Source organism: Argopecten irradians, chromosome 9, assembly GCF_041381155.1.
Source record: "Argopecten irradians isolate NY chromosome 9, Ai_NY, whole genome shotgun sequence".
Taxonomy (NCBI): domain Eukaryota; kingdom Metazoa; phylum Mollusca; class Bivalvia; order Pectinida; family Pectinidae; genus Argopecten; species Argopecten irradians.
In genome coordinates this window covers 20,333,566-20,477,744 of record NC_091142.1, presented here as the reverse complement: position 1 = coordinate 20,477,744, position 144,179 = coordinate 20,333,566, and the positions used below count along the sequence as shown (strand labels likewise).

General features: G+C 35.5%; 10 protein-coding genes and 1 pseudogene across 14 annotated transcripts in view; 7 read left to right on the top strand and 4 right to left on the bottom strand.

Annotated features, from left to right (window-relative positions):
• LOC138330612 (collagen alpha-3(VI) chain-like) overlaps positions 1–3,648 on the top strand; it is a 38,209-nt gene extending 34,561 nt beyond the window's left edge. The window contains exons 28-34 of the mRNA XM_069278171.1: positions 1–108; positions 559–781; positions 891–1,022; positions 1,421–1,447; positions 1,912–2,337; positions 2,662–2,790; positions 3,202–3,648. The exon at positions 1–108 is cut by the window's left edge and continues 104 nt beyond it. Of these exons, the coding sequence (XP_069134272.1) occupies positions 1–108; positions 559–781; positions 891–1,022; positions 1,421–1,447; positions 1,912–2,337; positions 2,662–2,790; positions 3,202–3,323 (1,167 nt within the window). The 3' untranslated portion in view covers positions 3,324–3,648. The remainder of the gene's footprint in view (positions 109–558; positions 782–890; positions 1,023–1,420; positions 1,448–1,911; positions 2,338–2,661; positions 2,791–3,201) is intronic.
• Positions 3,649–20,435: 16,787 nt separating this feature from the next.
• On the top strand, positions 20,436–34,047 carry LOC138331743 (cartilage matrix protein-like). The gene is made up of 12 exons (XM_069279503.1): positions 20,436–20,578; positions 24,843–24,858; positions 26,315–26,932; positions 27,740–27,778; positions 28,424–28,459; positions 28,762–28,973; positions 29,221–29,443; positions 30,181–30,312; positions 30,839–30,862; positions 31,169–31,594; positions 32,139–32,267; positions 33,507–34,047. Exons 1-12 carry the CDS (start codon positions 20,540–20,542, stop codon positions 33,632–33,634), a joined length of 2,022 nt encoding a protein of 673 aa, XP_069135604.1. The 5' UTR covers positions 20,436–20,539; the 3' UTR covers positions 33,635–34,047.
• A 4,804-nt stretch (positions 34,048–38,851) lies between these two features.
• LOC138331742 (sulfotransferase 1B1-like) lies at positions 38,852–47,997 on the top strand. 2 transcript variants are annotated; one of them, XM_069279502.1, is made up of 6 exons: positions 38,852–39,016; positions 41,286–41,559; positions 43,412–43,732; positions 44,078–44,181; positions 45,488–45,659; positions 46,532–47,997. In XM_069279502.1, exons 2-6 carry the CDS (start codon positions 41,385–41,387, stop codon positions 46,642–46,644), a joined length of 885 nt encoding a protein of 294 aa, XP_069135603.1. In that variant the 5' UTR covers positions 38,852–39,016; positions 41,286–41,384; the 3' UTR covers positions 46,645–47,997. The 2 variants fall into 2 exon arrangements, with proteins under 2 accessions (XP_069135603.1, XP_069135602.1); XM_069279501.1 differs by having other exon boundaries at positions 38,853–39,016; positions 41,300–41,559.
• Positions 47,998–49,115: 1,118 nt separating this feature from the next.
• LOC138331741 (C-type lectin lectoxin-Lio3-like) lies at positions 49,116–57,196 on the top strand. Of its 4 annotated transcripts, none has more exons than XM_069279499.1 (6): positions 49,165–49,231; positions 51,711–51,830; positions 53,533–53,630; positions 54,556–54,637; positions 56,009–56,297; positions 57,100–57,196. In XM_069279499.1, the coding sequence occupies exons 2-6, from the start codon at positions 51,773–51,775 to the stop codon at positions 57,122–57,124; spliced, it is 552 nt and encodes a 183-aa protein (XP_069135600.1). In that variant the 5' UTR covers positions 49,165–49,231; positions 51,711–51,772; the 3' UTR covers positions 57,125–57,196. The 4 variants fall into 4 exon arrangements, with proteins under 4 accessions (XP_069135601.1, XP_069135600.1, XP_069135599.1 ...); XM_069279498.1 differs by lacking the exon at positions 49,165–49,231 and adding an exon at positions 49,238–51,399; XM_069279500.1 differs by lacking the exon at positions 51,711–51,830 and having other exon boundaries at positions 49,116–49,231.
• A 9,029-nt stretch (positions 57,197–66,225) lies between these two features.
• Positions 66,226–75,540, bottom strand: LOC138331740 (universal stress protein Slr1101-like). Its single transcript, XM_069279496.1, has 4 exons — positions 74,740–75,540; positions 72,869–72,949; positions 69,313–69,419; positions 66,226–68,572 (listed from the first exon to the last, which is right to left on the bottom strand). Exons 1-4 carry the CDS (start codon positions 74,831–74,833, stop codon positions 68,375–68,377), a joined length of 480 nt encoding a protein of 159 aa, XP_069135597.1. The 5' UTR covers positions 74,834–75,540; the 3' UTR covers positions 66,226–68,374.
• A 2,795-nt stretch (positions 75,541–78,335) lies between these two features.
• LOC138331739 (noelin-2-like) lies at positions 78,336–86,002 on the top strand. The gene is made up of 2 exons (XM_069279494.1): positions 78,336–79,551; positions 84,124–86,002. The coding sequence occupies exons 1-2, from the start codon at positions 78,840–78,842 to the stop codon at positions 84,909–84,911; spliced, it is 1,500 nt and encodes a 499-aa protein (XP_069135595.1). The 5' UTR covers positions 78,336–78,839; the 3' UTR covers positions 84,912–86,002.
• A 7,073-nt stretch (positions 86,003–93,075) lies between these two features.
• LOC138330865 (uncharacterized) lies at positions 93,076–94,945 on the top strand. The gene is made up of 4 exons (XM_069278367.1): positions 93,076–93,205; positions 93,503–93,667; positions 93,789–94,158; positions 94,272–94,945. The coding sequence occupies exons 2-4, from the start codon at positions 93,506–93,508 to the stop codon at positions 94,700–94,702; spliced, it is 963 nt and encodes a 320-aa protein (XP_069134468.1). The 5' UTR covers positions 93,076–93,205; positions 93,503–93,505; the 3' UTR covers positions 94,703–94,945.
• A 5,212-nt stretch (positions 94,946–100,157) lies between these two features.
• Positions 100,158–102,407, bottom strand: LOC138331737 (uncharacterized). Its single transcript, XM_069279493.1, has 4 exons — positions 102,165–102,407; positions 101,579–101,768; positions 101,028–101,397; positions 100,158–100,913 (listed from the first exon to the last, which is right to left on the bottom strand). Exons 2-4 carry the CDS (start codon positions 101,753–101,755, stop codon positions 100,483–100,485), a joined length of 978 nt encoding a protein of 325 aa, XP_069135594.1. The 5' UTR covers positions 101,756–101,768; positions 102,165–102,407; the 3' UTR covers positions 100,158–100,482.
• Positions 102,408–107,016: 4,609 nt separating this feature from the next.
• LOC138331738 (uncharacterized) lies at positions 107,017–109,142 on the top strand (annotated as a pseudogene).
• A 3,497-nt stretch (positions 109,143–112,639) lies between these two features.
• On the bottom strand, positions 112,640–114,814 carry LOC138330864 (uncharacterized). The gene is made up of 4 exons (XM_069278366.1): positions 114,771–114,814; positions 114,254–114,444; positions 113,766–114,135; positions 112,640–113,579 (listed from the first exon to the last, which is right to left on the bottom strand). Exons 2-4 carry the CDS (start codon positions 114,428–114,430, stop codon positions 112,930–112,932), a joined length of 1,197 nt encoding a protein of 398 aa, XP_069134467.1. The 5' UTR covers positions 114,431–114,444; positions 114,771–114,814; the 3' UTR covers positions 112,640–112,929.
• A 6,384-nt stretch (positions 114,815–121,198) lies between these two features.
• LOC138331735 (WSCD family member AAEL009094-like) lies at positions 121,199–141,547 on the bottom strand. Its single transcript, XM_069279492.1, has 4 exons — positions 141,292–141,547; positions 128,386–128,723; positions 127,660–127,899; positions 121,199–124,656 (listed from the first exon to the last, which is right to left on the bottom strand). The coding sequence occupies exons 2-4, from the start codon at positions 128,675–128,677 to the stop codon at positions 124,319–124,321; spliced, it is 870 nt and encodes a 289-aa protein (XP_069135593.1). The 5' UTR covers positions 128,678–128,723; positions 141,292–141,547; the 3' UTR covers positions 121,199–124,318.
• Between the last annotated feature and the right edge of the window lie 2,632 nt (positions 141,548–144,179).

Here is a 144,179-nt window from a genome sequence, read left to right as displayed (position 1 = left end):
ATCGACTACTTAGACGTAGGAAAAGATGTTACACGTGTTGGGGTCATGACCTTTAGTGATAGTGCTACAATGCGCTTCCCACTTAACCAGTACAATAGTAAAGATGAGGTGAGTAAGCATAAGTGAGGATGTCTTTAAGAATTTATATTTCATTTTAAAAAAATTTTTCTCTCAGTTTTTCGATTGTGTGATTTATAGCATCGTAATTATCTGTTTTAATGTGTTTATTTGTTTTTAAGACTAATACTCAAATAATATTTCATTACTTTACGCATTTGAAATTATAATATTAATAATAAAACAGCATAAGTAAATTGAAAATTAACAAATTTGAATTTAAACAATTCGAATATTAAGACAAATATCGCAAAAGTTTACAACAAATGCATGACGCTATGACTTTTGTTGGATTTCTAATCTGTCTACGCATATTTATATATTAAGGCTAAAGTTCAGTTAAAGCAGTCGTAAAGTCGAATATGATGCAGTATGACATAATCTTAAAGGTTAAAGATGTACAGGAAGCTAGAAAGCCTAATGCTATTTCCTTATGTGAAGGTTCAAACAGCCGTAAGGGCTATAGATTGGAGAGGAGGAAACACCTTCACTGATAAAGCCCTCAAAATGCTCCTGGACGAGGGGTTTACCGTGGAAATGGGAGCTCGGAAGGGCGTAGCACAAATAGGAATTATCGTCACAGACGGAAATTCTACAAACCCTTACAGCACGCGTACTGAAGCTGCCCTGGTCCACAACAAAGGCATATATATGTTTGCGATCGGTGAGGCATTTAACTTTTGTTCGTTTAAATATTATTTCTTTCACTTAATTGAAGCTAACGAAAGAATTTCTAAATTGCTTTACTGAATATAAGTCGCATTTTCTTGAAGGTGTGGGAGCCGTTTACAGACCTGAATTAGACATACTTGCATCAGATCCGAATTCTGACTTCGTTTTCACTGTCGACAACCTTGGAGCTCTCAACACAATCAAAGATATTTTGGCCTACAGGGTCTGCAAAGGTAATATGTCAACTACAGGTATCATTAATATAATTTTAACAAAATTGCAACTTTTGAAGTTTGTCTAAATTTCCATAGCAGTATTATCGATTAGAACCTTAAACTAGGCCCAGTCTGTCTAGATCATAAATGAGAGTTTATATTCGAATGACCTTTATGACTACAAAATTATGTTTTTAGTCCATACGGAGGTTTCGTGATCCCAAAATGTGGCGGTAAAGCACGATTTACCGTCGAGTAGTCCTATCTGCCGTGGATTGTTACGGCTTCTTTTGACGTAAGGTTTAATCAATGTGAGATTTGGATTAAGATTACACGAAACTTTTACTGAGAAAACATGTTATTACCTATACATAGCTAATTTTTAAGTTTTAAGGTTTTTCTTTCTCATTTTTCAGAGGACCAGAATGACAGTCCACAGGAAAGTAAGTAGCAAAGCATATCTTTACTGCTTCGTTTCTCTGGTCCATGTCCATTGGTCTGAATTAATATACATTTTTCAATGTCTGACTACATTTGGCATTGACAATTTTTAAAAATTATTAATTCTATCGAATGCTCGTCGAATACAACAATGTGTGATTCATTCTCATATTCACGTACATTGCTAAATGTGACACTGGTGAGGATCTGCTCTTTGTGTAAAAGGACAAGGTTGTTGACGATAACGTGATATAAATGTTTAACCAATATACAAACTCTGTCTGTTTTGTTAATATGAAAAGCTTTAGTCTTAGACTATATATAGAACACAATTGAATTTATTTACGTATAATTAATTTTTCTTTGTTTTCATACCAAATCTGGCTATATAAACAAATTAATTTGTTTACCAAATTCATAATATGTTTTGTTGATAACTTGTATTCTTAATATGATTTATTCTTAGTTTGTAGAAGACAGGTTGCAGACATTGCATTCATCGCCGATGCTTCTACTAGTATCGGACAGGCAGACTTTAATAAACTCATCAATTTTATCAAGGAAGTTGTCGATGAGTTTGACATCGGTGTTGATTCCACCCGAGTTGGCCTCATATCCTTCGCTAATACGTCACAGATTGAGTTCGGTCTCTCTACCTACACGTCCTCAGCGGAGGTAGAAAAGGCTCTCTCAAGGGTCGAATGGAGGAGAGGACTAACGTATACTGCCGAGGCTTTACAAATGATGTACGATGGGTTGTTCGCAGACGCACGAGGCGGAGATGTTCCGAAAATAGGGATAATAATCACAGATGGAAACTCACGAGAACCAAAGAAAACATACGCTATGGCGGCAGAGGCAAAGAAGCGTGGAATACGCATGTTTGCGATAGGTAAATTGTGATTATATATAAAATAGGATTATAAGCTTCTAGCTCTATACTTATGATAAGTATGAAAGTGAATTGAATACATATCAACCAATTAAGTCGTAGGATGGAGAGGAGGATCAGTGTGATACTGTATATGGAATATTTATGTGAAGTCATTATTTATGATATTTAACAAATTTATAATTAGGAATCTTTTAAGGACGCATTGTTTTTTTTGTCTATTGAGGATTCGCATAATATCTTGTAATATTCAATATCTATTTTGTGACTGTAACAAGAATTATGTATTTTTATCATATTCAAAATTATTTTTTTATATTTCAGGCGTTGGGCAGTACATTGTTGAGGATGAACTGAGAGTGATGTCTTCAGATCTGGATAGTTACTTCATGGTCGAGGACTTCTCTTCATTAAACTCCATTCGTCAAGCTCTAACTACGAAAGCCTGTAAAAGTACGTTACTCTTTCAACTACAACAAAGTTTGTACTTCTTTCAGATTTGATCCATTACTGTTTAATAATATTTAGATGTACATGCTAGCATTGCTGTGCTCAGTTATATGTAGTAATTAGAATAAGTTTACATTATATCCGTCTACATATTAAGACTTCTCAATGCAGTGTATCATTTCATATTGATATTATTTTTATCCAAGCAAATATGTATAAATACAAAACGTGGTTCTCGTTCGTGTTGAAACAGTATTAGACCTTGCGAAATAAGCTTTTCGAATCAGTACCAAACTAAGCTTTTCAGAAATAATGTCGAAGGTTGTAACTCATTACGTATTGAGCATGCGATCCTGCACCAATGCATTGGTATTCTTTGGGTATAGTCAAGTATCTTTTTAAATTATATTGCAGGAGGGAAGAAATCGAAGGGAAAGCGAACTTCCGAAATCTGGGGAGAGAAGGCAGCAATGGACAACTTGAACTATCGGGAAATAGAGTCACTCATTGACATCCTGAAGGGGCGACAACTTTGAACTGAAAATAATGAGAGACAATGTACAGCTTTCACTTCCAGCCGAGCCTGTGTACTAAACTGTGATATGAATACAGCAAGAAATCGCGTTCAGATAGAACGAAATTCACATTGAACTGACTTTTGTTAAAGTTACAACTTATCCGTTTTAGATAGCTTGTAGGCGATGATGCTTTCTGAGTCGGATTATGCTAACAATAACAACGTACTCACAGATTAGTCAAGAATGTGTTTTCATCTTTCCTTGACAAAACGTGACGACAAACACAAGGTGCAGTATTGTGTAAATAGCATTGTAAATATAAGCAATAAAGAATAAGTCTTAAGTTTTGCTTGATATTGTTTTAATTAATTTGATTTGCATTTGTAAAATACATTGTATTGCATTAAGGTCGCTAATTTCTTTTAATACCGTCCCTGTCTAATTATTGTTAAATATTTACAATTTTCCTATCAAAACGATCCTCTTATTTAGTTGTGTCGATGATAACTTATGAATTATTTAAAAAAAAAACTTTTAAAACTTCCATTATTACTGTGGATTCATTCCTTTCAAAACTTTTCTGAGATAGTTCAGCATTATATGTGTAATAAACAAACAGTACTACAGAGTTTTTTGGGAATGTATACAGGTATACTTTGTTATCTGTTTAGCATCGACGACTCAGTGTTTCCATCACAATTTATTCAAGGTTAAATTCCTAACATTTAAAGGTAAAATATTCGACAAACATTTCATAAAACATGTGCATTTACTTACCGCAAATGTATGTCATTAACAAATAGGATACGGACGATTAACATCAGATTTACTCGTGTTTTATGTTAATTCAAATAACTGTTAACAAAACCCATGACATTATCATAGAAAATATTTTGATTGTGTGTACCGTAAGAGTAATTTAAAAGATGCTATCAATCCATGTCTAACATGTGTATCTTTATGGAGTCGTGGACACGTTTACCTGCTTCCAGATACATTTGTATATCCAGACATTTTTTGGACCGTAAATATATTGTAAACTCTACACTAACACATCACTTTAGATCATGCCAACTCGTGTAGACTTCAGTTCCCCTTCAGTTTTCAATACGGATCTTATTACTCACTACGTACGGGGGGGGGGGGGGGGGGGGTCCTCGTACATGATGTGTTTCTCCATATCGTTTACACAGGGTGTATTCCGGATATGTAATGAAATATGGCCCGAAGTTAAAAAAAAACAACCTAGAATGCGTTAACAAGAAATGACATGTTACGTTGATATTAATATGTACATATATATTTATATCAACAAATAAAAATCTCCTCAACACTTTGTGCAATTTGTGCAAAAAAACAGCCACTGATAACGTGATCATAAGGACTTCGTTGTACCTTTTGAATAGTCCTTGTCAGCATGGCTTCATATATGATATTGTAAGAATGCTTCGTAAAAAAAAAATTTTATTTATATTTTGCAGTTTATTTCTGACGGTAGTTAGATTCATCTTTTTTCGCCCATATATATGGCATTAATATCAGCTGTTGTTGCCATGATAAGTATACTGAAAGATACAGAATAGCATAACAATGTACAGATCGTGCAATATTACTTTACTTATAAAATAAATCCGGTCTTTGTTTTTATTATCTCATTTTTAATAATTTAATAAAAGTAATATCCAATCATGGAACTTATAATTACGGTACACATGCCTAATCGAATTAGCAATACGTACGCGCACGCAAAGAATAATCTTTAAATAGATGAAATGCACGCTGGGTTTTTAAGGAAGTGAAAGCCAATTTCATTTTGAGATGTCCCCCGCTATAGTTCTCATTCACTACTCACTCTCACATTCGCATAGTTGATGGAAATATCTAATAACACGATATACCAACATATTATTGGAAGGTTGAGTTATAGCATCGTGGCAGGTTAGCATGGATCTCGTCGTAATAAACCAAGGCTTTTTTTAAGATCTAAGTCGACTTTCAAGCATAAATATCTGAACAAATAGTGTTTTAACTCGACAAGTTGATATAATAATCTCGGCAAAGTCGAGTTTCCGTAACGCGACCTAAGATAACACGATGGCGGAAATATGCCACTATGGATATATAGAGGTTGCGCAGTGGTTGCTGTATATGGAATTTATTACATACAAATGAGTTATTTTTTTCAAAATTAACAAAAGACACGAATTTAGTAGTTCATGTCAAAGTTTAAAATCTCGACCAATTAAAAGAACGGAAGGTGTTTTTAAACCAGACTAGTGGAATATCAATTTCTTTCATACATACGGGTGTAATACTGGCTGGTCTAGGGCAATACACTCATGTCGCCTGAGGCTGTATTGCATGGCTACCCATGCAATAAAGCCTCGTGACATCACGACGTCAACAAAATCTCTATTTCCTCTGTAAATTTTACATTTTTTCACAAATATGACTGGTTTTACTATAAAAGATGCAAACAACGGAATTTGTGTTGAAATATCCCATAATTTTTCATGCATGGAAAATTGACTTCCAGTCGAGAATTTCTTCGAATTTATTTCAAAATGGCGGAATATCATAGTTGTAGAATTGCAATAAAATGTCGGGGTATGAAAGAAAAATACTCTTTCATAAGTGGATATGAGGGATCACAAAATGTTGTAAAACCCTCGGCAAGCCTCGGGTTTTACTACATTTTGTGACCCTCGGGTAGAATATCCCTATCCTTCATATCCACATATGAAAGAGTCCTATAATATTTATCCAACACCCAGTACATTTATGCAATGGCCTCAGAGTGGAATAACATGACGCATTGTGGTAGAAATAGGCATAAAATATCACTACTTTAAACAGGTTATTAAAATGTCGATTTCAATGCTTCGTACTTTTATGATTAGAAATAAGGAAATTCGACGAGTAAAAGAAATCTTTACTTACGATAACGCATATAGGAACACCTAGGAACAGCAAATTGGTTACTTTGGATTTGTTGGCAAGAAGCCAAATCTGGTATTTTGTACATGTTTTAATCGATCGAGACTTATAACTCAAACAGCTGTAAAATGGTATTGTCCCGGTATGTTATAGCAAACCCTACACCTCTGAATTGCGAATTTGAATTCCAGGTAGGGCAACCGTAGCTGTAAAACAAAGTGCATAGCATGTACCTATAAAACTAGTTTATGTATTAATATTAAACTTTGTAACAGTTCTAAACATCATGTTTAATAATGTACATGATCAAAAGAAGTTTTTGATCTCCGTAATGTGTTCGATTGTATTTCAGAAATTAGTATGAGGAATGCTAAAAAATAGGATTCCCACTGAAATATAAATGTTCATTGATTATTATAATTGTATCTCATACCATGGAAAATGTGAGGTTGATAAAAACCATAAGAAGGCTCTGAACTCTTCTGGACACACCTTAGTCTATAAAAAAGAACTATTTTCGGTTCCTGTTTAGCGCACAGCGTAAGGGAGTGGGACGACTAGTTTTTAGATTCAGTAGGATAGCATTATAAAAAAGGACAGACGTTCCATTCAACATACTGCAGCTATAGTATCTCCTTTATCTGTGAATTATCGTGATACCGTTTACAAGCTGTAAAACTACAGAAAGAAATAAAATGTTGTTCTAGATACAATTTTATTTGACAAGGTTCTTTTTCCTCTTTCGGCGAGTTGAAAAAATCATCCCAACTTATTTCCGAGCATTTTTAAATTGTTACCGTTGATTGTAAGACGGCGTACTCGCCAGAGTGAAGATTCGACATTGTATCTCGAAATATGCAGAACACCTGACCTAGAAATAATTAATGTATTTCATAGTTTCAGTAAGCGGTAAGGTCAAATGTATGTATGTTCAATCAAATTGATAAAATCCACTCTAACAGTATTTAAATTAATGTAAAAAAGTATCATGTGTCCTACATAGTGAACTTCGACAAATTCCTAATAATAAATAAAAAAACATATTATAAATACCAAGGGAGCCGAGAACACACACACTCTGATCAACATACTCAAATATTCATAACATGAATAAGTTTATCATTATTTCCAAAATTTGGAAATAATTTCGACGGAAGTCGCGGTCTGGTACAATTTTAAACTGCGAAGCCCGAGAGAAAATAATTTTTTTCCAGGGAGACAATTCTAGATGTATCCCAACACATAGGGACATAATTATTTTATTATACCGAACAAAATTAAAAGAAAAAAAATCTCTGTTAAAAGAACCCATGAAGATATTTCCCGACAACACGTTGCTAAATCCGTTTGGCTACAAAAAAAGCAACAGCGTTTCCATTGTTGGTTGACGTTGCAGATGACATCAACTTCCGGTCACGTGCGGAGCTTCCAAGGGGTTATTTCCTTGGGGTTATTTCCCTTGCCTTCCAATTTCGGGGAATCATTTAACTTATTCACTGTCATGTGATCAAGTTTAATCCAATCAGAACATTATAAATTAAAGTGAGGTATAATAATATGGTTTGTGATTGCGATCATCAGTTGTACGATGGATCATCGATTGAAGTAGGTGCACATTGTGTGTGATTTTATACTTGACAAAGAGGACATGGCCGTTTACTTGAAGTAGATAAATGCACAATGTGCAACTACAAATGTATCGAGAGTAAACGGTCATGTAGATTTTGTCAAGTTATAAATGCACAATGTGCAACTACTTAGAGTAATAGGTCATGTAATTAGTATATATCTTGTCAAGATATGAATGTTTGATGTACAACTACTTAAAGTAATAGATCATGTATACTTTGTTAAGTTATAAATGTATACCTACTTCAATTGGGTAGTTGTAATTTGACGACTCAACCAGGTCATCGTACATTTATGTTTTACCTGTGCATGATTTAAAGTTATGCAATGATACCCTTTATATAAAAATGGGAGAAGGCACCTTGAAAAGGTCCGAACACACCTTGAAATTCCTTCATGAATACCATTCTTTATATGTGACCGTGTGTTTGTCATATGTATGCAAAATGAATCCTTTCTATATTTTTAAAGTATGTGTAGTTAGTTATATCATATATCCCATTTGATGTGATTTTAAATTAATGCTTATTTAAACAGCTACTTCTTCATAGAAATTATTACTTTTATAAAAATGCCATTCAAATCACATAACTCAGGGATGTGATTCAGATATTTTTTTTACAAATTGTTTTTGTGTTTTTAACTTCAGGTACATCAGTTTGGACTACACATGAAACATGTATATGGACAGCAGTGTTTGTCTATTACATATTAAATAATTAAATAATTAGATAATCTACTGTTAACAGATGTCACTTTAGATAATCTACTATAAACAGATGCTGCTTTAGATAATCTACGGTAAACATATGTTGCTTTAGATAATTTACTGTAAACATATGTTGCTTTAGATAATTTACTGTAAACATATGTTGCTTTAGATAATCTACGGTAAACACAAGTTTTTTAAGATAATCTGTGGTAACAGATGTGTGTAAATAGATAATCTACGGTAAACATATGTTGCTTCAGATAATCTACAGTAAAAAATGTTGTTTTAGATAATCTACGGTAAACAAATGTTGTTTTAGATAATCTACCGTAAACAGATGTGTATAAATAGATAATCTGGTGTAAGTTTCAATGTGCATAAATCATTCGTTGTGAAAAAGATCAACATTCAAAATTGACGGATTGAAACTCTCGACACAAAAGACGAAATAATGCAAAGTCAAGGGTTTAGTGTCCCGTTTTCTACTTCGTTAAGACGTCGTGTGTTTTATATATGCATATAACCACATGAAAGGGACAATTATACGTGACATGATCGTTAAGTGATGGCTTTGTCGCATAAAGAATTAATGATGTAAGATGTTTCTACGTAACCTATTGGGGAGTGAGTGTTTTCCGCCAAGGTAAAACAATTTGGTAACACTGAAAGCGAAGCGCTCAGAATCCTTTTACTGACCGAATGACTTCAACAGTTGCAAGTAACCTGTGAAAGTACTTCCTATAAGATATCACTAAAATCAGACATAGTATATATGTTACAGTGAGATAACGCTATAACGACTCCTTGTATGGCAGTATGTTCCAATAAGAAAATTAGTTATTAGTTTTGAAAACGCGAAATTAAGTAATCGTGTTAATATTTTTTTTATCTGGCACAGGTTAATTATTTCGTCATATTTTCTGGCGAATTACTAACCTAATCTGTTTTGCTTCTTACATTATAATACAATTAAGATTTTTTTCCAATTTCAGGTAAAAGCAAGTGCTGGTAAGCCATATTTAAATATAGACAAAAAAGCATTTTAAATAATTTGAGCTAATACAAAATTATGTATACAATATTCATAATATATTATGGAGACAGTACAATAGGAGTAGGAAATACAAAACAGAGTTATTCATGGGGATTTAAAAAAATTGCCACAGAAGGAAAATCTGTCATTTACAGTGAAATGTGCTGTAATGAATTACTTTCGACGATGGAATTGTCTTCGTTATAAGCCCAAGTATGGCAGTATGTTCTAGTTAGATATCGATATAGAGAGTCCTAATGTGGCAGTATGTTCCAGTTAGATAACGCTATAGAGAGTCCTAGTGTGGCAGTATGTTACAGTAAGAAAACGCTATAGAGAGACCTAGTGTGGCAGTATGTTCCAGTTAGATATCGATATAGAGAGACCAAGTATGGCAGTATGTTCCAGTTAGATAACGCTACAGGGAGACCTAATTTGGCAGTATGTTCCAGTTAGATAACGCTATAGAGAGACCTAGTGTGGCAGTATGTTCCAGTTAGATAACACTATAGAGAGACCAAGTGTGGCAGTATGTTCCAGTTAGATAACGCTATAGAGAGACATAGTGTGGCAGTATGTTCCAGTTAGATAACTCTATAGAGAGACCTAGTATAGCAGTATGTTCCAGTTAGATAACGCTATAGAGAGACCGAATGTGGCAGTATGTTCCAGTTAGATAACGCTATAGAGAGACCTAGTGTGGCAGTATGTTCCAGTTAGATAACGCTATAGAGAGACCTAGTGTGGCAGTATATTCCAGTTAGATAACCTATAGAGAGACCTAGTGTGCGTAGTAGAGTAACCTAGAGAGACCATGTGGCAGTATGTGCCAGTTAGATAACGCTATAGAGAGACCAAGTGTGGCAGTATGTTCCAGTTAGATAACGCTATAGAGAGACCTAGTGTGGCAGTATGTTCCAGTTAGATAACACTATAGAGAGACCAAGTGTGGCAGTATATTCCAGTTAGATAACGCTATAGAGGACTAGTATGTTCCAGTTAGATAACGCTATAGAGAGACCTAGTGTGGCAGTATGTTCCAGTTAGATAACGCTATAGAGAGACCTAGTGTGGCAGTATGTTCCAGTTAGATAACGCTATAGAGAGACCTAGGAATGTGGCAGTATGTTCCAGTTAGATAACGCTATAGAGAGACCTAGTGTGGCAGTATGTTCCAGTTAGATAACGCTATAGAGAGACCTAGTGTGGCAGTATGTTCCAGTTAGATAACGCTATAGAGAGACCTAGTGTGGCAGTATGTTCCAGTTAGATAACGCTATAGAGAGACCTAGTGTGGCAGTATGTTCCAGTTAGATAACGCTATAGAGAGACCTAGTGTGGCAGTATGTTCCAGTTAGATAACACTATAGAGAGACCAAGTGTGGCAGTATGTTCCAGTTAGATAACACTATAGAGAGACATAGTGTGGCAGTATGTTCCAGTTAGATAACTCTATAGAGAGACCTAGTATAGCAGTATGTTCCAGTTAGATAACGCTATAGAGAGACCGAATGTGGCAGTATGGTCCAGTTAGATAACGCTATAGAGAGCCCTAGTGTGGCAGTATGTTCAGTTAGATAACGCTATAGAGAGACCTAGTGTGGCGGTGTGCAATGTGAGATAACGCCTTGAACGAAACTACTTTGTTATAAGTGTGCTATATACTTGGTTATAACGACGATTTCTTTGCAAAACATTGCTTGGTGTGTACGATACAGCTAAGAAATTGTGCTATTCGTCTCAATCGGGTCATACACCTTACAATTTGACATAACATGTTGTTGTAGCTAAATGTAGATAACCGATATTATGTTTTCTTTCATTATTGGAAGCTCGGTAAACTCTTTCAGTTATTTATCCCAAGAGATATAATCTATTCTAACAAGCGGATACCGCATTGGTATTTATATAAAGACAAGTTTCTGTTGCTGTCAATTGTTATGCAAGCAAAATATCGTCATGTCAATTAAAGTTAATTTCATATATTTACATATGCCCCTACATAGTCAACGGGAGGGGAGTTGCGTCCAAATTAGCGTAAACGCAACGACGCATGAATACAAACCCAGAGTAGGATCAGACTACTTCTAGTACACGCTTCGGTAAGATTTTGCGTCATATGATAATCTAAATAAGTTAATAACGCGCTACATTGAATATGTCTGTATCCCATTGCGTTCATACCACCTTGAACGCAATCAAAACACTGTTCAATCTCTATGTGAAAATATCAAATTCTCCTAAAAAAGAGCCAACACAAGTCATTAATTTAATTGAAGTTTACATCAATTTCGGGACATTTTCAGGTAATTGTTTTCATTAAAAATATTGGTTTCGTTATTGTTTTCTAGGTGCTGATGAAGATAAGTTTGAGTGCAAGGCTGATATCGCGCTTGTTTTGTTATTGACTCGACCAGAAGTATATCGAAAGAAAAATTCGACATCAAGATAAAATTCATCGAAGATTTGGTTAAAAATTTTAAAGTTGGCCCTGAGAATATCAAATTTGCTGCTTTGTCCTACAGTTCAGATGTCCAACTCGCATTTAGCTTCAACACTAGTTCGACTGAAGCGAGTGTCCTCAATCATGTCAAGAATATCAATTATACCGCTGGGGATGCCACGCTAACATACATGGCCATCAAACAAATGCAGGGTCTCTTTACTGCTTCAAAAGGGTCGCGTGATAATGTGACGAAAGTGGGTATTATCCTGACGGACGGGACAACAAAACCCGGAGTTGACATCCATCTTACTCTCAAACAAGCTAAGGCCTTAACCCAAAAGAACGCTCAATTGGCAAGGGACCAAGGTATATATTTGTTTGCTGTTGGAATCGGGACGAAAATCAATGACACTGAACTTAACGGGATAGCGTCAGATCCAGACAGTAACTATATGATCCGATTGGTCAATTATAAAGAACTGAACACAGAGTAAGAGAAGAACTATCCTCTAAAGCTTGTGAGTGTGGGTAAACCATGACAGTTCTTCAGTTCCATCATATTTTATAGACAGTTTTATTTTAGGGGAATTATATTATGTACAGCCTATATAACATGCAGTACGGATTCGTCCGAATTGCTTACAAATAATGTTAACGCCGTGTATCAGATAATCCAATTATGTGTTTTCACTACTGGAGACGGTTTTATTATAATTGTTTAACATTTGTGTCCATATCATATTCAATCCATTAAAATTCTAATTCATGATGTATTGGTGTATTTGTATCATGAGATGAATGAAATAAAGTTTATATCAAATATTGTTATGCTATTGTTATTTCTATAAACAGTCAATAACCTCAGACAATCCATGTTGTGATGTGCTAAAAGACACTTGTGGATCTGGATCGACATCAGTTTAATTAATATGGTACTAAAATAACGGTTGAATGCTAACAAAAGTCTAGAAAGTTGAATAATTATTTGTATAGAATTCAAATTCAAAATGGGAGGATTTTTTTGTTATTTTTTTCTAAAATGACCCAAAACGATTCTCAAAATTGTAGTAAAATATTGTTTTTAACAATTTTGTAACTTCCACAATCAATGCTGAATTAAAAAGGAAGTGCTTTACCAGTGCCCGCTTTCGCTAGGACAGTGCTCGGGATTCCCCAAAGAGGAAATTACACTAGACTCAATGGACAAAGGGAAGTAACCATTACATAACAGGTATACAGAAATCAAATTATGAACCTAACAATTTCTGTTTAGTTGGTCAACTACCCAAAATTCCAAATGAACGCTTTTATCAATATTCTGAGAAATCAATGCAAAGACAAACAAATTCGTCAACTGACCAAATTCTGTATCAAACAATTTACAAGGGAAATCAAAATAGGTGGTCTTTCTTCAATAACTCCCTCTACTCCATAACAATGAATGGTAATGTTCAAGTTGTGTCATTTTGGTTGGTATAGTACTACCTGACTGAAGAATACCACCAACTACACCAGCCAGCACACCCCACCGAGTCACTTTATATCGACCATGGTCATCAAAGTCTGCTGAACGTTACGCAGGAGCAAAAACAACTTCTTTTGTAGAGAGACCGCAGAACCAAATGATTTTCAACACACGACAGTGTTAAAGTGAATAATCGCGTAAAGATAAAATGCGTTCATTGGATTTCCAAAAGTCTTTTCATATCAAAACAACTGTCCAGTTCTGTTTAAGTAGTCCAGTTTTTACCATTGAAATTAAAGAAAATCGCCTTGTAAATTTAACACATTACTAAAATTAACTCTTTGAAAGCGAGGCTGAGTGGAAATGTCAACACGGATATAGCCAGCCGGGGGACATGTTAGGATTCCAATATTTTAATTAAATTTTTTTTCCATACAAAGGGAATTTGACAGAAAATTTTATTTTTCTATTTTATGAGGAATTATATTGGGTATATATTAACACCATGTTTACCGACTTTAGCCTTTTGCCCGAGTATTCACTTTAACGTTTGCTAATGTCACGGTTAAGTGGAATTTTCATCACTAATTATGGTCATCTCACACAACTGTGAATAAAAAATTTCAAAGATGTGGAGGCTCTAATTTTTGTTGAATTCCACACTAAAATTTGACCAAAATTTTCATAAAATTCCTCTTTTGATTATCTCCCCTGTCAGAAACACATTTAAAAGAATTCTTAACTTTCTATACATATTTGACATCTGCATATATTTGTCCTGCCCACACATTAAACATGTCAAACTAATGCGCCATTAAAAGTCAATCAGCAGGCTTCGAAATATTCACCTTTACGAAATCTTGATTTTGAGAAGTCTATTTTTGGTTTAAATCTGCAGCCCCTATAGCATTTTACAGATTTTCTAAACATACCATTTTTGAAAAGCTTAATGTTCAAAATGGAAGTTTGCTCGTTGAATGTACTGGTAGCTACTGCTACTTCAGTTCTCATATCGAATATGGAGATTCCTGCAAGAAATTTGAGAGAAGAGAATTGAACCAATTTTGAAATGTTAATTTAAATATCTCAATATAAATCTGATTCTAGACTTTTGGCTTCTACTTATAAACAAAGTATATGTATAATAATTGGACTACAGGGAGATATGAACAAATGAAATAAACCTGAAGATCAGAGGTAGATAGCTCAAATACCCTACTCGCCATACCACATTTTTGGATTTTTTTTTTTTTTTTTGAACCAGAACTGAGTAATAAAGCAAATATTTTTTAGAACTGACACAGCACTATAGAATAATAACTTAGTACACAAAAATACCAGAATTCCATTATTATACCATAATTCCATTATTATAACATATTATGTAGTAATATATCTGGTAAATTTAGAGAAACTACAGTACAACTAATAAAGCGACCAAAAACCAGCTCCAAAATCTCAAATTTGTCCTCAATATTATTTATATTGATATATATATATCAATTGATGTAAAAGAGGAAACAATTGAACTATGATAGATTTCAAGGACAGATAAGATCACATTTGGAGCAAAATGGAACCCGAAAAGCCGGAGAAAGCAAACAAACTTACTTATTATAAGGAATTTTTCTAAAGATAGCGTCACACATTCAAATGTTCGTGTAAACTAGTCAATAAAATGCTCTGGCTGTGAAGGATTGTACAATTCCTATCTTAATCTACAACATCTGACTGCTATATGACCCCTCACCAGAGACCTACAGACGGTGTAAGGGAGACAAGTCGAATTTGGCTTGACTCACTGATTAATGTAAAATCATATATTATGATAGGGAAAACGAATTACATTCAGCTATTACAGTGTAATACTCAGATCATTATGGAAAAGCAACTCTGTCTAGTATTTTCATGAAATGACTTATCTCCTCTTGATGGTATCTCCATGTTGAAATAACATTGTTAAACTTGTCGGACCAAAAAGTTACAATTATGGAAGCACGGCTGAAATAATGTAAATAAATGATTAGTTAATAGTTAATTGATTAAAATTTAATTTAAAATGAATGAAGTAGCTGATAAATGTACATACAAACAGAAAGGTGGATTATTATATTAATCTAAAACACAGCGTAATTCCTTTTGTTCTTGTAATGTTATATTTCATGGAATGTACAGGATTTTTCCATAACTTGTCTATAAGTGACATGTAGCCGATTAATATTAAGATTTCTAAACCAGCTAAAGGTAAATCCTGTGCACAGCTCGAAGTTTCAAGGAATAATAAAAACAATTTCAGAAGAGTTTCAGTTTACGGCTTATCTCCTATCTTTTTAGCTAGGATATCTAGCCCCAGTGTCATATTTGCACCTAACATACTATTTTCTGTATCCATCACTGTTTGATATATTTAAAATATGTGTGTGCTAGCAAAGCTTTGCTCAGTAATATGTAGTGATTAAAATAATTATTTTTATCACTTAACTGGCCCGTCCAGCCATGTCATAAATATCGTAAGCCACACACGTAATAACACTATTGTGACGTCACAGGTAGTTTTGACGTCATGATTTATATACGACGTAGCATGATTGTCTCATCAGACAGAAACGTCACATCCGACAGCCGGATTTTGACTGTTTTATGTAGAGACGACATTAAATGTTCTACTAACATCTCTGTTAAAATAAGCAATGTGACAAATAAAATCTTATACTCGCGATCGTGACTATGTAATATGAAATTGATTAAACTTGCCTACAGTCTCGCAGCATATCAAAGTATTGAACTCGTTCGATTTCATATTACATAGTCACTCATGTAATATCCTCTATTTATATTATATCCGTGTAAACATTGAGTGAGTTTTTTCAATGTAGTTTATCATTTCTTTTTTTTATTAATATTTCTTTCAGTCAATTACAATCAATTTAAAAATGTTTTATGTATCGATACGTTGATATAAAAAAAAATTTAAAAAAAAACCACCAAGCTTTTCAGTTATAGTTTTGGATGTTAAAGTTAACTAATTGTTGCCAGAGACCCGCACAAAAACATTAAATTTTGTATTATTTAGGCATATTTCAGGAGGACAGAAATCAAAGGGAAAGCGAACTGCTGAGATCTTTATTTATGTCCTGAAAGGGACGACAACTGTGAACTAAAATGAAACCAATGCCTGCCAAGTATCTAAACTGTGATATTAATACAGTACGAAATCGCGTTCAGACAAAATTTAATTCACATTGAAATGACTTTTGTAACTTATGAGTCAATTTCAATAGCTTGCGGGCGATAATTCTTTCTACATCGGATTATGCTAACAGTAACAGCGTTTTCCCAGAGTAGTCAAGAAAATATTCTCATCTCCATATACTAAACGTCAAAGGTGACGAGAAAACACAAAACGTAATTTTGTGTAAAAAGATTATAAGCAATAAAGAATAAGTCTTACTAGATTTTTGGTTTTGTTTGAATTCAAAAATTAGAATTATTTGTATTTGCAATGTATTAAGTTGTCGATAATTAACCTTATACCTTGATACAGCTCCTCTGTCTAGTTATTATAAATTTCCAATTACAACAATCAAATAATGTTGTTGTATCGTTTATAATGTGTGTATTTTAAAACTTCAAATATTACTATGGATTAATTTCAAAACTTTCTTGAGAAAGTTCAGCATCAGGTGTTTCATAAACAATAAAACTATCATAATCATATTTTACCTATGCTAATGCTTAGTTAATGTAACAAATTTGTGAAGTATAGATCTCATGAAACAGTTATCAGGACCCAGTTTCTTAAACATTCTTTAACTTTAATGAACAGAGAATTCTCCAAATGCAAACATTATAAATTTTAAGGAAAGCTCCTTAACTTAAGCATTTTTTGTTAATGTCTGTTAATGCTTTCCAATGGGGAATGTTAAATTATCTTAAAGTTTAGGAATATTCTAATAACAGACTAGGACAAAATTAGTTCGTTATGTGGCATACAATATATTTTGAATATTTTCCTTATTTTTTTTTTAAATAACTATAACCAGTACTACAGATTTATTGAAAATTACGTTACATGCTAGGAATGTATCGGGTATTATTCGTTGATTATTTAGCGTCAACGAACCGCGTTTCCCTTTCACTAAATACAGTTTCTTTAACTTCCTTACATGTAACTGTAGGCTATCCGACACATGTTTCATAAGAAATGTGCATTTCTTTATCTCGAAATCATGTCATCAACAGAAATGATGCAGACACATCATACCACTCATATATATTAATTCAAATAACTGTTAACAACACCCGCGACATTATCATAGAAAATATTTTGATTGAGTGTACGGTAAAAGTAATTTTAAAAGATGCTATCAATCCATGTAGAACATGTATATCTTTATGGAGTCGTGGACACGGTAACCTACCTCTAGATATAGCCATATCCGGACATCTATAGGATCGTCTTATTGTAAACTCGTATCTGCACTAACACATCACTTGAGATCGTGCCGAGTGGTGTAGATTTCAGTTCCGCTTTAGATTTCAATAAAGAGCTTATTACTCACTACCTACGGGTGGTCTCGTTCTTCATAATGTGTTTCTCTATGTCGTTTACACTTTGTTTGCTGGTGTGAAATGAAAAAAAATGATCCGGCGTAGAAAATGTACCCTGGTGTGTCAATCAGAAATGGCATATTTTTGTCACTTCAATATTGAACATGCAATCTCTCAAGTAATAGATTTATTGTGATATTTCTTTAGTAAACACGTCAAGTTTATTTTCTTTTTATCCTTCATCTTAGGCTCTGCCATGTGAACGTCAGTTTATCTATACATGTACCTTGCCGTTAAAAGGATATATTTCACCTCATGAAAAAACAGGCAAATCACACCTTAAGGATGTCAAGAAGCGAAAGCAAATATTTATCAGATATTGATATGTAACTGATATATACAAAAAATACCCCATAATGATCATTACTGTGATTCCAATGCTATTTGCTTAGCATTTTATGTTGTGCAACATTATATTCCACTAACTCATAATAAATTTCTTAAATTTCTTTTTATAGTGATATTGAAATGGAAACAACGTAGGGTGAAATTCAACGTGTAAAAGAGGTCTGAATCAAGTCTCTACTTACGATAAGGAATCTAGGGACAGCAGGCAACAATTGGTTACTTTGAATCAATGCATATTTTGTATGCCTTTGGATCACTTGGAGCAAAAATAAAACAGCTGTAAAACACAGCAGATTAAACAAGGTTATCGAGAGAAGATGAAGGTTATCATACATAACACAAATGTTTGAAACAATGTGCTTTTATAGCAAACCCTTCACCTCTAGGTCGCGAGTTTGAATTCTAGGTGGGGCAATTACCAGGTACTGGTTCGAATAACAAATGATATTTATTATTTGGTTTTGATTGGGTTGTTGGTTTGATTAATTAAAGGTAATTAAATGCAACAGTCAGGGTCATTTGTGGACGTGCTACGTTAAGATGACCGGAGGAAAGCCAGAGTACCAGGACAAAAGAACCGTCCTACGATCAGAACCTGATAACTAACTCCAGCCGTAGCTGGTCCCAAGCCCGTGTTGTGAAAGGATGAAGGAAGGTATAAATCTTTACCTAAAACAACCAACAATCAATCAACATGATAACTGTCCCACATGGGATCCGAATTCGCGCGGGCTGGAGATGAAGAGCTTTAGGTAATTTGACAGGATATTACCCATTCCCTAGAATGTATTGAAATCGTTGCACATCGCCCATTTTACTGCTACTAAAATCCGATGATTCTTCATGGTGTTCAGTAAGTGCAGATATACCAACTGACGTGTGTCGCTTACTGTGGATGTAAAAAGGTATAAAAATATGTAATCAAATAAGAGGATGAAGTAAATTTTACAGTAAATTAAACATCATTATCTGTTTTAAATGTATTTAAATCGTAGCGATGTACACATAGTGCGTCATAATACGTTTTCTCTCATCTGAACCGATATCTATGTTGTGTTCGACTGTAATTCAGAAACCAGTTTTGCTGGTTTTAGAATAAGGAATCTATAATCTATAAGGCTCTTCTGGGCACACCTTAGCCTATGAATAGACAAGTTTCTGTTTCTGTTTAGCGCGCAGCATAAGGGAATGGGATGACTTGTTTTCCCGTTCAGTGAGATAAAAAGGACAGGGGCTCCACAACACAAAAGCATACTGCAGTCTCCCAAAACACACACACTTCACACGCGTTGACTTGTCGCATGCAGGGGAGACCATCAATTATGAGTGTTAATACGACGTCAAGTAAAACCAACCAATCAACAAACAAACAAAAAAACAAATAAAATCGTGTACCAGTAATATCTACATTTGTAATGTAATAGTAACAAATGACTCAGGTATAAATGACTAAACCCATTTTGGAGACGACTTATACAATAGGTCATGCCTGACGTGTCGTCCTTTTGTCTTTGCCAATACCATTGTTTGAAATTGAAAATTCATTCAATAACTTATTGATAAATATATGTTCCTTCTGCACTATAATTTTTCAACCAGACCGAGAAAAAACAACAAAATTCAGGTATCATTTGGCGTGTTACTATATGCTGCATAGTTTAGGTAACTTTTGTCACTTTAACGTACGCTTGATAAATACCAAATGCTGCATTGATAATGATATAAAAGAACAACAAATAAAAGTTTATAGTAAGGGGAATAAAAGGTATCTTATAAATAAATATTACTAATTTGCATATATAGTTTGCGTGCTCAAATGAAAAGGATATGAAAGGAAGTAAATACGATTGTACATGCATACTGGTTTAAAAGTTTAATTTGAATAAATTTCAGTTGAAGCCATGCGCACAAAGCCGATCTTGTTTGTCAGTTTACCTGCCTCTTTCCACCTACCTGTTTCATTCAGATTGCTGACTGGGCAGTTACCTGAGCAATATAAGAGGAAATATATTCGTTTTAACTCTTCACTGATAACCTTAGTGTCGCAAGCATCATGGGGTGGTTGCTGTCCGTCGTCATTACAGTGCTAGCGGTAAGTCTACCTCACATGGATTTTAACGCAATATATTTTATATAGAATAAGGAATTAGTACATTATATTTTTTTTATTTTATTCATTGCTTTATGTTTCTTTACTTATGTGTGGTGATATTTTCTAGCAGCTATGTTGCTTTCTTATCCTGTTTCTTACTTCAAACATCATACTATTCTGATTTAAAGCTAGTAATGTTGCACGCGTCTATACGACTAAAACGTAATCAACTTTAACTGTATGACATAATTGGTTAATGTTCACATTTCATATCACTTTCACCTAAACGACGTTAGGCGATCGCGGGTATTTGTGTTGTATTGCATGTGCAGTATTATGACTTTGACGAAGTTCGATCAATGATTTATAAAAAAAATAAAATTTGTTATTCTTGATAACGTATAAATGTCTCGTCTTTGGCATTAACAAGAGCAGAGCGCTAACGTATTTGTTACTTTTGCCTTCTGATCGTTAATTTAACAGATAATTGATTTTAATTGCGAACTTTGTTTACTTGTAGAATGATATAATACAATTAAAAATGCGACAGACAAGTGAACAGTTGGTACATAATATCTGATTTGATAACTTCGTTTTTTGTCAACTGACGCCAAATACATTCATTCTGAAAAGGATTCCCCCACTTCAAATGCAGCCATATTATATTCTGATTTCAGATTTAGCATCAATATTTCATTACAGACATATTTTCAAATACATTGTATATTTTATTTGCATTCGATGTTTTGTAAAATATTTATTCTTTCTATTCAGTGATGGAGATCTGGAGAATAAGATAGTATAGCAAAGTTTTTAACAGCCAGAACATCAATGTCGTTGAAATCATTCAAGCATGGCAGTTTATAGTATATAACACCGTAATACCGACACCGTATAGACGACATCAGTAACTAATATGCAGAAGCAAGCCAGATTTCTCAATTCATCCCGCGACAAAGAAAACATATTAGACTCTAAGTAATAAATAAACGTTTCGAATGTTTTCATTAAAATCCAGAGTATTCAAATCTCCGGCCACAAAATTTATCTTGTGCCTTTAAAGGTCAACGTTTCTTAACTAAACCACGGTTTGGTTACAGTTTGGCGACAATTCGTATTTTTCATAACTGATATAAACGTCCGCCCTCTTGAAAAGTTACAGACCTCGAGTAGACAATCTCGTTGGACCAGCTTAACGAAAAACAGCCTATATTACATGTGAAACGTTGTCTACTATCTAGTCCAGCTATTTGACATATTGAGTTACCAGGTCTTTGCGAATATCATTCGACTTGCTTACAGCAATGTAAGATATGTATGTAAATGAGTTCTACTTCAGATCGTTGACACTTCCTACCAAATCCATAAAAACACATTTACCTAGAAGTATATTTATATAATTATGTAGTGATAGTTCACTGCTGCATGCCGCTGAAGAACCTTTGAAGTACGTTAACGTTCAATAACGAGAAATAAACTGCCATAGTCAGAGTATTTCAAAAGATATATTTTAAACGAAACTAGAAAGTCAAAAAAGAGAAAATATGGAAAACAAATTTTAATTATTTAGATAATCTGTAAACAGATGTTGCTTTAGATAATCTACGGTAATCAGGTGTTACATTAAATAATCTAAGGTAAACAGGTGTTACATTAGATAATCTAAGGTAAACAGGTGTTACATTATATAATCTACGGCAAACAGGTTTTATATTAATCCTACGGTAAACAGGTGTTACATTAGATAATCTACTGTAAACAGGTGTTACATTAGATAATCTACGGTAATCAGGTGTTACATTAGATAATCTACGGTAAACAGGTGTTACATTAGATAATCTACGGTAAACAGGTGTTAAATTAGATAATATACGGTAATCAGGCGTTACATTAAATAATCTACGGTAAACAGCTGTTACATTAGATAATCTACGGTAAACAGGTGTTACATTAGATAATCTACGGTAATCAGGTGTTACATTAGATAATATACGGTAATCAGGCGTTACATTAAATAATCTACGGTAAACAGCTGTTACATTAGATAATCTACGGTAAACAGGTGTTACATTAGATAATCTACGGTAATCAGGTGTTACATTAGATAATCTACGGTAATCAGGTGTTACATTAGATAATCTACGGTAAACAGCTGTTACATTAGATAATCTACGGTAATCAGGTGTTACATTAAATAATCTACGGTAAACAGCTGTTACATTAGATAATCTACGACAAACAAGTTTTATATTAAAAAATCCTTCGGTAAACAGGTGTCATATTAAATAATTTACGGCAAACAGATGTTACCTTAGATAATTAACGGTAAACAAATGTTGTTTTAGATATTTTACGGTAAACAGAGGTTACATCAAATAATGTGCGATAAACATGTGATGCATTAAATATTCTACGGAAAACAGGTGTTATATTAAATAATCTAAGGTTAACAAGTGTTACATTAAATAACTTTAAGTAAACGAATGCTGCTTTAGATAATTTACGTTAAACAGATGTTGCAGTAGATAATCTACGGTAAACAGGTGTTATATTAACTAATTAACGGTAAACAGATGTTGCTTTAAATAATTAACGATAAACAATATTGTTTAAGGTAATTTACGGTAAACAGATGTTACATTAAATAATCTACGGTTTATAGGTATCACATTAAATAATCTACGGTAAACAGGTGTGATATTAAAAAAACTACGGTAAACAGACACTATATTAGATACTCCTACGGTAAACAGGTGTTATATTAAATAATTTTCGGTGTTGCTTTAGATAATTAACGGTAAACATATGTTGCGATAGATAATCTACGGTAACTAGGTGTTATATTTAATAATCATACGGTAAAAAGATGTCATATTTAATAATTTACGGTAAACATATGTTATATAAATTATCTACGGTAAACAGATGCTATTTTAAATAATCTGTGGTAAACAGGTATTGTATTGAATAATATACGGTAAACAGATGTTGTTTACCTGCAGCCGAATATTGACAGTGACAGACAGAAAAAAAGTGAATAGCACATGTTGTCTGACCTGTTCTTTAGATGGTATACATACCAAGATCTTATTTCCATATCAAATGTTTCCACGCAGCGCGTGATGTCTACAAACGTGTATTAACTCTCTCCTGGTGTAAGTGTCAATGTGCATAAATCGTTCGTTGCGAAAAATATCAACATTTAAAATATATGGGTTGTAACTCCTCTCTGCGCAAAAAAATAAAATTGTAATGTAAAGTCAAAGGGCTTGCTTTCGCGTTTCCAATTTCGTTAAGAAGTTATTCGTTTGAGATATGCGTTCAACCACATGAAAGGGATAATTATACGTGATATTATCGTTAAGGGATTATGCTAGATGAAGATATAATGATGTAGTGTATTTTTATGCAAGAGCTGGGATTTCTGTGTTTTGCCCCAAGATAAACAGGTTAGTAACATTAAAAGTGTGTGTTCCAGTGAAATAACGCTATACGTATATACAGAGTCCTAGTATGACAGTATGTTCAAGTGAGATAACGCTTTAGAGAATCCTAGTATGGTAGTATGTTCCAGTTAGATAACGCTTTAGAGAATCCTAGTATGGCAGTGGGTCCCAGTTAGATAACGACATACAGAGTCCTAGTATGGCAGTGTGTTCCAGTTAGATAACGACATACAGAGACCTAGTGTGGCAGTGTGTTCCAGTTAGATAACGACATACAGAGACCTAGTGTGGCAGTGTGTTCCAGTTAGATAACGACATACAGAGACCTAGTGTGGCAGTGTGTTCCAGTTAGATAACGCTATAGAGAGTCCTAGTGTGGCAGTATGTTCCAGTTAGATAACGCTATAGAGAGTCCTAGTGTGGCAGTATGTTCCAGTTAGATAACGCTATACAGAGTCCTAGTATGGCAGTGTGTTCCAGTTAGATAACGCTATACAGAGTCCTAGTATGGCAGTATGTTCCAGTTAGATAACGCTATACAGAGTTCTAGTATGGCAGTGTGTTTTAATGACATACTTAGTCATTAGTTATGAAAACGCGAAAATAAGTAGTCTTGATAATAACTTTGGTTACAATACCGTCTTATATAAAAAATTATTATCTAATTCAACTGTTTTGTTTATTTTTTTAACCTGACACAGATGACTGATTCCTGTCACATTTCTAATATTATATTTTGTCTCGTGCATTGATAACCTAAACCTGTTTCGCTTGTTATAATATGATATAATTAAGTTTGATTTTTTTTTCAATTTCAGGTAAAAGCAAGTGCTGGTAAGGCATATTTATTTAAGTCATATATATTAAAATAGTTTATTTACATGACATTTGCCAACTATTACATTGGAAAAAGGATATTGTAATATAGAGAAAAGTTCTGTATGTTTTAAATGATATAATTAGAAACAAAATATATTATTATACCTCATTTTCATTTTCCTGATTGGATTAAATTTGATTACATGACATTGAATAAGTTAGATACTTCCCCGAATTTGGAAGACGAGGGAAATAACCCCTGGAAAATTATCCCTGAGGGAAACAACCCCAGAGAAATAACCCCTTGGAAGCTCCGCACGTGACCGGAAGTTGACGTCATCTGCAATGTCTGCTTCGCCCTCGAGAAAATTACTCTTTACAGGAAGACAATTCTAGATGTATCCCTCCACAGAGGGCTATAATTGTATAATGTCTACATCATGTGTGACTGGTCACATTATACTGACAACGGGCAAACTAGCCGTCCCACTCCCTGTATGCTGAGCGCTAAACAGGGGCAGAAACTACCACTTTTATAGATTTTGGTGTGTCTCGGCCAGGTGACAGAACCCAGAGCCTTCCTCACAAGGGCGAGCGCTCAACAGAAGGCCAAAAATGAAACGGTGTCAAGGGAGACGTTAGGAAGAACAAAGTTAGTTAGAGAGAAGAGAATTATAAAATGGAGGTTTTAAAATATGCCACTGAAGGAAAATCAATCATATTCAGTAAAACATTATTGTAATGAATCCCTGTGGACGATGGAAATTACTTCGTTATAGGTGTGTTAAATACTGGCCCTTTATCGACGATTTATTTGTAAAACATGGCTTGGTGTGAAATTACTACGATATAGCGACAAAGGTTTTGTTTGTCTCAATGGGGTTATACTGTTGTAGTAAAACTTACAATTTGAAATATCATGTTAATGAAGATAACCAACACACATTATGCTTTCTTTCATTTTCTGTATTTGCATCTGCCTTTACGAGTAGGTATTGATTGTAACATCATGTGTTTACGTGCGTAACGTCATCATTTTCAGAGAAGACGACGTGAATTTCGCTCACAAAAAATGACGTCACAATGAGATACCTACCCGCAAAGGAGATACATGTAACTCTGTGTAATATAACGCAGGATAGGAACACGGCTGATATAGCCCGTGAACACGCTTGGTAGACTCTTGAAATTACTTATCCAAATGGATAGAGTCTTTGTTAAGAAGCAAACATCACCTTGATATTGATATTAGAAAAATGAACATTTTATTTTAATTGCTGTCACCTTTGATGCAGGAAATTTGTCTATCGGTCTAAATGAATTCGGCATGTTCACCTGAAAATAACCAAACAAGTCATCATGTGGATTGAATAAATTGTCCTCAATTTCAGGTCATATTTAGATAAACTTGACCTGTACTTATTTTTGTAGCGTATTTATAAAAAATGTTGGTTTCGCTTTTGTTTTTCAGGAGCTGATGTAGTTAAGATGAATTGCAAGGCTGATATCGCATTTGTTGTTGACTCATCCAGCAGTGTATGGAAACCTGATTTCGACATCCAGATAGAATTCATCGAAGATTTGGTGAAACGTTTTGACGTTGGCCCTGAGAATGTCCAATTCGCTGCTTTGTCCTACAGTTCAACTGTCGAACCCGAATTTAATTTCAACACTAGTTCGACTGAGGCAGGCGTCCTCAGTCATGTCTCGGATATCAAATACACCGCAGGAGGCGCCACGCTGACATACAGGGCCATCAAACAAATGCAGGGTCTCTTTACTGCTTCAAAAGGGTCACGTGATGATGTGGTGCACGTAGGTATTATTTTGACGGACGGAACAACTAACCCCGGACATATTGACAATTTTAATCTCACGTATGCTGCGGAGTTAACTCAAATGAATGCTCAATCAGCAAGGGACCAAGGTATATATTTGTTTGCTGTTGGAATCGGGACGAAAACCAATGACACTGAACTTAACGGGATAGCGTCAGATCCAGACAGTAACTATATGATCCGAGTGGTCAATTATAAAGAACTAAACACAGAAAGAGTAAGAGAAGAGCTAGCCCTAAAAGCTTGTAATCGTAAGTAACCCATTGCAGTTCACCAGTTCCATCACAGTGTATAGACAGTTTTTATTTCGGAAATGATATTTTCGCGATGTCCTGACCCATTGCTATGACCGCGAAAATGTTATACGCAATATATTAAGTAATGATGGAATTACATGAACTTTTACATTGTTAATAACTTGATATACAGTATCGTTAAATTTGCTAATATAAACAGTCCTAAGCATAGAAAAAAGAAGTATATACAGTCAACAACCTCATTCAATCCACGTCGTGATGCGCTAGATGCCACATGTGGAGCTGAATCAATATCATTTGAATTTATTATGGTGCTAATATTACGATTCGATGTTCATTAAAGTCTAGAAAGCTGAATAGTTCAAGATTTCCACGACGTTGAAACCAAACGTCACAAACTTGAATTTTTGTTAACAGAGTATGGGTGTATAATGTTGTATTAACTTTTTAGTCTTCTAGCGCAGCACTCTGACTGAAATTATATCACTTAGTCTCTATGAATCCGAATGAAATAACGATACAAATTTCAATTAGCCTAACTCGTAGCTGTTTATTCTTTTATCTTATTTATTTATTTATCCATTAATTGATCATTTATTTATCTTTTTTATTTTCTTATTCATTCATTTAAATTCTTTTGATATATATTTATTCATTCATTCATTCATTCATTCATTTCTTTTTGATGTTTTTTTATTTAATTAGTAGCTCTTTTCTTTCTTTTTGTTTTTTATTTATACATATTTATTCGTTTATTCTTTATCTTTTTATTAATTTATTCGCTATTCATTTATTTTTAAGCTATTCCAAGACCTGGCCCAATTGTGAATCCTTCAAGCAGTAAGTATCACTTTTTAAGCCATTCACTGTTTCATTAACATAAACCTGGTATATCAGTGTAAGTACATTCTGATCAAAAAGAGTTACTCCCCGTTGTTCAACTCCGTCAGTGCTGAGTGAAATAAAGGGAGTAAGTCTGATGAATACAAATAAAACAATGACATATCTTATAATACAAATTCCTTTCACATCTTTGAAATATGTATTTTTCATAATGGAAAATTAATATTAACATTTTGATATTTTAATAAGCCAAAGAAAAGACATGAATGTTAATGATAACATTATCGTTAATATAAACCATTTTGTGAGTGAGTGAGTGTGTGTGTGTGAGGGTGTGTGTGTTTTGTTTGAACGAACACAACCAATGCGCACATGTAATATATGGGTTAGGGGAGGTAACTCTTTAAATTACCACATTCAGTGACAACAATGACAATAATACTTCTGTCCACTACATATGTATTGATGTTATATGTTAAGAGTTAACGACAAATTTTGATATTTTAACAAATTGAATTGATTAGTACTGTAAACCATTTGGTATCAAAGTGTATGGAGTATTTATGTATTCCCAATAGATTGTATTTATCGATGAAGTTAAATATTTAAATGACATAATTATGATTGTCTTTTCATCAAAAGCACCAAGCACGCCGCAAGGAGAAGATCCAAAAGAAGGTAATACTATCAGCTTATTTTCGTAACGCACTGGTAACAAATGTCGTTACTTGATGACCATTATTGATATTGATGAAATTTAAATGTTTAACCTTAATGTACATGTAAATTTGCTATTGTTACGGCCAAGTACCGAAGATATGGCTATGGTTTCCCAAGTTACTTTTATCAACAGTATTACAAGTGATTTAACGTCAACAATATTAAGCCTCATTTTCATTGAAAATCCAAAAGAAATGAATAAAATATATTACAACAATGTTCTTGCAGTACAGTGTAGATATTTCTATTATCTTACGCAGTATGCCAGGGTAAGCCAGCCGACGTATTTTTCCTCCTTGACGAATCAAGCAGCATCCATAATGTTTCCAACTTCCGGTTGGAACTCTCTTTTGTGGAGCAGGTCATAGACTACCTAGACGTCGGGACAGATGTTACACGTGTTGGGGTCATGACCTTTAGTTCAACGCCGAAAATACAATTTTATCTTGATTCCTTTACGACTAAGGATAAGGTAAGTAAATTTTTAACATGCATAATTCACATTTAGAGGTATAAATGAATGCAGAAGGATTGTGATTTTGGTAAATGTATCAACATTCTTTCTAAATATGAGATCAGCAGGTAAGATAATTAAGCCATTGTTTTATTAGCATTTATTAAGCATATCTGACGTGATTGTAAATGTAATTTTAGCGAAATTAAATTATTGTTACATAGGTATGGCTTGTTCCTTTCACGCATTTTCTTTTTAATTTTAGGTTCAAGAAGCGGTAAGTGAGATCAGTTGGGGCGGTGGAAACACTTACACAAACCTTGCGCTGGACGAGCTCATTACAGAAGGTTTTACTGTGGGGAACGGTGCCAGACAGGGCGTAGCCCAGATAGCCGTGATCCTCACGGACGGCAACTCAACCAACCCTACCCTGACACTGCCAGCAGCACAAGCGGTCCAGAACAGAGGAATCTATGTATTTGCAATTGGTGAGACTTAAATATGTTTCATCATTACTTTACTGCAGCATTGTTCGTACCGCGCCCAACTTTCATTATCATTAATATACATATACTAATTTTGCCCAGAGGCAAGCTCTACAGGAGTTTAAGAAAACACTTTAGTTACAAAGCCTTTTTTCAAATCTGTAATGGTTTCCTATGCAAAAAATATTAGTTGAGGAATATTCGTGAAACAAGACATTTGAAAACCTATTGAGAGAGTCATACATAATGTTAAATGAACTGTATATATAACAAGTTGCAAAGTTTGTTAAGCCACGAACATTTAGACGCGCAGCATATCTAAAAATCACGTAACACCGCTACGAGTATAAGATTGTGTTTATTACATAATTCGTTTCTATTTTACTTGAATGTGACATTTACCAAGACAACTATGCGGCTTCATTTTTTATGACATCGAAACTACGTGTGGCGTCTGAATTGTGTTATTTTACATGTCTCATTCTATATAGGGTATAGTGCCACGGAATTTTTTCGGGATGCAATTAATTATTTGTTGTAATTTTAACTTGACGTAAAATTAGAAGCTCAAACTTTTCAACGGTGGTAATGTGGTAAAATAACTAACGTTTGCAACTGAAGAAAAATATTAAATATTCTGCTCCTGTTTTTTAAAGTGAAAAAATACCATTCGTCAGCGGTGGGGCATTTTTAAAAGTGTCAGTATTCATACTGAAACTGTTAAATACCGGTTGTTATAGGTGTCGGGGGCGTGTATAGACCAGAGTTAGAAATGCTGGCATCAGACCCGAGTTCTGAATTCGTCTTCACTGTCGACAACCTTGGAGCTCTCAATACAATCAAAGAACTTTTGGCTTACAGAGTATGCAAAGGTAAGCAATACCTCTTACTACTTACCGAACCAATTATGTTCCTTATTCCTTATTATTCCGTGTGTAATAGGTATCGTGGGATCTGAGAAATAGTTTCAGAGAGATTCTTTACTTTGCTTTACAAATGTAATGTGCGTTGCTTTCATAACAATAAAGTAAATGTTGGCTGATTATGCCTACAGTATATTTCTAAGAACAGTCCACGTCGGCATAGATATAGATATGTATTTATAATTGGATATCACATATCTATCGAATTGAATCCATTATTATTAATTCGAAAGATATTACTAATGTCATGTTGAAAAATAAAATCAATTTATTTACATGAAAACCGATAAATAAATCGTCGTATTGAAATGAAAATTTCAGGTTTTCGTAGTTTAATATTCAAGCCTAAATGTTCTCATAAAAGTTGTCCCCACTGCACAATACTAGTTTTTCTAGTCAATACATGTGGTTCCTTCCCGATTAAATATATGGAGATAGAGTATCTTATAGACATCATTTTGAAATTTTGTTACAGAAAATTTTGAAACCCTGAAGGAAAGTAAGTAATGTCGTTTACTTATATATCTTTATATTAGACGTGATATACACAGTAACCTTTGACTCAAGGATAGTAGCGTAGATAGCCTATAGCTACGAGATAGGCGATTATGACGTCAAATCTAAGGGTTTAGCAAACTCAGCTTCTTACTGCTCCTAATGAATTTAACTTCACTTTGTTTTGAATAACTAAGAATAATTTTGGCTATTGGTTAATATCGTTTTAAAAAAAATAGTACATAATCTACCCTTAAATAAAATTTAGTACTTTTTTATTCATATAATCATCAATTTCCATATCTGTTAGTTTGCAGCCAGCAAGTCGCCGATATAGCGATTATTATGGATACATCCAGCTTTGTAGGACAAGACGACTACGATGATCTGGTTCACTTCATTGGGCAAATAGTGAATAATCTTGACGTAAGCCCAGCCTCCACTCGAGTAAGCGTCATGACGTTCGCCGATACAGCGAATGTTGCGTTCGGGCTCGACTCCTACACATCATCAGCTGAGGTCACACAGGCACTGTCTGGCATCACGAGGGCAACAGGGACTCGGAAAATCTCTGAGGCTATAAAAAAATTGCCCACAATTTTCACTGGAGGATCAAGCGAGCGAGGTGTTCCAAAGATCGGTGTAATGTTCATCAGTGGCAATTCTCGTGACCCTAAGGAGACTCGCGAGATGTCAAATGCCGCACGTGCACGAGGAATACATATGCTTGCTGTCGGTACGTAAAAGGAGAAAATATATTTTAAACTTATTTTTAATCCATTTCGTTTACTTTGTTTACAGTGTTATATCATTTGAATGCACATGGGATACTTTTCCGCCATCACTTTTCTTTGATGAATGCATACATTGTATGCTACATGCATACACTGTACCATATAATTCCAACTATTAAATGGCGAAAATTGATTGATTGATTTACTTGAATAAATCTTTTTTTTCCTAAAGATATGTTACAAAAATATAAGTAAACTCTAAATCGCAAAGTGTTGTATGATGAGGCAACACTCATTATTTTTAAATCACCATGACATGAAAACAAAACATCTATTGGAATTAATTTATAAACGGCAATGTCATTATTAACCTTTATGAACTGATTAAGTGAATGTTAAGCCAATGAAAACGCTCGTTACATGCAAGATTGAACTATTGCATATCAGTGTGACAAATGGCTTGTAAATACTTGTATGATGCACGATATTAGTTTAAATATTACATAATTTGTGAGTCTCATTGACTAATATGCATGTATGTTGTAGGAATCGGGCAGTACGTTGCAGAGGATCAGCTGAAAGACATTGCTTCAGACAGTGAGAGCTATATCATGGTCAGCGATTTCGCCAATCTCGACTCCGTTCTGCGATTACTTACCACTAAAATTTGTCAAGGTATTACTTTTATGTCGTTGAATGAAGTTTGTCAGTATATGTTGTGGTGGCAGGTAAGGACCACCTCGCAATCTCAACCTCAAGTTGAGGTCACGAGATCGCGTGAGAGGTCTCGAGATTCAATTTTGTGCCGTCCTCCCCCTTTTGTCTCGTCCTCCCCCATTTTGTCCCGTTTTCCTCCATTTTTTGTCCCGTCCTCCCTCATTTGTCCAGTCCTCCCCTATTTTGTCCAGTCCTCCCCCATTTTGTCCCGTCCTCCCCAATTTTCCCGTCCTCCTCCATTTTGTCCCGTCCTCCCCATTTTGTCCCTCCCCCTATTTTGTCCAGTCCCCCCATTTGTCCCGTCTCCCCATTTTGTCCGTCTCTCCATTTTGTCCGTCCTTTTTGTCCCGTCCTCCTCCATTTTGTCCGTCCTCCATTTTCCGTCTCTCCATTTTGTCCCGTCCTCCCCATTTTGTCCAGTCCTCCCCCATTTTGTCCCGTCCTCCCCAATTTTTCCCGTCCTCCTCCATTTTGTCCCGTCCTCCCCCATTTTGTCCCGTCCTCCCCGTATTTGTCTCGTCCTTCCCCATTTTGTCCCGTCTTTCCCATTCTGGGAGTTTTTACCACTTTACATTATGAGCTTTCTACATTTTCGGTCTCTTGCATGTCGATTTGATATTTGTTTGTTTGATTAATTAACGTCCTATTAACAGCTATGGTTATGTAAGGACGGCCTCCCATGTATGTGGTGTGCTGTGTGTATGTTGTGCGAGATGTGTGTTTTGGGAGATTGCGGTATATTCATGTTGTGTATGTTGTGTCTTCTTGTATAGTGGAACTGCTGCCCTTTTTATAGTGCTATTTCACTGAGGCATGCCGCCGAAGACACCAAGCAACACACCCCACCCGGTCACATTATACTGACATCGGGCGAACCAGTCGTCCCACTCCCTGTATGCTGAGCGCTAAGCAGAATCATAAACTACCACTTTTATTGACTTTGGTGTGACTCGGCCAAGGGACAGAACCTAGAGCCTTCCTCACAGGGGCGAACGCTCAACGCAAGGCCAAAAGTGAGGTGGTGACAAGGGAGGCATTAGGAAAGATAAAGCCAGTTAGGAAGAAGAGAAAAGATAAGATCCTAAATTTAGTCGCCTTTTACGGTCATGCAATTGGGGCAGCAGGTACATTTCTAACGCCCTACCCGCAGGGCCATCGACTTGATAAGGTAAATTATTTACATTTTTATCATTGCAGCAGAGAAGAAGTCCGATTGTAAACTCAGATCTGAGAAGCTGGAGGAGGAAAGTAAGATCAGCAAAAAGAGATTGAAAGAAATACAGAATCTGATTGACGTCCTGAAACGAAATTATCACACTGACTGAGATACCATGAACTTATTTTCGCATTCAATTTTCTGAAATCGTGAAAAAATTATTGGTGCCAAAATGTGTCGAACAAATGTAGCTTGTAATTAGACCTATATGCTTTTAAATCATGAAATTCCGCGCCATGCATGAAAAAAAATAGCTAGAGTAAGTCGGCGCGCTCAATACCTCGCACCTGTAGACCTTTACTGCGATGATAAACATAATCGTTATTTCTTGTTTCAGAAAATTATTATTATAGCATGTATTACTCAACATTGTTTTTCCATTTAATATCCTCCAAAGCTTACATTGTATTATATTGCCGATATTAATATTTAGGCGTTTATTGTTTATTGTAACATATTTACATTATGCATCTACATTTATTTTTCTTATCAAATTTATCTTATATTAAAAGTATACAAATGTATTTAGTTTTGCTAATAAATTCTTCTTTTTTTCTATATATTGTTTTATGCGATGTCTATGTGTAAACGAATACATGACTTGGAAATAGAATAACGAACGAAGATGCTGAAGTTCACTCTATTGAATGAATTAACGAGATTTCTTTCATTACGTGCGAAGATGAAACAGCTCGAAAAATAAGAATGGATAAATATCGAACAGCGCAACGGATGGGCCTAAACGACAAACATGTTTTGAAGAGTAAATAATCTTCATCAACAATGGATTATTTAGAAAATTACAGCAACAAAATATTTAGAACATAGACTTAAAAGATTAGATGCATAATCTACAAAACGAGTTGTTTAGAACATTACCTAAAACTAAACACTTTTCATCAACAGGATTTGTGTTGTGTTGACTAGTGTTATAGAGTCTATGTTAGGCTTTTCGTATCCGAGTAAAGAGTCGGTTCAGTCTAGCAATAGCTACGTAATTACCATTACTTATAAGAATGGTACTAGTGTATAGCAGTCTAAATTCAACAATAATCTAGGCAACCTCTGCGTATGTGTTTTAGGGTCCATTTGTACGTTCGTCTAAGCATGTGGTTTTATATATTTAATTAGGGAATTTCACAATTCTTTTAAGGAGCAACTAGGGTGTTTTAGTTAGCCGTGGTTAGATCTATTTGGAATGAAGAGAGTTTATGTATTAAGTCTATAGGAGGATAAAAGAGTATATAAATAACTTCAAACAGACGCAGTTTAAAGAAATCCACGTGAAAAGCCAAAGCATACGAGTAAATCGGTAAAAAATGATATGCAAAAATTCATGTGCGGCGATAAAACAGTTCGGAAATTTTAACAATAATGGATAGATATCGAATACATGTAACACCAATGTATGAAGCTAAAAATTATAATCTTTATCAGCAGTAAATAATTTAGAAAATAACCTTAAAAGTAAAATGAAGAATCTACACATTGTTTAAAAAAGTACCTGTGGATATATTTATATTATGATAGATCTAGTTGGGGAATTGAATTTCGCAACTCGTTTAGAAAGTCGAAAATAAGAATGGATAAATATCGAACAGCGCAACGGATGGGGCTAAAACGACAAACATGTTTTGAAGAGTAAATAATCTTCATCAACAATGGATTATTTAGAAAATTATTATAAGATGATCTACAGCAACAAAATATTTAGAACACATAGACTTAAAAGATTAGATGCATAATCTACAAAACGAGTTGTTTAGAACATTACCTAAAACTAAACACTTTTCATCAACAGGATTTGTGTTGTGTTGACTAGTGTTATAGAGTCTATGTTAGGCTTTTCGTATCCGAGTAAAGAGTCGGTTCAGTCTAGCAATAGCTACGTAATTACCATTACTTATAAGAATGGTACTAGTGTATAGCAGTCTAAATTCAACAATAATCTAGGCAACCTCTGCGTGTGTGTTTTAGGGTCCATTTGTACGTTCGTCTAAGCATGTGGTTTTATATATTTAATTAGGGAATTTCACAATTCTTTTAAGGAGCAACTAGGGTGTTTTAGTTAGCCGTGGTTAGATCTATTTGGAATGAAGAGAGTTTATGTATTAAGTCTATAGGAGGATAAAAGAGTATATAAATAACTTCAAACAGACGCAGTTTAAAGAAATCCACGTGAAAAGCCAAAGCATACGAGTAAATCGGTAAAAAATGATATGCAAAAATTCATGTGCGGCGATAAAACAGTTCGGAAATTTTAACAATAATGGATAGATATCGAATACATGTAACACCAATGTATGAAGCTAAAAATAATAATCTTTATCAGCAGTAAATAATTTAGAAAATAACCTTAAAAGTAAAATGAAGAATCTACACATTGTTTAAAAAAGTACCTGTGGATATATTTATATTATGATAGATCTAGTTGGGGAATTGAATTTCGCAACTCGTTTAGAAAGCAACCGGGTGTTTTATATATATATATTTGCGATGCACTGTAGGAGTGTATGTGTTAAGCCTATGTGATTTATTTCTAAATCCTTACGTAATTTCCTAATTTAGGTGCTATATATTCTATATTGGAAGTTTGCACTTGAGTAGACATAGATAATGTGTTATTCATGAGCTTATTAGGAGTGAAATAAACACGGCTACTGTCCTAGAAACAAATTACTTTTACATTAATTCTTGAGGAATTTTGAACATGTGATTTTGGGTTTGTGAGTCTTAACTTGGATTGATGGAATTTTTACTAGAATAGTAAGACTTAATGAGTTGAGCGTTTGAAGTTGTTGTGCAAGAATTTAGTTAGATCATCGATAAATTGAAAAAAATAAAAATTTGATGTCTGTTTGTCGCGCTTAAAGGGACATGAACCTTAAATAAGTTGTTCTGTATGCTTAGATATGGTTTTCAGATGTTTATTGAATATTTTATTACAATGATTGGTTATCCAAAACGACAGGAAAACATGGGGAATACCTACCTCAAAAATGATAAAAATAGACCGTCATATTCTATTTTTGGAACACAAAACGAAAGCTGGCCGAAAGCGAGGTTATAATGAACAACAAACTTGACATGACAAGGAATATTTGTTTACCACATTTTAAGATTTTTTCTACATTTGTATTTTACGATGGTTGACAAATGAAGTTTAAGCCATATTTGTTTTAAAACAATTTGTATTTAGCGTAAGAATGATAAGTCAAAAGTCATACGAGACTTTTCATTCGACACGGCACCTTCACCCACCGCGAAGTGAGGTTCCTGACTTATTGCACATATGTACATCACGCAAGTATAAAGTGGGGAGTTGCTCCCGTCTCTTGCATTTCAGCGATCCATTTATATTTACTTACTTTCCAAATTGCGCACGTAACTGACTCTTGGCGTACACGGTTTTCTAGCAGAATTCGTTTGTGTTCGCTTCACTCACGTTTTTGACCCACCATTTTGTTTACATTTGTGCAGTGCATTGTGGGAGGTCACTAAAGTTCAACACTACTATACCATCGTTACAAAATTCGACCGGGCCGGTTCAAAATACAGAAAGATGGAATTTCCATTATAATTATTTTATTTGACACATTTGTACAATAACTGATATATTTTACTTAGTAAGGTATCTGACACGTCTTAAATATGTATTTTAGTCAAATTTTCATGGTTTATTTAGGTTCATGTCCCTTTAAAGTACGAAACAATTGCCTCAATATCTGTCAACGGCACGAAAATGCTTTGCTATGTAATTTCAGTTGGAACTATCGATGAACCCTGTGGAGTATATAAAATGATGAAGCGGTACAACATGTAGGAATATTTATTTAACGTCACTCAGTGTATAACTATATCACATCGGCAGCAGCTGAATCAATCTCATACAGATCAATTTAGTACCGACAACAGCTGGGGATATGCCGTATCTGAAGATTTCCAGTTTTCAATCAAGTATAACATTACATTGGGTAGGATCTGTTGAACGTTGAAAGCAACAGGGTGGCTTCATTTTCAATTCACTTTCGCTCCTTGTATTAGACAATGTATGAAATAGAAAAAAAGTACACGAAACAGAGTGAATCAATATTTCGGATGATGAGCATATTGAAATAAATTGAAACTAACAATTTGCTTTTTGTATTTCTATTGATTATCTTCTCATTTCTTATAATTAGCTTTTCAATCCTAACAATAAACTTTTCAGTTTTTCTTAACTATTAAATTAATTATATGCCACGTCGACAGATATACAGTTACATGTGACAGGTATCACTGCTAGGCAGATTGTCATAGACTAGAGTACCTTCAGACAAAACTACCGACCGATGAGGAAAACAAAAATCTGGCAAGCGCATGGAAGCCTAAACACTGAAGTTAACCATAGGATGTGGGCTGATGGAAAAAAATAATGTTAGGCACCTTAAACCATTATTTCACCTGAGTGTCTTTGTTACGTATTTATAGTGAACCAATTATTGATTACTGAACAGTGTGTAGTGCTCTGTGCATTTGATGGTGACATATATCATCCAAATAATAAATGGATATTGACTATAGCTTTTTGTCCTATGAGACCGCATTGTTACCGATGAATCAGAGCGGCTAGTTACTATTATAGTGGTCCAACACGACAAAACAAATTAAACAAAACTGAAATCCTTGGAATATAGGGGGTAAGAAAAATAGCACTGGACATGAACGCTATACATAAAAATAGTTGTCACTGAGTGCTTATGTGGTAAGATATTGTGTGTAAGATTTTACTTAGTTTTCAACTGATTCCTCCTATCATTTTGTTTAACATTTACACTATCATGCTCTAGTAACGGGAGGTATTTGCACACTGAAATAACTAGCATTATACACTATCCAACCGATCTCATTTAGATTTTTTCCCTATCACTTGAGATAAATCTCTATTCACATGCTACCTGATTTATAATCATTTAAAAGAAATATTTTTGTAACATTTCTTTGTTATCTTTCTATACTGAAAATGCAAGGTGACAATGCATAATACGTTAGCTTTATTAGTTTTTCAGTCGATACTTTCATCCTTCTGCTAATGATCTCCAGGGAATTTCCAGAATTGGGAGATAATCCAATAAATGAAGTCTAAAGCAAAATCCTACTTCTACGGAGTAAAATCAATATAGAATGAAGCTATAGTTGTAATAGAGTTAGCGGGGATCTCACTAGACACCTTATACGCGTCATTAGGTGTACTAGCAGCCTTACGATCTCAACATAAACGCATCTCCACTACGTTGATTGATTTTAATACATCCCGGCTAAGTCGGGCTTTAAAGCGCTGAGCTCGCTAGTGTTAAACGCTTGCAAAGCGAACCGGAAGTGAATGAGACTGTGTACTGAGTGTATATACATAGATACTTGGGTACACGTTGTGTATGAAGATTCCCCAAAACTAGACAGTATTTACAGTTCAATGCCGGACATTTGACCAGTCAGCTCATCGTGCATATAGGTAAGTATTAATTTTGGTGTTAGGTTTTAGAATGATAAATGTAAACACAACACGAGTATTTACAAAACGTAAGCACATTTCTACTACGTAGCTACAGGTCTATATATCGTAACACTTTTGGCTTATCGTGACCTAGATAAGCATTCGAGTGCGGTTGTATTAAAGCTGTATGTAAAGGTCTGTTGTATAGTGCCAGAGTGATCTCCCTTCAAACCCTTCCAACTTTTAGTTACCGTTTATATGCCTTACTATGTCAGTGAAATGTAATTCTTGTATATCAGTTATTAAATTCACTGGCGTATCACTTTCTTATTTTTCTTTTCAAACTTTATTGACATCAGGGATGATCACCATTACATAAAATGAAGACATCAATCAAAATACCTTAAAGGACAAAGTATAATTCAATTATCATCATGCATACATAAGCATACACACCATTATGTATAGTAATTACCTGCATACAACATATATATTTATCGCACCTAGAAATGTCTCCAAATGATTAGCGGAGAGCCGTCACGTGGTGACCCCCTAACACTTTATAGGGGGTCAGTAAATTTATTATGGTGCAATATGGCGGCTGTCGCCCATGCTTCAAAATTTTAACACACTCTCCCCAACTAAATATACCATTTCATCACCGTAAAAATATATTATATATAATAAATATGTAGGCCTACTGAAGGCAAAATATTTTAAAAGCGGCGATTGTGTACTTCGCCAGCATGATTCAGGTTTGATTTCAGATTCTAATGAAACAAATAAATGGTCCTCGATGTGATAAATTCGTTATATAGTCAGTTACTGACCCCCTTTAAAGGCATAGAGGGTCAGTAAGTAGTATAGGAGGCTCGGGCTACGCCCTCGCCCCTATAAATCTTACTGACCCTCTATGTCTTTAGAGGAGGTCAGTAACTGATTATATACCTAATAATATATACATGTATACATAATGTGACATAAATAAAATCATGTTCTGGCAAGGACAGAACTTATATAAGTACATATAACTTTATAAACTTGATCCTGTCCGAAAAGCAATTTATGCATAATGATATGGATTCTGATTTGTCTCCAGTATGCCGCCCTTCATAGGAATTTATGATGGAAAATGTAGAAAAAGGAATTTTAGTAAGACTATAAACTATTGACACTATTAGTTCGAATAACCACGGATATGTCTATCCACCAAACTATAGCAAAACCACGAAAAAAAGTACACACGAATAATTCATACTATACAGTACACTATTACAAACCGTCCTGTATAAAGAACAATCAAGGACGTTGCTCTTTAAACAAATAGGATTATTATTCAGGTCAGACTAGACTGGCCTAGTTCCTTTTCGATTCTATGACGACAGTATCTTATATGATTATTTATAACTGACTGGATATTAACGCGATGACAATGCGGGGATTAATGTCTGCTTTATACCGACAATCTACTAACACTTATCGGCTTAACGCATCGGCACTGATATTACGTCAATGACCAAGATATTATGCAATCTCAGCAAAATCCTTATGTAAATATACAGGGACATGCAATAGAATTATAACTGTGAATTTTTATTTTCAATTTGTGGACTTTTAGGGATTTATAATAATATTCAGTAAAAACTTGACATTTTTTTACTTGGCTTTGTATAGTGATAATGAATACACAACGTGTGATTTTTGTATAGAATATATTTCACACGAGTGAATTATTACTAACATCTCACAGGACGCGAACTTAGGCAAGTATCTGATTTCATTTTGTGTAATAAATAACTGTGAAATTGAAATACCGATTTACATATCAAATAACCACAATTTTGTACGACCTTTTCCCATCATTATAAAACCACTCCGGAATTTTCACTAACTTTATCATGTGCTTGTTTGTTTTCAATTTTTGCGCAAGGATGCGAACGTGAAAAGTGTGTAAGCTATCATAAACAGTCAATCGTCTTATTGTATCTCAGTACGACAATTACTGATGACAAATTACTTTAAATGCTTTAAAATCACGTTTAATATTAAAAGCAATCGAGAAAATTTTGCAATATGTATAGTAATTGTATACGAATGAAAAATATTTATTTAAGTCAATCATTATGATTTACTCTAACTCCATAAATTTTAATTTTCTTATTTGCTAGGCCCAAAATGCAAATGATATGATAATGTACATTTATGCCAATTTGTAAATAAAGGTTCGATATCAGTAAGAATAAGTTAGAATATGATATTTGACAAACTCTCTGATTAATTTATATAGCTCTTACCTTTCAGGCGGCGAAGATGTTAGGGCTAAGATAGACGATGAGTTGCCGATCATAGACTGTTTTCAGAAGCTGATCTATAGATATTTGTCACCATGCCTGTGGTAAAGGTGAAGGACGACCAGGGGAAGACGATGACCCTTCAGGAGGTGGACGGGTTTTATCTACCGGTAGCACGAGTCCCTTACGACCAAGAAGAGGAGTTCCGAGGGAGGTTGAACTGGACCGCAAGGTCCGACGATATACTGATATGTGCTTATCCCAAGTCGGGTAGGTATCGTGTCAAACCGTATTTCGTCTTTACATAGCTGAGATCCTTGCGGGGAGGTATCCATTTAGACGTCATTATTTTGTGGGCACAATTCACGTCGTTTTTTCCGAAAAAATATGACACGTGACGGTACAATCCATCCCTACCTGCAAGGGCAGATAACTCTGTAATATGCAAATACAGAACAGGCTAATGGAATTTTAGTATCAGGGCCATATCTCATCGACATGTCTTAACTTAGGAATCCCTTAACTTCGAATTCTTCATAGGAAACATTACATAAGTTAAGATTCTGTGGTGCTATACTATGGAGAATTCTTATTAAGAAATTTCTATTCATTGGAATTAATAGATATTGATGTCATTGTGCCCAGGCCCATCATCTATGCTTAGGACCCCGATCATATTCCCGGGACTGAATAGCTACATGTAGCTATTACGCTGCTCGGGGAGGTCACATTGTAGAGATGTTAAAATGCTGCTCCATCTTCCTAGCAAAAATCAAGATAGGTTAAATAACTGTCAAAAGGCAGCTTTGCATTTTCTCGAATAGAGTAGAGTCAGATACTCGTTTCGAACTACACATTAGATATAATTATCTCACTTTACCTAAGAAGTAGGCAAACGTTTCTGAAACAGAATCAAAAGATTAACAATGGTAATGTCAGAATTTTTTTTTATATTGTATTTGTTATACCACTTAATCGCATTGATAACTCAACTGTTGCTTAATAACTAGAACGACGTCGATAGATACGGGTATCTGCGTTATAGCAAGTAAAGTCTGGCAATGAAAACAGCCCAAATGCGATCGTTTTCCTTCCAAATGCCTGTATATATCAAAACGACGGCCAAATTCTGCTTACGTTGTCCAGTTTTGACCACTGAAATTATGCAAAAGATCCGTGTACACAAATAAATTTTGAGAACAAGGCTGCGTCAGGGAATGTCAACACGGACATAGCCAGCCGGGAGACGTTTTAGAATTCCTGTAATGTAAATTACTTTCTTCGCATACGTAGCGATTTTGACCTTTTTTCCTATTTCATGAAAAAAAATTATACTGGATATATTAACACCATTTTACCAACTTCATCCTTCCTTTGCCCGACTATTCACTTTAACGTTTAACGATTGTTCAGGACGTGATTAAACAAAATTATCAAACTCTTTTTACATCTACAGTAAAAAGTAAAAGATGTTATCTGTGTACTTTTCACCAGAACAGAACACTACACGCTGGTAATTATGTCACAACAATTCACCACTTTAGTCAACAATGGACACTGAAATGAATCCTGGCATTGAGCTGCATATTTCTACACATATGTTATACTGTCGGTTAAGCCGTTTTATCACTATAATAGTATCATCAAAGATGCTCCACCGCTGACAAAAGGTATTTTTTCACTATCAAAAGGAGGAGCAGACGATTTAGTATTTTTCTTTAGTTAAAAAAGTTACTTACTTTACACCATTTCCATCATTGAAAAGTTTGAGCTTCTAATTTTACTTCAAATTAAAAACATGAAAAATAATTAATTGCATCCCTGAAAAAAATCCGTGGCACTATATCTTATATGGAATGAATTACTAATTGCGCATCCACCAAAGACGAAATAAATTATTTCATATTATTTTTGTGTTAATCAGACACCACCAAAGACGAAATAAATTATTTCATATTATTTTTGTGTTAATTAGACATATATATACACGATTAAACACCAATTTTTGTTCAAATGATGAATATCATTTATACTCTGTCGGCGGTGGAGCATCTTTAAACTTTTAATGTGTAATCAACAATGATGAATTGAATTAATAGCGGTTTATATATTTCATAAACAGGAACACATTGGGTATGGGAGATGGTTTGTATGCTGCTGAATGGTAATGCTGAGCGGATTAATCTGATGAAAGAAATGGCGATGTTAGAATGTTTATCGGGGTCGGCCCTGGATGCTCTAACGTCACCCAGGGTTTTGAACACTCACATGTACTACGGTCAAATACCGGAGGACTTCAAACGCAAGCAGTGTAAGATTGTGTACATTTTGAGGAACCCAAGAGATGTAGCTGTGTCCTTCTTCAATCACCACACCCGTCTTTTGGACTACGAGTACAACGGGGACTGGCAGCAATATCTACCTAGGTTTATTGAGGGAAAAGGTAGGGAGATGTCTTCACTTTTCCATAAAATTCAGCATACTCGCCAAATATTCTCTCCACAATGTTCAAAATTACTGATAAAATTGATTTTTTCTTTTATATTTAGTAAACTTCGGTTCCATGTTTGACTTTGTGATTAAACGTTGTTGATTTGCTTACCAAAGTTGATTGCTTTTAAAGACCATATTACAAAATTGATATTGCAGGTTAGCTGAAGCTGAAAACGGTTAATTTTATGTGATTTTAGTTGTCCCTTTTGACAGCGGTTTCCGAATTGTACTTTGTTTTTTATCCCATACAATTAATCTCGTCAAATACAGCATAACATTGCTTCATATTTCACAGTTGACTACGGTTCCTGGTTTGATTATGTTGTCGACTGGGAGACAGAGATGAACAAGAACCAACAAAATCCAGCACATGTTGTTACGTACGAGGACTTACAGAAGGTAATAACCCATCTTCGATACTCCAGGGGTTCCGATCACTTACCATCTGAGTGATTCTCTACACCACTGGGCTATCTAATAGTAAAACCGAAGGCAGCTCTGGGGAACAAATCGGAACCAATCACAGGCCAATCACATGTCACAAGACTTTAGAGAGAGCGACGCCCAGCTTCAAAGCCAGACAGTCAACTGCAGTGTGCAGTGTACCGTTATACGGCTCTTTCGATGTATATCAAAGGACCAAAATATATATTATGTTTCTTTTATAATTAGTTTAACTATGAGATAATCCAGGGTTGTAGAGATCGCAAGTGATCTCAACCCCTGGAGCATCGAGAAGGGTAATAACTACAAGCGATGTAATTTGTTAAACGTCCTTTAAACGGCCGACGCCCTACTAACAACCAATACCATTTAAGGAAGGATTACCCGGAGATGAACAGGACAACTGCCCTACATATAATTCTAAATTGCCACCAAAAGGTGGAGGGCTTGTGGTAATATGTTGGAAATACTACTCGGCCACCACGGCCTACAATAGTATAGATTCATTGCAGCTTTATCAATATACCAATACATCAATTTTCACAGATTTCATTTCTCTGTATATCTTGTAGAAATATAAACTGGAGTTATCTCCCTGTAATCAACACAATCAGTATACATACTATTAGGTTGTTTTAGGCTAAGATATTTACACCTGATAATCTAGCTAAATGTTTGATATAATATCTCTCCAAATTAATCATTCTCTGTTTTAATTGCTCTGCAAGATAGTATTCATATTACATACTTAAGATAGGCTTTGTTCGAGATATTCGTTTTGCGAATAAGTTTCAAAGAAAAAAGAATATCCATATGCATTGATAGATTTTGCATCATATCGACAATAAATGTTTGATATAACACGATATTTACAAAGCATTCATATTTTTGTGCTTTCTTGTCTTTAATGTGTCATTAGGCTTATTTTGTTTTCGTAGATAAGTGGAAAAAATAGGGTCGGGGTTAAAAAAGTAGAATCGGTCGGGTAACCCTTAACAGACATATTAATTTTTTGGCCTTATCATTTTCGTGTTTGCGCTCCGTGTATTCATAAAGAGGAGTATCGCCTCGAAAATTCTACAAAGATTTTCCACATCATAGGAATTACATATTCCAATTCTTACTGCCGATTACATAAACCATGATATGTTTTAAGTGTGAGGGGAGTGTTTTATTTTTTGTTTTTTGTTTTTTTTTTAGTTTTTTTTTCATTCTACTTTTGCTGCTTGATTGTTTTGTTATTTTACTATTTTTATTGTAGGACTGTGTAAAAGAGATTGGTAGACTTGCAACATTTTTAAAGACGGAAGGCACCGAAACATTATACAAGGATATTGCTGACCAATGTAACTTCAAAAAGATGAAAAGGGAGAAGGATCCCTTGGAGGATACAGCGGAATGGAAAGATGACAAGCCTGGGATGTATAGGAAAGGTACGCTACATAGGTGTTACATTTGTAGGTGAGATGTATAAAAAAAGACTACGAACTTTGTCATACTCACATTTTGTTTTACCATTTACCTTTTCTTGATTTTGGTATCACATGTCATTACAACAAGAAAATCAACAAAAACTATTTCACAATATGAATATAGGTAACATATAAGTAGGTTGCCACTGAATACTACTTCACTAAATATTAAACGTGACGAGACAAACTTCATTATAGAGATACTTAAGCGATGCAATAAGCGGTATACGTTCATATTTTCTATTTTCGTGTTTTGGTTATTGAATTTAAAATAAACCTATACTATCCTAATTTATAGACTAGAAGTACAATACTTTTAAGCGTGTCAATAAACAAATCATGATCTCTAAAAAGCTACCCGTTCAATCGAATACGCACGGTCAGAAGAGGCGAAAATTACAACTAATGTGTTGTAAAGCATATGAATTAAATTAAACGCACAATAGAAAATATGGAATGGTTTATGAATAATGGTCGCTACCCTTTCAATACGTGTACCGCTTATTGCAAGTATCCCTAATGTAAGTTTAATAGAAATTGTGGTATAAAGATATAGATAAATGATCTCTCATTTTAAAATTTAGATATACGGTTAGTTATAATAAGACTTTACTTACGATGCTAAAACAAGGCAAGACATATATGAACACAATATTTGCTTATGTAAATAGTTTTGACAGGAATTCTTCAATTTAACACTTGAGGGCCACACAAATAGAGAGGAACTGATTTCATCCAATATTTCAATCACCAATTCTCAAATATTCTGAAAGTCTTGATTGAAATTATAACGGTTATATTCATTATATGTTTGATAATATATTTCCTTATAGGAATCGTTGGAGACTGGAAGAATTGGTTCACAGTGGCCCAGAGTGAGATGTTTAACTCTGTATACCAGGAAAGACTGTCGAATGTCACACTGCCTGTGCCTTATAACACATGATACTACCGAAATAGTACGTCACCAACATGGCAGCACAGACTAATATCAAAGTACTGAGGGTACATAGAGATCGAATAACAATACATTCATATCAAAGTACTGAGGGTACATGGAGATTGTACAACACTACACTCATATCAAAGTACTGCGGGCGCATGGAGATTGTACAACATCATTTGTTGCAGTAAACAGTAGAAAACAACGAATAAGAAATGTTAAAAAAAACGGACAATCATAATGACATTACATAACCAAAATTTACATAAACACAAAGGATGTTTTTATATCTTAGAGATTTTCAAAAATTAGCATTATGATTTGAAAATTTCGTTTGATAACAATTTTGTTTGTGCCTGATTAAAAATACGCATGCAATAAATAACATCTTTTACCTTCAATAAAGTGCTTAAGAAACCGTTAATAAAACGCATACCCAAGGCATTTACGAGACAACTTAAGTATTCGCTGGTCGGTGATTTTTTCCAGGTTCTCCGGCTAGACATGTACTTTTTCATTTCCATTTTGATATGTGAAAGAGAAACCACGCAAGATAGAGGCATATTTCAGATCTATCAGCTCTATTTGAAGAATCTATTTTAGTTTGAATCGGGAAAACGTTTAAACCAATAGTCCAAGTAAGAAGGGAGACAAATTTACTAACATTATCAAAAAAAAAAAAAAAAAAATTGGAAAGTACTATTTTTTGTATTATATTCATTATACAATTATTTCAGATCCTTTAATCATAATGCTTTAAGGTAAGTATATCTTTTAGTTATAATGAAGACATTTCCGCGAAACATATCCATAAACACAAAAAACACAATAAGGAAAAACAGTTGAGGTATGTGAAATTCTTACACACTGTAACCAGGTATCATTTCCTTTATATTCTCATTAAATGACATGTTTTGAATTTTGTATCCTCATACGTAAGGGTGTTTTTCATTGCTGCTCTGTCTTACAAATAATGGTTAACTCAGAGGATCACTTCAAATACGTGCCATATTTGAAGCGACATTTTACCATAATGTAAAGATTTTGTTGTATTTACATTTTAGAAAGCTTGGATAATACACATGTACATTAACAGCCCAAACATTTCTTCGTTTCAAACATATGTTTTGATACATCTCATGATTTCATGTACATTGCTAGATTGACAAAAAATTAAATTGCCGTTGGCCGTTAAATCTATTGTGTTATATTCGTGTATATTCGCTCATTTATTTTGTAATTTCATTTGTTGTTTGATTTATACAATATTCCCATATATGACAATGTAGTAGAATTACAATGCTAACGTGTTCAGCAATGCGTTTGGAATAAAATTCAAATGATTTATAATCAACACTAGCTGTGTTCATTTTTCTGTTTTATCAACAACAACAACAAAATCAGACGCATTTTGAAAAGAAACAGAAAAAATCCTTGATGTTATGGTAAGTATATATTTATAAGAAAATAATACCAATAGATTCCATCAAATTTTATTCTTAATCAATTGCCTTATGCTTATTTTTGAGATGAAAAGAGGTACCATTTTAATCTGTAATGAATCGTGTTGCTCATACATTTATTGTAATTAAGATTACTGCATGGGCTCGGTTAAGGTATCTGACATTGTGCTATCATTCCTCCATCAGTGAACTGATATACCCGATTAACAAAGACTAGACATTTGACAGTCTACTGCTATTCCTTCTCATGTACATGTTTATCGATGTGCCCGATTGGTTCAGATGACTAGCATTCTGATTTCCTCCACTGATGAACTAATATGTCAGATTAATTAAGACGTCTGGCATTCCTCTACTACCCCTTCACATGAGGACCATTTGTGTCCGATTAGTAAAGGCGTTTGGCATTTTACTGTTATCCCTCTATCTATGGACTGCGATTGCCAATCAATTAATGATCTTAAAGTAATTAATCTTTTTGAATCATTTTATTATGAAAAAAATATTTATCATATAACTGCCCGTCCAGCCATACCATACGGCAATGCCATAAATATCGTAAGACACACGCGCAATAACTACTGTTTTAATAAAGATGAAATTTAAAGTTTCACTTTTATTTTTATTAATAAAAGTTGTGTGATAAATAGAATCTTACACTCGTGCCTAAAGGATCTTTGCATATCAAGTTTTTGTACTTATTTGATAAATTCCATATCACATAGCCACTCGTGTAGGATCCTCTAATTAAGATTTTAATTAACAATAACGAGGTATATGTCTGATATATTTCGTTCACAAGGAATGTAGAACAAAAGATTTAAGTAAAAATTGCTTTGTGATTATGTTTGATAATTTGCTTCACTGATTTTTCATTATAATATTGAACAGGTCATTTAGCATTTTAAATCTTCTACATATTAACCATATGTTTACTTTACATTGGTTTCTATTTATGCACACAGATAACGAACATGCTATATTTGTCTTTGTTATCTTATATAGGACTTTATCACTGATCTTGGCATCTTATATAAATAATGGGCTGACACCAATTTATTTCCAAAGTGCTTGTACCGGAATCATGAATACACTCGCTCTGGCCATCCTTCCTCTGATTCTCCACGGTAATGTGTAAAAAAAATACATTTTACTCAATTGTTCTGTTTAATCGTTATCTAGAAAAATATGATAATTAAGGATACTTTAAGGAAAGGTGTAAAATTACTTATAGCGATATGCTTTTTTGCTCAGGTTGAAATAGAATCATGAATTGTTTCCTACTTTAGTTCAAATATATTTCAAATAGATATAGAGGATCTTATACTCATTGTATATGTAGTGATGTAACATAAAATTTAATAATTTGATATGCCACGAGCCTTTATTACGTAACCACAAGTGTAAGATTTTATTTACGCATAACTAATATTTTTTGTAAATATAGTGTCAGTATAAGGCGACCGGTTGAGGTGTGTGCTTGGTGTCGTCAGCAGTATGGGGTCAGCGATATATATCAATTATTGACCTTTGTTAAGGTTCATATAGTGTTATTTCTCCCTTGTACACTAATGAACTAGGACGTATTTCAAATTATACAAGGGCGATATTATAAGACTCTTTCATATGTGGATATGAACGATAGGGATATTCTACCCGAAGGTCACAAAAAGTTGTAAAATCCGAGGCTTGTTTTACAACATTTTGTGATCCAGAGGGTAGAATATTCCTATCCTTCATATCCACGTATGAAAGAGTATTTTTCTCTCATAATTCGACATTTATTGCAACTTTATTACTATTTTTCTCCGCCATTTAAAAATAAATTTGAAAAAACGCTACTGCAACTCAATTCTCCATACATGGAATTTGCAATTTATTTTCAACGTAAATTCCGTTGTTTGTATCTTTTAAAGTCAATCCACCTAGTTTCTGGGGGGGAAAAAGAGTTAAAATTGTACCCAGAAAATAGTAATTTTGTTGACGCTGTGACGTCACGAGACTTTATTGCATGGGTATCCATGAAATACAGCCTCAGGCGACATGGGTACATTGCCAGTATTACACGTGAGGTATGAGAGAAAACACCATATGGACAAACAAATTTTAATATTAGATATGCGTTTCTTTAACAAATGTCAAAAATAATATATCATGTGTATATCAATTACAAGAAAAGCATTGGTCAAAGAACGCCTCGCTGAAGAATATAGTCTGGGCAATGAAGTTCGCAAAGGAATATTGAATCGGTGTTTCGAAAAAAATTGAAAACTGAGTCAATATGCTATATATTGCACATCACGTGATGTGATCTAATATAACACTATAAAATGGGCAACAGTTCCACTACACAAGAAGACACAACACGAATATACTACAGTCTGCCAAAGCAAGCACCGCACACTACATACACGCTACACATCGCACACATGGGAGTTCATGTACATGACCCTGGCTGTTGATAGGACGTTAATTAATCAAACAAACAAAGCAGACAAAACTTTCCATTTCCGTTTTCATGTTCAAGACTGGCTCGGATTCTACTGTGACAATCAGGCGACGTCATATTTTGAGCATGGCGTTAAAATTTGCCTGTGACGTCACATAGCTGCGGTACATGTCGAATTTTCATTGAATGCATTACATATGGCTTACTATTTACTGTAAGAACAAGTACGTGGAGTAAATCTAAGTGTGTGATATATGCTATTATTTGTTCTCGGTGTGGGGATTTATAAAAGCTTCTAAGTGACAACTTACATAATAGCGAACGAAAAGGGAATGATTGGACAGCATCGGGAAGTATTGGACTCCGGAATAGTAATTTAAATGATGAATGAATGAAGGTTAGCATATCTAAAAATATTGGCAATTATTTAGATAATGTTATTTGAAAAAATAATCTTCTTTCACAGTCGGACAGAAACGGCGTATGCACGGACGTTCGGGTTAACATGTATGTTTCACACAATAAATACATGTAGTAAACCGTGCAGATCATCGTTTTAAGGGGATTAAATTTAGAATTTTTTGTTCTTTCTAACTAACTTTCTCCGAACGTCTCCCTCGACACCGCCTCACCTTTGACCATCGGTTGAGCACTCGTCCATGTGAAGTATGTTCTGATTTCTGACCGAGACACACCTAAGTCTATAAAAGTGGTAGTTTCTGCTCTTGCTTAGCCGCGCTTAGTATTTAGCGCTTAGCATTAAGGACGTGAGACGACTGGTTCGCCCGTTGCCAGTATAATGTGAGGAAGAGGTGTATTGGTTGGCGTCTTCGGCAGCATGCTTCAGTAAGTTTACATGTAACTATATAATAAGACTAAAGGTTCACTATATAATAAGACACAACAAGTATATACAAAAGTCTCCAAAAACACCACTCTTCACATACGCAAGACATCACATACATGGGAGACCGTCCTTAAGTGGCTATGGCTGTTTTAGGAAGTAAATATAATAAGCAAAACACAACCAGTTGATTTATTGAATCAATTCCATTAAAATGTAAAATTAAAAGGAAGATTTCAACTTGAACATTTGTATTAAAGTGAAAGCATTAACAAAAAATGCATTGGTCATTATCAACCATTTATTTGTCCAGATGAGGCGAACGTTTTAAGATGGCCTCTCTAACTTCGACTCGTCGAGGATTTACTTCAAGAAATGGTTGTACACTGCGTAACTGGACAGTCTACATGTCAGTGTTATCCAATTGATTTGGGTAATTGTGTAATAAATTGATAGGGAAGGTAAGAATATTGGGATTACGTATACTGTGTGTAAGTTATTACTGAATAGCTACATGTATGTATTAATCCTAATGTAATTTTAAAAAGTAATGAAGATTTATATATAAGAGGACAGCGATTTCAATGTATTTGTTTTATTTTATATGTTTTATATGATTCTTAAATAACATGTAACTTACTCATTTTGTCAAGACAATCGGCATGTAAGTTTGGTCCTTTTCTTCGCTTTATATGAAACAAATAACAATTCACTGTGTGACATTGAAGTATTAATATTTGTAAGGTCGCCATGTTTCGTCCGTCGTCGTGCGCCGTCCGTTGTGCGTTAACTTTTCACATTTTGAACTTCTTCTTAAGTTCTACAAGTTCCATTTGGCTTAAACTTGCCTGAAATGATCCTGACATGGTCCCGACAAAGTGTTGTTATTTTTCTGGTCGATCCGAAATCCAAGATGGCCACCACAGCCGCCATCTTGAAAACACATTTTGAACCTCTTCTCAAGTTCTACCAGTGTGATTTGGCTGAAACTTGCCTGAAATGATCCTGACATGGTCCCAACAAAAATTTGTTATTTTTCGGGTCGATCCGAAATCTAAGATGACCGCCATTGCCGCCATCACGAAAACACATTTTGAACTTCTTCTCAAGTTCAACCAGTGTGATTTAACTGAAACTTACATGAAATGATATTTCATCTCTGGTTGATCCCAAATAGAAGATGGTTACCATGACACCATATCTAATTAATTTCCTATACGATTAATGGCAAGGTAGTCAGATGAACGTTAAGACACTTGGGCCTCTTGTTTTAAATACTGAATGATTGATTGTAAGAATAATTGAGTGATATCGAATGATAGTATAGTTTATAAGTGGAATTATTCTATACGCACACGTACCTGTATCCACCTAGTCAACTAGCACTGTCGACGTCGGCGACGATAATTACATAAAGCAGTACTTACCGATAAGCGGATTAACTGTAGTTCGTCCCTCAATATATAAATACTCCTCTATACAAAGAAACAAATGGAAAAAAATGTACTTTATGCAAACGTAACAATAGTCTTATTAATTTATCAAAAAGCAGAATTTACAAATCTGCACTCTATTAAAATGATTAACATAAAGAATGAGACAGCCATTAAAAATACGAATATTTAAGAAGATCGTCGGCTCCATACATATAACCGTATAATAAAGTTTAGATTGAAATTGTACTTTCAAACACGTACAGATGTAACCAAAGCTCCTCTAAACCTTAATTTACTTCCCGTAAGTTTACCCTGATGCAAATTTAGATTGCTTACATCTACGTTTGTAAACTTTCCTCTGGAAACTTGCACTGTGATAGGGGTGTTTAAATCGGATACAACTGTCAGTAGTAGCTATTTCTTTGGGCAGTTTTAGTGTAAGATTGTGTGGATGGTGATAAGGGAGTGAGAGAGAGCCTTGCGATGATGGAGTAAGCGAGTGACTGGCAGTGATAGAGTTAGTAGCTGAAATGTAAGTGTACTATTAATTAATATACTATATGTTTACATATGTATTCTTTATATTTTGGAGATATATAACGCCCACGTAGTGTTATCCTAGACTTAGATGACTGTGTTACATTCTGATACCATAGATGATTATTTAAGTTAATTCTAAACTTTTTGTTGTCTATGAAGTTTGTGGAGCATGTACTGGAGGCTGGCATTCCTTTCGTCATGGCGGTCCGTGCTTCAAAATTTTCTACAGCCATCGAGTTAGCTGGAACGACGCTAAAGTAAGATATCCCAAAACACAACATTCATGAAATGTTTCCTGACGTCACAATGGATACGTCATTATTTTGTGAGCGCAACTCACGTCGTTTTCTCTGAAAAGTGTGACGCTTCCCTTTGAAACACATGACGTCATAATCAATGCCTACCCGCAAGGGCACAGCGTCAACAAAATTACTATTTTCTAGGTTCATTTTTTTTCAGAAACTAGGCTAGATTTACTTTAAAACATACAAACAACGGGATTTACGTTGGAAATATTATGGAATTGTCATGTACATGTATGGAGAATTATCTTTTCAGTCGCGTTTTTTTTTAATTTAATTTAAATTGGCGGAAAATCTTAGTTGTAAAATTGCAATAAAACGTCGAGATATGAGAGAAAAATACTCATTTATACATGGATACTAAGGATATTCTACTCTCGAAACAACAAAATATTGTAAAACCCTCGACAAAACCTCGTGTTTTACAACATTTTGTGAGTCTGGGGTTGAATATCCCTATCCTTCATGTCCACATATGAAAGAGTGTTTTCCTTTACATTTTTGCGCGTCTTTGAAAGCAAAATTTAGAAACGAAACACGAATTTAAGACAATTTTGACTATATAACTGCAATGATTTATATCTCATTACAAAAAATCCAAACGGTAGACACCCATCTTATCACATTGTCATAGAACCATGACGTCAATGTTTATTTTATGTCGTCACAATGTGTCTCTAATCGGGAACCTCTTCAGTTTCCGTAAACGAGAAAGTAATTTATCATTTACCGGAAATGCCGAAGGTTTCTGATAAAATGTGTTTCTTACCCGAAACAACCAACGAAAATGATTCTATTGCATAAGGCGAACATTATGTAACAGATGGGCTATATGATAAAGTATTATATTGTCTGACATTGTTTATTTTCTTTTTGGTAGAGAAAATGTGAGGGTGACCAACATGCTGTTCTTGCACAAGTGACGGATTATAGTACCCACACCCACCTGGTCAAACTAATTTGTAAGTCAAACATACCGTATAGCCGGTTTTTTTCTCGGCAAACGTTTCCGCGAATTGGAGCCAAAATTAGAACATTTGATGTTAGTGAATCAAAATTTTGCGATTTGTCTTGAAGTGGTTAAATATTTCATCCGATTACATTATCAGAGTAGGAATCACGTAATTAGAAATGCAAATAATGGCGATAGATCCTGCCGCTTTGACAAACATTTTGGTATACAATATTACCTAAATACATCTGTTTGTGTTGCTGCTCAACAGCCAGCGGGATGCTTTCTCTACATCCTTCCCCAACTCTTTAATGATAGTCTTCCTCGACTTCCACGTAATGCCGAGGGCACCTAACATCCTCCTTCATTACTGGCTGGGGAATCCTCGACAGCCTTCCTCTACTGGGATGTTCCATGCCTGCCAGCCTTTTCTTCCGCACTCGTCGGCCAACTCTGCATACTTAGTCCTTTTCCGCTCATGCGCCGATTCGCATCATGTCTCCCACGGCAAATTCGGTTCCACCATTACCAATTTCTTCTTGCTAGAATATACGAGCACTATGCCTGGTCTTAGTGCTGTCTTCACCACCTCTCGGAAGACCAACTTTTTCCTCCCAGGTCCACACGTATCTCCCAGTCTCCTACAATTCCTAGGATGCCTAGGTTGGTCTTGCTAATTGATTTCGTTGATGCTTGCCCCCCTTTTTTTAAACTGGATGAATATTGGTCCTTTCTGTATGCCCTTTGCCTTATTTCTCTCTCTTTCCAGGGTGTCCGCGAATGTATATTACCATCCAATCCTTGTTATCCAAGGCCCAAAAACATATTTGTATTATACATGTACATATTTAATTGCTTAAATTTTTATTAACCCACACCCTGATTATAATTGTAATGGAAATTTGTGTAAACAAATCTCTGTAGTTTATATAACAACCATTAGCATTGTCGCCTTTAAATGCTCAGTGGTTACATTTCATGGGGAGCACGGGATATAGTGATGGTCAAACACATAATGTATCCAGCAGTAATCACTTATATAAATACATGTACGTAATTGATTGTTCTTAGTGCAATTATATGTAGTTTTGAAGATGGACTGCACTCGGACAACCACCGGCGTAATTTCTAGAACACTGATTTATGATATGTCTTAGGTACTTCAGTTAGTGTCACTCCATCAGTACTAAGTTAATCAAAGGGGAGTAACTCGGATATGTCAGAATGTAGAGCAATCGACTTTCCATGTTTTCAAATTATGTTGAATATTTTTTTTACTTTTACATCTAGTTTCTCGGAGGTGCTGGGATTTCCCTCTTCTGTTATACAATATAATGATTCCTGCGGTTTTTAAATCGATTTAATGTTTTGTGTTTTCCAGCCGATACACATCCTGTTTCGGGCAGCGACCAATTCTTTATGATTGGTGCTACTGACTACAGCGGAAGCTGGACATGGGAGAACCAGCAATCCCATGTGTCAACGAGCCATACCTACTGGTTGGACGGAACTCCTGATAACTATTGTAGACCACAACCCTGTGTGGGACACCAGCATTGTCTGGCTTACACCAATAAGAATAGTGGTGGTCGTTACGGCTGGGACGATATCTCGTGTGACGTTCACACCGATTACTACAATTACTACATCTGTGAGAAGAATGCATCTGGGTAATTATTTTCTTATCAAATGTTGATCTGTAATGTATTAGATTACCAGAATGATAAAGCGTGAAAATATATAGTCCTGTCCGCATTTCATGTTGGATTTGATTGGTCTGTTGGTTCGTATAATTTCGATCAATTTGAATGGTTGATTGGGTTTAATGTCTCTCAGGTTTTAGTCTCGTTGAATTCTCGTTTCAACCTAGATCAAAGATTATTTGAGATGTTCAAATAAAATTTATCGATATCTGTAATATAACCTACCACTTTTTACCACCGCAAATTTTGTCAAAAATATTTATCTTGCATTGTTGGTAGATTTGTATCCAGAACTTTAAGAACTTTAAGAAATGAAAGAAATTACATAGGAAAAATTTGACTTGTTAGAAGTGTTAATCCTTTTGTAGGATCACATAAGAATGGCCTGCCGTGTACTGTATAGTTGCAGGGGCTATAATTTCGCTAAAATCGCGGATCTTTCCAAATTCGAGAAATTTAAAACCTCGCGAAATTTATCAAAATTACGGTTTACATATCCTAGTTTGTTGTATGAATGACGGTTTCAAAGACTACAAGGATAATTCACGAAAATAAACACCCGCGAATAAGTTCCAAATGGTAAATCGCGAAATTTGACATTCGCGAAATTTATCATCTATACAGTATACGATGTGGAATCTATTACACTTCACAGCTGATTGTAATATTTCAGATAATAAATGAAGACAACATGAAATCAAGTTTTTATCACTAGATATGTTGAAATAACATAACAATAAACACCAATACAATTTGTTTTTCTTTTTAGTCACAGCGGACCAGTCGTCGGCTGAATATGACTTCTTGTTCTTGAACCAATGATGCATATTTAAACATTATATTTAAATAAAATTGCATTGCCACTACTTGCTTCTTTTTTGTGTGTGTGTTATTTTCTCTCTTTTTTTTTAAATTCATTTTAAAAGACAGAACTCAATCCGATTACGATTTCATGGGTGATGACCTCCTTATCATACATTGAACGTGGCCACAAGTATTCTCTTTCAACGGAGAAACCCACACACATTTTCGGAGACAAAAAAGTGTTATTTTATCTGGTTGCAACAACACAAGGTTTATTTCACGATAAATTGTCATATATGTAAAATTAGCTTATCAGATATATAAGGAATGGACACCTTCTAGTCATGGTAGTATGTGAACAATCAAAACGCAAGAGATTATAAATACTTTTTCCTATGAGGGTATGAAGTATATGGATTCTCCACTCAAGATGTCAATTACCTACATGTAATTAAGAAACTCGGAGAGTGGAATTTTCATACTCGGCGAACGAAAGAATATCTAAACTTTTGAATAATTAATTTTCAATTGTTTTGATACTAAACCTGACTTTCTGATTGGCCAATACTTTTTTGCATATCACTATGAAAAAATCGAGAATGGCGCAACAACCCAATATCATTATGACGTCACAATAGAAACATTGACGTCAAAACATAAATTCTTAAAACCAATAGAATCATACACTAAAACCTATTTTATTTCATTAAAATGTAAAATTTCATCGGGTTATGAAAATATTTTGTTTGCAAACGTTTGTGAGAATCCGCTTCTCGAAAATGGAAAAGTAGCCTAAGAAATGAAAACAAAATATTTCAGTAAACAATATTATAACTTGATTTGAAAAATATCTTTAACCTCCTTTGAACAGCCGGGTTTTTCAGAAGTAGAGGAATCACAACTAGAGCAATCGAATTCATGATGAACGGTTGTAACAAAGCGGAACATTGGTTTGTTATATATAGGATCCAAAATCGAGACCAGAATCTTTTCAGTTGAAATAAGTAATGTTTGCTACCAACGATAGATAAAGGCTTACAGGGACTTACTACGATTGGCAAGATAGACCTTTGTTTAACAAATGAGTAATTTGTGCGATGGAAAATATTGGTAGTTAGTGCTAAAATCGATTTTTTTCCAGCTAAATTGAATATTTTATCAATATTGTCCCTTATGTTAAGAATGTGATAGTATCATCTACTGGTTACAAAGAATTCAACAAACGCAAAACATTTTAGTTAGTTACTGTCTGTTCTAACATCTTAAAACCATTTCATCATAAGGTATTGATGTGTTAAGTGCATACACTAATATTAACAATACTAACAAGATATTTTGTTTAAGCCTCATGTTTCTTGTTGTTAGTTTTTTTGTACCATTTAGGGGTATTTAAGAAATGATTTCATATTTGAAGATTTAATGATCAGAAATAACCTCAAACGTAGAGAATATTTTTTGTTTAGGTTTGATGTAATTCAGTTCTGTTTACTTCAAAGTTGAACTGTTCGAATGTTTGATGATGTGCTAATCCAGTTAACGTCAGAGTTACCTCCCTTCGACTTACCTATCAGACGAGGGGGTCGACAACAGTATCACTGAATGCAGCAATGTTTCTTACTGTCACCATTGTAATTTTTTCCACATATTACAGGAGTCTCCCATAACACGCACGACAGCAAACAAACAAATGGACAGTCGACTCTGGCGATTTTTAATACTATGAATATCCCATAGTTCTCATTCATCATTAAAAACGCCAACACCAAAGATGTAAGTACCGAGGTGTGAATTATGACCTACATTAATACTTAAAGAGGGACAGTCTTAGACACAGCTTGCTCCTTCTGGATGTTGATTACAGAAGACCCCCCCCCATCTGCTAAGTCTTGTTTAGGGTGGTACAATGTTGGATTTGGGAGACTGTGGTATGTTTGTGTGCCCTGCTTATAGTGAATACTCCTACCTATCTGAAATACTATTAAAGCACTAAAAACAGGCTCATTCGAGTCCCTTCATCGTAACATAAACTGCTATAGAGACCGCAGAATCAGATGATTTCCCATAGACGACAACGCTAACGTTTGCCTCTTAGTTTTCAAGTCTAGTCTTTAAGCGCTAATTTGGCGCCTGTTAATAGAAAATAGAAATATCTACAATATTACTTAGTTTTTAAACGGGGCTTGCCGGGCATCTTCTAATGAACTCCGCACCAAGCATGACTTAAACTTTTCAACAGATTGCTTTCTTGATTATCTCCTACTCAAAACACTACATCAACATATCATATAATGCCCAACTCACACTATAAAAATTTTTAACTGATGCTACCTAAATTCCCAACAAGCAGGATATGTTTGAAGCATTAAACTCTCTATGGATCCTTCTTTCCAAGGGACACGTTTCATAAATCCAGATTTGGTTTGGTGTTGTGGTCTCTACAGAAGACAAATCCGGAACCTTTTTCACAATGGCGAACGTTCAAAGCAAGACCAACAGAAGGCGTCGTTCGCTATAGAAATAGGTGCACGTTGGATGACGTCAATAGTGGGTTTTATAAGTATTCATTTAATTCACCAATTTCTGAAGTCAAAGGGAAACTCGTCAAAACTGAATTAGCATTAATCTATCAATATTACTACCATAAAACACGTTTATAACGAAGCTCTGGGGACCATCGATATTACTTCGTTATAAGCATAGTTCCTTATACATATATTGTTGATATGTATAGCATTATTTCAGTATCATTATTAATTTAAAATGTGCGGCTCTTATTTAGAACATTAGAAGAGGGTAAATCAGGTCAGCACGTTCACTTCAGTACAAGCGTCTTTCATAAAGGAGAAGGTACGTTAAGACTCGAATATGGCCGCAAAATTAATTCTCCTGTAAAGAACAACATATTTTGCCATATAACAGTTGAATACATTTGCTAACACATTACATCCCGAAAATATCCCGCATGTGCCAATTATGTTCACTATGACGTCATCAACATGCAGTTTCCCGCCATATTTCACAAAAATCCTTGAAAAATCATACTTTTTGAGTGGTTTTCTATAAAAATGAATGTGGCGGCCTTCGTGGAGCAGAAAGAGATTTTCACACGTTGTGTAACGTGTATTTACGCATATCCATGCAAAATATAAAGTTGTTCCAAGGTGGCGGCCAAATCCATTTCAAGCCTTTTCTAACCTAAAGAGGATAAATTTCTAGCAAAATTTGCCGAGAAGAGGAAAATCATCAATTTGATGACGTCATAGGTGGAGAACATCGTGTACATGGTTATAAAAAGTTATGTTTTGATGAATGGCAAGTATGAGAGTATTTATTGATGTGAAATTGATGTGGATCAGAGTTTATATTTTTCGGCCTGAAAAATTAAGGCCAAATACTGGTCCTATCATATCTACTCCTTTAACCTTGTGACTGGGTTTGTTATCCTAGTAAATCGTTATCTGAGTACTTATAGTATGTATCAAGAGATCAGTGACCACGTTTTTCGTGATATCTCTCTATTTCATGTAAAGGAGATCACTCATAAGGTGACTTCCGGTACAAGTCATAGGATTCACTTCACCAATATAATAATGACATGGTAACATGCAATTCTATTATTTGATCACATTCATTGATAATCGTAGAGATAGGGTTTCATAAAAACACGGTATACAAAATCGAAAGGTTTCATATATACACGGTACACAGTATCGAAGGGTTTCATATAAACACGGTACACAGAATCGAAAGGTTTCATATAAACACGGTACACAGAATCGAAGGGTTTCATATAAACACGGTACACAGAATCGAAGGGTTTCATATAAACACTGTACACAGAATCGAAGGGTTTCATATAAACACTGTACACAGAATCGAAGGGTTTCATATAAACACGGTACACAGAATCTGAAGGGTTTCATATAAACACGGTACACAGTATCGAAGGGTTTCATATAAACACGGTACACAGTATCGAAGGGTTCCATATAAACACGGTACACAGTATCGAAGGGTTTCATATAAACACGGTACACAGAATCGAAAGGTTTCATATAAACACGGTACACAGAATCGAAGGGTTTCATATAAACACGGTACATAGTATCGGAAGGGTTTCATATAAACACGGTACACAGAATCGAAGGGTTTCATATAAACACGGTACACAGAATCGAAGGGTTTCATATAAACACGGTACACAGAATCGGAAGGGTTTCATATAAACACGGTACACAGAATCGGAAGGGTTTCATATAAACACGGTACACAGAATCGAAGGGTTTCATATAAACACGGTACACAGAATCGAAGGGTTTCATATAAACACGGTACACAGAATCGAAGGGTTTCATATAAACACGGTACACAGAATCGAAGGGTTTCATATAAACACGGTACACAGAATCGAAGGGTTTCATATAAACACTGTACACAGAATCGAAGGGTTTCATATAAACACGGTACACAGAATCGAAGGGTTTCATATAAACACGGTACACAGAATCTGAAGGGTTTCATATAAACACGGTACACAGTATCGAAGGGTTTCATATAAACACGGTACACAGTATCGAAGGGTTCCATATAAACACGGTACACAGTATCGAAGGGTTTCATATAAACACGGTACACAGAATCGAAAGGTTTCATATAAACACGGTACACAGAATCGAAGGGTTTCATATAAACACGGTACATAGTATCGGAAGGGTTTCATATAAACACGGTACACAGAATCGAAGGGTTTTATATAAACACGGTACACAGAATCGAAGGGTTTCATATAAACACGGTACACAGAATCGAAGTATTTCATATAAACACGGTACACAGAATCGAAGGGTTTCATATAAACACGGTACACAGAATCAAAGGGTTTCATATAAACACGGTACACAGAATCGAAGGGTTTCATATAAACACGGTACACAGAATCGAAGGGTTTCATATAAACACGGTACACAGAATCGAAGGGTTTCATATAAACACGGTACACAGAATCGAAGGGTTTCATATAAACACGGTACACAGAATCGAAGGGTTTCATATAAACACGGTACACAGAATCGAAGGGTTTCATATAAACACGGTACACAGAATCGAAGGGTTTCATATAAACACGGTACACAGAATCGAAGGGTTCCATATAAACACGGTACACAGAATCGAAGGGTTTTATATAAACACGGTACACAGAATCGAAGGGTTCCATATAAACACGGTACACAGAATCGAAGGGTTTTATATAAACACGGTACACAGAATCTTAAGGGTTTTATATAAACACGGTACACAGAATCGAAGGGTTTTATATAAACACGGTACACAGAATCGAAGGGTTTCATATAAACACGGTACACAGAATCGAAGTATTTCATATAAACACGGTACACAGTATCGAAGTATTTCATATAAACACGGTACACAGAATCGGAAGGTTTTATATAAACACGGTACACAGAATCGAAGGGTTTCATATAAACATGGTACACAGAATCGAAGGGTTTCATATAAACACGGTACACAGAATCGAAGGGTTTTATATAAACACGGTACACAGAATCGAAGGGTTCCATATAAACACGGTACACAGAATCGAAGGGTTCCATATAAACACGGTACACAGAATCGAAGGGTTCCATATAAACACGGTACACAGAATCGAAGGGTTTCATATAAACACGGTACACAGAATCGGAAGGTTTCATATAAACACGGTACACAGAATCGAAGGGTTTCATATAAACACGGTACACAGAATCGAAGGGTTTCATATAAACACGGTACACAGAATCGAAGGGTTTCATATAAACACGGTACACAGAATCGGAAGGTTTCATATAAACACGGTACACAGTATCGAAGTATTTCATATAAACACGGTACACAGTATCGAAGTATTTCATATAAACACGGTACACAGAATCGAAGGGTTTTATATAAACACGGTACACAGTATCGAAGGGTTCCATATAAACACGGTACACTGAATCAAAGGGTTTTATATAAACACGGTACACAGAATCTGAAGGGTTTCATATAAACACGGTACACAGAATCGAAGGGTTTCATATAAACACGGTACACAGAATCGAAGGGTTTCATATAAACACGGTACACAGAATTGAAGGGTTCCATATAAACACGGTACACAGAATCGAAGGGTTCCATATAAACACGGTACACAGAATCGAAGGGTTTCATATAAACACGGTACACAGAATCGAAGGGTTTCATATAAACACGGTACACAGAATCGAAGGGTTTCATATAAACACGGTACACAGAATCGAAGGGTTTCATATAAACACGGTACACAGAATCGAAGGGTTTCATATAAACACGGTACACAGAATCGAAGGGTTTCATATAAACACGGTACACAGAATCGAAGGGTTCCATATAAACACGGTACACAGAATCGAAGGGTTTTATATAAACACGGTACACAGAATCGAAGGGTTCCATATAAACACGGTACACAGAATCGAAGGGTTTTATATAAACACGGTACACAGAATCTTAAGGGTTTTATATAAACACGGTACACAGAATCGAAGGGTTTTATATAAACACGGTACACAGAATCGAAGGGTTTCATATAAACACGGTACACAGAATCGAAGTATTTCATATAAACACGGTACACAGTATCGAAGTATTTCATATAAACACGGTACACAGAATCGGAAGGTTTTATATAAACACGGTACACAGAATCGAAGGGTTTCATATAAACATGGTACACAGAATCGAAGGGTTTCATATAAACACGGTACACAGAATCGAAGGGTTTTATATAAACACGGTACACAGAATCGAAGGGTTCCATATAAACACGGTACACAGAATCGAAGGGTTCCATATAAACACGGTACACAGAATCGAAGGGTTCCATATAAACACGGTACACAGAATCGAAGGGTTTCATATAAACACGGTACACAGAATCGGAAGGTTTCATATAAACACGGTACACAGAATCGAAGGGTTTCATATAAACACGGTACACAGAATCGAAGGGTTTCATATAAACACGGTACACAGAATCGAAGGGTTTCATATAAACACGGTACACAGAATCGGAAGGTTTCATATAAACACGGTACACAGTATCGAAGTATTTCATATAAACACGGTACACAGTATCGAAGTATTTCATATAAACACGGTACACAGAATCGAAGGGTTTTATATAAACACGGTACACAGTATCGAAGGGTTCCATATAAACACGGTACACTGAATCAAAGGGTTTTATATAAACACGGTACACAGAATCTGAAGGGTTTCATATAAACACGGTACACAGAATCGAAGGGTTTCATATAAACACGGTACACAGAATCGAAGGGTTTCATATAAACACGGTACACAGAATTGAAGGGTTCCATATAAACACGGTACACAGAATCGAAGGGTTCCATATAAACACGGTACACAGAATCGAAGGGTTTCATATAAACACGGTACACAGAATCGAAGGGTTTCATATAAAACACGGTACACAGAATCGAAGGGTTTCATATAAACACTGTACACAGAATCGAAGGGTTTCATATAAACACGGTACACAGGTTATATAAGAGTATAAAACTAGCATATGTACATTGTAAGTACATCACGTGACTACTGGATTATGATTGGTTACACACACACCACTCTTGAAGTGACGCGATAGTGTGTAAAAATGTATTGTGACATCATTATAACGTTGTGCTTCGACCAAGACGTCAAGATTGCGAAGGAAACATGTGTTGCTTTTCTACAAAAGATAGTTCCCTAGTCCAATATTGATGTACTTTAAATTCTTCTTGAAACTGAATCTCGTTTAAAGAAATAAACTTCTGTGATATTTAATACTGTATATAATGTAACAACATTTAACAACAGGCTGTGGAAATGAAGGTAGCATTGCGAGGTTTCCTTTGACGTGTTTCTGTTACGATAAAATGAACAGGGCTCATACACATGTGAAGGCTAATCAATTACTAAACCAATTATGGCCTGGCGTAGAGGGCATTATTGCCTCATAGTATTGTCTTGTTATTGGATATTACCTCGCTTTCAGCTCGGGCAATATTTCATCCCTTTACAAAATAATAGGAGGCAAATGTGCCCTCTTAACCAAGCCATAATCTATTGCTAGAAGTAAAGCAGCAATGTAGTTATAATGCTGCCATTGCATAGCTTTTGGAATCTACTTTTACATTTAACTGGACATATGTGGAAGCTAATTTTATATTGAGCCGTGAACCTTTAATTGTTCAGGATCTGCTCTGGTGAAAAGTCATTTTATCTGATGACTAACTTTTTTTCTAATATAGAATTTTGGAAATAGGAATTCATGCCAAAGTTAAAAATGGAATAAAACAATATGGCGGCGTGCTTAATTTTGAGCTATTAGATTGAAGACGGCTATTTTACGAGAATTGTTATTTTACAGGAGTTTCATTGTTTTGAGCATACACACGACAAAATAAAGCAATAGTTTGCAAATTATTTGTCTGATAAATATGAATATTCGCAAAATTGACAAAACCAATGTTTTCTTTATGCAAATAATATTACACAATTAACCCATTATTTTTGCTCCGAAAGGTTGCATATATTACCCCTACCCCCAAAATTTTGAAGATGAAAATACCGCGTTTTTTACAATTTTTGACAGACTCATCGCTTCACAGAAAAAGCTCTTATGGGATACAAAACGTTGATTTGGTCATGTGACCGCGAAAAATTTAGGGCACATTTTCGGTCATGGCACTGATACTTATAGGCAGACAATACCAATGTCCGAGTAATACTTACCCGATAACAGAACAAGATAAACTGTTATGTTTTATGTTTCTTATTATCCCAATACAATAAATTAAAGATGTTCGACCGCTGACAAATGTTATTTCTTCACTATCAAAAACAGGAACAAACGATTTAGTATTTTTCTTTTTACTTTACACCATTACCACCATTAAAAAGTTTGTGTTTCTAATTTTTCTTCAAGTTAAAGTTACAAAAAATAATTAATTGCATTTCGAAAAAAATCCGTGGCACTATATCCTCTATGGAATGAAGTACTGATTGCGCATGCACCAAAGACGAAATAAATTATTTGATATTAATTTTTGTGTTAATTAGATATATATATATATATATACGATTAAACACCAAGTATTGTTCAAGTGATGAATATCACTTATGCTCTGTCGGCGGTGGAGCATCTTTGATTGGAACTAATAATAATTTGATGTCAACTACATTATATTGATCTAATAAAAACTCCTTATTGTTAATTTTGAAATTAGTCATTTTATTACGAGGAAATTTGAATTTCATTGTAAACAAAATTCCATTTCCCTCTCAGTGAACCAAAAAAAGCCTTACAGTAAAATTAATTTGATATAGTTACAACACGAGACATCAACGGGACGTAAATCTCCCTGAGTAGATCTTTAGAGACATTTCTGTCGTGGGAACGATAAAGTCAGGGTAAAAATGATTTTGTTTAAACATTTATTGTAAAAGCCTGCTCAATTTAAATATTTAATAGTCAATAATAGTATATCTAGAAATGATCATGGTCAGGAGGACAATTGTTGTTAAAGGTAGGTTTCGCCCAATGAAATATAAAGATTACGAAATTGAAATATATCCTGTACATAGATATAATCTTCAGATCATTTTCGATGCATACAGCGAACAATATGGGTGGTCAGTTGCCTAGCTTGACCAGGAAAGTTCTCCTCTAAAAATGGAACAAAGTCAAGCTTTACATAGAACATGACGTATTTTTCTTCAAAAACGAGGCCGCATCAACAAACGGAAGCGTGCAACAAAATGTCAGATAGAATTGACAGTCTTGTCACGGAATGTTTAGTTAAAAAACCACAACAAATCGAAGTACGATGGATTGTTTATACCCTACATGTCATATAATTTATAACACTTCAAGTTACTGACATACGCTCGCTAGCTTAGTACATCAAACATATATGTAGTTAGTCTGCCGCTGTATGTGTGCTGACATATGTGTTGAATTTAACTCACCACGTGCAACACGACCCAACAGAATCCGGGCGAGTTCCGCTTGAGATATGGCTTCTTTTTTTCTATTGCTACATGCCATCTCTGAGTTTCATTCGCTAGAGATATCCTAGGATGCTACCGATTCCATTCTAATTTCCTACTCTTTGATGCCGATTCTGATACATGTTTTTTCTCACACGCTTTCGTGCAGCCATTTTGTTTACTTTTAGTGCGTAACAATGCGCATGCGCGAAACTTCGACATCACAATCCATCGCAGCTTCATTTGCATGTAATCCTCTCAGCCTGATGATCGTAATAAATCAAGAATTTCCTTCAATTTCAAGACACATTTGTCTAATCTCACAAGCATTAAGGAAGTAAATTGAGGTATTTTTAATATGTTTTTTCAACGGATCGGTTTTATCTGATTTTACAAAAATAAAATTATTTGGATGGGCGAAACCTACCTTTAAGAATATAATATACTACATAGATAATATTGCAGTTACTAATGATACTAATGTCATATATGAATATACAAGCTTGCACTAAATGTCCCCAGTGGTAGTATACTATACGATATCATACTATTATACAGTAATGTCTTTCTGTATAATTCATAACCGTCTCAACGTCACATCATTTTCTAATGAAGCCTTGTGCACCATGCAGCATATAAAATTATCATCTGTTTGGCCAACCATGGTGCCTATCAAACTTCCGGCTTGGAACATTGTCATTAAAAGTGTTTTTGTTAAACTTCTATATTCCAGAATATGGCTAATACCACAATGTGTTTAATAGATTCAAGATATTGTCAATAAAAAGTTAAACTTCCAGCTCAGAACAGTGTCACACTTCAATTCAATGACATTACAAAGTCAGACGCCTTTCTCGGAGCAATGTAATGCATGTAGTGTATCCGTCACATGTTTATCTAGGAACATTGTCAGACTGTCATCCCGGAACATTAATGTTCTAGCTCAGAAGATATTTAACCATATTGTCAGGAACATGATCATACCTCTAGCCCGCAAAATGTCAAACTTGCAGCTCGGAAAATTGTAAAACTCCCTGTCCCGAGAATTGTCAAACTACCAGTTCGCAAATCGTCAAAATTTCCAGTCCTGAAAACTGTCAAACTTCCAGCTCTAGAGCATTATCAAGCCTGCAGACCAGAACAGTATCAAACCTTCCGTCAGGTTATTGTTAGTCTTCCAGCCGACATATCAAGACAGGAACACTTGAGTGGTGAACACAATAGTCACTAACACTTCCCAAAATCGTCCGTCGGATCTTTCCAAGACCCCGAGATCCAACAACGACTAGACTGGCATTTTCCTCCTTCGCAATAGACAAAATTACCTCCCCTGCTTTCCCGACATCTTCGCGCAGCTTCCCGCCGATCTGCAATATTAATACAAATCACAAAGCACATGTAAGTATAAATACCTATAACTGTAATATCATAATGTTGACGTCGTATTCGAAACCACAAAATTATCGATTGAAGGATTAATTGTCGACAAATGTGCCTAGATTTTACTTTGCTGATTTAACAGAACATTTACGTTTATTATATGCCAGCATAATCCATTAACACAAAATATGCCATTAGTTTCGAACATCAAACCGAACCTATCTCTGCTATCTACCAAGTATCAACAGGGGATCAATATAAACAACAACAAAGAGATATTTGTATCATATTTATCTTTAAGGAGGAGCATCCTGATGATGGTAGCCTAACTCATAGTCAGATTTGTTATGCAGTGGTTTTATATAGGTGTTGGGCTTTCAAAGACGATGGAACGACAGAATGATCTAGACTACCTAACTCGATATAATTTGTAACACCGGGATGAAAACAGCCTCGATATAAACGAAACTAATAGAATCGAGCTACTACGTACTTTCGGGTAGGATTGATTTAATGGCATTGATAACAGATCGTACATAATTCGTACTATGGGCAGTTTTGTGTAGCATCTGGTTTTAATCAGACTGGATATCTTTAGCGTTTATGTTTCTAATAGTTTTCAGTAATAACATTTAGGTAAAAATTTAACTGTTATGAACTGCTATCATTTGGAGTATCAGCCTATGTTAAGTCTATGTTCAGTTTATGTTTTGATAAAAATACTTACGTTGGCTTCTTGCATTTTCCTTGTATACTTTTGAAGTAACTGCTGAACTCGTTTTTGTTCCTCTGTCACCAACACAGACACAGTAGCGGGGTCAGTAAACAGTATTGCTGGAACAGTTCAAAGGTCAAAATTAACATAGACACAGTACCGGGGTCTGTAAATAGTATCGCTGGTACGGATCAAATGTCAAAGTTAACATAGACAGAGTACCTAGTTCAAAGGACATATAATACCTCATAATCAAAAAATGATTGCAGATGGTACAAAATTCACAACAAATATAAAGCAAACAATTGAAAGTAGAACAAGACTATGAAAGACTTTCATCAACAACCGTAATTCTAGTCGAGTCGAAATCACAAATAAAATTTAGAGTATGACAACATTTCTTGATACAACAAATACAATGTACTTCAGTATTTTTGGCTGAACATTTGGCTGAAAGCTGCATCAAAAGGAAGCCCGTCTTGGCTTGTATAGATGCCTCTTGATTCTCATAACTCGTAGTAGATATATGGGTGTCCCTTAGTGGATATCTTCTGTAATATCATAGATTCTGTCTACCTTTTGTTTATCATTTACGCACTACAGACAGTTCCAATTAAGGAGTTCCCGGATCTCAAAGATGAAGGAGATCCGAGTTGCAGGTGAGAAACTTTCGAACTACGGCCAGTACCCGGCAACTTATCCACGTATCGCAAAGTATGATAAATGTATATGTAATTAAAAAGCACATCAAATATGTCATTTCAAACAATGTTTTCGATAATGCTATTAAGAACAAAAACATCCAAAGGGCAGTCACAATTTGAACCGATCCTGACAGGTTTGCCGGTTGTCAGAATCGGTGGTGACACATTTCAGTAAAAAAGCACATAAGGACAAAAGCTTAGCGATTTCAAAGGGACACAACACGCAGCCTCGAACACATACAGATATTCACTCATATAATATTTCACACAAGGGTGAATATCATTAAATTAAATTAACTTATTACATGACGGTAAACATTCTCAGTTAACGCACCTAATTCCAAAGGGTGTCAAATTGGAAGATAATAATTCCTGAGGCAAATGATATAAACATCAGCTTTATTAAATTACTTTGTATTTAAATCTTAAGTAACGTTTTAGTAAGTACTGTTCCACTATTCTAATAAGTTAAACAAAGCAAAAACGGCTGACTTTGGTATCTAAACAATTAAACACCATTCTGGCGATGTCAGATAACTTTAAGATAAAAAAATACTGTCAACTATAAAAGTTTCCCATAGCCTCAATTATAACTATGCGAACTCTTATGAACCCGAAAGTTGGTGTTTCTGTCTGTAATTGGCATCTGTTTCGCAATTCAACTATTGATTTGGCTCACAAAGTAAATATCGGATACAGAATTTGTTACTATGAAAGTTGCTATACCGCCAACGAATGTCTCTATGAAAAATTGGAGCATTTTTCTTCAATTACATAAGTTACTTAATTTACACCATTATCACAATTACAAAGTTTGAACTACTTATCTTCTAGATATAAATATTAAAAATAATTAATTGCGTCCCAAAAAACTCCATGGCATTATGTCCTACATGGGATGAAGTACTGATTGCGCATGCACCAAAAGCAAAATAAAATAGTTTCAATGTATTTTTGTGCTAATTAGACACATATATACACGATTAAACAGCAGTTATTGTTCAAATAATGATTACCGTTTATGTACTGTCGGCGGTAGAGCATATTCAAAGGACATTATATTCATTAAAATGAGATACTTTTTAAATGCAATAAGACAACCAAATATCTATTCCGCTCGGGAACTAATAATCATTAGGGTATTTTGAGCGAAGTTATGCAGTAGAACACCGGAAACTTAATTAATGTCTTAATAAATAAAAAAGATAACATGTGCTGTCGTATTTTGTGCTAAATGCTTCGTAAAATGTTTCTGTGTTTTCGTACATATTCCAAATCACACGTAACAAACAACACTGAATGTGACTTTCCACAATATAATACACCAGCATAAAATGATAGGCTTACCGATATACTTCTACAATGTTGTTACGTTCCTAAGACAACAACAATGCTGTCATTCTACTATAATCAAAAGTAAAGAATGCGTCTGAAATATCCATTGAAGTATTTGTGGTTATGAAACTTTCGGTTTCTTGCATGGTTTCTATGGCAGCCCAAATGAAATATTTAATGCTAAACAAAGGAAAAAGAAAAATCAGTATATTTTTTACTCATTATTTTGCATAAAAGTATAGCAAACTATCCGTTGCTCGATCAAACATGTGTCAGTAAGAAATGTGTTACTATGCTTATTTAAAATTAATATACATCGAAATAAATCACCGAAATAAATCACCGAAATAAACCACCGAAATAAACCATCATGTATCTAGTTAATACTAATCACAAAGCAAACTAGCTACCAGAAAATATCAACCAGATCAAAACGATTATCATCTAGTAAAAATATATATAACATAAAGTAAATGTGATATAAATCAAGAACGATCCAAAATATTCATTCCATATGATCATCATCAAATATGAAATCCTATATACATTGTATAGCAAAAGTTCCAATGCTGGCATTGAACCAACTGCCGGGCACTAAATATCACCTGTGTAAACATCGCTCATGACCTTTTCTTATCTACAGCAGTGTTTTCATTGTAATCACAACAACCTGCCTTTGATGCTCCCTTCCCCTCCCCCCAACTTGGATGAGAACCCTTAACACTCCGAAAACATATAGTAAGTTATAGTTTGTGTATTTGCAACAGTTGTTATATTAACGTCAAGGAGAAAATGGAAATCGCGTAATCACTGCCAATATGTATAAATTTACAGTGTGCCTCAGAAAATGTGTTTAAGTTCGAAAATGTATTCGATATTCTGTATTTGCATATAACAGAGTTATCTGCCCTTGCGGGAAGGTATTGATTGTGACGTCATGGGTTTGCGAGCACAACGTCATACTTTTTGGAGAAAACGACGTGAAATGCGCGCACAAAAATAGTGACGTAACAATCGATACCTACCCGCAAGGGAGCTAACACTGTAATATGCAAAAACGGGATATCTAGTCATGCACATTATGTCTGCTATAAAATAAACACTGCTTTCTAAACGCCGTTACATACGCATTTTGCTCAACAAATTATCATTACAAAACCTAGAAATTAAACTGTATAAGTATGGATTTTACACAGCTCCATGCGACATCATACAGGGTAAACCATTGATAAAAGCAGTTGTTCGAGTAACTGTTACCATACTTTGATACTTTAATGAAGAAATCCGCTATTATATAAAGATTCAATACAAATATACAAAGAACCACCGTAAAAAAAACCCACAAAACACACACACACACCCCCCCCCCCCCCCCCAAAAAAAAAAAAAAAACAAAACAAAACATACAGACATTCAAATAAACCATATGCTATAAACAGGAAAGGTCGTTTTTTTAGGGGTGTTAAGTTTTGATCTCCCGTCCAAAATCAATAAACCAAAGTTTTGAAGATCCCGTCTACGATACTTACAGCCATTTAGGATCCCATGATACTCCGGAACAGTTACCAGGACAACAGTGTCTTGAGGTCTCCTCACATTTTTTATGTAGACTGAAACGAGATAATAGCATAAACAAGTCTTATTTGATTGTTCAATATGAAACATAATGTCTCAGGTCATTTATTCATAACAATATCTGTTTTTTAAACCAGAAAGGAAGAATTATTTTAAATTTCTAATACATGTACAATGTAGACCAGCATATGTTCGCGTGCCATTCATTTTCACGGATACCGCAGAAGATCTAAAATCGCAAAAATAAATCGCCACGAATTTATTTAAAACATAAATAAATAAGTAAGTAAAATAGTCTAAAATCGCGAAATTAGTGATCGTAAATAAGTCGTTCGACAGTAAAAAAACCTGTGGATTTCTTCGCCACAAAAACACGTCGATATACATTACTTCACAATACTGTTTATCAATTAATGTTGATTAATACTGCGAATAATTGCGAAAATCAATGGCCGCAAAAAATATAGTAGATCTATACGACTCGAAATCGTTAAATTAAATTGAATGCAAAAGCGTAACGAAGTTAAAAATCGCGAAAAAAATCGCCGCGAACATAAGTTGGGTTTTTTGCAATACTTTGCCTTATCCAAGCCTTGCATCGATGTTTAAATACCCTTAGTTCTGTCGTAAACGTCAGCTATAACTCTTCCATCATGCGCTGCAAGAAGTTTTAATCTAATATTCTCAAACGCTCCATCACCTGAGTCTAGCTGTTAGCGAACGCACCAGAACCATTGAACAACAGGGGGGCTTGTATCAATTTATATCGGAGGCAGACACACAAAGCGTTCAGTTAGTCGACATGTTGAAACATACTCCATAAACCCTACCTATTTGAAGACTTAAAATCAATGAATGTATTTTCATTTGATGTTTGACGGTAACAGATGAGCCGATATCTTTCAATTTCTTCCTGTATTCGTCCTTGGTTGTAATTTGTCTTGATAAAGTTTATATGAGCTGCCAGACGTATGTGATCGTTCCTCATTCTGATACTTAATGAAATCCGATTATTCAAAAGAACGGTGCCTTATTGTGATTTATAGAGGCACAGCAGTTATGAAGAACATAACATAGTGGTAGCATATATCATATCGAAGCATTCTTTTTTCAACAATCCATCTATATATTTTGTAACTTATATTACCAAAATATTAAACGAATTTAAAATAATGAACATAAACCAACAATAAATGAAAAATACATGAAATATTTTAGAAATATAACAAATTAAAAGCACCTCGTGTGGAAAAAAAATAACTGTTCATAACGTCTATGTAAAAAACATAGATTCATTAGATTGAGCCGAGTCCAAATATTGTAATATGAGCTTTCGGTGAAGTACACAAATATCAATGAATGTATGATAGGGTACAGAAGCATATAGAGACTATTAATGTTGTTTTACTTCCGTTAACCATCTCATGACCCTCGTGGGGAGAGATACAGTCAATTATCACTCTTAGCTGGAACTGATCCGCAGATGAAAGGCCACGCCGCACCAAACATCTTCCTACTTAATATATATGTTCATCATTATGTCTTTTCCTGTAATAACAAATGAAGGTATGTTGTGTTTTATTAGCATTCCAGACGGGTCAGCCTGATGATTCACATATAGCAACCTTAAAATCGCCACCTTGCCTGCATGAGATTCTGACGGCATTTGTATATCCTGGGGATTCACGAACATTTTAGAAAAGGGATCATACGTAACAAGAGAGTTTGAGACAGAAAAGTGTTCGTCTGTAAGTTTTATAAAAAAAATCTGACAGAGCATGCATGGATCTAACAAACGTCATACCAACAAAGAAGTGCAACTTACAGTCGAACGCATACTCGGCGTGTTCGCTTTCGTCAATGGCTACCACAACCGTTCGTTGACCGCTATTCTGACCAGCTGTAGAGCGTTCCGCCATGACTAGGAATGCCTGACTCCTGCACGACCCCGTATTCCTTCCAATCAATGTATTACTCACAATGGCCCGGGAGGTTTCACTCTAAAAGTGCAGATTATCCACTTAATCACAAGTTTTGACGGAATTGATTTGCATTCCATGTACGTTTATACGTTTCTGGGTGGTAAACTTTTTATAATGTTCCTTTTCTTTTGTAACACTACAAACCTATGTTAAAGCTCGAATACGCTAAGTATTTGACATTGTAAGGCGCCGTCAGCATCTCTGTTCGCTCTGATCAACAGTTCAACATTAATTCACCTGCCATGAGGGGTTTCGCACGCGCTTGTAAACAATGTAATGTCCATAAGATACACGTGCGTTTACACACAGATCTAGATACTCGCGGCGCTTAATGATTCCATACAACCACTGGGAATCATTCGGTCAGTGTACCACAAATAGCTTTATTAGTTCCACGGGGAAAATATGGCCGAGGCAAACATAACAACCCTCCACGGCAGAATTTATTTCAGTTTAAATTAATCATGAAAATGCACTACAGACATTACGGAGATGATCGCCAGGTGCACAGCTTGATATACAGGCTAATAATACACCAGTACCCCAGACAGCTAGATCTAATCTCATCCGCAGGCGTGTAACGCTTAGCATATACTACATGCACATACATCAACCCTGGTGGTCGTTAATCAAAATTAATGAAAGAATTGGAAGTTTATAGTAACATGAGAACGCATCTGCTGTAATGAATTACATAGTGAATCGCATAGACAAACTTCCGTACTAACAACCGCGTCGTCGCTATTTTTGTCTAGAATTAGGTCAAGTTATTAATATCAGGTTAATTTATTCCAGTGTGATCATATATCGTATTGATTACATATATCATATTCTCATATTCCGACCACAACATGCAGTTGTCAATCAGAATGGTATCCCCAGTGACCAAGCCTGTGAACTCGACACGACTGAGCGCTGTAGTTAGACGATATTGACGCGGTTCCAACAACTCGGTGGGATTAGAAACTGTGCTGAGAAGAATATTATTAGATTATCTAATGAGCAGACTGAACAATATCAATCTTGATCCAGAACAATAAAACAAGCGAGATTCGTTTAACCCCTCACTGCATAGGACTTATAAGAGAATTTAAATAAATAAAGGAAATTCAAAAGTATAAAATGCATTTTTAACAACTTTTGAGTAATATTTTGTATAACAAACCATGATATATATGCATTGTTCATAAGCTGATGTTTTTTTCAGAATAATGATCTGAATCATATTTCATTCTATGTTTTGCGTTTGACTTGGTCAATGAAATTTTAATTTCAAAATTGAAAATTGAAACATTTCATTTTATTTACTATTGTATCTGAATTGTATCTGAACAACATACTGTCAAGAACAACGTGCACATCAGCACATCTCGCCAATCCTATTTACTTACTGTCAGGGCTCTTAAGTGATAGCATTTTGAGTTAACTGATGTCTTCGTTTATATCAAACGTATCAATGTACAAATTTATCCTACCCCTACCGTGTTGTTTACACAAGGACGTCATTTATTAAGCTAAAATAGAGCTAATTTCATTGACAACATGGCCAGACCCCTATCATAACAATATCCAACACAGAGACCGAATTGTACAAATGGAAAGTCGATACACCAATGTAGTAATTCCCATCAATTCATATAGAAAGGAAACAGCTATAACGTCCATTGGGGACTTTCGTTCCATGGCGGAGTCTCTCATAAAATATACTAATGAAAGCTAAACCTTCATACACTTTCAGTAAAAATAATATATATTGTTATACGGCCTAAATGGATTTGGTTCAGACAGAATAAACTATTTATAGGACTCTAGTAATAAATCATTTGAATTATGAATATAAATAATATGTGAAATGCCATCTGCGGTGTTTGACTCCTTTTGCCATTCCATGTTATCATGAGGATGATGATGGTATAGTATGCGGTATATATACATATTTATATATATTGAGCATTCCGCCAGTTTATAGGTACTACATCGCTGATGAATAGCGATGTTTATCTATTATAACAGGAGCAGTAGTATGTTTCTTCAATACGTTTCCTTACACTACAATCATCATTAAAAAATTCAAGCTTTTTATTTTACTTCGGAATAAAATTATTTAAAATAATTAAATGCATCCGAAAAAATCCAAGGCAGTACGCCCTAAATGGTATTAAGGTACTGAATGTGCAGATAACAAATAAAAAAAAGACCAGAAGTTATTTATAATGTATATTTTGTGTTAATTAGACATATGGACGATTAAACATCAGTCATTGTCCAAATGATCAACATGATCAATGCTCTGTCGGCTGTGGAGAAGGACACACCGAAATCTATAAAAGTGGTAATTTCTGCTGCTGCGCTTAACGCTCAGCATAAAGTTAGTGGGGCACTTTGTCAGTTAGCTGGTTAAACGACCCTGGCTGTTTATCAATTGAACTTTTTGTCTGTGTCATTATTCTTTTGAAAAGCATGGACGTTATTTCATCCCGATATTAATAAAAAATTAAATTAAATTAATTTGATCATGGGGCCGCGGTGGCCGAGTGGTGCATATGTCTCGACATATTATCACAAGCCCTCAACCTCTGGGTCGCGAATTCGATTCCCATGTGGGGCAGTTGTCAGGTACTGACAACTGGTCGGTGGTTGTTATCTGGGTACTCCGGCTTCCCTCAACCAACAAACCTGATACGTCCTTACATGTTTATGGCTGTTAATATGACTTTAACTAATAGTAACCAAAATGGCAATTAGATCATTATGAATTGATACTTGGGTTTTTTTTCACATTGTCGACAAATGACATCAATAACACAATAACAATCTTTAAGTATAATTTCAAATTAATTATGACATTGAATGATCAAGTCGAATAGGATTACAGATAATATGGTTTGTCGTCATGGTTATTACCTAAACCCGTCATAATTGCTGATGAAAACGTGGAAGCTAATTAATGCGTTCCTTAATACATGTTTTCTCGCCTCTAAATTATGTAAACGACCGCGTCAGAATTTGACAATGGCATACCTTAGATGCGGGTCGGCATCTGAGCAGCTTCCGCGATGTAGGCGACATATATAAATGCCTTGTGTGACGATGTATTATCGTTAAATATTCTAATTTTCAATAGTGTTTTCATAGGATAATGTAATTATCTTTGTCAATGGATACGATAATTATGAACATCTTTAAAACAAAAAATGAGGATTTGTGTATGCTGACAATGCTTAGATACAATGAGGCCAATTTAATATAAGACTCGGCCTTCCAGAGGTCGATTGTGAACGGTTCCGCCAAACATCGTGCAAAGACGTCAATTATGTATGATGTAAAATCGCGTGCAGGCTCAGTAATCAATAAATTACATAAAGTTTTGATGAATGTGATTAAATTACAAATCATGAAAACTTGAGGCCTTAGGGAAATTTACTGAAACAATGAGCGATTGAAAGCCGGCATCAGACGTTCTCTTGGGATAACTCTACAACCAAACACACAGTGATCACTGTTGGAAATGGAAAAGTTACGTGAAAAGGCGCCGAGTTGTATTTACAAAGAAAACACAGGATAGCTTCGTGAGCTTCATGTGGATTCAAAGCTCTGAGATGGAAATTATTTTCGATCCTGTCAGAACCCCCATAATTAATCGTCCCCATTGGCTACCACCACGAGATAGGTAGTGTGAGTAAACGAGAGAGCGACTACTGAGCTCTTGTCTCAAGTAGCAGCGATATGAACGATCTAATTCCTGCTTTATATCTTAAGAGGGTTATAAACGCTATAGCAATAATTGCTCTCTGCGTTTTCACGCCTCTCTTAACCATTCTCAATGAATTCGGTCCAGGAGAAGCTCATGTGCTACTGAAGATGTAGATGGGATGTGTTTTGGCATTTATTTGCTTCAATATTGTGTTGGAATATTTCATATACGTACAACAGTTTCCCAGCCATGGGTAACCAGGTATGGCTTACTGTGTTCACTATAGGTTTAATTTCGTTCCCGAGCCATGCTGCCGATGGAGGATTTCCTAGCTTTAAAATGAGTAATGAGGATTGTACTTACGAATTAAATGTGAAAAACAATCTGATAAATGTTTCGTGTGGACGAAATGTTACTGTTCGGATACATGATAAAAACGGTGTCATCTCCATGACAGGCCGGAAATCCGATAGTCTTTGGTTCCAAAATGGCGCCCGTGGCGGCGGAGGATTATTTCGACCAAACAAAACGTCGGCAAGCTTTGGCGTTAATAATAGGGCATCCTCCAAACTCAAAGATTCAACAACAATTCTTAAACGGATGAAGAAAAAACTTGGATTCCGACAAAAAGTGTTAAACAATATTACAACGGATTTGAGAAATGGCGACGTTGAAGTCCAAAATGATCTTTCTAGATTGCGAGACCTACAAGCTGGGAACGCTCTCGCCCTAGAAAATGTAGCTGCCACTTTGACGAATCAGTACAGATTTCTAAGTATGGCCATGTTGGCCCAAAACGCCGAAATGAAGGCGTTGATATCAACAATGAACTCTATGATCGTTGCGACACAAAAGTCTGTCCGAGGCAGTCTAGCCGTTAATGATCAGCTTCAAGAGGAAATTGTTCTCTTGAACACAGCGCTTCAGCGGGCCAACATTTCAAAACCAGAGAAAAGGAAAGGTAAGAACAGCAAGTGTCGTCAAAGTTTTTTTTTTTATTATTATTATTATTTTGTAAACAAATGTTAAAAACACAAAAATATAAAGATAATAATAAAATAATGAAACAAATAAAATCTAGTCAATCATGATAGAGTACTAACAGAACAAATACAAATTTTGAAATCCGTTACATTGAAATACTACTCATTTTGAACTAAAATAGAATTCCTATCCACACTTATCCATTGTTTTCCCCTTGGTTATATTGAAACCTAGATAATTTGAATAGATTTCCCATTCACCAAGGACTTCAATATAACCAGGTTCCACACTATTTGTAAATCTGTACAAACCATATATGACTAAACCGGAGGCTCAGGGAGAGCGAACGTCTTTAAATCACCATACAAATCTTGTTCACATTCTGTTTAAATCAAAATCTCAGATATGATATAAACATTCTCACCTTATTTTCACCTTAAAAGACTTAAACATACTTATTCATATCATTTAAAATTCATTTATTTCAAAATAATGAAATGCAATTTTTATCTGTTACTTTAGTTTAAAAGTGGAGACCCTGATTGTTACTCTTGACCAAGACACACTGTATAAAATATACGTTGAACAACTAGATGTGAGATATTTAGTTTTCTATTTTTCTTCAAGATTTTCTTTTTTTCCCACTATTTCATATATTTCCTTTTGTTCAAAACTCTACCTATCAGGGAGGTTTTGGACTCTGTCGTGCTGCGAAACGCACCATATCTGGTATTAACCTGTAATCAAGTATAATATTCAGCATAAAACAAATAGATAACTGGTTTACCTGACTGGTTTGGGTTATCTGTTCGGTATCTTTGTCAGTATACTTCAGCGAGATAGCACTATAAAATAATTGTAACCAACCAGACAGTTATACGATACTTGCAGGTAACGATATTTATAACTAAGTTTTACGTAATACGAAAGTGTTGTTAAGGATTAAACTATCGTGTAAAAGATATAAGGTTGTACTTCCTATTGCAGTCTGTATTTGAGGTCCAATCTTAGCAACCGCGAAAAAATAAAACTCGCTCAAAATAACGGTAATATGTGAAAGCATTGTGATGTCGATGGTACAAGAAACCAGTTTTTACCACAAAGTACAACAGTAAATATAAATGGATAAATGGATACAATTGATGTGATAAAATTTTCATTTTCATTTGAACGAATTCAATTTTGTATAGTGACACATCAATGTATCAGAAATTCTTTGCGTCTCCTTTAGATTGTTAAAGAGCGGGACCCTATCTAGTTAAGGTTTTAACTCAACTGAATAGCTTCATATGACGGGAACCAGTTTGTCTTGCTAGCTTTACCGAATATTACATCACCGTGCTTGGGATTATCGTAAATCCACTTTTCAAATTGTTTAAATCTCCTTGGGGTTGTGTATTGCTGACATTGGCAAGAACGTCCACAAATAGGCTATGTTTAGGACGGCAAAATCCAATAAAGAATCGTCAAATTGCATTACTGTCAAAATAAGCTGCAAATTTGGTATTATGGCAGCTTATAAAAACGCACGTCGTCTTCTATTAATTTGTGGATTCCCCTGTGGGCAAAGTAAGAGAAAGCATTATGATAACGCCTTGTTCATCTCAACTCGGGGAATTTCTAGGGAATACTTTGACATAAGAGTGGTGTCAAGTTTCTCGATGGAGTTAGAGAAGTATTGATTTTTCCTTCAAGTCAACAAACAAACACAAGGTCGAAATATTTAGTTCCTCATTTGTTTCGATGAATTGTGTAAACCTACGAACGCTAATCACTTCAAGTAGAAAAGTAAGAAACAATACCACAGAGTTTATGATTTGTTCAAGAGAAACACTGATGCGTTCAAGATCTGGGCCCGCTTGTTCAAAGGCTGAGTAGCTTAATTACATGATAACTTTTCATTTTCAATTTGATGTAAAATATGTGCTTATATATTCTCTAAAATCAGCGCGTATGTAAAAAATCGAGTTCTAAATAATCTTATTTTCTAAAATTAGTATTATTAGAAATTATTTGTCTTGTTTTTTGTTGTTAAGCTATGATCAGCCAGATCACTTTTTGAACAGATGGGTCCTGATTAGTATGACAGTCACTAAAAAAACTATTGGTCTAATATTGATCTCTGCTTTATTAAAGGGACAATTCAGTCTAAGAGTACATTAGAATTTGCACATATTTCGGAAACAAACAAGTTCTAATGGAAATTAGAATAGTTGGTTTTACTGTGATAAGCCAGAAAAGCCCACTGTAGTCAAATTTATGTCAGATGTTCAAACTCGCTTACTGCCCGCCATTACACATAGTGGTCGGATGTCTTGTATGCCGAACCCTGGCCCTTGTTAGTGTAGTAAAGATTTGTTTTTGTCTAGAACTACTGAAATCGCTCTTACAGTAGTGTGTTTACCTTATTAGATGCATATTCTTGTCTAAAATAATGTCATCTACTCCTCAGTGGTTATGTATTGCATTTGTTTAACGTACATGACTTTGGCTCGGGTATGGGTACATCGTACATGTTGTACCTGCTTAATCGTATTGATCAACGATTTGGAATTTCAATGGTATCAATCAAAATACATAACAAATAAATTTGTCAATATTTCTTGTTACATGTTTCATAAGGAATGTAGAACAATAAATCTATGTCACATTTTGCTTCGTGGTTATGTAACAGAATGAGTCTAACTGAATTGTCCCTTTAAGAAACGTGTAGCTTTTATTCTTAAACAGATTGAAAATAAAACCAAGACCTACTTATTTATACAGTTGAAATATCATAATTTGTCTTCATTAGTACATTATCTTTCTTTTATTTCTGTCTGAAATCCAAATTTTAGACAGTTTTATTAATGATACTTTGAACATCATTCTGTATTTGGTACGGAGTTGAGTCATAGTATTATCTAGCTTTATGACCACGAGAGAGAATATTAATTCCAGCTCTACAATTCGCCACCTCAGTTCACATGGTGCATTTACGCAGATCTATTTAGCAATAATTCGCTTAGTGAAATCCTATCAGACCTGGTACAAGATACAAAATATTTTCATTGGTGGAAAATGACGTCAATAGATTGAAAAAAGAGACACCTAAATGCAATTTGTTCCCGAGATTCCTATCATAATGTTTACAAGTAAACAATGAATCTAAGATTTAGCTACAGGATGTTGAATATATAAACATAGCCGAGATGATAGATTTGATTTTGGCCATGTTCCATGTTTGTTCGCGGAAGCAATAGAAATCATACTGAAACCAACAGATACAGTAAAGTGCATGGGGCTAGAACTCTTCACCAATACGTATAGGAATCGTGTGTAATCTGTTCCGTCATCTCGTAGAAACTATACACGATGCTAATCTTAATAATAACTCGTTAAAGATGGCAGGATACAGAATGATCGAACACTGTTTACATTTGTGATGTGCAATTTTAGAACCATTTCCGTCAACAGCTTAACGGATATTACACATCATGTTGCATAATCCATTTGTCAAAACACAGATCTTGTTGGATATTTGCCAGCATATGCAGCAATTCGTTAAAGTGTAAAGTGCAAGCCAAGAACTGCACTTGCAAAGTTTAACCGTTTGTATAATGCTTTCTCATTAGATGTCACTATTTGTCTTTGTTCATAACTGTTGTGTTGAAGAAATAACGTTAATTAACTGTAAAAACCAATTACAAAGTATTATGTACATGTAGATAAAAATGTTGATAATGTAATACGCAAAACATGTATTTGTTTATATCCGGTACTTTTGGCATATGGCATTGCTAATATGTACTTTAATTTATAAATTTGAATATGTGCATATTTGTTAGTAATGTTTTCAAAGATTAATCGATATTAAAATACTGATATCAAGACTTTATCAATTTGAAAATTTGTACACAAATTATTAAGCATATGCATGCTATTATGAAGCAACAGTATTCATTATACTTTATATTAAGCTATTTGTAAAGGCTAATAATGTTAAAAGAATGAGTATGAATTGATAAGTGATTAACCCACATAATCTATGATTTTAGTAAAACTAATAATTTCAGGTGACTGTCAATAATTATTGTTGAAAGAAATATTTTTTTTTTATTGTTGAAAGAAATATGTTCATTTTCATATTTACAAATTAGGATATTTCTATCAAATACTACCATACGATAACACCAGCTTCCAATAGGAAATGTTTTTTCGACTAACTGGAACGCTGGATTTTGTTTGGTCAATACTTTTTTTTCAAATAACCATAAAAAATGCATAGGAACTACGATTTTATTTTGATATAAAGCTTATAAAATGACATAATGTCACCTAATTGTGCTCAGCGAGTCAATAAACTTAATTTAGTTTTCATTGTCATGTAAAAATTAAAAAAAAGAACCTATTATGTCTATGTCACAATTCGCAGTTTCTAGAAAGAATATTTTGTCTTCTATTGTTTCAATGGTATTTCTTAGCTTTCAATTAAACTTAAAAAATAGATAAAATGCATAACAGTGGTTTTGTCATACTTTAATCAAACTGATTTTTTTTTTCTTTGCAGATTTCTGTCCAAGACATCTTACGGCTATTATGCCCGGAGGTGAGGAGTTACCCGTTGGTATTGCACAGGGAACGTTTATGAAGGACCCTATCCCCGGGGGACAGATATGGGTAACATACGGTTACAGTGACCTCAATGAAATAGCCGAATTCGACTCACACCGGTCCTTCACTTTCGACACGGCCACGAAGAAACACACTCTACCATTCTTCTGTGAGGGAACCGGTCATGTTGTCTACAAAAACTGTCTCTACTGCCATAAAGTGATGACAAATAAAATCGTCAAGTTCAATTTAATGGAGGGACGCTGGGTTGGTGAGCTGCCCCTCCCGGGTGGTGCCGGATCTCACAACACCTACCCATACGAGTCGGGCATATTCACAGATGTGGATTTTGCCATTGATGAACTGGGATTATGGGTAATCTACGCGACCCAGACATCCAGAGGTCATATCGTCATCAGTAAACTTGATGACCTAAATTTCGTCATCACGCAGTCTTGGACTACAGATATACTCAAAGTAGACGTGGGAAACGCGTTCATGATCTGTGGTGTCCTGTATTGTGTGGACTCCTTCAAGAAAGTTCCGACATTCATCAAGTATATTTATGACACAAATAATGGTGGCAAGCGTGTGTTGGCTGAGGGCGTACTTCCATTTAAAAATTCCATCAGTACTAACTACGCCCAGAACTACATGTTGGATTACAACCCACTGGACGAGAAGTTGTACGCATGGAACCATGGACGCATCGAGATATACACCTTGACCTTGGAAGCAAATTAATTGCATTAACTATCACTCTGTTTCAAGAGGCAACAAAGGACTGTCCAACTGTAAGACAGTCAACAAACTGTGAGGTGGTATATACATCCATCGTTTCTAGAAACCAAAGTCGACGTCATATGAACAGGTTGATGTGATTCGTAACATTATGTATTATGAAGTGATAGACTCCAAAACGATATGCGTTGACAGGCCTAGTAGAACATTATCCTATCTCCGAAATTACACATGGTATGATTTGTTAGAATGTTATTAAGGGATATCGAAAATGGAATATGTGCATCTTTTTTCAAATTTGATGAAAATTGTTTTATATCTAACGTTAATCATTTTCATTATTGAAATTCGCTTTCAAGGCATGGATCTATCCGAAGATATTTTTCTTGTGTGGATAAGGAAAATACACCTTCACCAGTCTCGATATTTCAAATGATGACGTCGTCTATAAACTATTGATAATGACACAAAATCAAACAACATCAAAGCTATATTTGAGAAGAATACAAGAGTGTTTGAGCGATTGGTTAACCTTCTGCTGAATGAACAATTTTCACTCGGGTAAAAATGTCCCATTATAAGGCTCATGTTAAGCGCAATTATTGTCTAATGATATGCTATATTTCAATTTTGATTCATTAATAAGTGGCATTTACGACTTGCTCCTGGTTTAAATTTAGTCTTGCAATACATTACCCGTTAATTGATTGTGAATATAGTGCCACATTATTACATTTTTATTATAACATCAAGCGCGTTTGAAATATCTTATTAATATCAAAATCTATAAATCATAGCAAAACTGTTTATTTGTACGCTTAGGTAATTTTGATGTCCGTAAATCACATGTAAATAATGGATTAGAGTCGATGCTGTGAATATGCAGTCAGTTTTAGTGTAATTCGTGCCACGTTTTATTTATGGACGTTGATACGTTTCTTTTTATCACCTTAGCGTACACGGAAGTTTTATTTGAGCATTGAAGTTTGCAAATTGTAAATATGTCAAATAAACCATTACTTATCCCTTTTATTTGTTTTCAAATAGAGGAACTTGACACCTTTTGGTTTTTAATAAACATATCTTCATACGTATACTGGTGCATTATATTTTTATTGACATGCTATACATTGATATCGTATGACATAAAAGGTTTTAATATGAATTATCTCATTTTCAATATTCAAAGAATCCCAATATTTCCTGCATATGTATGACGTAAACACAACATCATATAATTGGTTTTGGTTCAACAATATCTCTCATGACAGTTCAAAACCAATTGATAATTCCTCCAATACATATTAACAATTAAGATAGCTCTCTATCATGTCATAGAAATGGTATTGTACCTGCTATGTACATCAAAATACAACTTCCCTACAGTGTTTGCGTATTACATTTGCTCTTTTGGTGCTATATACACAAACATTTCTTCCAAATACAATAAAGGCGAACATATAATCAATGTTCTTTTTGAAACCCGCGCACGTAACTTTTTCGTTTTCCTAAAAAAATAAACATCGCTCTATTGGTTTATGGAAACATGCTTGTACCGTGTTCTTTTCTGACAAGATATCGGCTGTATTGTATTTGCGTTTAGTGTTTGATACCGCTTCCAGCGATAATGTTTTATTTATAAATATTTCATGCTGCATTTATGTAAGAGCGAACACTAACGAATCGCTGCCTATATAAAGAATATATAATTCTGGAAAATATCGATTACCAAACAAAATTGTGAACACAGAACAGAATTGTGCCAATAAAAAGGAAAATTAAAAAAAGAAAAGACAACAGGTTTACTGTGTATGTTTTATGTTAACTAAATCAAATCCCACATCTTCGATATATTCTCTTTGAATTATTCCGAGTTCAACTTTTCGAAAGACTCTTTGTGTCCGTTTACCATACGTAGGGCCCATCGCTGAATTTGTGAGTGGATAATGATCTAACTATAACCATAATTACCCACGATCTCGTTTTGGTATGGTTTACACTGCTAGATCGATGTCTAATGACGATATCCTGTATTAGAAATACACATACAAGTCGTTAGTATAATTTGTTGTTTGGAAGTCTGCAGATTTACACACCGCAACATGTTGCCCACATAGGAGGCAGTTCTGAAATGAACCTGGCTGTTAATAGAACATTACATTTAATATACCAAACCAAATCGTGTAGCGTCTTCGTGTCGAGTAATCCTCCGAGGATACCGAAAAAGATACTCCGCTCGTCTACGTACAATTGGCGAATCTGTCTCATCATTTTTAATTACTGAGTCCCAGACATAAGCGAAAGCGACCACTTTCAGAGACTATGGTACGTCTCATCAGGGGATAAAACAATAAGCCTCATCACTTAGGGTAACACTCAAGTAGAGGTGATTTCTAACCTTATTAAGCATTGTCAAGTAAGAATTTATGAAAAAATAAACCTATGATAGCGTATATCTATCTTTCTACGTATGCTTTATTATATTGACTTAGCTATATGTAAAGCAATAATGGAGACTCATTCACTGAATCGTTCACCCATTCGGTTTTGTCTTGACTAAGCTGAAGTAAAGCATGAAATGAAATATTCCTCGATTTCATATAAGAAACAGGGTAAAACTCATGGTGTACCGATACCTACAATCCGTACATCTATATAATAATATCTTTGTTCTTAGGTTTATGATTTTTCTGAATATTCATTGCCATTTAGATTTCACGAAAATCTCAATGAAAACAAACAATTATTTGATAACTTCAGAACAACAATTGTGTGTTTTGATAAATATTTTTGTACCCAGATAGATTACTGTAATCAACACGAAATGTAAAATTTCCTTCATTTTACATACAATTTTTCTAAATATATATTGTAACGGCCAAGTTTTATGACCAAAACCACTATTAATCTGACCGTTACATAGATTTGGTATCAATCTGATTGATACCATGTCCATAAAGGACTCGACTAATGGTCAAGGAATATGTAATTAAAATCTATTATAAGCCATAAAAGTCTTCTTTTAGGCATATTCTTCCCCAGGGATCTTCTTCGTCTCAGCAGCTGCAGCACCAATAAGTAATTTTAGTCTTCGAATATATGTCTGTGTTTCATGGAGTTGTCTGCCCTTGGACCTTTACGTACAAAGTATATTTTACAAACTTCATTATACATAGGTATGAGGTTTCAAGATTCTCATACTAAACAATCACTGTCACCGAGACTGTGATTCCTAATCAAATATAACCAAGAATTCAAAAACTTAAATAATTTAATTTTGTTTAGATTATATTAGTGCAATACACAATGAGAACTCTGTTTATCCTCTTCTCACCACACTCTCACAGTATCTATTCTTTGATTAATACTATATTTCCTACCAATAGTTTAGAATATATCCAGCAATCTCCAGCATTTAAAAATTAATAATTATTCCCTAAACCTTCCAAATTGAAATGTATCTATATATAAAATTCTACCACTGAATAATAATAATTTCCCCAAAAAGATTCTCTAGAGTCAGTAGAGTTGACGATACAATTCATTCCCAAATATTAACAGAATAATCTTAGCTCCTATTTACGAAAAACCTATAAATTACTATATAATTCCCCACATATAACACGTACGCATATACACATAGACAATACCATGACAAGACAGCCGCATCGAAATCGAGGAAACACCTCTTACATCAATAGCGGAAAGGTACACCGAGAGACATCACTAGACGTACTCACACCTTGACTCCCAAAGCAGGAGTGAAATCTCCGAACCCCGAAGTAACGGAACATTGCTTCAGTATTGTTGGAAAACCATAGTAACCACGCGAGATTATTCTATTGCTGGACTCTTGTTGGAAAATATTTTGCAACATTTGTATAATATATAATAAATAAACACATCCTAACCTACAAAATTATTTATAACTTCCATACGTACTGTACTTACGTCCCCAACTCTGCTATACTCACTCGTACTAAATATAGGAATATTTCACAGACAATATAGGAATATTTCACAGACGACATTTCCGGTTCACTTTTCCTGTAACTAACCACGCTGGATTGCTCATGCTTTATCTGAATATCAGACGATTACGATGCATTAAATAGTAGGTATACATTTACCAATGGATAAATTACGTTTCCTAATATCTTCTAGTTAATATCTATTCACAAATATTCTGATATTCATACATATCGATATAATATCGCACTAAACGCGACACATCACAGAAACACTCGATCTCATCTTGTCACCATAAATTCATGAAATTGATACGGAGTGTAATGCTAGGTTTACACTATGTTCCCGGCGGCCACGGCAGCCCCGTTTCAGGTCACCGTGGACAAAACGTGGTGACCGCGAGACAATGTGAGGCAACGCAGAAGGACATGATAGACAAACGTGAGCGGTCGTGGTTACCGTGGATGCCGTGCCAGATTTTTAAACTGTCAAAAAATTTGCCACGGCAGTCACGGTACAGATGGTGAACGCCACAGGACGTTATAAAACGGGATTGACGTAACAAAACGTGACAGTGCTTACGAGGCCGTAACAGAACTTCAAGACGGTCCGTGGTGAAACGGGCAGCAAGCACGTTCCCCATAATCTCACGGTGATTTCAAGTTTTGTGACGTTCTGTTGCGTTTTTTCCACGTTTGATCACGGTTGATGCAGATTGGCTGCACGTTTTGTGCCGTTTTGTCCAGGTTTGTCAAGGTTTTTACGGCAAGCCAAGGTGGATGAAAACCGTTTTGATGCGTTCTGTCAAGGCATCTTACGGCTTGTAGCGGTTGAAAGTCAGACGTGATACGGCTTGTTACGTCTTATTACGGTCTTACGTTGCAAGCAAAATATGATAAGGGTATCATTGCTTTGCCCGGTACATATTTACTACTTCATTGAATCATTTGTATTAATAAATAGAAATAGCCATTATCAAACACATTTAAATCATCAAATTATACCAAAGCTATTATGGCAAAAGGCAGATTAAATGAGTACAGAAAAAATATTTGCGTAGAAACACTTGTCTATAATAATTATATATTTTATACCAAATATGCTTTTCACAAATTTTGTAATTAAAACGTGTTTGAAATGACATTTCGGCAATAAATATTGTTTCAGTTGCTCCAAAAAGCCCGGCATCAGACTTTCATCCTAGTAAGCCTTGGCAGACCGTGAAAAACGTATCGGAGTTCGATCAAAACGTGTAAAACGTAGCAGACCTCATCAGATCGTAACAGGCCTGGAGAGAACGTAGTGGTATCCTTGATAGACCGTGCTAAAGCCGTAGTGTTCCTTTAACCTCCAGGAAACAGCACTTTCCCCTATATCATCGGTCCACCACGTAATCCGTAAAAGACCGTGGCAAAACTTCACAAGACCTCGCTCAACTTGAATACAGTTGCAAAAATAGCCAAAATTCTACGGCGCACCACGTTTCGGGCAAACGTGGCTACCGTGGTCGCTGGGAACATAGTGTAAACCTAGCAAAAGAAAGATAAATATTGCACTAAATGACCCCCATACCACCACTGCTAGATCCTGTGTATTGATACTTTAGATAAAACTATCTACACGTTACAATTGATAGATATAGTTAACATTTTACCCTAAATGCAAATGATCTTATTTGTCACGTAAATAAAGATGATCCACCAATATGACGTTACAATAGAACATGTTTAAAATACAATATAGTGGATGTGGAACTTTTAATAATATGCCATTAATGCATGAATTGTTTATTCACAACCGAAATTCAATCAATCAAATAATGTTATCGCCAACCAAATCGACTTAAATGTTTCAATGGTGTGAAGTTAGAAGCCGCTGAATGCCCCTTTTGAATATAGGATATATATCATCCCTTTCCTTTTCACTTTTTGAATTACTAGTGGCTGCATTAACAACTTACAATTTTACGTTCGGGTGAGAGTTTGCTTAAGTAAGTAATAACACGTTACACTCAGTTAATTTTCAACGTAAGTGGAATTTTCTGTCTAATTTTTGTTTTTCTAAATGAAGTCACGTAGGGCGTTAGAATTTACCTGCTGCCCCTATGGCATGATCATAAAAGGCGACTAAATTTAGGATCTTATATTTTCTCTTCTTCCTAACTGACTTTATCTTTCCTAATGCCTCTCTTGGCAACGCCTCACTTTTGGCCTTGAGTTGAGCGTTCGCCCCTGTTAGGAAGGCTCTGGGTTCTGTCTCCTGGCCGAGACACACCAAAGTCTATAAAAGTGGTAGTTACAAGGAGTGGGATGACTGGTTTGCCCGTTGTCAGTATAATGTGACCGGATGGGATGTGTTGCTTGGTGTGTTCGGCGGCATGCTTCAGTGATATAGCACTATAAAAAGGGCAACAGTTCCACTAAACAAGACACAACATTAATGTATCCCAGTCTCCCACAACACGCACCTCGCACAACATACACGCAATACACCGCATACATGGGAGGCCGTCCTTACATGACCATAGCTGTTAATAGGACGTTAATTAATCAAACAAACAAACAAAAAGATGACTGTAGTGCACCTAACATAATGAAACCTGATATGAAGTCCTTCTTGTTGTCTTTGGCAGTATATTGCAGTGAGGTCGCGACATTAACTAAAATAAAAATACTTTTTTCACGTGATATATACTTGATGTTCTATGAAATGCCATCCAGGCACTGTAATTATCAATGGCGAAATTAAGCGCAATGCAAAAACTTGACATACTTAATGATATATTTTACATATATGAGATAACACAGTCATGTTTATATCACAAATCGAGTTATATTTAAACTTTAGTTGATGGTTTATGATTTTTTGCTGCCATTTATGGTGACATTTAGCTTCCATTGTTATCACTTTTGTCAGTGTTTTGGATACTGTAGAATGAATGACCACAACCTTCGGTGGTGAATCATACCAATTAACGTGTTTACACAGAGTTTCTGACAGATAAATGATATGTTTACTGACATTGGGAGCACTTAGCACGTTATGCTCCTACCCGGATATGGAACTTTGACTCACACGGCCAATGAAAAGATCTGACGACAAAGGATTTAGATGAAACAAAAATATGCACAAATTATAGAAATGACAATTGAACAAGTTTCTTGCGAAATTTAATGGCAATTTTTATTTTTCATTAATTTCATTTTCTTATCTGTTTATATTATAATGTTACTATAACGATTAACCGAGAAATATGTTTTAAACTATTCTTAAATGTGATATTTATTGAACAAGAATTAAAATGATATGTAAGCATTTGATAGTTATTTCTCAATGAGCGTGCGGGTGAAAAGTGGTGAATAGTAAAAACAATCTTTATCTTATCCAGGCTTCCGACATTTTTATCAAAACATACGTACGATATTTTATTAGCCAAAATAGTATATATACATATAGCGGCACTATTGATATGATCGTCTTAGAAATTGTGACGCCTTCGGAAACAGCTGTGAAGGAATAAAGATTAATGGCAATGACGTTTGCCTACCCTAAAGACGAACTACCAAACATTAGTCTCAATAAATACACATGTATTTGCAATATGAACTGACGTAACGAAAATCAGTTTGCGTTGAATCAAAACTGCGTCAATTTTGTATCATTAATCCTAATTGTATTAAGTAAAAATATCACCACATCGACGTTCTTGTACAAAACAACTTTCTAAATATGACGCAATACATAAACATGTATTTGCAATATGAACTAACATAACGAAAATCAGTTAGAGTTGAATAAAAATTGCGTCAATTTTAGGTAATTAATCTTAATGGTATCAAGTAACAATATCATTACATCCACTTTCTTGTACAAAACAACATTCTAAATATGGCGCAGATGAATAAAGCTTATATATACCTATATAGAACATTTGAGAAAGATAACACTGTGGTTATGATAAAGTCTTTTGTAATGGGTTGCACTCCTAGTGCGTCCATTGATAATTCCTTGTGTCGGGGTACCGCGTCACCCCTATATTTACCCAGGATTTCATTGGCTGACAACTTCATTTCTAGATATCCTTGTATCTTATCGTACCAACATTGTACCGTAATGACCTCTTTTGTTGGTGTACTAGACGTCCGATATTTTACTATAAATATCAGACGCACATGGCTCTGTATACCAACAAACCCTGTGTACGGGCGAAGGAAAGAGAAATCGACTTCGACTTACTAGACAAGAAACTTACGAAAAAGAAACTTTGTGACAATTAAGGAAAAACTCCTTTCTAGATTACCTACACAGTAACTGCGCTTTAAAAACAGGTATGTGAATTTGTTTAGGTTTTTATTATATGTAATGATTCTACTCTTAAAAATCAGGGTACTGTGATATCATTTTGAGCGTTTGTATACATATATAATTTCAGTTTCAATGCAAAGAGCCAGAAATGCTTAACAGACGAGAAATTATGCTTTATGAAATGTATTTTCTAAATTATATAGCCATACTTAATCCGCTGAAACCAATTAATATCCTTATCATGTATCGAAACCAAAAGTAACTAAATCGACCATCGTTATAATTCACATTATTCATGATGCAACAAATTATATTCGTAGACTATGGTGCCAGTGGTTATATTCGTGGCCCTTTGTGTGTGGACATCTGAGGTCAGAGGTTATGGCCGACTGTTGGAACCCCCGGGTAGGGCCAGTATGTGGAGGTTTGGCTACAACTCTCCCCCAAACTACGACGACAATCAACTTTTCTGCGGAGGATTTAACGTAAGTTTTAAATACATATTCGTTTGTAATTTAAAAGTATGAACATAAGAAGAAATAGTTCAAAAATCCGTTATTCTTTTTCATTTTCTGATCTTTTCACTTGCTTTGTTTAACATTACAGCGTCAGTGGAACATCAATGGCGGGAAATGTGGAGTTTGTGGTGATCCCTGGGATGGAGCACGTGATCACGAGGCTGGCGGGAAATATGCTACAGGAACAATTGTACGCCATTACAGTGAGGGACAGAGGATCAGCGTCATCGTTCAAATCACGGCGTCACATAAAGGCTATTTTGAGTTCCGTCTGTGTCCTCATAACAACCCCAAGACACGTGTATCCCAGGCCTGTCTGGATCAACACGTCCTACAACAGACAGACGCCAGCACTCGTGTGTACGAGGCTGGTTATCCTACCAACTACACAATCCATCTCAAACTTCCGGTCGGGGTCACGTGCTCACAATGTCTTCTTCAGTGGAAATACAATACAGGTTGGTTTCCATGGACTTAATTCAATATTTGGTTTATTGTATAAGATAAAAATATAAATGGAAAAATTATTGACTAAATGTTAGAATGTTATGGGTGATATTTATTCTTGCAGGAAACTCATACGGCTGTGACGGGAGCCATTGTTGTATCGGATGTGGAGAACAAGAACAGTTTTACGGCTGTGCTGACGTAAGTGTAGGTGGAAGTTCATCCTCAGGACACATGTCCTCGTCTGTCTATCATCCAGTTAACGTCATACCCCAGGGACAAACAGGACCATCAGAAATTAATTTCCAAACTCAGTCGTCTGCCCAAGGCCAACAACCAGCTAGCTATGTCCCACAGAACACATACCACGTTATTTCCGGAAGTTCATTTTCCGGCGGAAGCGGAAGTCAGTCGGAGCCATGTGAAGCTACTGCTGGATACCGATCTATCTATCAGTTTGCTGACCAGTATTGTAGGGTACAGTGTAGTAAAGGCAACTGTCCGACAGAACGGTACTGTACCTCGGCATGTAGGAGGCTAATGGGTGGTAAATAATAATAATAAAAATGCTACTCTACAATTGAAAAGTTCAAAAGTCTCCGGACTGGGTGAAGCTAAGTGCTTCGTGTATGATTTATTGTCACTTTTAATATTTATCATTTTATTTATGGTTTTTGCATAATATTTTATATACATTTTACAATATTTCGCAATTTAGGTTGCAGTTTTCTCATCACCCTGTTTGTTCATTCTTTATGTGTATGTGTTCCATTTACAATTTTTATAATAAAATTTAAAAAAACCTGTTTTTTGCGGAGTTGTTTTGTTGATGAAAATAGACAACGAAGGTAAACCATTTATCTGCACCAAGGGATAGACTATCGTATGGTAAACGTGTCGTTTTTATATCACACCACACAAATAGGGCCAGAAGGGAACACTTCACTCAACATAACTGCATCCAAATGTGCAGGAACTGACTAAATCTGTACACTTTATATACATGTATAATATAGCTTAATCACAGAAAATATTGGAATTTTTTTCAAAAAATAAATGGTGCAAGAAATGGGGTTTGAAATTTGTTCTTAACTACCATACATCTGATCTGAACAAACCGCTAGCTAAATCAAATTTAGCATGCCTTCATATTCATGAAATTTATTACTTGTAAGGTTTTTTGAGATTTTTAACAATGTTGCTCAATAAAACATTTGTAACCTTGTAAATAACACTGAAAATTCCTATAAAATTAGCAAACAGTCGTAATTAAACACCACCAGGTATGGACAAAATGTTTTTCAGGTGCGAAGCATCCAAATACAGGCTAGGGGATCACGCGACTCATAATGATGTTTCACGGAATGATAGCGGAAATTCTGTCACTTCAGGTATATATTTCCGGGTAGGACAGCTATATTATCATTCAATCCTGATAATTTATAACCTAAAACAATCTGTGTATTGGTATTTATTTCGTGTTTGAAAAAGTACTTTTGGAGAACATTCTGCAGAAAGATCATGCGATCGGCAATTTGAGCTTGGACTTGCTTCAAAAGTTTAAACGTTAGTAAACAACAAACATATACCTTGAACTAATTGATTTCCACGTTACTTATATGTCGTGTCCTCAAACCTTAACGACAATTCGATGATGATTTCATTTCCTGGATTTGTATCGGATGCAACAATTAAATGGTTTACAAAATACGTGAGTGATTTACATATAGAGAACATTATACACATTCCAAGGAATTATCAAGCCAAGTATCTCGTAACAGACAACAACACATGCTTTGCTCACAATCGACTTAATAAAACTTAAAAATCAACAAACCGAGACAAAAACCATTAAATTCAACATATTTATTCATTTTATTGTGTTATATTAGCAATATATGCATACCATTGATAAGCATACCAAACAGTAATAAATTAACGATTGTCTCTATCCCTTGGCCATCATTAATGCTAGTTGTTTCTTTACGTCCATGCGTGCAATGTACACTGTAATTCCTGTATTGTAATAAAACATTTATACAACATTCGTTACAACAAAGGGGCATTGCGTATTAAATAAAATGTTAAAGCTGAGAACATCTAGCTAGTCATCACTTTAACGCCTAGCTTTGGCTTCCAACATTTGAAACCGAGATCGTAGATCCTCGATTTTAGATTGGATCCCTCTCTAAGCCTGATCTGCAGGTGCTGGTCTTGTATCGAGATAAAAGTGAGACTTTATATTCCGTGTATAATTTTAGAGACTGCACTGATGTATATGTATGGCCTGTATATACATTTGTAAAAAGAAATATCACCATTGAAAATACGTGTTCATTTTCCGGAAAAATGTGAAGATATTACTATTAGATCAATTTGAAAATACATCAACACATTGAATATGGTATAACTTACGTTTTTACAATGCTAGAAATATTCTAGTGAACGTCAAAGTTTCCTAGCTGTGGGTAAAACCTCAATTATAAATTCCAATTCCTTATTATCACTACGTTTATTCAGAGGATATGACAACATCCCATAAGGGGTCACGTTCTTGTGACCTTTATAAATGGCCAATCAAATTGCAGCTGCCAGAATCGTGTCTGGGGACGAAACCGTTTCAAAAAGCTCTTAAAATTATTTTCATGTACGTAGTCATTCCGCTTAAAGAGCACAACAAAGTTGAATGTATACTAATATGTAAAGTTATGCTGAGATGAAAATGGCGTTCATGCATTTTTATCTGATATACACAAGGTAAAATGGTCATCAGAACATGACCTGTTACTGGTTGTTGTCAAACGCTGATTACTGGTTGTTGTCAAACGCTGATGCCAACAAATATGATGCTATCAAAAGACTTACCATCTGCAGCTTGGTAAGCATTAGCTGTCGTATATCCAAAATTCGGAGTTAATAGAGAAAAGAAGGACATCAATGGGATTTTAATGTTAATATTCTCATTTATAATACTTGTCTATAAGATAGCTCAAATATTTCATCAAGATTCTGTTCAAAACAACAAATCTCAAAACTTACAACAAGGCAAGTGTTATTTCAATCAATAGATGCAGTATTCCTTTTAGACATTTATGAAATTGAGTTTCAAAATATATCCATCATATAAACGGCATTTTCACTTGAATATTGTTTACTATGTGCAGATTATTTAAGCAATTATGTATGGCTCTCTCCTTTTAATAAATAATACTTACAATGCAGTATTGTCTAAACAGTCTTTCGAATGAGAAATATACGTGAATTTCTAAGTTGTAATTCAACAATCAGCAATATGTCTTCATGATGCATGTATATTAAACTGTCAATATCAATGACCAATATACCGAAAACTTACTTCTACACGCACGACAGGCCATGAGACTCTTGATGTGGGCGGTATCTAGTTTATCATCTGTATCAACAATGAGGAAGAATTTCTCGTCAGGATCCGAGTTCAGCTTCCTCCACACCACCTCCAATTCCTATAGCGAACATATAGATCCCAGCCTGTTTCTCTAACTCTACCTCTTCCTGTGTTTTCGCCTTGTCCTGGCTCGTTAAGTACTGCATGTACGGCAGTTGCCAGCCAGGTCTATAGTCAGGTATGTTCTGGTGGCCTCACCTTTGGTATCTGGTCAGGTTATTTCCTATTCAGACTGCTTATAAAACATTACCACCGAGAAGCATCATTTACCTTGGTCTTTTCAACACATGAATAATTTATTTACCCATAGCAATCCATTTTATCACACATGCACGTTCTATTATGTCGATACAATAGTTTTTCCTCAACCTCGGGCTACCAATAACAATGCAATGACAGCATATCAACTATATTGCCGTTTTAATCATATGATAGTTCTATATACTCTTATAGCCAAATTACATTTCTCGTTTTAGTTTGAATCACGAAAATTTTGACCCTCGAGTTATATGATATTTCTTATGGAAACTGGCGCTAAACCGCTGATTGAAGTTTACACATGATACTTTGATTATGTGTATCATGTTTATATGAAACCCTATGTCTATGATCATACAACATGTATAATCAATAATCAATAAACGTGATCAAATACTATAATTGTTCGTTTGCATGTCAATATTACATTAGTAAAGTGAATCCGATATGTTTTGTACCGGAAGTCATCTTATGAGTTATCTCATTAACAGGAAATTGAGAGATAACAGGGAAAACGTGGTCACCGATCATACATGTACAATAAATACTAAGATAAAGATTTACTAGCATAAGAAACCTTAACGTTATGAAAGACACGTGTACTGAAGTGAAAGATCTGATTGATCCTCTTCTAATGTTATAAATACCGAACATTTTAAAATGATAACGATACTGAATAATGATCATAGTAACATTTATATATTATTGTTAATTCAGCTTTGACTATCCCCTTTGAAAAATATTTGTTAAATTCCATATCCAACAACCGCGAGTTGTGTGACCTGTTACTACCACAATCAAATCATCTACAAGAAGGCCAAAATAAGATAGCGTTATTTGCCGACATATGCAAATTAGGTGTAGTGATATTATTGTAGGCAAATAGGCACTCAATAATGCTCAAAACTCCTTTTAATTATGAAAGACTCTTCCATGCATTCCTACTTGTCAACCGTCTTTTTAAATCTAGATTTCTATAGGTACTAATAGACAAACAATAACAATCAACTAATCATTGTCAAACTACATTTGGACATGCTATTTTGTTTGTTTGATTAATAAACGTCCTATTAACAGTTATGGTCATGTAAGGACGGCCTCCCATGTGTGCAGTTTGTTGCGTGTATGTTGTGCGATGTGCATGTTTTGGGAGACTGTGGTATATTCATGTTGTGTCTGCTTGTATAGTGGAACTCTTGTCCTTTTTATAGTGAAGCATGTCGCCGAAGACATCAAGCAACACACCCACCCGGTCACATTATACTGACAACGCCAAACCAAAGCCAAAGTGTGGCGGTGCCAAGGGAGGCATTATGAAAGATAGAGTCAGTTAGGAAGAAGAGAAAAGATAAGATCCTAAATTTAATCGCCTTTTACGATCATGCGACATGTTAAAGCAAAGTGACATCTACTTCTCACCAGATAGCCATTTACCCATTGTAACCAAGTTAAAGTTGGGTCTAGGCGCATTAACTCTATATATTTACATTTACTTGTCATTTCTCCTATATAAACTTACCAAGGTAAAGTGAAGTATATGACGGTATAACTGACACCCAAAACTTGACCTTTATGACGTCACTAATGTTGACGTGGTGACGTCAACTTATCACCGTCAAAATGGCTGTTCTATCTTGTGGATTAAATCGTCGTTGATAAACGGTTTTTCCTGGTCTAGCTTAAACAATGTTAATACAATGCAGAGACCCTAAAGTGATTTGATAATGTAAATATAAGCAATAAACATAGATGCTATAGCTTTGCAGACAATCATCTCATATTGAGCTAGGAATATAGTTTAATGCTTAAAGAAATCACTCACAGGGTCCTCGTATGGCAAGATACACAACTAAACAAAGGACAATTATGAAGTTTGAGTCGATAGTTTATACTGTGAATGGGAAAAACATGACAGATTCCGATGTCGCCACATTTCAACAGTGATTCGTTCTGCAAGCAGCAATCGGAGTAAAGCAACATGACGTAATTCGATAATTGATGACGTAAACAATTTGTGACGTGATAATAAGAATACAGCAGTTCGGGTCAAAGTTTAATATATCGACCAATCAAAAGAGCGGATTGTGTTATCCCACTAGTGGAAAATCAATATAAATATCTAATACCAAGCACATTTATACAATGGCCTGAGAGTGGAATAACATGACGTTTTGTGGTAGAGTTACAAATCAATTAATATTTGAGTCTATTATAATGTAGTGCTGTGTGTCATACTAAACAACAAAATAAATAATTCTTTTAAAAGTTTATTATTAAAAGAGTAAAATATTTAGGAAACAGCATATTCTATATTGAAATATGAGCTTTGAAAGAATATACATCAAACTCATTATGAAACATCATAAAACAATCATGTAAGCGTTAAGCATATGGAAAAAAACATTGTGATATCATGACATTTGAACAATAAAACATTTGGCAACGACTGAGTATTATGCAAAATAATGAAGCAAAATATATAACAAAACACAAATGTGACATAATCTGCTGATTCTAGATATATATAGGATCATGAATTTGATGCCGATAAATAATGGTATTCTATATCACATAAAAATCAATCCTATATATATATTTGTCCCTTGTATGCGAGGCACAACTAACAAGTTGTTTTTTAAATAAAATAATCATGCTATTTACCACCCATTAGTCTCCTACATGCCGAGGTACAATACTGCTCTGCCGGACAGTTACCTCTACTACACTGTACCCGACAGTACTGGTCGGCATACTGATAGATAGATCGGTATATAGGAGTAGCTTTACATGGCTCCGACTGACTTCCTCCGGCAAACCAATTTCCGGATATGATGTGGTATGTGTTCTGAGGGACATAGCCCGCTGGTTGTTGGCCTTGGGCAGACGATTGAGGTTGGACATTAATTCCTGATGGTCCTGTGTGTCCCTGGGGTATGACGTTAACTGGATGATAGACAGACGAGGACATGTGTCCTGAGGATGAACTTCCACCAGATCCTATACTGACGTCAGCACAGCCGTAAAACTGTTCTTGTTCTCCACATCCGATGCAACAATGGCTACCATCACAGCCGTAAGAGTTCCCTATAAATAAAATATCACTATAGGGTTATCTGTTAACAATCTAAGCCATTGTATTAACATTTTGGCCATTGATATTAACACTGTGTGTCATATTAATAGAATAGAAAGACGAACCTGCATTATATTTCCATTGGAGAAGACATTGTGAGCAAGTGACCCCGACCGGAAGTTTGAGGTGGATGGTGTAGTTGGTGGGATGACCAGCCTCGTACACACACGTGCTGCCGTCTGTCTGTTGTAGGACATGTTGATCTAGACAAGCCTGGGATACACGTGTCCTGGGGTTGTTATGAGGACACAGACGGAACTCAAAATAGCCTTTGTGTGACGCAGTGATTTGAACGTTGACGCTGATCGTCTGTCCCTCACTGTAATGGCGTACAATTGTTCCAGTAGCATATTTCCCGCCAGCCTCGTGATCACGTGCTCCGTCCCAGGGATCACCACAAACTCCACATTTCCCGCCATTGATTTTCCATTGACGCTATAAAGTAAAATATTGATTGAAGATAAGCATTACAATGTAAAATCCAATACGTATTATGATATTTTCATATTATAGGGGTTTACGTTCGTACATTTTGTAATTAACAATATTTTAGTCATTCAACTAAATAGATATGAAACACAATATTATTGTATAATTCACTATAACATTCACTTACGTTAAATCCTCCACAGAACAGTTGATTATCGTCATAGTTTGGGGGAGAGTTGTAGCCAAACCTCCACATACTGGCCCTACCCGGGGGTTCCAACAGTCGGCCATGACCTCTGACCTCAGATATCCACATACAAAGGACAAGGCATATGTGGGACAGTAATGAAGTCGCATACCCCATATTCCTTTTTTATCTACGAGAAGAACATTGTAATCATTATAACGATATACCCTTTTACAAATGAAAAGCATTGATGAACCTGCTGTGACGAACGAGGATTCAAAGATGAAAATACATTAATGTCTTAATGGTAATGTATCTGTTCTAAAGCTTAATCATATATATGTCATTAATTAAGATTATTGACAATCTAACCTGGTAAAAATAATCTAATGGCATTTGCAAGTCAAATATACGATTTTGACTTAACATTTAATTTAAGCAAAACATGCGATATGGCTTTAATAACAAATGTGATTTACATGTATATCTTATTTCGCGAATGACATTTCGCAATGCTACACCATTAAAGAAATCTAAAACTTATGTAAATCAATTTGCTACAAAGCGATATTTAGCATATGCATACCTGAATTTGTTAAAGTGAATATTTGCTCGTTTAACGCTGCTAATACTGTTGCAGGATGGTTTTCTTGCTTAATAAGTCGAACAGTATTTCTTTTTCCTCCGCCCGTACAGTTGGCTTTCGGTTGACTTTGTTACGTAGTAAGTCGAAGTTGATTTCCTTTCCTCCACCCGTACAGTTGCCTTTACGCAGGGTTTGTTGGTATACAGAGCCATGTGCTCCTGGTATTTATAGCAAAATATCGGAAGTCTAGTACAACAACAAAAGAGGTCATTACGGTACAATGTTGGTACACGGACGATAAGATTCGGGGACATTCAGGAATGACACCGACAGTCAATGAAATGCTGGGTAAATACAGAGGTGACGTAGTACCCCTACACACAGATTTATCAATGGACGTGTTAGATTTTAGTGACCCAAACAAGTTTATCATAAATACATTTATTTATTTATCATTGTTCTTTATGTGAACTGATAAAACAAATTTACGTACTTAAATTCAACCTGGCGTCATTTTACAATCAAAAAATGAAAGAAAAAGGAATAAAAGTATTATTGTAGTTTAAATAAAGGAGACTGCGTATGTTGATGACGGTTTTGCGCATGTATTCATGAGTTGATAACTTTGTTTAGTGTCAACCTCGTAATGTTTCGAAATAGCATAAATCTAACGCCCAATTGAATTTGTTTTGTTTGATAAATTAACGTCCTATTACTTCAATGTTTATGAACGTACATCTACCCTGTAGACAGCGCGTTAAAATTGTACTTACTATCCCCATTGCATTAAAATATAAGGTGACTAAATGGGATCTAATATTTTCTTTTCTTCCTGAAGTACTTTTTTCTTACTACTAACGTCTCCCCCGAGTTACGCGTTTGCTACTGTGAGAAAGGTTATGGGTTAAAGTGTTTCCGTTTAGCGTTCATCGCAAACGAAATTGGACAATTGGTTAGCCCGTTGTCAGTATAATGTTACCGGTCGATGTATTTTTGATGTCTTTGGTGGCAACCACAATTACAAAATGAACATGAAAGAAGAGGCTCAAGAGGCCTTGACGGTCACCTGAGTGCTGCTACCGAAAGAGCATTGCAAAGTTAGTTCAAATCTGTAAAAAGTATTTACGAATTAGAATAAACTTTCAAGTTGAAACTTCGTATTAGAATTTTTATTTTTTATTTTGATAGTTAGTGTATTATGTTACTAAACCTTATGCTTAAAAGTCAGTCAGTGTCAGTGATTTGATAAATTTCTCTTTTTAATCTATGAAGATTATTTAGTTCCATCAAACCTGTGAATTCAGAAGATGTTTGAAATTTTAGTCATTTTGACCCATTTTGTCATTTTCTATTCAAACTAAGCAAATAATGTTCATAAATGTGTTTTCCCCATATAAACTATAGAAAATTTGACCCCCTCCCCAGGGGAAAATCCGAGATCCCAGGGCCATGAAATTCACACATTTTGTAAAGGGCCTTATGACCTTTTAATCTATGAAGAGTATTAAGTTCCATCGATTCTGTGAATTCAGAAGAAAGATTTTTGAAAAGTTGGCAAATTTGACCCCTTTTGGCCCCTGGAGGTCGGCCAGTACAAATATGGATATGATGTTAAAATGTTTTTCAAGGCTAAAAATTCTAACCCAGTTTGACTAATCTCCTATGAAAAATAAGCAAATAACATTCATGAATGTATTTTTCCTATATAAACTATAGTAAACTTGACCCCCTCCCCAGGGGGAAACATGAGACACCAGGGTCATATATTTCACAATTTTTGTAAAGTTACCTTAAGAACCTTCCATCTATGAAGAGTATTTGAGTCTACTAGTTCCAGAATTTCAAAAGATTTTTGAAGTTTTAGCCTATTTGACCCCTTTTGGCCCCGCCCCTAAGGTCCGTGGGAGTCAGTCATGGAAAATTTGTTAATAGGATTTAATGGCCATTTCATAGGGATAATTCTTACAATATTTGATTAGTTTTCTATTATAAATGACCAAATAATGCTGCAATATGTGTTTTCACTATATAAACTATAGTAAACTAATCCCCTCCCCAGGGGAAAACCTGAGACCCCAGGGTCGTATAATTCACAATTTTTGTAGAGGGTCTTGAGACCTTTTTATCTATGAAGAGTATTTGATTCTACCACATTTGTGAGTGGAGAAGAAGATTTTTAAAATTTTAGTCAATTTTATCCCTTTGGCCCCTCCCACAGCCCCCCAGGGGGGTGGGGGTCACATAATTCAGATTTCAAAAAAATAATTTTGATTGGCCTTATGCCTTAGAATGCTTGTGCAAAATTTCATTGAAATTGCTTCAGTGGTTTTCGAGAAGTCGAAAATGTGAATTGTTTACGAACACACGACGGACAACGAACAACGACGGACAAAAGGCGATTAGAATAGGTTCCTTGAGACTTCGTCTCTGGTTATCTAAAAACCACTAATATTACAAGAAGACACAACACGAACATACCACACATCCTCACAAAAAACAGACAGACATCCATACAATTTACACCGCAACAGATTGCCTACATGGGAGACAAACCTAAAATGACCATGGTTATTAATAGGATGCTAACCTAATAAACCAAATATTTCATTATTTTAATAATTACAACTTTATTAAAGATGCTCCACCGCCGACAGAGCATAAACGAAACCAATCATTTGAATCTAATTAACACGAAGATGCTTTAAAAATAGATTTTTTTTTGCATTTGCGCATTAAGTACTTAATTCCATGTAGGGCATACTGCCACGGATTTATTTCGGACGCAATTACATGTAATTATTTTTGATAACTGAATCTTGAAGTAAAATTAGAAGCTCAAAGTTTTCAATGATGGCAATGGTATAACGTAAGTAACTTTTGTAACTGAAGAAAAATACTAATTCGTTTTCTCCTGGTTTTTATAAGGAAAAAAATTCTATTTGTCAGCGGTTAAGCATCTTAAACGAAAAAAAGCAACATACACGAAGGAAGCATTTAATCTTAATTCTCGACTGAAATTAACTAATTAGTAGTATAGCCATTTTCATAGCACATAACTATTTCGTTTACTAATCTTACATTTGATTTATTTTGAATCAAAGAAACACTAATTCCGATGTTTCGATTATAAATAATATTGAAGTTTTTTTTGGTTTCCAATTTAATTGATTAAAACTACTTGGATAATTAATTCTTGTAAGTCACTGGAAATTTAAAAAAAAAACAGATTGATGTACCCCATTAGTCCTGACACCAACATGTAGTGCCTAAACGAAGAGTCAAATGTACCAGGACTTAGCCTAGTTAGAAACCGGACCATGTCTAGGACATCTGAGGCAGTAGGTTTGTGTCAATAAAAGAATGAATCATAAAACGAAATCTACACCACACTATAGTACATAGATTTATAAACAATTTAAAAAACCAAAAAAGTAATTTCCTGACAGATATTTGACGATTACGAATTTTTATATTCATATTAAAAAATACCTTATAATTGAAACCTTTTACTATTTCTATTATTATTTCATTATTTCTATAATTGCCACTACATAAATTAAAAAAATGCTCCAAGAAATTGAAAGAAAAAAGTATGAAACAGAAATATTTTACACAGAATTGAGAGCAAGGATAACGCTATTAAGATAATATAAAAGTGTTGATATCTTTCCATAAAGTATTTCACATTTTAGACATATATCGAATTTAAAGTACACCTACAATGTATAATGAAAACGTGGATTATTTCACTACTTTGTGGGACAATTATAAAAACATGATTACAAGGAGATAACGGTACACATACCAGCCATAAATATAACAATTATCTGGAATATTGTAGAATATTGTATTTACCATCATAACCTTTGACCTCCTGAAATCTTATTTTGACGTTTCTGAAGATGATGATATAACGATTCATTTGTGAAGATAAAAATAATTTGTTCATTCATCTTCAACATCGCAAAATGCCGACAAAGTACGATTATCAGTTTGACAATATCTTCTTTCCGTTGCCCGGAGTGAAACGTTTCGACTATTTTGTTTGTTTAACTCCGGAAATCGTTATAAGCTGTTTTGAACAAATTTAAGAAAACAACCTGTTTTGTCAGACCATACTTGATTTGTTCTTACTTCCACCAGCACAGCAATCCATGTTTAAATAATCAGGCAATTTTGTTACGTGCTTATATTCTAGATTTTTGCGCATTTCACAAAAATAAAATCGTTGTTTTGAAAATCAAAAATAAACATGGCTATGCCAATATATAGTACCGCATTTTGAAATAAAATCAATCATAGGTCCAACTCATTAATGAATATAGTACCATTCATTTTGCATATTTCCATTACAGAAATTGTTTTGGCGGCGTAAATAGCATATTGCAACTAACATATCAATTCAATTCAGCAGTGTATTATCGATATTTACGTCAGATGGTTACATTTGAATGAACAAATTCTTATGGGATATAATGAATGATAATTTATGTGCGTCATCTTTTATTTTTATGTTCACTTATATTGATAGTAAAGTAGATTCCCATTGAATCCACATGAACAGCCTACACAATGTTCTTGGCGTCATAGAATATTTATCAGGTGTGGAGGGATTATCAGTAGTGCCGTCTACATTACTGGAGGATTATCATGGGTGTCGCTGACATATTGACCTATGGGCCGGTCACTTGGAAGGGTTCGAGTCTGGCCGTATCCACGTCACAGAGAAATGTTATCACTACAGAACAAATACTGTAACGTAATCAATACATTTGTTTGTATGTCCTACTTCCGATAATTTTACTATAAATACGAGAAACACATGGATCTTTGTATATCAACAAACCTTACAGACGAGTCTACAGTACCAAAAGGATACTAAAGTCTGTTTAACAGGTACGTGTACGAATGTGTTTATACTACTTTTTTCATAATATGAATTCTGATTTATTCAAATATTTCCCATCTCTTTTTATTACATATTATACATTACTATTTATCTTTGCATGTTTTTGTAATGATCAGTTATACGTTTATTATCATCTTCGAAAATTGAGATTTTATTGTCGCCTAAAACGAAAACTTTTCAAATCCCCTACATCAAGATCCTTTTGAAGTACGTTTTAAGTTAACGAAATAATGTGGAGTGATTCATTTGGGTCCAATTTAATTCATATTAATTCATATCATTTTCATTTAAGTGCTTGTAGTAGTTCTGTCATTATTTGTGTTGTTTTACTTTGAAAATTGATTTAAGATATTCATTTTAATATTGTAGGATTATTTACAAGGATGGCTACTACAACCATTGTATCATTCACCATTTATCTGGCCCTTTGTGTGTGGATATCTGAGGTTAGAGGTCATGGCCGACTGTTGGAACCCCCGGGTAGGGCCAGTATGTGGAGATTCGGCTACAACTCTCCCCCAAACTATGACGACAATCAACTTTTCTGTGGAGGATTTAACGTAAGCTATTATTCAGTGTTAATTGTTAACAATGTATTCGTTACGTGTTAACCCACTTTGTCCGAATGGTAAAATGTACATCAACAAAATCTTCAAAATATCAATATTCTGTTTTACAGCGTCAGTGGAAAATCAATGGCGGGAAATGTGGAGTTTGTGGTGATCCCTGGGATGGAGCACGTGATCACGAGGCTGGCGGGAAATATGTTACAGGAACAATTGTCCGCCATTACAGCGAGGGACAGACGATCAGCGTCAACGTTCAGATCACGGCGTCACAAAGGATATTTTGAGTTCCGTCTGTGTCCTCATAACAACCCCAGGACACGTGTACCCCAGGCTTGTCTAGATCAACATGTCCTTCAACAGACAGACGGTAGTACTCGTGTGTACGAGGCTGGTCATCCAACCAACTACACAATCCACCTCAAACTTCCGGTCGGGGTCACGTGCTCACAATGTCTTCTTCAGTGGAAATATAATGCAGGTTCGTTTCCCCAATTCTATTAAGAAATATGACACTGAGACAGAAATAGATCAATAATTCTTTTTCATTTTTTTTTAATTTGTTGCCATAATATCAATTCAGTAGCTTAAATTGTTTCCTTGTGCTGATTAGATTCAGATACATTTTTATCATGTAGTATGTATTGTAGTGATTCACGAGTTTTCAAAAATGGAACTGATTTTCATTACAGGAAACTCTTACGGCTGTGACGGGAGCAATTGTTGTATCGGATGTGGCGAACAAGAACAGTTTTTCGGCTGTGCTGACGTCAGTGTAGGATATGGTGGAAGTTCTTCATCAGGACAGATGTCCTCGTCGGTCTTCCTTCGCCGTACCACAAAGTCACTCTCAGCCATCAGGACAAATTCTTCCGTCTGTCTACCGTCCGCTAAATGTTCCTTCTCAGACTAATCCTCAGTCATCTGGCATTAACTTTATGTTTCCATCACAACAAGGACAATCTATACAAAGTCATATGCCCGCTGGTTATGTACCACAAAACACTTATCACGTTATATCCGGTAGTTTATTTTCCGGTGGAAGCGGAAGTCAGTCAGAGCCATGTAGAGCTACCCCTCGATACCGAGCCGTCTATCAGTACGCCGACCAGTATTGTAGGGTACAGTGTAGTAGAGGTAACTGTCCGGCAGAACTCTACTGTACTTTGGCATGTAGGAGACTTGCTGGTGGTAAATGATCGGTAAAGAAAGACAATTCTGTTTTTGTTTTTATTACTCATGTATTATATTTGATATTATCTATGATCGTTAAATCATGTGGACATACAATGATCGTTTAATCATTCCATTTGCATAATATTTTCAATCACACATTTAGCAATATGTGTTATTGATATTTTCGTACAAACGACGAATTTAATTTGTTCACATACTATTTATATTGAATCATGTCTACAATGTATGATAATGAGTGATATTTTGTTTTATACATACATGAAGTCAGTTCACCTTGTTTTTGTAATTCATTTTACATTGACCTTTTGTACCAAATATTTTTTTCTATTAAACTGAAAAAAAATCCAATTGATTGTGTCATCTGTACAACAGAATAATGACGTTGATATTTTGTTCATTAATCGTAACGTTGAATTAACAATGTAACGTCATTAAGGACAACATTCACTGCATGCGAAGGCTGCTATGTGATTGAGTATCCTGTCGTCTTTGATGTAAAATACAATAAAATACCCAAGACATATCTACAAGTACAGCATAGACATATAAAAAGTGTAATACAAGAAATATTATAAAATCAAGGTTATGTGTAAAACATTATCCTGCTGAACAGATTATTTTCAAAATTATCGCTTAGAAACATTACTATTAGAGGCAGGTCGTATTGTCACGGGTTTACCATCGTTTTCAAGGAAAACCCCTATTTATTGTGAAACTCCTCCCTTCTATAGTTGCTGATAAAACCCAACACCTTCGTAATGCAAAACTTATACACTTTCTAATTATAGATTTCAATCTTCTAATAATTCTTTTCCCTTCTACCATTCGTTTATGGAACCAGTTACTTGTAAACACTAAGCATAGTGAGCCATTCCCGAATTTTAAACATGATATCCAGAACCAAGACTTGCCTATAGTACCCGATTATTTCTGTACCGTAAATTTTTTTTTGACCAAAGAATCAATCTATTTCGACAGCTTAAGTCATATATTCCGCTCTCTGTCAATTTATGACTTTTTGGAGATATGTACACAAGGAAACAAATTAATCTTCATGCACAGTCAGCAATATATCAAAGATACTCATTTAACTTCTTCCTTCTATTATTATCATATATTCCCATATTTATTTTGTTCCAAACATTTTTCGGGTTGTGTTTACACGTAAATTATATTTGTAAAATCCTCTGATACTGACGACAAGAGAGAAACGAATATTCAAAGGAAGCTTAGAGTGACCAAGAGAAAGCCAAACGAAGGAAGGATAATATGAACATTGATAAGTTGGAAGTTATTAATAGTGGTTTAGAGCCCTGCAGGTAGGGCGTTAGAATTGTACCTGCTGCCCCTATTGCACGATTTGATTAATTAACGTCCTATTAACAGCTATGGTCATGTAAGGACGGTCTCCCATGCATGCGATGTGTTGCGTGTATTTTGTGCGAGGTGCGTGTTTTGGGAGACTGCGGTATATTTATGATGTGTCTTCTTGTATAGTGGAACTGTTGCCCTTTTTATAGTGCTATATCACTGAAGCATGCCGCCGAAGACACCAAGCAACACACTCCACCCGGTAACATTATACTGACAACGGGCGAACCAGTCGTCCCACTCCCTGTATGCTGAGCGCTAAGCAGGAGCAGAAACTACCACTTTTATAGACTTTGGTGTGTCTCGGCCAGGGGACAGAACCCAGAGCCTTCCTCACAGGGGCGAACGCTCAACTCAAGGCCAAAAGTGAGGCGGTGACAAGGGAGGCATTAGGAAAGATAAAGTCAGTGAGGAAGAAAAGAAAAGATAAGATCCTAAATTTAGTCGCCTTTTACGATCATGCAATAAAGCAAGTACAATTCTAACGCCATAACTGTAGGGCCATGTACAATAAAAAAGATGTATTCATTTGATATAGAGAGAAATTGGCTTTCAGCAGGGTGCCATTTTACACCAGATTGATTTTAATGCAAATTAATACTTGTTATACTCGGGTTTTTACAAGGTGCACACGTATCGAATCCTCTTTTGCTCGTCGTGTTCACTAAAATTTCATATCAATTACCAATCAATATTGTGAATTATAATGCTCCCATGGAGCTTTAGCTGGAGAATTGCGTGTTAAATGACTATAAAGATTACAAACACAGAGTCCTTGCATAGAATAAGTGTATTTCCCTTTGAGAGGAGATACAGTTTACTACAGTCTATATCATTATATACATATATTTGTTCATTTTTATAGAAATTGAGTCTGAATTTGGTTATAGCCAAATTGGCCCTGAACGACATCGGGATCTAAGGGGTGAGGTTAAATCGTGCTATCCTTGTTCGTTATCATAAGCTTACCTGTATTTTGTTGATATTTTAATTACATTTTAGTGTTCTTAACTTTATATTATAGTATTCGACTTTTTTTCTTCATATTTACTGTCATTAAAAAGATGGAGGTAGATAGACGTTATTTTTGGATCTGGGATCTGGAATTTATTCGACATGAGTGAGTTATGCTTTCAAATTTTTACACAATAACTTGAAACAAAATACGTTTTCAACAACCACGAGTCATGTAATATATCCGCTTTTCCTATCGGTAAGACAAATGTATATTTGCCGAAATATGCAATTAAAAGTTTAGTGATATTTTCATTTTATAAAGAACCCATTGATGCTGATATCTTTTTCTTAGGTCCAACAATAGAGTAAGTGTGTATGTTCCTTATTATCGCTCAGCATAAAGAAAGTGGGCGGCTGGTTTGCACTTCGACAGTATCATGCGTCAATGATATACATGAAGCATTATAAAAAGTGCGAGAAAGCAACACGATTTTTGTTTGTGATTACATTAACGTCCTATAAACAGCCTGAGTACTTTTAAAGACGGCCTACCATGTATGCGGTCTGTTGCGTGAATGAAGTGCGGGTTTGTGTTTTGAGGAACTGCAGTATATTCGCGTTGTATAATGGAACTCTTATCCATTTTATAGTGCAATATAACTGAAGCATTTGCCGCCGAAAACATCAAGCAACACACCCCACCCATTTACATTATACTGGTAACATGCGAACCAGTCGTCCCACCTCCGGTATTCTGAGTGATAAGGAGGATCAAAAACTATCACTTTTTACAGACTTGGTGTCTCTCGATCAGTTGACAGAACCCAGAGCCTTCCTCACAGGGGCGAGCGCTCAGTCAGAGGCCAAAATTGAGGTGAAGTCAAGGGAGGCATTAGTAAGAAGAAAGGAAGTTCGGTAGGAAGAGAAGTTGCAGTCCTAAATTTAGTCGTCTTATACGATCAAGCAATAAGGACAGCAGGGCAGTCTCCAAAATCAAACTACGTACATAGGAGGCCGTACTTAATTGGCTCCGGGTGTTAATAAGACGTTAGTTATCAATCAAACAAAAAGTATGACTAATTTAACGACTTATCTTAACAATATGCAAATGTAATGCGGAAGACATGCTTTTTCCCGCCAAATAATCACCAAATCATGGTGTTAGTTCAACTTCGATAAAGTATTGCTATATATATGAAACAGACAAGGCATAATACTAATTTTAATATCAGAAGTTTGTGTCGAATTTAGACCAATGATGAAATAGATGTATTCAAATGGCAGTCTGACCACAGTAATATGGCGTTATTTGTTTATTGATAACGTTGTCAAATGGTGATGTGACACTCGGGTAAAAGTTTGGCCAACGTTCATCGTGCCAGCCAGTTTACGTAGAGAACAAACAACCTCATGTAGAAGAAAGTGTTTTTATCTGTTGTACACGAAAAACAAAATTTATTCATTTTAATGCAATTTTATTTAAAAAATATATCGTACAATAGACAATATAAAATAAATTACAAAAACATTATGTGAACTGACTACTATGCATCAAACAAAATATCAAACAATATAGACATGATTTTATAAAAAATGTAAAAAAAAAATACTGTCAGTGAATAAAAATCAAAAGATATGAAAATATTATGCATATAAAGTGATTAAATGGTCATTATGTCCATATTATTTCACCATCCTGTCTAATATCAAACATAGAACATATCAAATGCAAACAAAATCTGACAAGTTTGACATACTGTTCCAATCATTTACCACCAGCAAGCCTCCTACATGCCGATGTACAGTAGAGTTCTGTCGGACAGTTACCTCTACTACACTGTACCCTACAATACTGGTCGGCGTACTGATAGACGGCTCGGTATCGAGGGGTAGCTCTACATGGCTCTGACTGACTTCCGCTTCCACCGGAAAATAAACTACCGGATATGACGTGATAAGTGTTTTGTGGTACATAACCAGCGGGCATAAGACTTTGTATAGATTGTCCTTGTTTTGATGGAAACATAAAGTTAATGCCAGATGACTGAGGATTAGTCTGAGAAGGAACATTTAGCGGACGGTAGACAGACGGAAGGAGTTGTCCTGAAGACTGAGAGTGACTTTGTGGAATGACGTTGATCGGCCGGAAGCCAGAGGAAAGAATTTGTCCAGATGGCTGAGAGTGACTTTGTGGTACGGCGAAGATGGGCCGGTAGACAGATGAGGGATGCTGCCCTGAGGGATGACTTTGAGGTGCACTTTGTATACCATTGGCAGGATGATAGACAGACGAGGACATTTGTCCTGATGAAGAACTTCCACCATATCCTACACTGACGTCAGCACAGCCGTAAAACTGTTCTTGTTCGCCACATCCGATACAACAATGGCTCCCGTCACAGCCGTAAGAGTTTCCTGTAATGAAAATCAGTTCCATAAATACAACATGATAAAAATGTATCTGAATCTAAAAAGCACAAAAAAACATCTTAAGCTACTGTATTGATAATTTGCAAAAAAAAACAAAAAAAAAAACAAACAAAAAAAATGATCCATTTCTGGCTTTGTACCATATTTCTTCGTAGAATTGAGAGAACGAACCTGCATTATATTTCCACTGAAGAAGACATTGTGAGCACGTGACCCCGACCGGAAGTTTGAGGTGGATGGTGTAGGAGGTGGGATGACCAGCCTCGTAAACACGAGTACTACCGTCTGTTTGTTGAAGGACGTGTTGGTCTAGACAAGCCTGGGATACACGTGTACTGGGGTTGTTATGAGGACACAGGCGGAACTCAAAATAGCCTTTGTGTGACGCAGTGATCTGAACGTTGACGCTGATCGTTTGTCCCTCACTGTAATGGCGGACAATTGTTCCAGTAGCATATTTCCCGCCAGCCTCGTGATCACGTGCTCCATCCCAGGGATCACCACAAACTCCACATTTCCCGCCATTGATTTTCCACTGACGCTGTAAAACAGAATATTGATATTTTGAAGATTTTGTGGGTGCACTTATACCATTCTTACAAATTGTGTTAGCACTTTACGAATAAATCGTTAACAATTCACACTGAATAATAGCTTACGTTAAATCCTCCACAGAAAAGTTGATTGTCGTCGTAGTTTGGGGGAGAGTTGTAGCCAAACCTCCACATACTGGCCCTACCCGGGGGTTCCAACAGTCGGCCATGACCTCTGACCTCAGATATCCACACACAGAGGGCCAGATAAATGATGAATGATACAATGGTTGTAGCAGCCATTCTTGTAAATAATCCTACAATATTGAAATGAATATCTTAAGGCAATTTTCAAAGTAAAACAACACAAATCATGGCAAAACTACAAAAGTACTTAACTGAAAATGATATGGATGAAATTGAACTCAAATGAAACACTCCGCATTATTTCGTTAACTTAACACGTACTCTCCATGTAGGGAATTTAACAAGATTTCCTTTTAGGCGACAATAAAATCTCTAATTTCGATGATAATAAACAAAGATAATGTAGAATCTGTCATGAAAAAAGAGATGCTAATATATTTGAATGAATAGGAATAATGATATGCTAAAAGTAGTATAAACAAATTCGTACACGTACCTGTTAAACAGACTTTAGTATCCTTTTGGTACTGTAGACTCGTCTGTAAGGTTTGTTGGTATACAAAGATCAATGTGTTTCTCGTATTTATAGTAAAATTATCGGAAGTAGGACATACAAACAAGTGTATTGATTACGTTACAATATTTGTTCTGTAGTGATAACATTTCTCTGTGACGTGGATACGGCCAGACTCGAACCCTTCCAAGTGACCGGCCCATAGGTCAATATGTCAGCGACACCCGTGATAATCCTCAAGTAATGTCAATCACACTACCAATAATCCCTTCGCACCTGATAAAGACCCATATGACGCCAAGAACATTGTGTAGGCTGTTCATGTGGATTCAATGGAAATTCTACCAAACAATCAACATAAATGGACATAAAAACAAAAGATGACGCACATAAATGATCATTCATTATATCCCACAATAATATCTATTCATTAAAATGTAACCAGCTGACGTAAATATCGATAATTCACTAGTGAACAATATTTCAAACCTATCAAGGAATATATTACTATGGATTTCCTTTGCATATTTCCATTACAGAAAATGTTTTGCTGGAAGAAATAATTAACCTGTAAATTCAATTTAACAGTTTTCATTCAAAAAATTCATTTTGTTTCAAAATACCATACTATATGTTGGCCTAGCCATGTATAGTTTTGATTTTCAAAATAAGTACGTGTACTCATTTTTTGGGAAATGCGCAAAAATCTAGAACATGACCACGCAAAAAAATGCCTGATTATTTAAACATGGAGCACTGGTGAAAGTAAGAACAAATCAAGCTGATATCGTACTTTGTCGGCATTTTGTGATTGAAGGTGAATGAACAAATTATTTTTTATCTTCACAAATGAAACGTAATATCATCATTTTCAAAAAGGGCAAAGTAAGAGTTCATGAGGTCAAAGGTTGTAATAGCAAATACACTTTTCCAGATGAATGCTAGATTTATGGCTGGTATGTGTACCGTTATCTCCTTGTAATCTTGTAATCATGTTGTTATAATTATCTCACAAAGCAGTAAAATAATATACGTTTTCCATTATACATTGTGTATTTTAAATTCCAAATATGCTTAAAATATGAAATACTATATGGAAAACACTTTTGCATTAATTTATCAGCGTTATCCTTGCTCTCAATTCTGTGTTAAATATTTCTGTTTAAGTAAAATGAGAAGCGCAAAATTTTCAATTGTTATAATGGTGTAATATAAGTTACTTTTGTACCTGAGGAAAAACTCTAATTCGTCTTTTACTGTTTTGAGAAAGATAACATATCATTTGGCAGCAGAGGAATATCTTCATTGAAGTAGCAATTATCAAATTAATGAAATAAGTATAGTCATAGTAAAAGGCTTTAAACATTTGGTATATTTTAATATAAATATAACAAACACTATATATGGCCTATCAGGCCCTTAAAATCTTTTAAATTTTATACATTTGACTTTTTAATCTATAAAAAGTATTTGGTTCCATCAAATCTGTGAATTCAAAAGATTTTTTGAAATTGTAGTCAATTTGACAGCGTTTGGCCCCGCCCCACTGGTCCCTGGGGGTCAGCGAGGACCGATATGTTAAAGTGCTATATCTCGGTGTAATAATTCTAACCAAGTTTGACTCTTTTCCTATGAAAATTGAGCAAATAATGTTCATAAAAGTGTTTTTTCCTATATAAAATATAGTGAATTTGATCCCTCCCCGGAAGGAAAATCTGAGATCCCAGGGCTATTAACTTTACATTAGTCATTTTGACCCTGCCTGGCCCCGCCCCTCAGGCCCTTAGGGGGTCAGGCAGGACCAATATGGACATGATGTTAAAATAATATCTCAGGCTAATAATTCTAACAAAATTTGACTCATTTACTATGAAAAATGAGCAAATTGTTATTATTAATGTGTTTTTCCTATATAAACTATAGTAAACTTGACCCCCTCCTAAGGGACAAACGCGAGACCACACCAGGGTCATATAATTCACAATTTTGTAAAGAATCTTATAGCCTTTCCATCTATGAAGAGTATTTGATTCTACCATTTCTTGAATTTCAGAAGATTTTCGAAGTTTTAGCCTACTTGACCCTTTTTGTCCTCACCCCTCAGGCCCCTAGAGGACTGTGACGTTATATTTCACAATTTTGGTTGACCTATGGCCATGGAAGTTTTCTGCAAAATTTCAACAAATTTTGTCCTGCAGTATTGGAGACGTCATAAACGTAAATTGTTTAGAATAGGTCACTTGAGACTTCGTCACAGGTAACCTAAAAATCGTCAAAAGTCAAATTAATGTCAAGACATTATTTCTATGCTTTTCAAAATACTTTATAAATCTATGTACTATAGTGTGGTGTAGATTTCATTTTATGATTCATTCTTTTATTGACACAAACCTACTGCCTCAGATGTCCTAGACATGGTCCGGTTTCTAACTAGGCTAAGTCCTGCTTCCTGGCACGTTTGACTCATTGTTTAAGCACTAAAAATTGGTGACAGGACTAATGGGCTACATCAATTAGGGTTTTTGAATTTTCCAGTGACTTAGAAGAATTTACTATCCAAGTCGTTTTAACAAAATAAATCAATATTATAAAAATAATAATCAGATGGAAGTTTGTGTCTTCTTGTAATATTACCGATCTCGGTTATGTACATTTAGGGGCGAACAAAGGTGGGTAATTCGAAAAAAAAAAATAATATATCCAAATTTAGTCGCCATCTACGATTTTAATGCAATGGGGCAGCAAGTACAATTGTGCGTTCATAAGCATTGAAGAATGAATAATTGTGCCGACAGCTCTTAATAGGACGTTAATTAATCAAACAAAACGAATTAAATTGGGTGTTAGATTTATGCTATTTCGAAACATTACGAGGTGGACACTCACAAAATGATCAACTCATGATTAAATGCGCAAAACCGTCATCAACATACGCAGTCTCCTTTATCTAAACTACAATGCTACTTTTATCCTTTATTATTTGAAGCATTTTTTATTTTAAAATGACGACAGATTGAATTAAAGTACGTATTTTTGTTTATCAATTCATATAAAAAAACAATGATAAATAAACAAATATATTTACGATAAACACTTTTAGGTCACTAAAATCGAACAAGCCCATTGATAAATCTGTGTGTAGGGGTACTACGTCACCTTTGTATTTACCCAGGATTTCATTGACTGGCGGCGTCATTCCTGAATGTCCCCGAATCTTATCGTCCTTGTACCAAAATTGTATCGTAATGACCTCTTCTGTTGGTGTACTAGACTCCCGATATTTTACTATAAATACCAGGAACACATGGCTCTGTATACCAACAAACCCTGCGGAAAGGCAACTGTACGGGCGGAGGAAAGGCGACTGTACGGGTGGAGGAAAGGCAATTGTACGAACGGAGGAAAGGTAATTGTACGGACGGAGGAAAGGTAATTGTACGGACGGAGGAAAGGTAATTGTACGGACGGAGGAAAGGCAATTGTACGAACGGAGGAAAGGTAATTGTACGGACGGAGGAAAGGCAATTGTACGAACGGAGGAAAGGCAATTGTACGGACGGAGGAAAGGCAATTGTACGAACGGAGGAAAGAGAAATCAACTTACTACGTAACACTACCGAAAGACAACTGTATATAACAAAAGGCCCATGGGCCTTAACAGTCACGTGATATTTGATACAAATTAGTTGTCATTTACTAGCCAACTGATGATTTTTGTTTCCTTTTGACAAAAATTTCACCGAACAAAAAACAAGTTTTTGTGAACGCAGACATATTCCATAGCATCTAGTAATCAAGTACATCAAAATACAATGTTCCAATGGCCAAAAACGCCATCACTTACAATCAAATAAAGCCAATTTTCAAAACTGGGCCAAGATCTTTCGTATTTTATTCTGCATACAAAATTTCATTATCTTCAGTGGATATTTACTCAAGCTATCGTGCATACAAATTCCAATAATCAATATTATTGCAAGGGAAAATAACTTCATCAGTTGTATGATCGTAAAAGGCGACTAAGTTTAGCGTCTTATCTTTTCCCTTCTTCCTTACTGACTTTAATCTTTCCTAATGCCTCCATTGGCACCGCCTCACTTTTGGCCTTGATTTGAGCGTTTGCCCTCTTGAGGAAGGCTCAAGGTTCTGTCCCCTGGCCGAGACACACCAAAGTCTATAAAAGTGGTAGTATTCTCTCCTGCTTCGCGTTCAGCATAAGGGGAGTGGGACGACTGGTTCGCTCGTTGTCAGTATAATATGACCGGGCTGGGTGTGTTGCTTGGTGTCTTCGGCGGCATGCTTCATTGATATAGCACTATAAAAAGGGCAACAGTTCCACTATAGAAAAAGACACAACACGAACTGACCGCAGTCTCCCAAAACACGCACTTCGCATTCATACACGCTACATACTGCATACATAGGAGGCCGTCCTTACATGACCCAAGCCATTAATAGGACGAAGGGAGGCATTAGGAAACATAAAGTCAGTTAGGAAGAAGAGAAAATGTGAGATCCGCAATTGAGTCGCCTTTTACGATCAATCATGCAATAGGGGCAGCAGATACAATTCTAACGACCTGCCTGCAGGGCCGAACTGAAGTGGTATCAAAGTAGACTTTGGGAAGAAAGAAAAGATACATTTCTTACGCCTTAAGGTTTCAAATTAGTGTGTATCACTTAAGTTTCACAAAATGTTTACCCTCTGAGAGTAAGAATGTCAAATATCTATATGATTATCCCTTTTAATTAAGGATTAACTTGAATATATTTTTATATTGAAGCGGTTTATGTTGAGAGTACACTCAGATTTTTTGTTATATATCCATAACATAAAACATATATTCAAATTAATCCTTATAATTCAATTTACTAAAGACAATCTCAATATTCAAAATTCATTTTGTGACTCTTTTGTCTATGAAATCATTACGCCCTAATCTCAGCCAATAAGAGATGCAAACGGCGACGCCATTTTTTTATTTATGGGCTGATAAAGTAAATTTTTAAGCCAACGAAAATTCTCGTAACAAGCAAAATTGAATTATATAGAATTGGTTATGAATTCTTTCATTGCGAGAACATCATTACAGTTATATTATTATATACATTTATATTGGAAATTGGTGCACGGCGGGGTGCTCTTTTACACCTGACTGATTTTTAAACTACTTTGTTACTAGTTCTTATTTTGAAGAGCTGGTTAGCAAGTTGGATATATTGTCTAAATTCATGTTATTTAGGTTTCGCATCTCCATTTTATAATGCATTTTTCACTAACCTTCGTCAGATCTAGACAAGCAGTGTTTTTTATCACTATTTAAAAAGATAAGACCGTACAGTTATTTCGTCGTACAATGATTTTGCTACAGCTATTCTATGAATTGCACCGGGTTTAAATTGGATTCGTCTCCATGTGGCATAGGTTATTTTAAGATATTAATACATTGTGACCTTATACAGTCTTCATTAAATGTACAGGCATAAAATTTACCAAAACTTGCCTTCGGCAGGGTGCTCTTTTAGGACATTGTTTATACTGAAATTGTATATCAATTATAACAACTCCTTCACAAAATTTCTTTTTTATGTTTTAGTGTTTAAGAATACGATACTAAAATTGTTTTTTTAATTGAAGTCTAGTGATAATCACATATAATTTATAATATGACTGAAGGCAAGGCTTCAAAGGGCGCAGCCAGATGTTTTAATATGAATCATGCACGGCATAGGGAGAGCGAAGCTCTACTTGTTTATTTTATTATATAATTTATTTCATGTAAAAGACATAATTTAGAAATAAAAGGACGCACTTTAAACTATAGAAGTATATGATGTAATAATTGTCTAGCATAAACTCAAAGAAATGAATTTAAACTCAAAGATTCGGATTTCTCTGTGTGCATTCAAGGCCTGAAGTGCCGCGTATGCGAATCCTATGATTTCGCGCCATAATGTTGACGTTATGTGACGTCATGATTCCTTGTGCTCATCTTCACCTTGGTGTATATTTTGACTGCATTCTATAGCTTTTAATTTTCAAAGTGTTATTATTATTATTTAAAAAGTAATAAAAAGTGTTTCATTACTCCTGTTATGCATTTGCATCAGTTAAATATATATTTACTGGGGAGAGCAGTACCGGAGCAAACTCCCCATATGTATGATAAATTTTTTTTCGGGTATCTGTTACCTTAGAAGTGCTTCGCACTTCGTGCCCTTCGGGCACAAAGGGCTGCACCCTTATTTACATTTCAACAAAACTATTAATGGTTTTGATGCGCGTAGTTTTTGTAGCATTTCGATCAAAAACTGACCATCTGTATGTGAGTGTAATAAATAATGATGCAAAAATGAAAAACATTTAATAAACAGTTAACAAATGAAAATAAAACAAAAAAGAACACATATCAAAATATGATTATTATTACTTTGTTCATATTTCCTCAATTCACTGTTATAAAAAAACTTACCATGTTAATTATGTCCATGTAGTTTTGAAGTCGGACAAAAAGATATATAAATGTCCACATTTGTTCGATGTGGAACCATTTATCTTCTAGATAAGTCATTTCCAAACGACTCTTCATATAGCCCAAGCTAAGATTTATTCTGCGTGCATTCCATTTTGAAATAACAGCAAATAACAAGTGTATCAAACATTCTACTAACATATAAAAATAGACAAAAAGCAAAGCATGTTTGTGCATCAAATCAATGCACTTGCAACATCAACATAAACAAGTATTTTTGTTAAAGGGTTTGATGTGACCATAGACAAGCCTATATTAGGTTGTCACCTTTCTTCTCATTAAAGAGATTTCGCATGACCACGCTCACGTACATCGTTTCTGGTTATAGGTAGGTTGTTTTCCTCTGGATATTTCAGCTTATTACATTTTACACCTCCAAAAACCTAGCACAGTCTTAAAATATCCTGACTATTCATGGGACATATAACGGAATTTCAAAGATCACTTTTAAATAGGGCATAACATCTTGTTCCATATTCATTTTCATATCTTTACTGGAAAATATATTCGATTTCATATATATCAACATTTTCAGAGTGTTAACTTGATGTTTTGCGCAATCACTTACAGAGTGAAATACGGAAACAACTTTTATTTAAACGGCCATCTTGGATTTCAAAATGGCGGTGAAATTAAAATAAGAATCAAATTATTTATGTTTCAAACACTACACAAATATAAGTACTCTCATTATATTTGCTTAAAGTCAGCTTATCCATTTAAATGCATTATACATAAAGATATAGCTCGCAAAGTTGTCGGCCATCTTGAAATACAAAATGGCGGTCCTTCTACATGAATTTTAACACTACCAGAATGTTCCTAAGTATCAATAATATGGGTGTAGAGGTTTAACGTTTGGGTTTAGCTGGTATAGAACGTGAGTTATAGTTCCCAGAAGGTGGTTTTTGCGGCCATTTTGAAAACCAATATAGCGGCCGCTAGGGGGCATGATTTTTTGGGGTCCTTTTTTCCTGAAACCTTTTGTCTTAAAGAAGCCATATGCAAAGTTTCATGCTTTCTTCAAACTTTGAACGATTTTGCCGCAAAATCGACCTTAGCCGCTCCACTACCAATATAACTTTAACATCGCTCATTTTTGTTAATGAAGACACATTGTGCCTGTACATAGCAGGCACAGAATCGAACACCTCTGCTGGAATATTTACCCAAAAATGTCTTCAGCAGAGTGCTGTTTTAGGACATTGTTTATACTGAAACTTTGTATATCGTTTAGGAAGGTTATTGTGCCGTGTTCATAGCAGGTACAGAATCGAACACCTCTGCTGAATAGTTGCCCAAAAATGTCTTCAGCAGGGTGCTGTTTTAGGGCATTGTTTATACTGAAGCTTTGTATATCGTTTAGGAAGGTTATTGTGCCCTGTTCATAGCAGGTACAGAATCGAACACCTCTGCTGAATAGTTGCCCAAAAATGTCTTCAGCAGGGTGCTGTTTTAGGACATTGTTTATACTGAAACTTTGTATATCGTTTAGGAAGGTTATTGTGCCCTGTTCATAGCAGGTACAGAATCGAACACCTCTGCTGAATAGTTGCCCAAAAATGTCTTCAGCAGGGTGCTGTTTTAGGACATTGTTTATACTGAAGCTTTGTATATCTTTTAGGAAGGTTATTGTGCCTTGTTCAACCCTGCTAGAATAGTTACCCAAAAAATGTCTTCAACAGACTGCTGTTTTAGGACATTGGTTATACAAAAGATATGTTTATCAGTGATTAATTAAACTCATTCAAAAATGTTCGTGTTGATTTCCTTCAGTGTCTAAATATTCAATACTGATTTTTTTAACTAAGTCTAGTGGTAATCACATATAACTTAGAATTAGCATTCAGCAAATCTGTGAATTGTTTTCATGTAAGTTTGTGTAGCATTTCGATCAAAACTGAACATCTGTTTGTGAGTGTAATATATATATGGTGCAAAAATGGAAAACATTATTTAAAAAGTTAACAGAAGAAAATAAAACAAAAAAACGAACATGATATAAAAATATGAATTTTAGTACTTTGTTCACATTTCCTCAATTCACTGGTATAAAAAACTTACCCTGTTAATTATGTCAATATCAATCGTTATAGCTGATAATATAGTTTTGAAGTCGGACTAAATGATATAAATTTTCACATAATTTGTTCGATGTGGAAGCATATATCTGCTAGATAAGTCATTTTCAAACGACTCTGCACATAGCCAAAGCCAAGATTTCATGAAATACATTTATGTAACAGCAAATAATGTTTAAAATATTCTACTAACATATAAAAAAGACAAGAAGCAAAACATATTTGCGTTTCAAATTGATGCACTTGCAACATCAACATAAATAGGTATTATTAGTTTTCTTTTGAAATGTTTGATGCGATCACAGACAAGCCTATATTAGGTTCTTCTCAATTAGAATAATTCGCATGACCACGCTCATTCAGAGCGTTTCTGGTAGGTAGGTTGTTTTCCTCTGGACATTTCAGCTTTTTACATTTTACACCTCCAAAAACCTGGCATATTCTTTAAAGATCCTGACTGTTAATAGAAGACATAACCGAATCAAATACTCTTATCGCAACAAAACATTCAAACATAGCAGATACAAATATCGTTGTTTTCTTCATTTCAAAGACCACTTTTAAAATTCTACATAATTACGTAACCAAATACATAAGCATAATGATTGTAATTGAAATTTATACTAGGCTATGTCAATCCATGGGAAATAACTCTACCTATTCTGTGTCGAATTCACACTTGATATCAGAGATATTCGTCTCTTTAATCAATATTATTATGGCGAATATTCATGAATATTCAGTATTTAGCTAGCTTTAAAAAAATGAAATTTCGATGAAAAATCACAACATGTTATAAATAAATATCTGGTACTAAATGACGATGCTGTTACTTAGGCATTTGAGAGACTTGCGCGAAAAGCAAGCATAGGCACACTTTTTTTCCGCACCACAGTAAAATGTATAATCATCGATGTCAGCTAATTCGTATCGTTGATTTGTTGAGAAAATGGCTCAGCTCTGTTGTGAGCTTTTGTTTGTAGTTTTTAATCAGGTAAGTCATATAGTCTGTGTAAACATCAGACACAGGTTTTCCTCTTCTTTTATGGTTCCCCTCATAATTACTCAATACACAGAATTTCTCCTTGTGCGTTAGGGTCACACCTAAAAATTTCATTAACCTGTCCAACTCTGCCGATGGATTTGAACGCAGATCCCCGTACATGATCACATGGACTGGACCATCAAATGTCATCCAATCATGGTAAAGGTCATACCATTCTCCGGCAGTTCCAAGAATGTAGTCGTACCAATCTGAAACGCAATTGAGTAAAGAATTAAGACACACATTTTGTAAAACAGAACTGGTTCATTTTAGGTCATCTGCTTGTCCTCCTTAACCCTTGAGTGGATTACATCCATATTTGGTGTGAAACATTACTGGGGACGGACAATCATATCTTATATAAATGAGTTAGGTCAGACCCCTGGGGACAGAGGGGCGGGGCTCAGAAGGGGGGACTTTGATAAAATTTGGCTTTAAAATCCTACTCCTTCTTAACTCTTGAGTGGATTACATCCATATTTGGTATAAAACATCATTGGGGAAAGGGTAATCATATTTTATATAAACAAGTTAGGTCCGAGGAGTTGGGACAGAGGGGCGGGGCTCAGAAGGGGTAATTTGACTGACATTTGGTTTTAAAATCATACTTCTCCCTAACACTTAAGTGAATAACAACCATAATTAGCGTGAAACATCAAAGGGGAAGACAATCACATTTTATATAAATGAACCAGGTTTTACCCCAAATCGACAAACGGGCAGGGCTCAACAAATGACCTTTACCTATTTCAGAAATTAACCTGCATACTAAACTAAGATTACTTTGTATTGCTTATATTAACCACTACTTCATATTGTGCCTGTTTTGTGCAATGAGTCAGATGACCGTTAAGGTCCATGGGCCTCTTGTTTATCAATCTAATTAAAACACAGATCCTAAGCATCACTACATTTGACGAGCAGATCTGACAGCATCCCACTAGAGGTCACGATCTGGTGACCTTACGGAAATGGTCAATCAAATTGCTTCCGCCAGAATCTTGAAAATGCACTTTTGGGGACGAAGTATTTTGAAAGAGATGTCAGAATTATTTTCGTGTAAGTAATCATCTCGCCCAACAAAGCTTATCGTATATGTGTATTGGGACGAAATGGCGTTTTCAAGTGAAGTAGCAAGGTGCAGAAAATGTGATGGTGTTGGTGTATCTGGTATTGTAATCAAATTTGGTACTTATATGTGGTGATATAAAGCTGTGTCCATAATCACATTTATTTACGTCTTTAGACACTCTTTAAACATTTAATGGAGATCTAGATGATTTAAAGTAACATCAACATCCTATTTGATAAGTCACCTAAGAACGACCTTTCCTGAATGTATTGCGTTACATCTGTGTGTGTTTTGAGAGGACGCGGTATGTTCGTGTTGTGTATCCTTGTAATAAATAAGCAAAAAGGTAAAGTCTGATATTTATTGTTACACGATTGTGTTCTCAATAAGAAATATGGAAATAATGTCTCTTACATAATATATTATTACAACTATATATGTTCCACATGTAAATGAAACCAGATTTCATTCAAAATGCCCAATTAATTTCTAGAAAATTCAAATTCAGAATAGTTTTACCACGAATGTTTATTCTATACTTAAATATGATGCAAGCGCTGTGTGACCATGATTTATCGGGAAGATGGTGTCCGAATCAGGACAGATTCAAGTCTGTTTCCGTAATTCGTTTTAATATTGCTTCAACAGGCAAATGCTTGTAACGATTGAAGCTACAAGACTATCCAACATATTAAGGTAAATTATGTAGATATTAATTCGCGGAGGTAAACTGTCGCAAAGTTATTTGTATCGCAATTTCGCTAGTTAAGGGTATTCAGTACGATACTCTCCCTGAAACCCTTGAAAGATCTTACGTCAAAATTGAAGATCGAGCACTGCGACCCCCGCTGATTATCGCAGATGCACCCCATCCAGTTATGTAATAAGCAACCAATGATTTGTTTGTTTGTTTGTTTGATTAATTAACGTCCTATTAACAGCTATGGTCATGTAAGGACGGCCTCCCATGTATGCAGTGTGATGCGTGTATGTTGTGCGAGGTGCGTGTTTTGGGAGACTGTGGTATATTCATGTTTTGTCGTCTTGTATAGTGGAACTGTTGCCCTTTTTATAGTGCTATATCACTGAAGCATGCCGCCGAAGACACCAAGCAACACACCCCACCGGGTCACATTATACTGACAACGGGCGAACCAGTCGTCCCACTCCCTGTGTGCTGGGCGCTAAGCAGAAGCAGAAACTCCCACATTTATAGACTTTGGTGTGTCTCGGCAAGGGGACAGAACCCAGTCTTCCTCACAGGGGCGAACGCTCAATAAACACTCGTATCAGTATCAATGAATTGAGAAAACGGCAGGGCCCTTTGAAAAACACGTTGTATACGACTGATTCAAAATACCAAAGATTAGCATATCTGTAAGTTATTTATTTGTTCGGACATCGAATTTTGTGTTTCATGCTTCAGAGATCAATTCTATCACGAGATCGAAGTATATCTTTGTATAACTTGTTAGAGTTTGTGAAACTGAAACCTCGCACGTAATTACTTTTCCTATCTGTTTGGAGAGAAACATATCCAATTAAAACATGGAGCTGTTCTAAAAATGTAATAAGTGACGAAATAGTAAATATGCTATCACTTCTGTTCCGTTTTGTTGATATATAGAAGACGCGTTGCAATTGGCCGGCTGAACCTAGCCGCATCCAATCAGAATTTGAAAGCAGGAGCTTCACTTTAGACTCATAGCATAATATTACAAGATATGCATTTCTTTTACTACAAAAGCTTCAATGTTGCTTATATTGTGCAAAAACTTACATAACCTCATTATCTTGATCACGAATAGGCCTAATCATTTTCATTTCAAGTTTTTACAAATCGCTTAATTAACGGAAATATATCATAATGGATGAATGAATGAATGACCCTGGCTGTCAAAGACGCAAATAAACAACCAAATTTTAGCCGAAAAACCTCCAATATGAACATTATTCTATACTTCTTACTTCCCGGAAATGTTCTACCACCTTGACCTTAATTTTCTCTCTCCAAGCACACAATCAATCCCTGTTGACCTTACCTGACATCGTATATGTCATCGACACTTTTCTACCATAGTAAACAATATTTAGTACCTTAATTACTTTCCTAAAAGTACTTGAGTACCATTGACCTTACTTTTCTCGAAGTGTTCAGTAGGTGCGTGGCCTTTGTGTCCACCATGTCGCCGGTTGAACTCGGCCAGGAGGGCCTGGAATGGGTCTCTGATTAGAAGAACGGCCCGGACATACCGTGCGCGCTCCTCCTTTCCCCAGGAGTGGGTCTTCACTACTATCACCGAGCCGTTAGTTTGCCCCTCCCCCGGGAAACCGTCTCTCTTCAGAGCCGCGTCTGTATAGGTGCTCCCAGTCGCCACACCTAAGAAATATGTTAGAATAGTACTATAGTATATATCATATTTTGGCGACAACACTATGTGTCCGTCAATGTCCATATTTATATGGGTATACGATGTTCATACAAAACATACATGAGATAATGGTTCGTATAGTATATGTTCGTTTTAGCGAGAACAATATGTGCCCGTCTATGCCCATATTCATAAGGGTATACGATATCCATGCAAAACATGCGTGACAATGTTGGACAATGTTGATAGTAAACGAAATACACCATTGAGAAGAATTTAAGAAAAACAAAATATTGTTTCATGTTCTACCTGATATCCAAATAGTACACAAATGACTTTGCAGTACTTCTAAAACTAATAAAATCTAGCTGGCGATAAACTTCCATCAATAACTTTCTACCTGTGTCAAATTATCAATATATATAACAATATTGATTGCAAGTAATATGCAAAATGGATCAATGATATAGTACCCTTGAGATTGGAAACGGTACCTGTAGCCTGTTGTATCACGTGACGTAACCAGGTGTTCCCCGACCCCGGGAAGCTGACCAGTGCGGTCGGAGGGAGCGGGATAGTGGAGTAGCGAAGTCCTTTACATGTCCAGTTGTTGGTCCCCGTCCTCTGAATAAACATGTGACCATAATGTTGTATCCAGGACACTGGGCTGTCGTAGGATCGGATCATGGAATAAAAAGCCAGAAGATTGACCACACCTACATACGTCACTGCACACGTGATCACTGTCAATATTGACCGCCTCGGACGCTTTTTCCAACACAACATAAGGACATCAGGAGTCACAAGAGTCGTAGTCAATCACAAGATGTTTCTGAAACATATTTTTAATAATATGAGGATCTAAATTAATATAATTTACATTATCCTGTCTCGCTTTTGTTTTCCTAGTTTCCTCCAAAGTATAACATCAAAGAAAAGTTACAAAATGATTTTCAGTCTCATTGTCAGACGAGTTATTGTAAAATATGGATTGGTTGATAAATGGGCGTAACTTTCAGGTTCATTTAAGGACAGCGTCTCCTGTGGGCGATGTGTTGCGTCTACGAATGTCTTCATGCTTTAGTAGGCTACAGTATATTAATGTTGTGTCTCATAAAGGGACTGGGACGACTGGTTTGCCCGCTGACAGAATAATGTGACAGAGTGGGTGTGCTTGTATTTTGTCTCTGCATGCGTCGGTCAGATAGCACTATAAAAGGACACCAAATCAATCATTAAATAGAGTGACAGCGCGAACATACTGCAGTGTCCTAAAGAAACTGGAGGCCGTCCTTAATTTTCAATTACAATTAATATGACGCCAATTTAATCTTCAAACTAACCAACTCCCAACTCTTTTTTCTGAGCGTTAAGCAGGAGCAGGAACATTTTATAGACTATGAGCCTTTCCTTCCTCACTGGGAAAATGTTCAACTGAAGGTCAAAAGTTAGGCGATGTCAAGGGAGACGTTAGGAAGGAGAAAGCAAATTAGAAAGACGAGAAAAGATAATGGAAGTGATGAAACCAATACCAATGTAAGTATCTCTGATAGATCACAATAATATCCCATCCGTATGCAACCTTATCAACAATTCCTCAACACACTTAGTTTTAAATCTCATTTCTTCCCGTAGCATCCTGCTATGTACTATGAGATGTGTCGAATGCAATAACTACAAACCCCTCCCCATAAGCCGCTTTACGTAAATACATGCACTCCTTCATTTTCTCCGTGGTATTCTCCAGTCTTAATACGTTCTTCAATAATTATACTTATCATTCATTGTCTCAATACTACAGGCAAGTAACACAAACCTTCTACAAAATTACCGAGCCCACCCAGACGATTATCCATCAATTTATCTGCCCGTTTCCAGGACTTCCTGCTATCAGTTTCGCCTCATCTGTTCAGTCTGTTATGCAACCGTACACTATAAGAATTACATATAAACAAGTTTGCGTTGAAAATGGAAATTAATGAGTCGGTAGCATGTGTAATCCACGTGTATCTTGAAGGCCCACTACATTTCCGAAACAAAATAAAGAAAGCTTCTAAAAACAATAATTACATCATACCATTTATATCGATGGCCTTAGATGAGGTTACAACACTAAGCAATTGTTTTCCTGTGTAATCTATGGTAGCAGGAAAGGTAGTGCACCTTTAATGCGTAGAACGTTTCAACTACATGTACTACAAAATCTTCATGTTCATGGGAGACAAAATATTTCTATCATTGGGATTTCAGTTCGTGGGAAGATATGTACAGTGTATTATGTACATGTGTCACTGTAATTTAAAGATGCTCCACTGCTGACAAAAGATATATTTAGTATTTTCCTCAGTTACAAAAGTTACTTTACACCATTACCACCATTGAAAAGTTTGGGCCTCTAATTTTACTTCAAGTTAAAATTACAAAAAATAATTAATTGCATCTCGAAAAATAACTGTGGCACTATAACCTCAATGGAATGAAGTACTGATTGCGAATGCACCAAAGGCAAAGAAATTAAACCAACCAACCAACCAACCAACCGAAGCATTACTTTAAATGTTTATTTTTCTTGTTCTCATTGTGTTGTCTTTCTATGGTTAACTTAAATATAGACAAAATAGAGCCTGTTAAAACCGAGCAACCAGATGGCCGGACGGAAAGTCGGTGACGACCAGCGATAAAAAGCGATATCAGATAGGCAGTACCATAAAACACCAAACCATATCAGCAGAAAATGATGATTTACACACAGAGATTGTAACACACCAAATCTAATATTATGGTGAGTTTTATTGAATTTTATTCACATCTATCGAGAATCGTAAAATAATATATGGATAGGTTTTGTATAAAAGTTAGCATTCACAACAATGCAATTTACCCTAAAGTTAAACTATCAAGGGCGTAACATCCGGTAGAAGTGTATACTTGATTGTGACGAATAATCATACTAACAAACTGCAAGTGTGCAATACGAAGGTTGGCTGGATGATTGGGTCAATGTCCTCCTATTATAAGCCAAGGTTATTTAACGACGCCCACCACCCTCCATGTGATGTGTTATGTGTATTAATGTCTTAATGTTTTGAGGGGGGGGGGCAGCGGTAAATTCGGGTTGTGTCTCCTTGTGATAGTGGAAACCTTGTTCTTTTTATAGTGCTATCTCACTAAAATCACTATCCCTCTAAATCAAAATGGGAAAAGATCGGATAAACCACGAATTAGTGTTAAATAAGCCATAGAAAACACACCTATTGAGCGCCGAAGGTGTTTTCTCTGACCTATTCTATACCAACGAGAGGTTTATCCAACTTATAAATTTCCATCCACTTTTGGAACCACATCAAACATTCCAACAATCATTAGTTACACATAGCTAACCTAAGAAATTACCATGAACGCTCATATGAAGATTTCAATATTGAAATACATTATTTACAGTGATATTTCAGAAAGTTATAAATTCCTAGGGAGCAAAAGTGCTCTTGGAATCAATTTATGATATGGAACGAAAGACGCATATTGACAATATAAAACTCTAAAATATTGAAATCATGGTACACCAAACAAACACAAAAGTGTTATTTGCGCACAAGGGTCATGTAGAACGCAGGTACGGGGCCAAGAGACATTTATGAATAAGGTTGCATTACCCGAAGAACACAAATCCTCCTTTCGGGAGTGCATTAGGGCTTTCCCTGACCATGTTCAGATCTACACTGACGGATCAAAAGATGGTGATAAAGTTGCGGCAGCATGCTGTACATCTAATCACTGCTCCTCTATCCGACTCCCGGATATTGCCTCCATTTTCTCTGCGGAAGCATGTGCTATCGGTCTGGCGCTTGACCATATCGAAGAACACCGCATTGAAAAGGCAATCATCTGTTCAGACTCTCTTTCGGTTCTTCAGGCTTTGAAATCAAGAAGCCCTAGAAATACTCTAATCCAAAATCTTTTAATCCGAACATTTCGATTATCTTCTAAAACTCAAATTACTTATCTCTCTGGATTCCCAGTCATGTGGGTATAAAGGGGAATGAACAGGCTGATGAAGCAGCTAAGACTGCTCTTCGCCTAGCACAAACAGATTTGAAACTACCATACACCGACATCAAACCTTCAATTCAGTCAGCCATCAAACACCATTGGCAACAAAGGTGGTCTACCGAAACAAACAATAAACTGTTTAAAATTCAACCTACACTTAATCCTAAACTGTCCAGTCGGAGAGACCGCAGAGAGGAAGTTGTACTCTCTCGGCTCCGAACTGGACACACATATTTTACACATTCCTATCTATTGAGAGGGGAGGATCCTCCTACATGCCATGCATGTGATTCTCCTCTCACAGTGGAGCATATTTTATTGCATTGTATTGATTTTAAACACATACGAGATAAATACTACGATGTCTCCGACATGTACACTTTGTTTCATGCCGTGAGACATAATCGTATTTTTAATTATCTCAAAGAGATCGGTATTTTAAGCAAAATATGAACGTTTTCTCATCATACATCGTATCAACTCAACATTTCATCGTTTCATCAACATTGTGCATGAGTTTTCTCATGTGTTTTAGCCAAATTTATTTTATTCCATGCAAACCTCCTTTTTGTTTTATCAAATTAACGTTTACAATCTGTGTTTTAGTCCTTACTTGCTTTTTCTTACCCTGAACTTTTATCCTGATATTAATGCATGACTTGTAGTTTGGCCCTAAATGACCTTAGTTGTCGATGGGCCGTAAAACTCAAACAAACAAACAAACAAAAAGAATAAGGTTAATGTTACATGCAATGTTTTGTTGTTCCAAATCCAAGATGACTATCATGACATTAATCTAATCAATTTCGTATACAACTGTTGCCTAGCCTCTTGTTGTACATTTGAATTCTCAGTATAAAAAGAAATCCATATTATCATACATGTTTGTATATGAACATTTGCAATAGCTGTTTTTGGGTTTTCTTTTTTACACACATCTATACAGAGACATGTATTATATATTTTACCGAAATGTCTACTGCAGTAAAATGAGCCTTTGAAATTAAATTGTCTTTTATTGTTCTCAGTGCTTAAAAAGCATTATCACTAGATTGGGACTGATGGATATTTGTCTATCCAACGGTAATAGTGGATCCTTGATAGTGAAACTAAATTAATGTTGCACAGTACACAATGGATAACGTCACTGGAATTTTTTAAGAATAATTAAGAAATTTTACGACATTATTGATTAATGTGATAAATAATGAATGATATTTTAAACCGTTTGCATGAAAGACAGCCTGACATCCCCCAATTCGACACAGGTCAATACTTTGAATTGCGACACACAAGCAAGGAAGCACTAAAACGTAATACTGTAAAGTCAGATACAGAATAAAACAACATATTAATGGCAGTTGCAATAAAAGCCTCCTATATGTAGGAGGTTCATTCATATGTGAGGTGATTGCAGTAGTTTTAAAGTATCTTAACATGAACTTGCCATCATACCAAATTCTGCTATATACCCATTTTATAATCTTAGATTTTCACGACACATACTCTCGAATCCTATTGATTGATATGTCTATCACCTTACTTACCTTGAGTCTTGTGTCCGGACGGATTGTCGGACTTCGTAATATACTTTACCAAGGAAACAGAAACTTCGGAAAATATTCCAGAATTGGTGTTTAGCGATTTCATCGTTACAAACTGCAGTCATGCAGTATAAACACGTTCACATTCATAGCTTTTTAGTATATTGGACTACTAGAACTAAACGTTTGACTTGTGCCTGTACAAGCATGCGTAGAACGTCATGCGATAAATGCATTGCATGTATCCCAGGACGCCCAGCGTATACAGTTCAGATTCTGTATCTCAACACAATCAAAAAACCATTGTCCTAGACGGGAGGGGTCAGTGGGGCCAGTGTTATTAGTAAAACAATCGGTCAGTGTTCGTCTGATATTACTTGGTCTACACAATTAAGCTTGTGTTTAATTGGCGTGAATGGCTGTGTTATTGAAGCTATGGACCAACAACTCAAGGTTGATCGTTACTAATGGTGTTAGGAGCGGCAGCAGTCTCGGTAGAGATGCTGGATACTCAATAATAGCGAGATCGTTTAAGTGGAGAAACCATTGTCCGCAACATGAGGACAATCAAACCGCATCTGCAAGTGGCCACGTGAAAAATTACAAATCTGATTGTGTCATCATACAATTCACATAGTCTGACAATAAACCCAGCCATTATTTATTATCACGTTCGTCCTGCAATAATATGCATAAGATAGCAGTGATCATCATAAAGTCTCAATCTCATACAATCTTAGTCAGAAGTTTTGTAATACCGATAACCATCGAGTCGCGCTCGTCAAAAAAAATAACAGTTTTGATTATCATGCAGTAATCCAACGAGTGTTTCAATGGCTCAAAATTTAATTCACCCAACTTCTCGTTACAAAAAAAAGTGACGTCGCGTTTCATTGGCCGATACAACGGTCAGACATGATATCATGTAAGTAAACAATCGAGCGTCTTATCTAGTCGGCCATGATGGTAGCGTCCGTCATACAATGTCTGGAATGCACAACTGTCTTACATTGGAATCGTTACAAAAAAAATAATAAAAAAAGGAATTACCAATAGCAATGCTTCTTCTATCAAAATGTATGATAAACAATTCAGTTGATGAGCTAAATACAAGTGTGATTTGAAGCGATTAATTGACCTCCTGAAAAACGATCGCAATTGATTGTATTGTCCTACTTTCTATTTAAAGATCCCATGGCCAACAACTTCATAGCAATTATCTAGAAGTAGTTTCGTATAACTGGTAGCTTGATTATCTTGGAAAGCATCAGGACTCGCTCGTCTCGTTTCACCAAAATAATTACTCGCGTTCATGACCGGTTCCTGGGATTCGTAAATTGTTTTGAGACTGTTGTAACCTCTCTAGCTCATAATTGCTTAGGAAGTGAAAATTACCATAGCAACAAAGCATTTTAATCTGATAGCATAATGGTAGTAATTTTCGTTTCCACAAATTTGATTTTGGCCTCTACATACGATGTGGCTTTGATTTTATAATTGAATCGCCTGGCGAGCCAAGTAGGGGTTGGTTTTGTAAACGACACGGGCCCCGGATTATATATAGTAGCCGTTAAACATTAGAGAAATTTCACAAAGGAAAAATATGTTGGTAAATCAGTGTTTATCGGTTTTCCTATAAACAAAATTCGTGGAGTTAGATCGACATAAGGAAGACGGTCAAGACGTCGGTAACATTAATATACAGTGAAACTTCAATGATTCGAAATGGACCCGATATTCCGAGCATCTCAAATGTAGTTTGACATAATGGTAAAAATACGTTTTAAAGGAACAAATAAAAACTTAAACTTAAAAGATTAAAGGCGCAGCGAGTTATGAGATTTCTAGCTAAATTGTTTAAACGTCCATGGGTTTACAAAAACGATCACCGAATTACACTGTAGAGTAACTTGATGATTTTTTTTTTTTTTTTTTTTTTTTGGTGTGGATGTTGCATGTTGGATACAATTATTAAGACTCCTAAAAGTTTATCTTTAAGGGATCTTATCTCTTTTTGTGTAAAAAGAAGGCTCTGAATCTGCCCCATGACATCAGATTAAATCTAAGTTTCTACTCCGCATAAAGCGATAGGAATATCTGGATCACCCATTGTCAATATGTGTAGTGTGCTGCTCTGTGTCGTGTTTGGTTGATTGTTTTTTCTGTAGCGTCCTTTTAACGGCTATATAGTGTGTTATACCTGCTTAAGTGACTTATTCTATTAACTTTAAACAGTTTACAATTTATGAACTTATAAAGCAAATTCAATGATTTTTTTTCCATTTTGTTTGTTTCTTTGATTAATTGACATCCTATTGACAGTTAGAGTCATGTAAGGACGGCCACCTATGTATGCGGTGTGCATGAAGTTGCATAGTGATATATCACTGCATGCTGGCAAAAACACCATGCAACACACCCCACTCGGTCACATTAGTTTCCGCTTCAGCTTAGGGCTGGGTTCGGTGTCTTAGGCAGCCTTTATGTCAGGGCCGAACGTTCGATTCAATGCCAAAAGTTAGGACGCTCAGAAAAGAAAATCGCCATTTACCATACAATTATAATCCTTCCGTCCTTCGAAACCAACGTAGGACAAAAACAGTGATCGCGGGACTGTAATGTTTCTGAAAGTACTCCAGCATTCACTGAACTCATAAACCCAGCTCGTTCTTTATTAATTATTGACCAATTTGTTTGTTAAGCAAAATAAACAAAATTTTGACCCTCACGAATATCCGTGTATTTAATGTTACACGGTAGCAGTAAACTGTTTGTTTGTTTGATTAATTAACGTCCTTTTAACAGTTATGGTCATGAAAGGACAGCCTCCCATGTATGCAGCGTGTTGCGTGTATGTTCCTGTTGTGTCGTCTTGTATAGTGGAACTGTTGCCCTTATTACAGTGCTATATCACTGAAGCATGCCTCCGAAGACACCAAGCAACACACCCCACCCGCTCACATTATACTGACAACGGGCGGACCAGTACTCCCACTCCCTGTATACTGAGCGATAAGCAGGAGCGAAAAACTACCACTTTTATAGACTTTGGTGTGTCTCGGCCAGGGGACAGAACCTAGAGCCTTCCTCACAGGGGCGAAAGCTCAACTCAAGGCCAAAAGTGAGGCGGTGCCTAAATTTAGTCGGCTTTTACGATCATGCAATAGGGACAGTAGGTACAATTCTAACGCCCTACCAGCAGGGGCCATAGCAGTAAACAAGCGCCTAAACAAAGTTGAATGACGACGGTTGATTCAGACAAAATCATTCTGACATTGACATGTGTTCATGCGTGCAAGCATAGAGGTGCGTAACGCCTATCTGTCAAACCACTACTGTTCCGTTAGTGCAATCAAATCTTCGGGGTCTAATTTCCCGAATGAAAATTTTCGGACATAAAAACAACAATTAGTTGGTTTCATTTGTTTTCCACACATAAAAGTTGAATAAAAAAATGAATAGGGTAAAGTGTAGGTAGTAAAACCACTTCAATTGCCATGTTAAATTAAGAACAAAGGACAATTTGTGCTTTAACAGAAGCAACGACCTTGAGACGAATACAGCTCAGCAATGGCATTTTAAAGTCAAATACATGTTTTTCCACGATGTGGTTCACGTGGTGACATGCGACCATAAACAACATGCAATCGTAAACAAGATGATATGGAAGCTGGTCTGGAGTATGCTGTTAGTCATATGTCGGCAGTTTATTGCCTGTCACATATGATAAAAGTATTTTTATTAACGGTGCAGTATCACGTGTAAGATATAGCATATCACAGCGATCATAGACAGATACGTTCGTTACAAGCGTTCTTTTGGTCCAGATCTGCTACGCATGACCAGCTTCACACATGTCGCATGTTAAATGGCTGTTTCTCCTAATGTCTTTTCAGGGTCGATATATTGAACAAAACCGTATCATTTCTCAAAGAGGATTTATACATGATCATTTTTGTGTTACATACTTTTAAAAACCAATATTATTTAAGGACACTTTGGAGGCATATAAAAGCCGGATACCCAGAGGAAAAACGTCGACGTTTGGCTAGTATGTGGCAACCGTCACAAAGAATATAGACAGAACACTGAGTATAGTCGGCGAGACAAAACCTAATAGGCAGAGTTATGTAGGCGGTAAACCAGTAACTAATTAAACTTATGATCAGTGGTGAAGATCGAAGCCCCAACCTCCCCAATTTTTATGAAATTATTCCTTTTTGTAATGACATTGACAAATTTCCACATTTGAACGCAACCATCATATAATCTAAAACAAGTTTGTTACAGTAAAGCATGGTGTGTGTCTATGGCATGTCATTGTTCGACACACATCGCTCCATGGCAAATGAGCATGTTATTTTATACGGAATGAAAACAAATTACTGGATACATCATTACGTTTACCGCATGGATTGGGTCGGATGTAATGTTATATCTATCAAACCGAGGAGATATCCAGAATCTGGACAGACAGGAAATATTGTACGTAATCTGAATCAGGCAGGCGGACAGGCGGGACGAAACCGAAGATTTATCATTCTAGATCACATTTTACTTTCCAAAATTAGAACATTCTCCCCATCGCATGACGTGCCAGGTACAATCTGATTGCCATATCTAATCTAATACACTGTAATATAGTAGAAGTATAAAGTGGACGAGTAGAAAACTTTCTATTTAAATCCACGATAAGAATATACATCAAACCAATATTTTCGCCAGTTCTATAAATTCACCTCCAAAATTTCCGAAATTCTAGAACATCGCCACGCACATTGACAAAATTAGAATTTCAGATCGTGTATATCCTAAGCACAATGGTAACCCACACGTGGACATATCAGGTAGATCGTGTTGGGAATATCTTCCTTTACTTCGATGGGATAGCACTATTAATAGGGCAAGAGTTCCACTATTGCAAGGAGACAACACGCACATACCGCAGTCTCCCAAATACACAGCACTCCGCGTACACAGGAGTCCGTCCTAAAATCACCCTAGCTAAGCTGCAAATAGGGCGTAAATATAATCAACAAACCAGCCACCTTGCTTTAACTGTCTCTCGCATTTGCTATGGGTCATGAACGTAAATGATATAGTGAGGACGTTTGCTGCATTACGTAAATAAACCTTTCCAATGTGAAAGAATCTAAATAATTAACAACTCGCCATGGCAATCAATGTAAAATGGCACGCGTTATATTATTTCGTGCACTTTGAAAGCTTTCAGAATAGCGATAATAGCGGTGAACCATATGAGAGGACAGTACCGATAATATCTTAGATAGTATTGTGTTTATCGTAACCTATCTTTAATGTGAAGCTGGAGAAAGAACGGATGATACCACTGCGGGCATGTGGTAGTAATCACTGTTTTAGTGTTAGTGTTTCCTATATATACACTCTACTTTGACTTTTGCGTCTTGTATAAGTGTAAGTTTTTTGAGACTACGGTGTTTTCTCTACTTCTGCCATCGGAGACACCGAACAGCAAACCCCGTGCAGTCCCATTACTGTGAAACGGGTGAAGAGACATATTACCGTTTTTGTTGACTGTTCTGTCCCGACAAGCGAAACCTAACCGTCATGAGAGGAGACTTGTTTGTTTGTTTGTTTATCTAATGTCCTATTAACAGCTATGGTCATGTAAGGACGGCCTCACATGTATGCGTTGTGATGCGTGTATGTTGTGCGAGGTGTGTTTTGGGAGACTGCGGTATATCCAAGTTGTGTCTACTTGTATAGTGGAACTGATGTCCTTTTTTGTGCTATATCACTGATTTCTAACGCCCTACCTGCAGGGCTGACATGAGAGGTGACATGTCAGAAAACAAATTCATTTCAATCAAACAATAAACGTAAAAAAATAAAAACCAACGATTCCAAGTTGAGTCGCCTCTTAAGATCAACTACGGCACCTAGTTATATTTAAATCATCCTATTATTAGAGATAGCTCCCTTCATATCATTTGATTGTTTCTTGTACTGCTGTATGTGTTGCTTTGTAGGGAGAATACAAGGCGCTGCCTGATGTCTGATCCTTTTGTGAAGATGTTGTTTTTCCAATAAAGCAGATTGAAATAAAGATTAAAATTGAACTACGGTATCTTCTGTCTGCAGGGCAGCGTTATCTTGAAAATCGCTTAATCCAAGTCAACATATTTTCGTCTTGGGCAATTACTGTTGCACTCAAGAGGTAATTACAGAATTTGAACTCGTATTATCAGACAGATATGGCTGTTACATGGGATGTATGAAACATTATACTTGACACTGTAGCTTCTATTGCTTAATACAGCGCTTATAAACTAAAATGTAGCCGAGAATTTTCTGAAAGGCTTCCAAACTGCATAAGTTCGTGGACTTCTATAGTTAGATCTTACTCCAATATAAGCATCGACATTGATCTGTATGTCCGACATCTAAACAAATGAAGTGATTCCCAAACATCAGCCTCCCAAAATCCATACGATATGTCTAGCATGCACGACTTCCACATAATACATAATGTACATAATAAAAGGCTTATTTTCTTTCTAACATTGTGCTTAGCCTCTCAATCGACAAAAATACATTCTTAAATCGATCTTTCAACTTCAAAATAGCTCGAGATCATTAGAATGTCTAATTTGTATTTGTTAGTGTGTTTTATTTATTTTTTATTTTTTTTTAATTTTCTTTTTTTATTTATTTATTTTTTTTTTTACATTATCTTACTTTATATTATTGTAACGTAAAACACCTAAGCCGAGTACAAAGTAGCTATGCGCAGGGACGTAACTTCAGCTTCCATTTGCTGGAAAATTCATACAAATGTCAACTTAGCAAAGAAGCATTAGTAAAGCTACAGGCCCTTATACAAACAAGGTTACTGTTCAGAATAATAAAATCATTGTTGTTTGTGTGTACCAATATTCACAGCGGAACATGAAACCGTCCGGATTCACTATATATTGTATACATGGATCATACAAAATGTAAAATTAATCTATATACGAGGGAATCTACAATAAAAAATCAAGTTTACAGTCGACCAATCGATCAGGATCGAAGAATCGTTCTGTTGATCGATCAATCAATTAATCTTTTGAAGAATTTATTTTAGGAACGCCCACATTATCATTCGTTCAAAATCGTATTCATCACAGAATGAAACAACGCTCTTAAATCGTATTGCCAGGCTTGTGTGTAATGAGAAGAAGGAAGTCACCTAAACCATACAGATAATGCTATGATATATATATTGGCATGATATATAAACATCACGAACGGAATACGAATAAGTATTTATGTCAAAATGTACCGTTTAAAATGGAAGAACGTTTACGATTTTTTCATAAAACAACGGATAATACCTGTATGATGTTGTTCGGATAAAAGATTGAAATCTTATCTGTAAACAATTCAGTTGACTATGATTTGTTAGCTTGACGATAGCTTGTAGTCTTAACATAAATAAGATAGGTTAATTTTGTACACGCGCTGTGCACTTGTTTGTTTATAAACATCAGCAGTTGCTTAAAGGTCACTACAGAACAGGATACATGTTTCCCCAGGCCTGGCCTTGGTCGTTGACCGCATTTACCGTATATATAGATTACATTACTGTGTTGACGGACATGTACAGCTACACTATAACAAAAACAGTGGTAGACTACTAAGTCCTATACATTCCATAACAATACATATTCTGTATATAGCTGTCAAATGGTAGTACTGACGGCTACAACAATACTGTAACGCAGCTGTTAATCATGCAAAATTATCGAAGTCAAAGTTCATAATAAACAAACTATAACTCACCTGTTATTCCGCCATCATACCTGGGGGGAAGGTATTTCCGTTTACCTGTACAGGTAAGAGAACACTTGTGGAAGGTGACCCAGCTAACGATATCAGTTGTTGGTGGGACCGTACATAACTGTCGGCGATGATGTACTGGGACATGCATGAATTGATTCCACAATATATTAAACATTCATGCGACCCGTTCACTGCACTGTGCGATTTGATATAGCTAGGCTATACTTGTCCGTTACAGTTTAGTGTAAAAGAGTCTTAATCACCACATTGCTATCACCAGCTGAGCCTTAATGGGTTAGGGCACAGGGACCCCGGAATTTAATATTTGTAACAGTACATATGGATCTGTGTGGATCCGTAGACGAAAGGACCTGTTACAGCTTACTTTGAATTTTGCCTACGAACCAATACCCATGTTGTACGAAGAGAACGAACCTGTAAGATACCTTTAAAATAAAAATGTACCAGCGGCCTCTGCTTTATAAAATGTTCTCCTCCAGATGTGTACACCAGGGTTCACTTTTTTATCCAAAACTACTGTATATTAAAGTAATGTTCAATTTCGGAAGGCGATCTAATAAAAAAAATGCAATGTTTCTCTTAGAGAATTAATCTTGATGTTTTGCTGGTTAATTGCTAGGTGCAATGTCCTATTAACAGAAAGTGCAATTTAAGGACGGTCTGTCTAGTATGCAATGTTTTGGGAAGTTGAGGTATATCTCCTTGGAATAGAACTCCTTTTTATAAACATGCTGTATAGACCCCTAACAAGTATATCCTACCCGGTTACATTACGTTGACAATGGGCAAACCAGTCGTCCTACTTGATGCAACTGCGACTAAATTTAGGATCTTATCTTTTCTGTTCTTCCTAACTGACTTTATCTTTCCTAATGCTTCCCTTGGCACCGCCTCACTTTTGGCCTTGGGTTGAGCGTTCGCCCCTTTGAGGAAGGCTCTGGGTGCTGTCCCCTGGCCGAGACACACCAAAGTCTATAAAAGTGGTAGTTTCTGCTCCTGATTAACGCTCAGCATACAGGGAGTGGGACGACTGGTTTGTCCGTTGTCAGTATAATGTGACAGGGTGGGGTGTGTTGCTTGGTGTCTTCGGCGGCATGCTTCAGTGATACAGCACTATAAAAAGGGCAGCCATGGCAGTACATCCGATACGATGTACTCGGCTGTGTTGTCTAGACTCAAATTTAAATTTTGTAGAAAATCTGATGCCAAAAGTTGGAATGAGTCTTTGATTTTGTTTTTTATTTTGATATTGTTGGTCGAATACAAGTTTGAAGGCGGGGTTATTTGGATTAGACTTAATTTGTTCAGCATATACCAAAAATTGTGACAGATAAGCTATCGCCCTGAAGGACTATCGTCTCCTGTTTTGTTGTTTCTGAAAAGGTGATCCTGTACGAACCATAAAATGTCTGTCAGATTTAAATTTTGAAATAAATTTTGGTAAGTTGCCACGTATACCGATACCATGAAGGTCGTTCATGATACCGTATTGCCAAGTTGTCTCATATGCCTTTATCGACCTCCAAGAATAAGATGTTCTTTCTTGGCAAATGATTATCGAATAAAGGTTTCAAATACATGTTCTATATTACAAGATGTGTGCCACTATTTTTCAGCATGTACTCTTAGAGTATTTATGTATATTGGCCGACGGTCGTTCGAGATCGAACAAGTCACAAGTTTCTCGTCATCTGAATTCATGACATCATTTAGAGCAGGTTTCTGATGGTGACTTTATGATTGCTTTGAATTGTTTCTGTGGGTTTGGTTCTTGGTAGCTTAGAAAGACATAAGAGACTGGTCTTAGCTTCTTAATCCATCCAGTTTGTTCTTGGGGGTTGAGAAAGACATCAGAGACTGGTCTTGGCTTCTAAATCCATCCAGTTTGTTCTTGGTAGTTAAGGAAGATGAAACAAAATGGGTTAATATTTAGTATGTAACAAGTAGTTTAAAAGTACATTTGATATAGCACATATGGGAAAGTAAAACAAACAGCAGATTGATAGGCATATATCTGTGATAGTCAGAAGCATCAGTGTTGTCTTGCGCGGTATCATGTAGTCTGTAATCTTGGGAGATGATATCCAAGATAGAAAGGGCAGACCATGACTTGCAGTTTACCAAAGCGGTCAGCGGTGACGGATAAGATATGGGTTAGATCGGAATTAGACAATTTAGGACGAACGTGCATTTTTAATATATGTACAAAGGGGCGGGGCGGAGTAGGTGTTAGGTTGTTAGATATACTGGGAATTTAGGGAATTGAGAGTCTCCAGAAATGTAGGAAACAAGGCAACATCCCCCGGACGGGGGTCCGAGGGGTTAGGAACTCATGTTGGGGAATACGGACTTAGTAAGATAAATAGCAGCATACAGATACCGGGTTGGTCAATATACTACTAGTTGCGTGTTTGTGGCAAGAACGATGTTTTGTTTACAAATAGTTACATGCGATGAACTGCTTTTAAGTTATACACAACGCGAAGTACAATAAATAAGTAGATGCTATGATGTGTCGTGTCATTGTGTCACAAAGACATCAGAGACTGGTCTTGGCTTCTTAATCCATCCAGTTCGTTCTTGTGGTTTTGGTGACGTGGTATTTACTGACTGTCGTGTGGTAACAAAAGAAATTATAATGTGATATGAAATAGCGTTGTTTTATTACAGTGTATACCAACAGAGAAAACAGCCTGATTATAATACAGATCCTTATTACCACTCCATTCAATCTTATCAAACGTAGTGATAAGGATCTGGATTTTAATCAGATTGCAGAGAAACTACACATTCCTGTCGCGTACCCAACTAGTGATATACCAAAAGGGTCGTTTCTAAAGTCCTATCTGACCTGTAGATTTTGATAC

What these genes read in the sequence shown, in the direction of transcription:
- LOC138331743 (XM_069279503.1), top strand. Translation starts at nt 20,540, where the DNA reads ATGGGGTGGTTGCTGTCCGTCGTCATTACAGTGCTAGCG. An exon ending in GGCTTACAGAGTATGCAAAG is followed by an intron (nt 30,313 to 30,838) that starts GTAAGCAATACC and finishes ATTTTGTTACAG; the next exon opens with AAAATTTTGAAACCCTGAAG. An exon ending in TACCACTAAAATTTGTCAAG is followed by an intron (nt 32,268 to 33,506) that starts GTATTACTTTTA and finishes TTATCATTGCAG; the next exon opens with CAGAGAAGAAGTCCGATTGT.
- LOC138331742 (XM_069279502.1), top strand. Translation starts at nt 41,385, where the DNA reads ATGCCTGTGGTAAAGGTGAAGGACGACCAGGGGAAGACGATGACCCTT. An exon ending in TAGGTTTATTGAGGGAAAAG is followed by an intron (nt 43,733 to 44,077) that starts GTAGGGAGATGT and finishes CATATTTCACAG; the next exon opens with TTGACTACGGTTCCTGGTTT. An exon ending in GCCTGGGATGTATAGGAAAG is followed by an intron (nt 45,660 to 46,531) that starts GTACGCTACATA and finishes ATTTCCTTATAG; the next exon opens with GAATCGTTGGAGACTGGAAG.
- LOC138331741 (XM_069279499.1), top strand. Translation starts at nt 51,773, where the DNA reads ATGGTTGTACACTGCGTAACTGGACAGTCTACATGTCAGTGTTATCCA. An exon ending in GTGTTATCCAATTGATTTGG is followed by an intron (nt 51,831 to 53,532) that starts GTAATTGTGTAA and finishes TTGTCTATGAAG; the next exon opens with TTTGTGGAGCATGTACTGGA. An exon ending in TGTGAGAAGAATGCATCTGG is followed by an intron (nt 56,298 to 57,099) that starts GTAATTATTTTC and finishes TTTTCTTTTTAG; the next exon opens with TCACAGCGGACCAGTCGTCG.
- LOC138331740 (XM_069279496.1), bottom strand. Translation starts at nt 74,833, where the DNA reads ATGGCGGAACGCTCTACAGCTGGTCAGAATAGCGGTCAACGAACGGTT. An exon ending in CGCCGAGTATGCGTTCGACT is followed by an intron (nt 72,950 to 74,739) that starts GTAAGTTGCACT and finishes ATCTCGTTTCAG; the next exon opens with TCTACATAAAAAATGTGAGG. An exon ending in GGAAAATGCAAGAAGCCAAC is followed by an intron (nt 68,573 to 69,312) that starts GTAAGTATTTTT and finishes TTAATATTGCAG; the next exon opens with ATCGGCGGGAAGCTGCGCGA.
- LOC138331739 (XM_069279494.1), top strand. Translation starts at nt 78,840, where the DNA reads ATGGGTAACCAGGTATGGCTTACTGTGTTCACTATAGGTTTAATTTCG. An exon ending in AAAACCAGAGAAAAGGAAAG is followed by an intron (nt 79,552 to 84,123) that starts GTAAGAACAGCA and finishes TTTTCTTTGCAG; the next exon opens with ATTTCTGTCCAAGACATCTT.
- LOC138330865 (XM_069278367.1), top strand. Translation starts at nt 93,506, where the DNA reads ATGGTGCCAGTGGTTATATTCGTGGCCCTTTGTGTGTGGACATCTGAG. An exon ending in TTTTCTGCGGAGGATTTAAC is followed by an intron (nt 93,668 to 93,788) that starts GTAAGTTTTAAA and finishes TTAACATTACAG; the next exon opens with CGTCAGTGGAACATCAATGG. An exon ending in TCAGTGGAAATACAATACAG is followed by an intron (nt 94,159 to 94,271) that starts GTTGGTTTCCAT and finishes TTATTCTTGCAG; the next exon opens with GAAACTCATACGGCTGTGAC.
- LOC138331737 (XM_069279493.1), bottom strand. Translation starts at nt 101,755, where the DNA reads ATGGGGTATGCGACTTCATTACTGTCCCACATATGCCTTGTCCTTTGT. An exon ending in TGTTCTGTGGAGGATTTAAC is followed by an intron (nt 101,398 to 101,578) that starts GTAAGTGAATGT and finishes TTTACTTTATAG; the next exon opens with CGTCAATGGAAAATCAATGG. An exon ending in CCAATGGAAATATAATGCAG is followed by an intron (nt 100,914 to 101,027) that starts GTTCGTCTTTCT and finishes TTTTATTTATAG; the next exon opens with GGAACTCTTACGGCTGTGAT.
- LOC138330864 (XM_069278366.1), bottom strand. Translation starts at nt 114,430, where the DNA reads ATGGCTGCTACAACCATTGTATCATTCATCATTTATCTGGCCCTCTGT. An exon ending in TTTTCTGTGGAGGATTTAAC is followed by an intron (nt 114,136 to 114,253) that starts GTAAGCTATTAT and finishes TCTGTTTTACAG; the next exon opens with CGTCAGTGGAAAATCAATGG. An exon ending in TCAGTGGAAATATAATGCAG is followed by an intron (nt 113,580 to 113,765) that starts GTTCGTTCTCTC and finishes TTTTCATTACAG; the next exon opens with GAAACTCTTACGGCTGTGAC.
- LOC138331735 (XM_069279492.1), bottom strand. Translation starts at nt 128,677, where the DNA reads ATGTTGTGTTGGAAAAAGCGTCCGAGGCGGTCAATATTGACAGTGATC. An exon ending in CGTGATACAACAGGCTACAG is followed by an intron (nt 127,900 to 128,385) that starts GTACCGTTTCCA and finishes CATATTTCTTAG; the next exon opens with GTGTGGCGACTGGGAGCACC. An exon ending in TACTGAACACTTCGAGAAAA is followed by an intron (nt 124,657 to 127,659) that starts GTAAGGTCAATG and finishes ATTGCGTTTCAG; the next exon opens with ATTGGTACGACTACATTCTT.